Source organism: Marmota monax, unplaced genomic scaffold (genome assembly GCF_021218885.2).
Source record: "Marmota monax isolate L192 unplaced genomic scaffold, Marmota_monax_Labrador192_F-V1.1 WCK01_AAM20220418_F8-fsc00079, whole genome shotgun sequence".
NCBI classification, from domain to species: Eukaryota; Metazoa; Chordata; class Mammalia; order Rodentia; family Sciuridae; genus Marmota; species Marmota monax.
In genome coordinates, this window is record NW_026694099.1 from 1560197 (window position 1) to 1662944 (window position 102748).

The 102748-nt window shown below is 47.3% G+C and overlaps 4 protein-coding genes across 6 annotated transcripts; 1 reads left to right on the forward strand and 3 right to left on the reverse strand.

Annotated features, from left to right (window-relative positions):
* Window positions 1-17701: 17701 nt before the first annotated feature.
* Thtpa (thiamine triphosphatase) lies at window positions 17702-66296 on the forward strand. 3 transcript variants are annotated; one of them, XM_058585807.1, is made up of 5 exons: window positions 17702-17827; window positions 18742-18901; window positions 59266-59360; window positions 60188-60739; window positions 62272-66296. In XM_058585807.1, exons 2-5 carry the CDS (start codon window positions 18822-18824, stop codon window positions 62379-62381), a joined length of 837 nt encoding a protein of 278 aa, XP_058441790.1. In that variant the 5' UTR covers window positions 17702-17827; window positions 18742-18821; the 3' UTR covers window positions 62382-66296. The 3 variants fall into 3 exon arrangements, with proteins under 3 accessions (XP_058441790.1, XP_046321160.1, XP_046321159.1); XM_046465204.2 differs by lacking the exons at window positions 17702-17827; window positions 18742-18901 and adding an exon at window positions 20570-20689; XM_046465203.2 differs by lacking the exons at window positions 17702-17827; window positions 18742-18901; window positions 59266-59360 and adding an exon at window positions 59454-59811.
* Zfhx2 (zinc finger homeobox 2) lies at window positions 25132-57232 on the reverse strand. Its single transcript, XM_046465248.2, has 10 exons — window positions 56933-57232; window positions 37654-39734; window positions 36942-37459; window positions 36176-36416; window positions 34841-34915; window positions 34390-34448; window positions 32692-32892; window positions 32036-32162; window positions 28391-31861; window positions 25132-28132 (listed from the first exon to the last, which is right to left on the reverse strand). Exons 2-10 carry the CDS (start codon window positions 39683-39685, stop codon window positions 27153-27155), a joined length of 7704 nt encoding a protein of 2567 aa, XP_046321204.1. The 5' UTR covers window positions 39686-39734; window positions 56933-57232; the 3' UTR covers window positions 25132-27152.
* Window positions 63099-70913, reverse strand: Ap1g2 (adaptor related protein complex 1 subunit gamma 2). Its single transcript, XM_046465201.2, has 22 exons — window positions 70803-70913; window positions 70197-70401; window positions 69629-69753; window positions 69348-69489; window positions 69111-69207; window positions 68863-68939; window positions 68643-68738; window positions 68156-68236; window positions 67745-67843; window positions 67521-67576; window positions 67256-67369; window positions 66935-67075; window positions 66794-66848; window positions 66592-66714; window positions 65797-65886; window positions 65579-65706; window positions 65240-65344; window positions 64801-64927; window positions 64585-64720; window positions 63783-63946; window positions 63477-63575; window positions 63099-63388 (listed from the first exon to the last, which is right to left on the reverse strand). The coding sequence occupies exons 2-22, from the start codon at window positions 70398-70400 to the stop codon at window positions 63287-63289; spliced, it is 2361 nt and encodes a 786-aa protein (XP_046321157.1). The 5' UTR covers window position 70401; window positions 70803-70913; the 3' UTR covers window positions 63099-63286.
* A 179-nt stretch (window positions 70914-71092) lies between these two features.
* Window positions 71093-81414, reverse strand: Jph4 (junctophilin 4). The gene is made up of 6 exons (XM_046465205.2): window positions 80769-81414; window positions 79698-80247; window positions 78208-78979; window positions 74811-74929; window positions 73959-74491; window positions 71093-72765 (listed from the first exon to the last, which is right to left on the reverse strand). The coding sequence occupies exons 2-6, from the start codon at window positions 80074-80076 to the stop codon at window positions 72682-72684; spliced, it is 1887 nt and encodes a 628-aa protein (XP_046321161.1). The 5' UTR covers window positions 80077-80247; window positions 80769-81414; the 3' UTR covers window positions 71093-72681.
* Between the last annotated feature and the right edge of the window lie 21334 nt (window positions 81415-102748).

Genomic DNA, 102748 nt, shown 5'->3' on the forward strand with positions numbered 1-102748 from the left:
GGGACAATGAAGTACTGAAGCAGGAGTTCACTCTGTATGTATACACATGAATGTGAACTTCCATAGCATTGGTTGCCTATATTTCTTTTGTGTCATCTTATGTTGTTATTTATTCTTTCTCATATTCACAAAGTAGGGTGGCTCCTTGAGATCAGAAACCTAGGACTGGGCTTGCCTGGCATGTGTGAGGCAGTGGGTTTGATTTCAGCACACATAAAATTAATAAATTAATTAGTAGATAGATAGATAAAATAAAGGTATGTTGTCCATCTACAACTAAAAAAATATACTAAGAAAAAAGAAGAAACCTGGGACTTTAGAATGAGGTCCAAGTAGCACTAACTAAAAATCATACATACATTAGTAGCCATTCAGTAAATGTGTTGATTAACATACAACCATGTATCAAGATGGAATCTTTGCTTTCAGGTCTATGGTATACCTACTTGTGGCAATTATTTGTCCTCTGAAGGGATCTCTTCTCCCCCCACCCTCTAACCCAGGACCTTGTGCATGCGAAGCTGGCTCTCTGCCTCTGAGTTTTATCCTCCCCTAAACCTACCAGTTTTTTTGTGGTGCTCTTACTTTTTACAAATTGGCAAAAGGGGCATGCCTGAGGAGCAGCCATGTGAGAGGGTAGATAAAAGGGTAGAAGTGCTGTCTATAGGTGCAGCATTTCCTTTTTTTTTGAGATGAGGTCTTACAGTGTTGGCCAGGCTGGTCTACTGGATTTGCTTCAGCCTTCTAAGTAGCTGAGTCTATAAGTATTCCACACCTTGACCACTTTTCCTTTTCCCTTTTTTTTTTTTTTTTTTTGGTGAGTGAATGAGTGTGTGGTGTGTGTGTGTGTGTGTTACTGGGGATTGAACCCAGGGGTACTCTACCACTGAGCTACACTTCAGTCCCTTTTTATTTTTTATTTTGAGACAGGGCCTTGCTTGTGATCCTTCTGCCTTAGCCTCCTGAGTCACTGAGATTGTAGGCATGTGCCACCACACCAAGTGTTAGGTGAACTTTTGAGATACATTTTCCAGTGCTAAAATTTAATGACCAAAACTCACAGAATTGGTAATTTAAAAAAGAGAAATGACTAATATAAAGACTAAATTAAAAAAAGACTAAATCATAATCCATTATATTGATGATTCTCTTTGAAATGATCTTAGGGATTTAATTTTAACACTGAAATTATTATTTTAACACAAATAGCAGCTATCATTTTTTGAATGCTTATCTATGGTGGACTTTGCGGAAAGTACTTTGTATGTTCTCACTTAAACCTCACAGTACCCCGTGAACCAGGTAGAAAGTTCTTTTTTTTTTTTAAATTTTAATGTTTATTTTTTAGTTTTCGGCGGACATAACATCTTTGTTTGTATGTGGTGCTAAGGCTCGAACCCGGGCCACACTCATGCCAGGCGAGCACGCTACCGCTTGAGCCACATCCCAGCCCCGAAAGTTCTTAAATTAGGGTTTTGGAGAGATTAAATAGTGTGCGTGTTCACTGGACCTGTGCGTGGCAGGTTGATATCTGAAGTCATGTCTCTTACTCCAAGCTGATGCTTATCCATCCATTTCTCCTGCTTCCAACCATGAGATTGATTATACTATGCCTAGTATTGGAATGTCTTGAACATCTTTCATTTCATATAGAAAGGTGGCCCTTATATTTTAGTTCATTTTAAACTTTGTGATTATTCACTGTACGTGAATACATTTTCTAAATGAATTTCAGATAATACAGGTAAGAGAAGACCCCCCCTCCGCCAACCTCACCCTTTGATCTTTATTTCCCTCATTTTTTTAAAACCATTGTTCTCTGATTAGAATATGTCCTGTCTAGACTGTTCAGTGAATTTATGTGTGTAAAGAAAAATATGGTTTTGTAAGGTGTTTGGTATTTGTTTTATTTTTACATAAATGGGAGCACCCTATAAATAGAGTTCTATAACTTGCTTTTTAAAAATAATATACATTGAAAATCTATTTCACTACCTGAAGTTCTTACTCTGTTTTTTAACTGGTATAAAATGTCTATAGTTCATGTTTCTATTCCCTAGTGATGGGAATTATAAACATGTTATTATAATGAATGTTGAGCTGGGCACAGTGGTGCCATACCTGTAATCCCTGCTAGCTGGGAGCTCAGTGGTAAACCACCCCTGGGTTCAATCCCCAGTACTACAATAAATAAATAAATACATTAAAAAATATGTTTTTTAAAAAGGCCTGGGGATGTAAGCTCAGGGATAAAGCACCCTTCGGTTCAATCCCCAGTACCAAAATAAATAAATAAACAAGCAAATTAATTTTGTTTTTTCAAAATGAAATTTTTAAAAGTGCTGGGGATGTATGTAGTTTAATGCTCGAGTATTTGCCTAGCATATGTGAGTACTTAAAAAAAAGAGAATGTTGAATTATTTCTCTACACAATGCCTAGAAATAGAGTTGCTAGATAGAAATTTTAAATGTTAATAGAGATGGAAGTTGTTCTCCAAAAAGTCTAAACCAGTTTATATTTCTACTCGCAGCATATAAGAGTACTATTTCCCTTGCCAGCATGGGACAAACTGCAGCTCTTACCTGAATTTGCTTTATGTTAATTGCTTCTACTGGATGTCTCTTACAGAAAAAGCCAAATATTGACAGATCTCCTTTGATTAAACTCTAGGGTAACTTTCCCCTATTATTTCTAACCTCTACCTGGGCTGTTCTCTGAGTTACATAGTCTTTTTTTTTTTTTTTTTTTTTGAGTCTAAGTGTCCAAATCTGTGCTTTTTCTGGAACATCTTCATGCCTATCTGCATCTCCCTTTGGATAACCTAGAATGGTTTAGACATAGCTCTATAGAGTCAGAGCAACTTCTCTCAATAATCTATTTGGTATGGGGAAAGGCAAGTTGAAAAATTATAAAGTGCTTTAACAATTTGCTTATTTTCTGTTTTAATACTTTGTTTGCTAACTATTATTTTGCCCCTTTAGAATGTTGAATCACGCTACCTTGGAGATGAAGCCATTAAGAGTAGAATCAGAGTACATCATGTGCTCATCAGTTCGGCAAAAAGCCTCTTGATTATAGGGCAGCACTGGCTAGTGCACAGTGAAAAAGGGCCTGCCTAGTGATGAGGGGCACAGATAAATTCAATCCCTGCTGACTTTTGGATTACACATATATAAATAAATAAATAATACTAAAAAGGCTTACATATGAGTTTGAGAAGCCTTCTATTCCCTAAAGTTGTCCTTGATTTATCTCCTGTGAGTAATGACAAGAGTAAATATGAGGAGTTAGAAGCCTCTTCTAGCCCCAGGGATCTAATGGACCCTTGAATGATTTTAAGTGCTTACTTCAGTGACCTAAAAAAGTGCAAATTGAGCCTGACACTGTGGCACATGCCTGTAATCCCAGCTACTTGGGAAGATGGGAACTAAGAGGCCTGCTTTGGCAAGTTAGTGAGAACTTGTCTCAAAAATAAAAAGGATTGGGGGTATAGATCAGTGGTAGAGTGCCTCAGGTTCAATCCCCAGTACTGGAAAAAAAAAAAAAAAGTACAAATTAGGCAATTGTGCTTCTAGATCTTGATGATGCTATAAACAGATCAATGGAGAAAAACTGAAGTTGAGGGATCATTGAAGAAATTCCAGAATATTCTATCTGAAAGGGCGTTTCTATTTATTTTTTTTGTGGGGAGGGGAGGGAGCTACTTGGGATTTCACCCAGTGATACTCTACTACTGAATTACATTTTAGCCCTGTTTATTGTCCACGTTTTTTTTTTTTTTTTTTTTTTTTTTTTGGTGCTGGTGATTGAACCCAGGGCCTTGTACCTGTGAGGCAAGCACTCTACCAACTGAGCTATATCCCCAGCCCCTTTATCTATTTTGAGACAGGAACTTACTGAGGCTTACCTTGAACTCAGAATCCTCCTGCCTTATCCTCCAGTGTTGCAGGGATTATATTCATGCACTGCCCAGCTTTTAAAGGGAGTTTGGAGGTCATTTACAATGGCATATGGCTTTAATGGGTTTGGGATCTAAAAAAAACCAAAAACTGACCTTGAAAGTCAGCTACTTAGTAGCTGTACAGCTTTTGGCAAGCCATTTGTCATCTCTGAACCTTAGTTTCTTCATTTGCAAAATGAAGGTAGTAACTACTTCATATAGCTAGGCTTGGTGGCACATACTTGTAATTCAACTACTCCCGAGGCTGAGGCAGGAAGATCACAAATTCTAGGCCAGCCTCAGCAATATGATGAGCCTCTGTCTCAAAACAAAAAATGTTGGGGTGTGGACAGGGTTGGGATGTAGCTCAATGACTCAGCGGTAGCACTTATCTAGCATGTGTTAGTCGCCCTGGCTTCAGTCCCCAATATCATTAAAACAAAACAACCAACCAAAAACACTTCATAGGATTTTTATGAGTAATAGAAATAAATGTAAAAAGCTTTAAAGTATTTCTCAAAGTGCCTGGCATATGGAATACAGTATGTGTGGTTATCATTACATTTGGGTGGGGAAACTGGCTTGAGGAAATGAAGTGGCCAGCCTGAGATCACAGAGCTTTATGAGTAGCTAAGCCAGGCCTGGGATCTATATTTCTTTTAGTCTGATTTCCTTTCTGCCACCCCAAGAGGCAGTCTCTCTCTTTTTTTTCCCACTCATTTTTTATTTAAAAGGAAAAAAATTAAAAACATGCACACAGCACCACTACCCCTCCCACCCATACCCACCTTGTCTTTCTTTGTGTATAGGTAAATAATTGGGGCAGGAACCCTTCAAAGGTATAGGATAGAAGAAAGTATTCCTAGGGAAGACTTGGCTGACCAACTTATCAAAATCTGTTGTCAAGCTGTCAATAAACCAGAGATCCTGGATCCAACTCTGGCTATAAGCAGTGAAATCCCTCATCTTCTCCCCCTTATTTCTTACTGTCCGTACAGGTTCTGGTTGGCTAAGACTTTCAAATGGATAAGGCTGATTTGAATCAGTATCCTATTGACTTCTTCTTCTTCTTCTTCTTTTTTTTTTTTTTTTTTGTAGTTGTAGATGGACAGTTGTAGTTGTAATTGTATTTTATTTGTTTCATTTTTGTGTGGTGCTAAGGATCGAACCCAGTGCCTCACACATGCTAGGCAAATGCTCTGCCACTGAGCTACAGCATTAGCCCTTCCTATTGACTTCTAACAGGAGCTGCTGAGCGAGAATATAGCAGGTTAACTTTGGTTTTTTTTTTTTTTTTCCCTGTAATCTGGAGGGAAGAAGGAAGAATAAAATAAACTGGAAGGTCCAAGACTGAGCGTCTAACCTCAGTAAAAAAATGCAAGTGCATCTGGGATCCTTGGCTCCCTTATTGATGAATTCTGTGCACAATTTGTTCTGGATGGATTAAGTTGTCAACACTTAACCATTCTCCTTTCAGAGTCAACTTCAGGGACTGTCGGTCCTGTGCTAACCAGCATGGCTGCCAGATTCCTCTTCACTGTGGCACCTGGTGCACTGGACTTTTACCTCCCTTTCTTGATCATATTTTTTTTCCCACTCCCATTCCCAAAGGGCTTTTTTTTTTTTTTTTTTTCTGTTCAGAGATGGTGAATAAATGACATCAGCTAATCATTGCTAATGAGTTTGATTGCTTATGGTATCCTTCCCAGGTGATTTAATGCCTTAACCTAGGTAAGAGGAGCACATCTGTCTGCAGAAGTCCCTAAGGGAATGACTAGGCATGGTAATTTGTATAGCATGGTGTCTGCAACAGGTAGCATTTGCCAGGCATGCAGTTTCTGAGAATACTTTTTGTATTAGGTACTGTGCTAGTTGCTGGGATAAGGCATGGACCCCCCTCACAAAGGAATTACAATTTGGAAGGGAATTGGGCATGTTTAAATAGTTATTATGATATAGGTTGTCCTGGGGTGGCCCATTTGTGGAAGATAATATGTAATATCAACTGAACAGATTTGTTAGACATGTCAGATTTGAGGGTTTCAGTCCAGGCCTAATGGTAGTGGTGGTGATCCTGGTGGTAGGGGCATACTTTAGCTGTCTGTTGACTCTTGGTACAGTGTTGGAGGAAGAACTCTTGAGGGGAGTTTATTGGAGCAGAAGCCTGCATAGCATTATTCAATTGCACCTGAGGGTAAGGATACACTTCACATGCTTTTATCTAGTCTGATGTGCTAAATCAGCAGGAACCCTGCTGGGGAATAATAAAACCTAAGTTCAAGTCCCAGTTCTCTTACCTAGAACTGTACTAGTTAATAACTTTATTGAGTATCTCCCATGTGCAAGAGGGGTGTGAGAATCAAACAGAACTCCTTTTCTGACCTCAAGAACCCATGGTCAAAGTCCAGGACAAAGTTTATGGGAGTTAAAAAAGGATGAAAGATAAGCAATTTAGTAATTATTAGTAGAAAAACAGTGGCAGGAATTGAGATACCTATAATTATGTCTGTGCATCCCCCCCACCCCAGTAAGTACTTTATAGCTCCTTGCTTAGAGCTAGGTACTTAACAAAATCCTTGATAATATTTGTTGATTGACTAAGATTTGTCCCTGAGAGATAAGCCATTCTGAGGGCCTTGGTGAAATGATGTTGTAACATTAATGAGATAAAACTCCCTCAGCTCTTTTTTTTTTTTTTTTTAATATTTATTTTTTAGTTGTAGTTGGACACAATACCAACAGTGAAAATGGGCCTGCCTAGTGATGAGGGGTACAGATAACTTCAATCCCTGCTGACTTTTGGATTACACATATATGAATAAATAAATAATACTAAAAAGGCTTACATATGAGTTTGAGAAGCCTTCTATTCCTGAAGAAGCTAACTCCCATAGAATTAAGGAAAGACCTGACAAGGTGTTTCCATCCCTGTCTGCATCCTCCTTCTAGATGCTTTCCCCTCTAGGTTCCCAGAGCCCTCATGCTGCACCTTTTATTTATTTATTTATTTTTATGTGGTGCTGAGGATCAAACCCAGGGCCTCATACATGTTGGGCGAGCGCTCTACCACTGAGCCACAACCCCAGCTCCTCCCTCAGCTCTTATGTATAGTGTGTTAAAATTCTTGGAAGGAAATATTGAACTAAATATGGAAATGCCATCATTAGTTTGGCCTATGCCAATGGGAAAACCATGTCCTGTTGTAAGATGTGAGCTGCTTAAGGATTTAGTGCAGGCCACGTAGTGTAAAGTGCCCCAGATAGTGAATCAGAAGACCTAGGTTTCCTCCTACTTCTGCTGCTTATTGACAGAGTTAAATATTGGGGAGTCATTTTGTCTTACATTCTTGTTTATGCGTGAATCATTCACCCTTCATTGATGTGCAGAAGAGGAAATTTTCAAGCACAGCTTAAAGTCTAATGTACTCTCATCTAAACACGCCTTCCTCAAAGGCATTTGTTCCCCTGTCTTTGGGTAGGATCTAAAGTATCTCTACTTCATAGGTAAAGTAACTGAGGCTTACAAAGGCTAAAATGACTCAGACTATGTTTTGAGTTGAATTTGCCTTTATGTCAAGAAAGATCTTTACTTAGTGTTATCTTCTGTATGACCAATCTATTTAAAAATGCCCCTTGTCAGGGCTGGGGATGTGGCTCAAGCGGCAGCGCGCTCGCCTGGCATGCGTGCGGCCCGGGTTCGATCCTCAGCGCCACATACAAACAAAGATGTTGTGTCTGCCGAGAACTGAAAAATAAATATTAAAAAATTCTCTCTCTCTCTCTTTAAAAAAAAAATGTCCCTTGTCCCTCCCTGTTTATACGCCCCTACTCCCTTCCCTGCTTTGTTTTTCTCTACAGCATTATATCTAACCTACTGCATATATTTATCTACTGAACACTGCCTTATGGTACATTTTTAGCTGGCAAGTGAGCTCTGGATATTATATGTCTTGTGCCTTGTTTTCTGGGAGAGAAGGAATTCTGCCAAGTTAAAAAATCTTGGAAGGCAACTCAGCTGGCTTTAGCTTCAAGTCAAGGATAAAGCCAGTAGTAACTAATGTTTGGAGAAGAGATCTGGGAAAAAGGATCTTGGATTTCTATGTTGTGATGCTTGGTTACTGGTTCCGTCATGTTGGGGGAGGTTAAGAAGGTTCTGAGGATTCATATTCCCTACAGTGAATCCTCCACAGATTGGTCCAGTTACTAATAAGGCCATTGTATTAAAAATTGAGGTTTATGCAAAATATGGTGATTAATGAAAGAGGGGTTATTTACATATAAAAGGGTTTTGTGACATGTATGTGCTGTAAATGACAAAACCCTGCACTAAGATTTTTCAGCTTTGTGTTCCAATCTTGGTTGGTTTTGTAGCTGATTTTCTATGTGATTGTTGATAAGGCACTTAACTTCTCTGAAGCTGGATTTCCTCCTTTTCTCTCTGGTTGTAAGAATCACATGAGATCATTGGCTTAAAAAGAATGAACATATGTTAGCATTTATTGGGTGACTCCTGAGTGCCAAACATAATAGAAGATATTTCATCAGCAAAATTAGCTCAGTTAGTCTTCACTTGGGCTTTTTTCTTCTTCTTCTTCTTCAAGGTGCCAGGGATCTAACCCAGGGCCTCGTAGGCAAGCCCCCTACTGTTGAGACTCATGACTAAACCCGTCAGGGCCACTCCAAGTGAATTTTGGCTGACCAAAGAAGACACAGACACAGAAAGTACCTTTTTGGGTTCAGTGATTGCTCCTCAGCCACAGCTCCCACAAGGGGGGGCAAGGCAGACAAGAAAGAGAAAGAACACGCTTCAAACCCGGGTTTTATTGGGGAGAAGCCATTCAAATGAGGCAGGTGTAGAGTTATAACAAACAAGTGGGTGTAATCCAATCCCATCAGCTCCTGGAGCTGTACCTTTTTATCCGAGTGGAAGTAAAGTCCAAATTATATTACAGGGTGCAATATCTGTTCAGTACCTCTTTACTCAGGACTTAAAGGTGTGTACGTAGCTCCTGTCCAGAGCGGCTCCTGATACTCTACCACTGAGCTATACCCTCAGCCCCACTTGGATCATTTTGCAACTCCCTTACAGATGTGGGAACTGAAGTTTAAGGGATTTGTCTTCAGAAAGTGAATAATTTTTTCAGGGTTTTGAGTTTGTTGCATGAACTCCTTCCTCAGTTGTGGGTCAGAAGACATTGCTCCAGTTGTCCTCTTGGTGGTATATTTGTGTGTGTGTGTGTGTTTGGCGGAAGTATTATGACATACACACTCTGTTTATCTTTGTATTTCTCTGTTCCTTCTTGGACTCTTTTGCTCAACTACCTTCTCTGTTCCTGGGTGATGTCATTCAAACCATAGTTTTAACAATATCAAGTTCTAATAATTTGCAAGTCTGTCATCATCCCAGAATTCTTCCTCAAGCTTCTAACTCCTATATTTACCTGCTTGATAGGTACTTTAAGTATAACTTAAAGTTAGCACTTTAACTTAACATTTCTAAAGCCAACTTCATCATTTTCCTGTTAAATTGGCTTTTAGTCACTTTCCCAGTAGGTGGATTTCATTATCTTTCTAATCCCCTGAGCATTTCTCTGGATTTTTTTTTTTTTTTTTAATTTTTTATTTAGGGACCAGGGTCTCACTGAGTTGCTTAGGGCCTTGCCATTGCTGAAGCTGGCTTTGAACTCGTGATCCTCCTATCTCAGCCTCCTGAGCTGCTGGGATTATAGGTGTGTGTCACTGTGCCCGGCTAGATTTTTTTTTTTTTCTACTTATCCCTGTATACCATCAGTTAAGGAAGGCTGATAATACTTCATGTTATCTATTACCATTGTTTTTGTTTACTTCAGAACTTCAACTAGCCACAACCTCCTCTTATTTCTGCCTCTGATTTTTGTCCCCATTCAAATTTTTCTTCAAGTATCCACCAAAGTCATCTGTCTGCATAAATCTTATAGTACCATTACCCTCTTGCTCAAAATCTTTCACTTGCTTTCAGTAGCCTCTGAGTAACATGTAAGTATCTTAATGTGGCCTGTGCATAAGGCCCATTCTGACTTGTCTTATATACCTTTGCCTTGGATTTCCTACTGCATAGCAATGTCTGTTTCTAGTTCCTTGTGCTCACCATTACTCTTGCAGACCTAGCACAATCACTGGGATCAAGGTGCTCATTAGTTGTATGTTGAATGAGAATGAAATGTACAAATGTGAGACTCACTGGATTACAAGTATTCCAGGTTCAGAGCTTTAAGCATAGGCTCTTAAGAGTACCACCTTACCTAGGGAGCCTAATATTTCCCTGAGGGGGGATGTGAACCCTAGTGGCTTTATCTATAAAGATCATTTTTGCTCTTGATTTGACATTCGGGGACTCAAGTCTCAGCACTGTCCTGGAATTAGGAAGACTTAGAGCTAGTCTTGGATCTGTTACTTGGAGCAACTAAGATCCTGTCTCTAGACTCAGAATCAGTTAAGTCTGAATGTACTTGAAACAGTGGGCTTGAGCTCAAGTAGCCTGCTTAGAATCCCAGCAGTTTTTCTCACTAGTGAACTTCTTGCCTCAATTTTTCCATTTTTCAAGTGGGTGTAATAATAGCCCCTGTTTCACAGAGCTGTGAAATTAGATGGTTTAATGTAGCACATGATATAAAGGAAATGCTGTGATGAAGTTGCTCGTTCCTATGATTGTTATCATTGAAGGAAATAAAGCTGGTTTTTGGAGACTTCCAGGTGACAGACTGTTAGGAGCTTAAACTAGTAGCATGAAAGAGAACCCAGGACTCCTTTTCAATCTCTAGCCCTGGGGTCTAATCTTGCTGTTTTACATCTGAGTGATTTAATCCCTGTCTGTGGAATGTGCAGGAATAATGCTTGCCTCTAATAAATTCCTGAAGAATGGAGGAGCTAAAGAGGATAGAATTAAGGAAAGACCTGACAAGGTGTTTCCATCCCTGTCTGCATCCTCCTTCTAGATGCTTTCCCCTCTAGGTTCCCAGAGCCCTCATGCTGCATCTTGGACCCTAGGACAGCCATGATTACCCTCTTGCCTCTGGCTTGTTTCCATCCTCTTAAGCCTCTTAGAGAATCCAGGAGCCTCTGCTACTGTCTGATTGATGCTCATTGTATAACCCTTTGAGGACATCTGCTTCCTGGAAAGGAACAGTTGCTTTAAAGAATAGTGCCCTCTGGGCTGGGGATGTGGCTCAAGCGGCATGCGTGGGGCCGGGGTTCAATCCTCAGCACCACATACAAAAACAAAGATGTTGTGTCCGCTGAAAACTAAAAATAAATAAATAAATATTTAAAAATTCTCTCTCTCTCTTTAAAAAAAAAAAAAAAAAAGAATAGTGCCTTCATTGTTGAGAATGTTGGGTCCTTTTCAGTTTGGTCCATTACAGCCTAATTGGGCAAGAGTCACTGTTGTGCCTGATATGTGGAGATACTCCAGCAGAGCACAGACCCAGGCCACTCCCCTGATTTATGCTGGATTTTTTCATATAAAATGGACAGAAGGAGCTAACTCCCATCGACCCAGACATGCTCATTTTATCTGCTTACTTTCCAAGATGATATATTTAAACTTAGTACCTAAGTGCTGAAAGAAGGCTGTGAAAAATATTTTATAGTATAGAGTTAAGATTCTCTAGCAACACATCCTTGATTGGCCTTGATTGGCATTTTTAAAAAAAAAAAATTTTTGTAGTTGTAGATGGAGAGAATGCCTTTATTTATTTTTATGTGGTGCTAAGGATCAAACCCAGTGCCTCACACATGCCATGCAAGCGCTCTGCCACTGAGCTACAGACTCAGCCCGATTGGCGTATTCTTGAGGCTGTTATGGAGACAGAAGTGGCTATGGGGTATTCACCAGCCATCTTGCCAGAAGATAGAGAACCCCAAAATGATGACACTTCACTTTGTGTCCCCACGCCCAAATGGTAAAATTAATCAGATGGGTCTGACCAAAGCATGTACACATGAACATGCTTTGTTCATTTAGTGAATATTTATTGAGTACCTCCTCTGCATCGGGCACTGTGTTAGTGTTGGGATACATTATTGAACAAAACAAAGATCCTTGCCCTTGTGAAGCTATATAAACAATAAACACAATAAATAAATTATATAGTATTTTAGAAGGTGATAAATGAATGCAACGTGAAAAAGCAAGAGTAGCTGGGGGTGGTGGAGCACGCCTGTAATCCCAGTGGCTTAGGAGGCTGAGGCAGCCAGCTTCAGCAATGGCAAGGCGCTAAGCAACTCAGTAAGACCCTGTCTCTAAATAAAGTACAAAATAGGGCTGGGGATGTGGCTAAGTAGTTGAGTGCCCCTGAGTACAATCCCTAGTACCCTCCCTCCCCCCAAAAAGCAAGAGTAGGATAAAAGATATAGGTAGAGGGCAAATTGTAGTATTAAATGGTGTTGTCAGGATAGGCTTCACTAAACAAAGAGCAGAGCAGGTAGCAGCTTTGCAGTTACCTGGGGCAATGCACTCTGAGTTCCAAAATAGCTAGTGCAAAAGCCCAAAGGTAAGGAGCACACCTGGGTCAAAGATCAAATTTGGCTAGTTCATCTGGGGAGGCTGTAGAAATGGTGGGCCCTGAGTCCTTTTTACTTCTCTTCATAGCTTCCCCTCTCCCCTCAGGGCCATCACTAACCAGTCTTTCCCCTTATTTGCTGCTAATGGCAGGAAGCTTAGAGAGTGGCTGTCAGGGAGAGTGATGATTCCAGAAGACAATATACAGTTTATCAATATTGAATTTGTAGCTTGCCTCTGCCACCAATGTTGTAGGGAGCTGGCCAGGCTTGCAATGTTATTTGATAATACAGTAATCATCATTTATATCGCAGCTCTATAGTGCCTCTACTACTGATAATGGCTCAGTGCCTAGGTTAGAGAGAGGAAACAGGCTCTAGAAGGGAAAGTGAACCATGTTGAAATGCATGACTCTGGCAAGTTGGATTTTGGCCTCTCTCTCTCTCATTGAAAGAGGACAGTTTAGAAAAGATGCCAATCAAGAATAAAAGTAGCTCTGAAATGCTTTCTTTAAAAATATCTTGGTTTTGTCTCTTGCTATTTCTGGTTGGGAAATTGACTCTTCTTTGTCCCCTTTATCCTGTGGTCCTTCAGCTAAAACAGTGATTAGCAGATGGACAGTGGGTCACACTCTGAAGTTTCTCTGTCAGTCCAGTGCCAAGGGGAAAGAGGGAAGGAGGAGACAGTGTCAGTGGTGCATTCATAGACTTTTAGAGCTTGAAGGGACCTCATCACCTGGAAATGTGATGAAGATTTCTGGCAAATCAAATTGATTTAAAACCTATTCTCTCTTTAAAATGGTGTGGTGATCCAGGTACTATGGTATAAACCTGTAATCCCAGCAACTTGGGAGATTGTGGCCTCAAGTTTGAGGCCAGCCTGGGCAACTTAGGTAGACCCTGTTTCATAATAAAAAAGGAAAAGGGCGGGGATGTAGCTTAGTGATAAAATGCCCCTGGGTTCAATACCCAGTACCAAAATGATGATGATGATGATGAAGAAGAAGAAGAATACCCAGTACCAAAATAATGATGATGATGATGATGATGATGATGATATAGTATGATGTATGTGATGATATCTTATGAAAAGATATATTCCCACTTGTTAAAGAATGTATGAAATAGAGCAGGCTCATACCATAGGATCCAAAAAGAAAAAGCAATTGGTTGTGGGAGTAGCACCTTGTGTTTGCTAGCTCTTTTTAAAATTTTATTATAAGACAGGGTCTCACTAAGTTGCTAAGTCTTGAACTTGCTGCCTTTCTGCCCCATCCTCCTTAGTAACTTGGATTACAGGTACATGCAACCACACCCAGTGCAAAAACAATTTAATAATGTTATGCAGCCTTTACAATGAGCCTAGTCTGTACCTATCACAAGTTTTCTCCAGCTCCACAAAGTGCCATGCAAGAAAAAATGAGCAGACATTGTGGCAAGAAGGAAGGGTGATGTTCAAAAGTTCAGCAGGGCCGACTGGGGGTCGGGGGGGGCCTCCTCATCCTAGTGAGTCAGGTGTCCCTTTGGGTTTAGGACAACCTATCTTCTTGAGGATTCTGAAGAAGTTAAATGACCTCAAGGACCCCAGATGCCAAAGTAAGAATAAAAAAGGGGAAAATTGGGGCTGGGGATGTGGCTCAAGCGGTAGCACGCTCACCTGGCATGCGTGGGGCACTGGGTTCAATCCTCAGCACCACATAAAAATAAAATAAAGATGTTGTGTCCACCGAAAACTAAAAAATAAATATTAAAAAATTCTCTCTCTCTCTCTCTTAAAAAAAAAAGAAAGAAAGAAAAGGGGAAAATTGCTAGAAATATAGAAGAGAGGACAGAGATGGCTTAGAACTGAAGTTCTGACTTGAGGCTATCAAGAACACTTGGGACAATTTTGTACAACATAGATTTCTAGGCTTCTGCCCTCACATTCCCCCGTCTCACAGGGATACAGAATAGTCTCTAGGGGCAGGTAGATGCTTCAGGGTTCCAAATGTGGGGGTGAAGGTAAAGGGCAGGGGTGAAAAAGACCAGGCCCAAGCCTCAGTAAATGAAAGAGCGGGGCTGGGGTTGTAACTCAGTGGTAGAGCGCTTGCCTAGCACATGTGAGGCACTGGGTTCAATCCGCAGCACCACATAAAAAACAAATATATCAAATAAAGGTATTGTGTCCATCTACAACTAAAAAAATATATATTTAAAAAAATAATAAAAGGAAAGGGGGGTTCTGTGTGAGATTTTTTAAGAACTATATACAACTGATAAATCCCATGCTGGCCTGTTTTTTTTTTTTTTTTCCAATAGGAAATGGGGAAACAGTGCTAGGCTAGAGGTCAAGAGATCTTGCTCTTAATGTCAGTGCTGTTATTCAGTGGCTTTGTGACCTTGGACAAATCACTTTACCTTTCTGAATCTCATTTGCTTCTACTTCAACACTAAGAAGTTAGAATTGATGATTGCTAAGGTCTTTTTCCAGTTCTGAAAATGTGGGTCTGAGATTCAAAAGAGTGATTGGATTAATCCACCATGAGCTGTTTTGGTACCTTCCTGCATTACATTTGGAAGACAGCCTTTCTACTGGCCTTTTATTTAGGGCTAATCCATTTCCAGCTTCCAGGTCAGCACCTCCCCTGCTTACTTGAGTGTGTTTTCCTTAGAGCAGAATACTTCCTCTGTGGGAGTAGAATTAAAAATTAAGGGCTGGTGTGCATTTCAGTGGTAGAGCACTTATCTCTTATGCATTAGGCCCTGAGTTCAATCTCTAGAATGGGGTGGGGGAATTCAATTAAAAAGTAGGGGTCCCATGACCAGATGATCTTGGGAATCAGTGGGTTAAATGCTGTCAAGTCTCTCTCTCTCTCTTTTTTTTCCCTTTTTTACAGACTTCTCAGAGCCTCTAACATAACAGGGTGCAATGGTGAATCCCCTAGGGGAATATACAGTATTTCCCAAACAAAAAAAAAAATTTTTTTTTTTTCTTTTTTGGTGCTGGAGATCAAACTTGGCCTCACACTTGCACAGCAGGTGTTTTCCACTGAGTTATATCCCAGACTCTCAAACTAATTTGATTGGGGGGGGCGGTCTGGTCCCTTGCTTTTTTTGAGAGCATCTCATCAGATTAGTGCTTCATAGAGCAGCCCTGGAAAGAAGTTTCATTGTCTTTCTCTTTCTCTCTCCTTTTTTTTTTTTTTCAGTGTGGGGATTGAACCCAGGTCTTCACAAATGCTATGCAAACACTCTACCACTGAACTACATCCCCAGTCCTCTTTCTTTCTTTAAAAACAACAACTCAAAGTCAGATGGCCTTTTATTTGTTTTTTCCCAAATTCTTTTTTGATGTATTTGGCACTGGGGATTGAACCCGACAGCATTTCACCACAGCCTCAGCACTTTTTAAACTTTTTTGTTTTAAGACAGACTCTCACTAAGTTGCCCAGGCTGGCCTCCAACTTGCTATCTTCCTGCCACAGCCTCCCAAGTTGCTGTGTTCATTGTGCCTGGCTCTTTTCCCCAAATTCTTGACCTTCCAGATGGGTAGGGGTGACCACTTTTCCCCAAAGACAGGCGGTGTTTTGTCAGTCTTCCCAAGGCATTCTTGCAGAGAATCCTAGCCATTCTCTGCTAATTGCTGGGGAATTCCCATTGAATTGATACTATTGACAGGTAGAAAAGAGCAAGTAAATGGGCCCATTTGAACCCAGAATCTTCTCTTGGTGACCTGGACTGGGGATCAGTATTGACAGATATTATCTGTTGTCTCTCTGGTTTGTGTTGGTTTTCTGTAAAGTGAAAGAAAAGCTGTCATCAGAGTCTCTCAGAGCTGGGCTAGGCTGGGACAAAGGTAAGCTTGCAGTCAAGGAGTTGGCTATGTCTTATTTGGATGAGAAAGGCTGGATTGTACTCACTTGAACCTCAAGGCAGTTTTTACACCCCATTTTCCATGTCCAGTCTCCTCCACCCCATGCACTGGCCTGTCCATTGCCACTCTGCCTTCTTTCTCTTTTATCCCTCTTTTGGGTTCCTTCTATCTCCCCGTGTTCTGTCCTTCCTTCTTCCCTCCCTCCCAATCTCCACTTATCTTCTCATCCCCTCTGCCCCCCAGCCTGGCAGCCTGCCCTGTAGGAATGTTAATTAGCATTCACGATTTAATTAATTCAGTAGCTAATTAATGATTAGGGTCTGGGGTGGGGAGCTGGGGTACAGGGGGGTTGGGGGCTGAAGGTGGCAAGGAGAAATAGCGGAGCCTGCAGAAGGCATTGCAGATGGCTGTGCACTGGCTGGCACGGTGCCCACCGCCATGGATGCAAACACACTCGCGTACATACACACGTACACACACAGAGACACACAAAAACTGGAAAGGGTGATCGAGGAATAAAATCAAAAGCATGGAGAGAAGGGCACAGGGGCCCTGGGAACTGGGGCTGTGGGACTGGGGGTGGGGAAGGCTCTAGATCTATTTGAATCTGCTCCGGAAGTAGAAGAGCAAGGGAAAAAAAGAACCACAGGCGCAGAGAAAAGAGAGCTCTCCCGGTACCCCACCCTACCCCCACCCCATCCCAGCCACCCCTCCTCCCTGGCATGGGATTCATGGGCACCAGCTGAGGACAGGGTCCCCTCCTTCTGCCTGTCATAAATACTGGCACTGAAGACCCAGACTCCAAAAGACAGGATGTTCCAAAGAAAATAGTTTTTAAGTTGTTTTTTAAAAAATATATATGTATACTCCCTCTCTCTCTCTCTCTCTCTCTTACACACACACACACACACACACACACACAAACGTATATTTTAAAATTGCACCCATTTTGGTGTGAGGGCGAAGGCGAGTGAAAGAAGGTGACCGAGCCAGGAGGAGAGAACAGATGGCTTGGTGGTGGTTTGGTATGGTGAGTTGTGGGGAGGAAGAGAGGGGGGTCTGCAGAGGTTGGGGGTGGATGGAATGAGGACCCTGTTTTCCTCTTTTCGTTTTGCTGTGGATGAAGGAGAGAGAGAGAAAGAGAGAAAGGGGGTGGGGAGAGAAGCGAGACAGATGGCAGAGTGGAGAGGCGGCAGCCAGTGCCGGCACTGCCCAGCCTGGGCGGACCCAGCCTCCCCCACCCCCCCGACTGCCAGCTCTCCAAATGCCACCCTTCCCCCATCCTCCCCTCTCCCCATCCCCCCAGCTTGGCACTGATCTCAGGGAGGGAGAGGGAGGGAGGCTGGGCAAAGAGCATCTGTTCCCTCCATTCTCCCAGCTCCATCGGCTGCCAACCTAGGGCCATCGTCTGCCTCCATCACCCCTCCGCCCGCCCGCCTACCCACCCAATCCCAAACGGGTGCTGGATCAGGTGCCGAATCCGGCTGCCTCCTCGGGTACCAGTCACTGTGCATTGCTGTGTGTCTGCCACCGCTGCCTGGCACTCATGGGGCCGTGTGTGTATGTGTGTGTGTGCGCGCGCATGTACATGTACTCATAAGTGTGTGCTGTATGTGAGCCTCCTGGGCATGGGTGGGGGTGGCATTGCGGTTGCCAATCTAGTGTCCAACCAGAAGGACAGAGGGTTGGAGTAGAAGAAGGTGGGGAAGGGTGTAGGGCCTGGGAGGGGAGAAGAGGGTGCATGAGTTGTTTCATGCTGTCTGCTTACGGGCATTGGCACTGCAGCTGCCACCCTAGTGCCCACAGAGATGGGAGGAGGCGGATGGAGGGGGACAGCGGCAGGAGTCCCCATGCTCTGAGAGGAAGGCGCGGCACACAGGAGCTATTGGCATCACATCTGTCAGGCCGGTGCCCAGTGCTGGGGCAGTAGGGAATGGGGGACCCAGAAGGCAGGGAGGAGGAATGGGAATGTGTTGCTGATGTTGCTGTCCTTCTAGACGCTCAGCTCTGAAAAATGGGTGGACTCTGAAGTGGTTGGTTATCTTCCAGCCTGGGGAAGTGAAGTGGTGGACAGAGTAGACAGGGAAGTGCCAAGAATGTGTTCAAGAGCCATGGAGAAGGGTTTGTGCCACCACACGCAGGGAAAACAACTTTGGGATGGCAATATAACCTCTGGTCAGAGCATCCTAGGGGACTGGGGCATGAGATGGGGCAATGGGGACACTGGCACTGTCTATGGAGCCTGGCACAGGCTCTGACATTGTGTGTTACAGGGGAGGGTGATAGTTCCTCCTGCCAATCTGGTTTAGAGGGTTGTGCCAGATGTGAGAAGGAAGGAGGTAGGTGTGGAGGTCTTTATTTGGGAAAACAGACTTTTTTTCTGCCAGGAACTCCTTCTATTCCCTCTTAGGCATAGGGAGTGGAACTACAGATGGAGAGCAGTGTGAGACACAAAGGAGGAAGCACGCCATTCCTAAGACCCTAAGGAAGATGGGTGGAGAGAGGCTGGCAGTTCTGCCTGGCCTCCAGCCAGTTCCCGCTGAAGATGGTCATATCCTCTATCCTGGTCTGTATGTGTCACCATTGCAGGCGTAGGAGGGGAGGGAAGGACTTGATTGCTGAGGCGGGCTCTGGGATGGGAAGGGCACGTTTCTGCAGATCCCAGTTTGACTCTCCACTCTAACAAGTGAGGTGTCTCATTTTTCTCTTTGGTGTTTTTCTTTTCTCCCCCTCCCTTTGCCTCAGCCCTCTTTCATCTTTCCATCACCACCTGGGTCCTACTGCTTGGCATCCAACCAACTAGATGTCACCACGCTTGGCAGTGCTGTATTGGCATGTGTACAGTGTCTCAGATCCTGGCACTGCGGCAAACCCAAAGCCGGCAAATGTGCTCACGACGCCACTTGGCGGCAGTGAGAGAGAGGGGGCCATGCACAATGGAGTGCCAGGCATTGGGTGGAGCTCTGTGCTGGGAAGTTGCACAAGAGGATGCCCTTAACAACTTGGCTGAGCCAGCACTTCCTAGACAACTCCAACTCTGCTGTCTCCCAGCTGGCCACTCACCTAGCTCCTGCCCTCACTGCTCTCAAGAAAAGGATTTGGCTGGTACTATACTCTGTTTGAATGGCTATGCAAAGTGAAACTAGAGCACAGAGGAGCAAGGATGCCAGGCCAGTGAACTTTCTGGGCAGCAAGGGCAGAAAAAAATCCTAGGAGAGTGAAAAGAGAGCCTGGAGAATGCCAGCTATATTGTCACCAAGATGGTACCAGAAGAGATTGGAAGGATGAAATGCGACTCAGTGTAGAACACTTGCCCAGCATGCATGAGACCCTCCCTGGGTTTGATCTCCAATACCACAAAAAAAAAAAAAAAAAAAAAGAAAAGAAAAAGAAAATAAATACTCTTCAAGAGAGATTGGAGAGGACAAAGTAGGTAGGCCTTACTGCTGTTGGGTAGTGGAGTGGGTTGCACCAATGTGTTGCCTAGTGCCGTATGATCAGTTGAGCTGTGGTTGAACCAAACCAGTTCTTTTTCCTTGGTTAAAATGTTCATATTTAAACTGGGTGTTGTGGCATATGCCTATAATCCTGGTGACTGGGGGGAGGGGGCGGGCAAGGTAGGAGGATTGAAAGGTTGAAGCTAGCCTCAGCAAGTTCGCAGGCCCTGTACATTTTAGCAAGACCCTGTCTGGGGATGGAGCTCATTGGTTAAGCACCTCTGAGTTCAATCCCCAAGAGCCTGCCCCACAAAAAAGTTCATATTCAATAACTCTCCTAGAAAGATGGAGAGGTTCTTTAGACTTAGAGAGGAAGGCAGGTGTTAGGAAAACAAAGCCACCTGGGACTTGTTCTTCCAGAAGCATTGCAAGATTTTGTATTTAGGAATTTCTCAAAGGTACCCCAAATGGAATTGGATAAATTTTGTATCTTTGAAATGTACTCCTGAAAATCAACAATGAACCCTGGTAGAGGGTAAAGCCCCTGGAGAAGAACACCTAGCATCTCTGGTAACACATACCAGCCCCTACAAACCTTAATCTTGAGCCACCCTCTATAAGAATATCCAGTAGAAATGGCTTTCTTTGCTTCTTGGGTAGCTGGAGGTCGGCTATAGGTCAGTGACTTGGAAGATGTGATAGAAAATTTGCTTCTGGGTGACTTCAAGGAGGAGGGTAGGTGGCTCTGGGAGATAAGATTGCCCAGAGGGAGGTATAGTCATCTGTTACCCATGCATGCAGGACTGGGCTGCTCAGGGCACGGGAGTTCTGATTTCAGCATCTCCAGAAGTGGATGAAAGCTTCATAAGAAGCAAGGTGATTTCCACAGAAGAGCAGAAAACAGGAGGCACTCAGCAAGGGGTGAGTGGACAATGTTTCTATCTTCTCCCCTGTTCAAGTGCAGCTATCATAAACAGAAAATACCATCAAACTTCTAGTCTATTGGAGGGTAAGAGGATGGGCGGGGGTTGATGTCAGGGTAATTTAGAAGACAGGTCTGAGGTGGGGAAAAAAGGAGGGGGTGTATCTCAGTGGTAGAGTACTTGCCTAGCATGTGTGAGGTCATGGGTTTCATCCTTAGCATAGGGTGCTGCTAGCCCCCTGTGTGGGAGATACTGGTGTAACAGGACTGGTGCTAGGTGCTAGGCACTGGGGCAACAGATATATATTGAGCTGGACTCTAGTCCAGAGAACATAGATCACTTCATCAGGAGTTTCTGGTTCAGTCACCCAAGGTGTGGTCCAGGAATGTGCATTTTAAACACACACTCAGGTGATGATGATATAGATGGATGAACTTTTGAAAAACACTGTATTAAGAGATGGCAGTCACTTTATAGGACAGTTGATCTAGTCTGGGTTCCCTTGCCTTTGTGTTTCTCTTCTTCCTCAGCCATATTTGTGTCCTTATGCTGTCATGGTCCATATATATACATATATGTGTTGTGGGATGTATGAATGTATGTGTTGGGTGAGGGCAGTAGGCAGAAAAGTAGGGATTGTGAAGTTTAATCAGGGACATAACTTATTCAAACTTATTCATTGGCATTAGTATAGCAGAAGAATCCCTTTGAAAACACTTTCAAATTCCCTCTTCTCTTTACCCCCAGATGTTGATTATCTGACTCCCCAGGTGTTTCTGAAATCTTATCACTGAGAACCACTAGTTTAAGAGCATTGCCACAAGATAGTTCATGGTTCAGTGATATTTGTATGGATTTTGTATGTGATTTGTATGGTATAGGTCCTAGTCACACATCTGGATCCTGGTTAGTAAAGTAGGGTAGGCAGAGTACAGGGCCAAGCCTACTGCTAACACCCTGCAAATTGCAGATGCTGTTGCTGCTTGAGCATTTGGTGGAGATACCCAGAAGTGAGCATAATCTGGGCATTCTTAAGTCCAATTGAGAAGACAAGGTAATATGGGAGAGGGGAGGATTGTAGATGTGGAGCAATGCTGAGCCCCTGCTGATTATTCATTTGAGAATTTTAGTCGTTGTTTAGTCATTGTATAAGAATGCGATATAGCTGGGTCAGCCTGTATTGCCTTTACCCCTTTCCTTGAATAGGTTCAGTTTCTTTCTGGTTCACCTATAAACACTCATCCTACTTCCACTAGCTTCTAGCCAGGAATTTCTCTGTGGCTGGGGAACTGCAAGAAATACCAGGCTCAAACTGCAAATAGGGAATGACATTTATTCCATGTCTGTGCTTTGTATGGAAGGCTGGCTGGGTCCTCTATGTCAGGGAGAGTCACTGGGTGGTCATGCAATTGAGTCATCTAGTTTTTTTGCCCAGTGTTACATTCTTTCTGTAGTCTCCCAGGCAGGGCTTTTCCTCAGTACTACTTCCTATCTTTCCTCAAACTTCATGGTCTGTGATCTAGGTCTTTTACAAATGTTCTCTCTTGAATTTTATTTCGTCTGATCTTTTCATGTTATATTCAAACTGTAATCCTGTGGACCTGGTGCTGGGTCTTCTGTTTTTCTTGTAGCAAGCACTTCTTATTGGAATATTTCTTCCTAATTCAGTCCTCTAGACATGACACCCACATGCCTATAAATTTCTGACTAATTTTTGAGAGAAATACCTCCCTATTATGGGGCTTTTTCAGTTTTCCCTCTTTCAGGATGATAAAAGTGTTTTCCCAAAATCTTCTTCCTACCTTGGTGTGGTGGTGTACACCTATAATCCCAGTGACTTGAAAGGCTAAGGCAGGATTACAAGTTGGAGGCTAGTTTGGGCAACTTAGTGAGACCCTGTCTCAAAATAAAGAATAAAAAGGTACCAGGGGTTTAGCAGAATGGTAGAGTGTCCCTGGCTTCAATCTCCAGTACCACAAAACAAAAATAAAAACCCCAAAAGTTTACTCTCTTTTTTTTTTTTTTTTTTTCTGGTACCAGGGATTGAATTACTCAGGGGCAGTCAACCACTGAGCTATATCCCCAGCCCTTTTTTGTATTTTACTTACAGACATGGTCTCACTGAGTTGCTTAGCACCTCACTGTTGCTCACAACCTTCCTGCCTCAACTTCCTGAGCTGCTTGTATTACAGGTTGTGAGACACCGCACCTGCCTTAAAGTTTACTCTTGATTTTTCCCTTAGCTCTCCCTTCTCTAGAGTTCAGTTATTTAAGGTCCTTTCCCATGGGTTAAAGTTCAACATTTGGTCTCTCTTCCTGCTAATGGTTACATTTTCCTCTTTCTGTTCATAAGGTTTCCCTACCTACTTTTGTGTGAGGAAAATTAGCATATATTGAAGAGTGTTTACACTTACAGGAGTGTGGTTATGATCTGGAGGCATGTTCCTTGTGCCTATGCATATTCCCAGGGTACGATCTTTCTGGCATTCGTGTGTATCCCCATAGATATCTTGGCTGGGGTTTGCTTCTCTTTTGGAGGCTGGACTTTCTTGTTTTACCAGTGCCATTATATACAGAGAGATCTCTGTTTCAGGTGTGTGAATATCTTGTGTGCATGTGTGTAGTACTGGGGATTGAACCCAGTAGTGTTCTGCCTCTAATCTACATCCCCAGCCTTTTTAAAAATTTTACTTTGAAACAGGGTTTCACTAAGTTGCCATGTTGGCCTAAAACTTGTGACCTCCTGCCTCCATAGTAGCTGGAACTAGAGGCATGTATCATCATGCCTGGCTCAGATGTGGAACTGTATAGGGATGAATGATTGGATGAGTGAACATCTTAAAATAGATGAGGGTGGTGGTGATTTGGGGAATCAATGATCTATAAGCCTTGAAAGTGGATAAGGAATAAATAGAAGGGGGGTGCTATTATTCCAGGAAAAATTGGCTTTCTTGGTTTGTATATATGCTTCTGTAAGTACACTCCAGGGCTGGGGGTGGGGGTGGGTAAGAACAGTTTTCTTTTTGCAGTCCTGTTGTAGACACTGCCCCATTTGGCCACTAGTGCTTCATATGTTTTTTTTTTTTTTTTTTTTTTTTTTAAATATTCTTTCAGAAAACTTTGGTTTTTGTTCCTAGTTGACAAGTGGACACCTTAAGCCATCTTCATATAGATTCTAGTTTAGAGCAAGGACAGCCAAGATCATTTATAGGTCCTTTCACCTCCTGCCTCCTAGTAATGATCCTGGTAGTAAGAAGAGACCTGAATTTGGGTACTTCCTTAGGACCTGTGTATGTTAGAAACTCCAAGCTGTGGAAGACCAGTCTTGATCCATCCATTCAGGCTTAACTTTATGGATTGCTGGGGTGATGCTATAGAATAGGTGTTGCTGTGTCAGATGTTTTGAGTTTGTCACTCCACAGGATCCTGGTGACTTAATGGTCACCTCTAGTATTCTGCATAGGACTTGGCCTTCTGTCTACCAGAATGGCCACCATTCATTTCTCTCTGGAGCAGAAGGGCTTCTACTAAGAATATCAGGTCTGAGACAGGGGCTGGGGAGGAATGCTTCCAGCCACTGGAAATGTCAAATATGTACCCTCAAGAAGCATGTTGATTGACGTGTCAGTAGAGTTAGCCAGACTATTTTGCCCCATAAATTCCAGGGTTCCAGGTAAGTACAGTGCTCAGTCAGTTCCTGTTATCATTGTGAAGGACCTGAATGTCTCCCAGCCTGGGGTTGGTTGGGTTTCAGGGGTGTTTGGTGTTGGAAGGCAAGAAGGGAAATTTATGGTTAAATCAAGTCTTAGTGAAAACATTCACAGTTCAAACTAAAGCCAACCTTTCCCAGCTGTAGGTCCCTAAAATGCATGATACCATACCTTGAATTCCATGTCAGGTGTTTGCTAAGGTTTTCTTTTAAAATGTTTCATTTTCTCATTTTTTTGGTCATTGTTTTCAGATTTTATATACAAGTCACATTCCCAGAAAGCACAGAGTGAAAAAGCTTCTTTTCTCATACACATGCTGCTAAGAAAATAGTTTTATACACAGAATTTCAACAGGAGAAAAAGATAGGGAGAGAGGGATGTGAGAGAGATGTTGAAAAGAAGGAAAGGAAGGGTTGAAGCAAGCGCTAGACTTCAGTGTGTTAGTTGTTCTTCCCTTCTAGTGCCTACATTTATGACTGACATTTTTGGTATCATCTGAATAACTAGTTCAGCCAATTGTAGCTTACCTGTAATTGGCTGAAGTTGGAGTTCTGGATTTTAAAACTGAATGGGACAGGATGTGAAATTCACAGAATACATGGGGACTAAGGACTAAGCTGGATTTTCTCTTCCTCAGTCCCCTCCCATGTTTTCTGCACTGCTACTACTACTACTTCAGTATAAACATGTTCAGAGAGCACAGTGTTTGAGAGACTGAAAAACTAAGTCCCGGAACTGGCTGACTTGTGAATATTAAATGGATAATGGTGGTGGAAGCAGTGTGAGGGAAGAGATCTTGGGGATAAGGGAGCAGGAGACATATCTGGAGGACATGGGAAATTTTGCAGGCTTTTCTTGCTAAAATAAAACATTTCATTTTCTACCCTGTGCCACTTTAGCTGGGTTTTGGGGTTGTCAGAATTACCCCCTGGTGGTTACAGAGGAAATGAGGTTGGGGTGAGGAAGCTTCTTCTAGGTCATTACTCTTCTGTTGTTTCTCCTGGTGATAGTACCCATCAACTAACATCAGCTCTAGATCTTGAGATCTAGATCACAGATCTTGATTTCTTTGGAATTGTCTCCAGCAGCTGCTGCTTAATGGAGGAGGTGTGCCCTTCTAGGTCAGATGGAGCAGGAGCAAGGGCAGAGGACAAAGGGGAGGAAGGAACATGGGGAACAAAGAACCATGCAGAGGCAAAGGAGGTTCAAGAAATGTCTAAAAATGTGATGGCACCACAAAAGGAAGGAAACTATGTTTATGGAAAAAAGGAAATGAGAGGAAATGGAGGTAAGTGAAAGGGATTCATACCTTGATTTCAGAAACCAAACTTTCCCATCTACCCCTATTTTCCTGGGACTGCCAGGATAACTTCTGGCAATATTGACTTTCTGACAGCTAAAAATGAGGATATTACCTGTTCTGATAAATACTCAGTTCAGGGCACAGGGACATGTCTCCTCAGGGTCCAGGCCCTTTCCCCATTACCAGACCTCCCTCTGCACCTGGGCACTCACTGTAAGGGGAAGGCTGCACTGCTTCCAGTCCTGTGAGAATTGCCAGCCCCCAGAAAGGAATTAAAGCCATCTGGTCTTCCAGAGATGAGGTGGTCTAAAGAAACCCTTATGGGAGAGGGGGACACAAACAGGAAAAAACACTTGTTTGATGGGAGAGTTTTCTTTTTTTTTTTTTTCTCTGTATTTTCCAAGTTTGTTTTTCTTTAGTTCATTCCACTGGTCTCTCCATCTCTCTTTTGTGCGCACGTGCACGCACTCTCGCTCTCGTTTTTTGGTTGTGTGTGTTTCAGTTTTTAAAAGAACTTTGGATTTGCCGTTGGTGGGCAGCGCCGGTCCCTGGAGGCTGGACCACCCCATGGCAGGGCTAGGACAAGGGGCAGGTCCACGGCTGCTGAGAGGATCTCTGTGTTTAAAGCCTTTGAGAATAAATTACTGCAGTTCCCAGGGTGTGGGGTGGGGGTTGGCAGAGGGGTTCCTGTCGGCGGCTTCCCCTAGAGTCCAGGCCGCAGTAGACCCCATCAGGTGAGGAGAGGGTTTTGAGGGATGGGTTTGGGGAGAGTGAACTGGAAGCACTTCTCCCCCTGCCAACCTCCAGTTTGGTTTAGAGTTTTGTGGGCTCCCTGCCCATCCCAGGCTCCAACTTTGGGAGCCAATTGGGTTTTTGGAAAGAGTTTGAGAATGGTATGTCGCTCTAGACAAGGAGGGTAGGAAGAAGGGGGAGTGGCAGTTTATTTTCCATCCCCCTTCTTTGTCTTGGGTTTTCTTTTTCCTTCTTTCTTCTTCTTCATCTTCTTCTTCTTTTTTTTTTTTTTTTTCCTTTTTTGGTGTTTTCTCAGTTAGTGGAATATTATGGGATAGTCTGTGTTTATAGAAGTGGGAGGGGGGCTGGGAATTCATTGGGGAAATGGAAGGTGGAACCAAGAGAAGGTTTATGTATGATACACAGACAAGTATGAATAATCAAGATGCCAAGGGGTATGTGTCTGTCTGCCTATGAAAACATATGGGCAAGGGCTACATCTGCCAGGAGCTGAGGAAGAGGATCAAAGTGTGTCTGTGGGTGAGGGAGGAGGCAGGACTCTGCTGGAGGTGGGGTGTGTGAAGCCCACTGAGGGTGGGAATTGAAAGATCCCCATGAGGTGGGCAGAGCCAAAGGTTGGGGTGAGGGATTTGAGTTCCCACCAAACACCCCTTGGGGTAGAAGAGGGAGACCTCTCCCCATCTTGGTTAATCTGTTTATAAAGCTAGAAGTGTAGAGGTAGTAGTAGTTTTTGGGTTGGAGTCCGTGTGAGGTAATCTTGCTTCCTCTTTGGCAAAAGCCACAGCAGCTGGAGCAGCAGTGGTGGCGTTGGTGACTGTGATGGGTGGGCCCCCTGGGGGTGGGGCCGCCTTGCGCCTGTGGGCAGAGGAGCGCAGGTGGGAGGCCAGGGCTTCACGCCCACTCAGCAGCACCTCACACGCCAGGCAGTGGTAGGTGCAGATGGGCACTCGCAGTGGGGGGGGCATGGGACCCCCAGAACTCCGTCCAAAGAAGCAGAAGGATCTCTGGTGGGCAGTAGCTGGGGCCTCCCCTTCAAATGCCATCTTGCATTGGCGGCACAGGTAGCGATGAGTCACATCCACAGTGGAGATGCCAGTACTGCCTGTCAGCAGCTCATCAGCCTCCCCAGCTTCCCCCTCCCCAGGAGCAGGCAATTCAGGAGGCTTTGGAGGTGCTGTGGCTGTGGGCTCAGGGGGCTGGGGTGGTGGCTGGAGGAGGGCATTGGGGAGCAGCCCAATGAGGGTCTGAGGTATCACAGGGTTCATGGGAAATAGCCCCTTCTTCATGCCATAGAGCTGTTGAAAGTAGGCCCCCTGTAACTGGGGGCCAAAGACAGCTGGTGGTGATGTCCCTGCTGTGGGGGGTAATGGGAAGGGCAGGAATTGGCCCCCCAACAGGGCTGGGACAGTGGCCTTCAATGCTTTGAGGTTCTTGAGGGCATCAGTGGAGGGGTTGGTAGGGGCCACAACTGGCTTTCGCTCACCAGAGACCTTGTCCCCGGAGGGCTCGGTAAGTGGGCCCGGGACAGAGTCCGTGGTGCTTGCTGTGCAGGTGTCAGTTTGTTCGGGCACAGATCTCTGAGGTAAGGGGCGTCCGGGGCCAGCAGTCTGGACCACTGTGGTAGCAGGCAGGACTGAAGTGGCAAGGCCAAGGAGGCCTGAGGAGGCTGCAGGGCCTAGGAAGACGAAAAGAGGGATGAAGGGTTCATCACCTCTGCTCCCATTGACCTCTCTTCTCTCAACCATGGCCTTCTATAGTCACATTCCCACCACCCAGCTTCCAGCCCCCCTTCCCTCCTTTCTCCTAATAGCTGGAAGCAAAGGAGGACCATAGGGAAAGACTGGACCTGGGAAAGTAAAAAAGGCAACGGAAGGGCATGGCATTAAAGGGAGATGTTCTCAGAAGTCCAACTCCTCCCAGCCTTCCCACTCACCTGAGCTGAAAGGAGCTAAGCTGCTGAGTGGTGGCTGGGCCAGAGCTGGGCTGGACAAGAGCACTGGGGCCAGGCGAGGCAGGGCCGGGGCAGCTCCAATGGGCACTGAAGCAGGTGTGGTGACAGGTGGGGCCTTGGGAGTTGGGGGGACCTCAGGTGCTGGGGCCAAGTCATAGCACTTGCTTTCATTCTTCAGCTGGGCTCGGACTGCCTCTTTGAGTTTGGCCAGGTGCTGGCGGGAAAATAGATGGCCTCGGCAGGAAACATAGAAATCATACTTGACATCACAGTAAGGGCAGTCGGTACGCTGGGCTGCCAAGGGGCCCTCGCTGTTGCCCCCACTACTCCCCACAACCACCCCCTGCAATTTGGCCTTCTTTTCCTTGGCTCGAGCATTCTGGAACCAGACCTGAATGACTCTCTTGGGCAGCCCAATCTCTTCCCCTAGCACCTCACACTCCTGCATGGTTGGGGTGCGGTAGGCTTCATAGCAAGCTTTCATGATCTTCAGCTGCAAGCTGCTCATCTGGGTCCTGTAGCGCCGCTGCCCCATTCCATCTGGAATCCCACTCCCACCTCCCAGCCCCCCACTGGTCCCTCCACTGGGGGACTCTGGTTCAGCTAGGCTGGAAGCAGATGAATCACTTAGGTCTCCTGCAGATGGACTGCAAGCCTCACTTTCTGGAGAAGCTTTAGATGGTTCCTCTGGTATCTCATCTTCACTTGGTGGAGGGGGTAGTGGGAGAGGTAACGGTGGTTCTGTTGATGTGATGGCCTCTTTCCCAGGTGGCAGGAAAGGCAGAGGTCCTGCAGTAGGGGTGACTGTAGGATAGGGAAAAGCAGGTGCTTCCCTCTTTGAGGCTTCTCTCCCAGTCCCATCATCCATCTTGCCCAATAGGAGGTTAAATTTAGGGAAAGGTGCAGGGGTGGGTGTGACAGTGGGTTTGCCTGATGGACTAGGCACCCCTCCAGGAGTGCTTCGAAACTGGCCTTTCCTTTCCCGGGCCCTGGTATTCTGGAACCAGACCTGTACCACTCTCTTTTTGAGCCCCACCTCTTCAGAGATGCAGTCAAGCATCTTGCGTGTTGGATTGGAGTCCTGCATGTACCACCGATACAGGATCTCCAGCTGCTCAGGCAGGATGGTAGTACGCAGGCGCTTGTCCCTGGGGGGCTCACCCTCCCCTCCACCCCCTACTTCACTGCCTGTGGGGGACAGGCTGCCCTCTTCATGCTTCCGTTTGAGGGGTGGGCCTGGCACTGGTGGGGTCCCTGCCACCAGAGGGTTTCGCTCCCCAAACACTAGCAAGGGTAGATCTAAGAGCTGAGGGGGAGCACTGGGTTGCACAGATGGCAGGATATGTAGTCGGCGGTGACTTGTCAGGAGGTCCTGGCTCGGAAAAGTGATGCCACATTGGTCACAGCTGTGAGCTGGGGAAGGTGAGGGAGGAGCCTTCCCTTCTGGCTCTTTGCCTCCTGGCTTTGTTGCCTCTGCCTGGCTCAGCTCCTCCATTTCTGGAGGTTCCGGTGATGGACCCACAGGCCCTGCTGGGGGCTCCAGACTCTGTTCCTCTTCTACTTCTTCCTCTTCTAACTCTTCCTCCTCTTCCCCTCTCTCTGCCTCTTCTTCCTCCTCTTCAGGGGTCTGGTCATCATAGCATTTCTTGAGGTGCCGCACCAACTCAAAAACACAGGAAAAAGTGGTGTGGCAGCGCCTGCAGCCAGAAGCTCCCCCTGTGCCTCCTCCCGTGGGCACAGGCCCACCCTCGCAGGCATTTTTGCGTGCTTTTTGACGGGCATTCTGGAACCACACTACCACCACACGGCTAGCTAGACCCAAGAGACTTGCGAGCCGCTCCACTTCTCCGTCCTTGGGGTAGGCACTGGTCTCAAAGAAAGACTGCAGGGCCTGGGTCTGGAACTCCGTGAACTTGGTTCTGGAAAAGCGGCGGCCTGGAGGAACTAGGGGAGGAAGATTCCCTCTGGAGCTTTCTTCCTCCTCTAGGGGCCAGCGTCCTCCTGGCCGGCTTCTTTCTTCAGGAGCACGGGCCCCTCCTGCTTCAGGCTCTGGGACCAGGAAAGGTGGGCCCATTTGGGAAGCAGGTGGCTCTAGAGACCCATCAGGAGGCTTGGGAGGCTCCACAGGGGGTGGGTAAAGGCTATCATAGCTCTTTCGAAACTGAGCTGCATACCGGCTCAGAGCCTCAAAAGGCAGAAAGCGGCGATGGACATGCTCCTCATGTGTCTTGAGGATGAGCATATTGGAGAAGAGCTTTCCACAAGCTCCACAGGCCAGCTTGTCTCCACCCGCTAAGGCCTCTGGGGGAGGAGGCGTTGGGGGAGGGGGCACAGCCTGCTTTCCTTCATTGTACTGAATCACCAGCTCAAAGCCAAAGTTTTCTAGAAGGGCTTTGGCTGCAGTACGGGCAGCCTCGTTGGGTGATGGGTGGGGTGGTGAGGAGGGCCCTGCCTCACTCCCCTCCTCTGCCAGGGGGGGCCGCTCCCATTCCTGCTCAGCTAGCTCAGCCTTGGGGGGTGGGGGTGGGGGAGGTGGAGTGGTAGCTGGCAGGGAAAGCATAGGTGCAGGCCCAGCCAGTGCCAGCTTGGGCCCCACCTTGAGGTCATGGAGGTAGAAGGGCAGGAGCAGCTGCTGCTGTTGGAGTTTAAGCAGTGATTCGGGCACTAGAGGGAAGTGGGGTAGGACTGGTGGAGTAAAGAGAGGGGCTGGAAATCGGTGCAGGTCCAAGGGAGGGGGAGGTGGGGTTAGGAAGGGCAGTCCAGATATGAAACCACTGGGGTCAGGCCCCTTCTTTTCGGTGCCCACCTCCCCCTCTGTCTCTCCTTCCCTGGGCTCTTCTTGACTACGCTCTGGCCCCTCAGTCTTGGCATCAGTCTTGGCCCCCCGTGAGCGAGTCTGATGCAGAACTGATCGCATGTGGATCTCCAGGGTGGAGCTCTGGTTGTAGGAAACTCGGCAGACTGTGCATTTAAAGGGCTTGTCTGTGGTGGCAGCAGTGGTGGGTGGGGCACCAGCTTCTCCCCGACTAGGGCCAGAGGGGTCAATGGCTGCCTTCTTCATCTTATGAAGATGGGAGACAGAATTATAGTGAACCAAGAGGATATTCTTCTGGGTAAAGGACTCTTTACACACAGTACACTTATAGGGCCGGGCAGGATCAAGAAACTTGTCAAGGGCAAAGTTGGTGGTCTTCCGATAGGTCAGAGGGTGGCGAGAGTCAGCTGGGGCTAGCTCTGCAGAGCGGGGCTCCCCCACAGTCCCCTCTTCCTCCTCAGCCATTGTGGATGGAGGAGCCACTTCTTCAGCTTGGGTATCAGGCCGAAGGACAGGAGATGGGGCTGAAGAAGAGGGATGATCGGGGCTTCCCGAGGGCTTGTCTGGGACCTCAACCTGGGTCTGGGGAGGCTCAGGAAGAGGATCTGGGCTGGCTTCTGGGGTCAAGTTAGGGCCTTCTACAAGAAAGAAAACAGGATACGGTGAAAAAAGGCTACTTTGGTCATCCCTCCATCCCACCTCCCTGATCCAGGGTGACAGACCTGGCCTCAGTCATCTAGGACCTTCCTGGTGCATGAAGACCAGGTCCCCTTTCCTGTCAATTGGAGATGTGCTGCTGTCCCCTTCCTTACCTGCTGCCTGGTCTCTGCTGGGTGTGGGCTCTGGCCCAGGAGTGGGGGGTGCTGGGTCGTCCTCCAGAGGGCTTAGTATGGGCCCAGGTAGCACTTTGGTCATAAAGGTCATCTCTACAGTTGTGGCCTATAATGTGAGAAATCTGAGTAGCTTCATCACCATAACCTACCACCCCCTATACTACTCCAGAACCCTCTACACTGTATCTTTACCTGAACTGTGCCAAGCTCTTTCCCCAGAGATTCCAACCTCATCTCTGGATAAAATGTCCACCTAATTGCTGCCTGGGGTCAGGCCCCTTCTTTTCGGTGTGGACTCCTGCCTCTCTTCTCTGGTTATCTCCTTCCCCAGGCTGAAAATCATCTTTTCTTGAAGCCACTTGGCCCTTGCAAGTCAGTGCCTGCTGTCACATAACTGTTCTCAGGACTTAATGGAAGTGAGGGAAAAGCTGTTTTCTCATGCAGAATCAGAGGCAGCTAGATAAGCTCAATGCTGAGCATCCCCCAACTCCAGAATCCCACTTAAAACCTATGAAATGCTACTTTCTTCAATACCAACACATAGGTTTGCCTGAATACACCTGCCTCTTCCTCTCCTCCTGAACAGCCCTGATAGGCTCTACTACACCACCTTCACTCAGCCCATCCATACTCACCACAAGAAGCAGCTTTTCCACACACTCAGGCACCACATTGTGAAGGTGGCTGAGGTGGAAGTGCAAGGCAGGCCGGCCTACCAGCTGCTCCTGGCACAGTGGGCACCTGTATTTAGGCTGCACTGCATGCTGAGAGAGAGTATGAGCCTTGACCTGGTCAGACTCTGGGCTCAGGAAGCTGCAGTATGGACAGCAGTATACCTGGAGAGCACAGATGGGCAGAAGAGGAGGTGTCAGGCAAGGGGGAATTCACCATGACACAGTGCTTCAGGTTTTTCAATGTAGCACTGCCCCCAACTCCTTACGTAGCCAGGTAGGAAGGCATAGCAGCCACCCAGCCTCTGCTGAAAGTCCTGAAAGCTGTCTCCTCCCTTGTCTCCCTGGGTCTAACCAAGGCTCCTATCTTGCTTTCCTTTTTTCTCTGGCCCTTTCCCACCATTCTGGCTTCTATCGTTATTTTAATTTTTTTTTTTTAATTTGTGTGTTTGTGTGTGTTTGTGTCTTTCCCTTACTCTGAAGCCCTATTACAATTCTCCAGCTTATAGATAGCCCTGTACCTGCCTCTACCTTGGACTTAAGTTTTCTTTCACACATCCGTCTTGTTTCTTCTCTGTGAGATGCCTCCATTTCTTCTGGGTACTTTCAGGACCCAGGGGTCCCTTGTTCCTTCCTGCTTTGCCTCTCCATATTCCCTGACTTTCTCCTGTAGAGGGGCCCTACCTGTCTGCTAGAAAGCAGCTTTCTCCCTCTTGCTCAGCAGGCCACCCACACAGGCACCTTTCTTAAGATAAACAAACACCACAGCTCCCCTAGTGGCCCAGGAAAATTCTGGCCTGGCCTTGTCAGCACAGTCTCACTCCACACCTTAGAGGGTGGAGCCCTGAGAGGCTGATGTCGCCTGACTGCCTGAACATCCTGCATTTTGCATGCCACCTCAGATCAGGCTTGTCTCTGGCTCACTTACTTTCCTGTCATCTGTCATTGGTCTAGGCCTGCGTGTCAGGAAGGGGTGGTTACAAAGGAAGGGGATCCATGTTCTCATCTAAGTGTACCTGCTAGCTCTGCAAGTGGGAACAGGAGTTGGGAAGAGGAGGAGCTGAGGACCCAGGCATCTGCAGGCTTCCCTCCAATTTGGAAATGGCAGGGTGCAGGTTGGCTTCCCGAGACCAGAGGCTGGGAATCCCCTCAGACTCAACATTTACAGGCCAAGAGCTCAACTACTCCTGGTCTTGCCTAAGCCCAAATCCTGGGAATTTATAGGTCTGTGGGACTTGTTATGAGGGTGAATCACTTGGCTGGTGCCTGTACCATCAAGGGAGTGCCAGGACAGTTCTGTCTGGGCTCAGGGATTCTTTTCTATGCAGCATGAATATCGATGTCTAGTTCCTTCTGCAGCAGGTCTTTTATTTTTGTCTCTCTCTTCCAACTACTTTCAATTTTTTCTACCCTCAATTCCATTCCTCTCTTCACTTTTCCCTCAAATTCCTGTTGTCCCTTCCTATCATCTCCTACCCTGTTTCATCCCTTGGGACCAGCTCTGCCTGGCATGTGCTGAACATATGAATTCCTGGCTGGAATTTCTCACATGTTGTATTCTGAATGAAATTAGTGATAAGCATGATAAAAGCCTTTAGAATATGAGCAGATCTCAGTAGAACCCCCCCCCTCTCCACTTGTCCTAGTTACCCCAGTTCTGACCGTGGTCTGGTTGGCACTGTCTCTGGAAGGCCCAGTCCTATTCTCTGCCTCTTCAGAAGCTGAGGATGAAAAGAAAAGAGATTAAGCCCTTCCTCTTCCTTTCACAGATCCCCCCAGCCCTTAAGATGATTTATAGCAAAGAGCTTTCAGGGTAGGGGGTGGACTCTAGAAAAAGGGAGAAAGGGCAAGAGTAGCCAGAAGCCAGGTGAGGCCTTCTGGGACCAATTCCAGGTTAGCACAATGGTCAGGTTTGTGTCTTCAGAAAGGGTGGAAGCACCTACACCTCTATGGCTCAGTCTCCCTTCCCTCTGATGAGCACTTTCTTTGATCAGTTTTGCTCCTTAATGCAGGAGACCTTGCTGGATGCTTGAATTTCTATAAGGCCCATGAGCATCTCAGGATGTATGAGGATGGGGAAAGGGAAGGAAAGTGGATCAGAGGAGTAACTCACCCAACTGCTCTGTCTTGTTCTGGGCATCTTTCTCAGGGGTGGGTGGCTCAGCTAAGGAGGTGACAGGAGCCTTCCCTGTGTAAGATAGGGAGAGTCAGCTTAAAGAAGTGAAGCATCAGGGAAGGGAGGGCAGAGGAAGCAGGATAAGCAGCCACTCAAGGAAGAAGAAAAGGATGATGAATCTACCAAAAAGAAACATTCATACAGAGGGCCAAGGGAAAAATTACAGAGTCAGAACTAGTAGGGCCTAAGAAATCATCTTGTGTGAGTCCAGCCCACTGTGCTTTTATAGAAACAAGCCCAACAGTAGGCATCAGAAACTGGACTAAACTTGGCTCCACACCTTGACTGACCCTGGAAGCAGGGAGCCCCAAGACTGTAATGGGAGAGGAACTCAAAAAGGAAGCTGAGGTTGAATGGCAGCAGCGGCTATGGTGAGCTGGAGGCCGCAGGTCTAGCTGGGAGAGGAGATTACCACTCAAGTAAGAATTGACAGATGTGTAGGAATTTATTTTCGGTGGCAGCCTAATTAAAGTGTTAAAAGTTCCTTAACTCCATTCAGCCCTGCGCCAGGATCGTTAGCTATTGATCTGGGCCCCTCCAGCACTTAACTCCAGCCAGCATATTGGCAATTCAATTAGCACCAGTCAATGCTTCCTGTTCCTGGTTCCTTCTGCCCGTGCCCTCACCTTCGCCCACCACTGGCCTCTCCAAATCTCAGAAACCCATGCCCACCTCTGACAGCTCCTCCAGGCTCGTCTCCTGTACCCTCTGGATCAATGGCACCTGGCTGGTTGTTACCAGCCTCTGCCCGTACCACCTCAACTGCCTAAGGGGGACTCTAAGCCCAGCCTTAGAGCTGAAGACTTCCTAGAAACAGGAAGAGTCTAGAAAGCTTGTCAGGACCTCTTCCTATCCCTGCTGCCTTTGGACCATGCCTACAGCTCCCATCTCTTTCCAAATCTTGGCCCAGCACAAGTCAGATTCTATCCTTTTCTTTTTTCTATCTTTTGTTTCCCTCTTGACCAGCTCCAGCCTGCCGCCTCTTATACTCAGTGGTGCTAGGATGCTAGTCACTGCTCAGAATCACGGGGTGATTCCTCCTCACCTCCCTTCCTATTCTTTTCTCTACCCAGCAAAGTCCCTGTCCTTCTCTGCTCTCCTGCAACAGCCTGTTGTTCCTTCTCATTGCTGGGCAGCCCCATGTTTCTGAAGCCCACATCACCTATTTTCATCCTCTCACAGCTCCTTTCTACTTCTACTGGTGGCCCACAGACCCATTATGTGTCTGTCAGGTCCCTATACCCTGATGCCCTCCAGTCCCCACTTTCTCACCAGGAGTTTGGAGCGGCCCATGGCTGAAGCTCAGGATGCTTTGAAGACCTGAGAGTCCTTCCTCTGCTGTCGGGCCATTTTGTAGCAGCTGTAGACGCCTCTGGGCCTGGGCATCACGGTGGGCAGGGGCACGCAGGTGTTGCAGCACAGCCAAGCGGGAGGGTGTCTCCCAGGCACAGAGCAGGCAGCGGTAAAGCCCTGGCTCTGTGCCCACCTCTGCTCCCTCCATTTCCAGCAGAAACTAGAAACATGGGAAGATGCTGGCATAGGCCCAGAAGGGACACCTCCAGACCTCAGGGGACTTGTTTGCCTCCCCTAATGGAGCCTGACTAGCAGGACCTCCCCACCCCATTCAACCTTCCATCCTCTGGACCCTTTTTCCTTTTTATGGCCACCTGAATACTACTGTTTTTTTCACCAAATTTCTTTCTCTTACTCCTACCAATCCTGGACTCCTTCCTAGTATGTGAATGGAATCTTATTCCATCCTCTTGAATTTCTGGTGATGTGAAGGACTGAGCTAACATGGATTCCTCTCTCCAGTCCCAGATATCAGAAGAGCTGAATAAAGTCTATTTCACTTCATCATGATCCACTACTCTTTGGTGTCTTTCTTCAGGTCTGCCCAAACGGTTTATAACTCTGGTGCATACTTCTTCATTTCTGTCACCCTGAGTTTTTCCATCACTTCCCTACTCTGCGTCTCTCCCCTCCACCCCCACCCTTTTCCCCTTATCTTTCCTGCCTCCTCCTGCCCCAGCCTCACCTTGTAGATCTGGCTGTTCTCTTCATGGGCTGACCCCCGGGCATGCAGCTGCATCTTCTCCTTGCTGTTGGACTCAAAGTCACAGATGTTGCAGCGCAAGTGCAGTGGGGAGACAGACCCGTAAGGAGTCCCATCCCCCAGGGGGACTGGGGAAGGGGTGCCCATGGCCCCACCCCCCTCCCGAAGGTGGGCTGCCAGCTGATACTTCTGAGCATGTTTGTCAGTCTTGAGGTGGAGCTGGAAGTTGGCCTTGAGCTGGGTGCCATAGCAGCAGAGCTTGCAGCGGTGGGTGTCACCAGCCACCTCCTTCCATTCAGCTTCTGGGAGGCTCCGGCCTACACTGCAGTGGTAGAGCAGCAGCTCCAGGCTGTCTGTGCTAAAGGCCTGGCACACTAGGCAGCGGAACACCTTTGGGGACGGGCTATCATCTGGGGGTGGTGAGGCGGGTAGGCCGTCTGACGAGGAGCCCAGGAGCTGACTTGGAGGCAGATGAGTCTCTGGGGAAAGGTTGCCAGGGGCTAGAAGACAGAGATAAGATTAGTGCCCAAGGAAGAGATGGTGCAGGTTCAGTTTGCTAGGCAGGGAGGCCAATTAATGAGTAGGAGAGTGCTCAGAGGGAGTTGTGGTTACCTAAGTGGGGAGCTGGCCTTGGAAGAAAGCAGAGAATAATTTGGCTTGGGTAGGGGAGAACAGTAGAGTTCAGGGAGCTTACCAGGTGTTGGGAACTTGCGGGCAGGTGCTCCAAGGTGGTGGAAACCATTGAGAAGTAGCTGGGCTTCCAAGGGCTTGTCTGGCCTCAGCCCAGGGCCAGGCATGGAAGTCTGAGGCTGCCCTAGGACCTGGGGCCCAAAGTACTGGAAGAGTTCAGGGGGGTTGTTGGGGGCAGCTCCTGGTGGGGGAGGAGGTCCTGGCCCTACCAGCCCAGGTGGCAGGCCCAGCGGCAGTCCCTGGTGCAGCATTAATACATTCTGCATGTGCTTCTCAGAGGTCATATGGATGCGTAGGTTGCGGGAGATGTTTGTCTCATAGCTGCACACCTTGCACTGCCAGGACGATTTGGTCTTGGGCTCTTTGTCACCCGTGGAGGGTGGGAGTGATGCCTCTGGGGGACTTCCCTGTCCTCCCGGCCCTGCCTGGAAGCCCTGCAGGTTGGCGAGGTGCTTGTCAGACTGCATGTGGATGCTGAGGTTGCCTTTGGTGGTGGTAGAGTAGTTGCAGACATCACAGCGATAGGGCTTATAGCCGCAGTTGTAGCTCTCTCCACGAGCAAGGCGGGGGTGGGCTCCCCCGGCGCTGCAATAGCTACAGTGACTGTTGCTCTCAGGGTGCTTTTCCCTCATGTGCACATCCAGAGTCTGCTGGTACTTGTAGTGCCAGTTGCACTTGGGACACTTGAGTGTCTTGCAGGAGTTGCGTGAATGTAGCAGGGACATGTGGCTGGATAGGCTGAGGCCCTGGAAGGCTGCAGGGGCTGGGGTGTAGTCATCAGCCAGGCGGTAGGGCTGGGGTGGGTCGTTGGGGTCTTCAGGGGAGCCCACTGGAACAGGAAGAGTTGCCCCCTCCTTGGAGGTGGGTGAGCTTTGGTTGAGTGGGGGACAGAGCCCTACATCCTCTTCTTGCCCCTCAGGGAACCAATCTGGCCCTTCCTCGCCTGCTGCTACTGGCGATTCTTTGGCTTGGGTTGGGCTGGGGTCCCAGGTGGTTAGGGTTGCAGGTGGGGAGGGTGGGCTGAGAGCCATGACTTCTTCAGCAGGGAGGACAAGGCCCTGGACTTCTGCCTCAGGAGGGCCATCCTTGGTCTGGGCTACATTCTCCTCCATGTTTGCTGTGCTACTGTCGTCAAGGGGCTTTTCAAGAGAGGGGCAAGTGAGGGATTTTGGTTCCAGAAAGCTTATGAGGGCCATGCAGCCTTCTTCCCCCTCCTGGAGCACAGCTGGGCTACACAGCAGGCCCTGGTGTTGGGCAAGAGTTAGCTTCACCCCATGAGACTGTGTATGCCCCATAAAGGCCTGGGGCCTGCTGAAACCCAGGCGGCACAGAAGGCAGAGCCAGAAAAATGCCCTGTGGTCTTCCCCTTTGCTCCCTATGGGGCCATCTTTGGGATCTCCGGGTGGGTTTGGAGCCAACTGGTAGCTCCAGAAGGCTCCATCCCTTCCCTCACAGGCAGCCGGAGATGGCGCTGAGGTATCATGGGACAGAATTTGGTCAGAAGAGCTAAAGCCTTGGATTGGGTCAAAGCCATGTTGAATGTGAAGGGCAGTAAGATGTGCAGGGGGTGGATTGGCAAGGAGGGGCAGGCTGGGCTCTTTTTTGATGCCTGCCTCACCCCAGGGGAAGCCCTTTGGTAACAGGAATTCACTGCTGCCTGCCAGGGATAGCGTGGCTACTAGGTAGGCCTCGCCACCAGCTGTGAAGAATAAGTGGTTTTTCAGGTCCATGGGAGGGAGCCCTTCCTCCTCCTGTTCCTTGTCTTTTCCCACCCCCACATCCTTTGGTGGGAAGTGACCATAGCCAGGCTCTTCTTGGGGCTCCTTTGGTGGAACAAGGCCACAGCCTGACTCCAGAGGCTGTCCCCCTGGCTCTGAGGGCCTCATGCTCTCAGAGGTGGAGGGGGCAGCAGGGGGATCTTTGGTGACAGGATCAGAGGGGGTGCTGGAGGAGGAGGTGTCCGGAGGTGGGGACAGGGCATTGTGCCCAGGGGAGGGGGTGGTGCCAGTAGTAGAGGCTGAATTAAGGGTAGCCATGGTAGACGGAGACGTGCTGGGGGTTCATTTCAGCGTGCCAGCCAGTACCCTGCAGGAAACATGGAGAGACAGAGCTGTGAGGCCACAGGGACCCCAGCCAGGCTAAATCTCTGGATACTTTAGCCTCATCCTCTTCCGTAAACACCAGACTCAGACACCTGCCTGCCAACTTTGAAGCTTTACTCAGTGTCTAACAGACTTTGAAATTAACATGTCCAAAGTCAGAATTCATTATTTCTCCCTCAACCTGCTCCTCTTGCCTATCTCAAAATGGTACCTTTATCTAGTTGCTTAGATTAACAGCATAAAGTTTTTTTTTTCTTTTTTTCTCTCTTGCCTTTCCCTGTGTCCATTTCTATAGCAACCTCTAGAATGTGTCAAACCCTGCATTGATCATCTTTGCTACTAGCATTAGCCTGGTCCAGATCATTATCATTTCTGAACTAAAGCAACAGACACATCCACATTAACCTCCCATTTCTACTACTGCCCCTTCCCATCTAGTCTTCCTCCACCCAGCAGCCAGAATGATCTTTTATTTAATTCTCAATTATGAAAAGTGCCAAACATTTATAGTACACCAAATTATATGAAACAGCCTTTTTTTTTTTTAAACCCATCATTCAGCTTCATCAACCATCCACTCATGACCTGCCTATTTTCTCTGTGTCCCCACCCACTTGCCCACCTTTTCATGTATCATTTTATTTTTATTTTTTGGTACCAGGGATTAAACCCAGAGGTACTTAACCACTGAGCCATGTCCTCAGCCCTTTTTATTTTTTGAGACAGGGTCTTGCTGAATTGCTGAGGCTGGCTTTAAACTTGTGATCCTCCTGCTTCAGCTTCCCAAACTGCTAAGATTACAGGTGTGCGCCAATCATGCCCAGCTCATAATTCGTAATTGTCTTTTCTAACATGTAAATTATACTATATTCTTAAATGCTTAGAACCCATCAAGGTTTTCTCATTGCATTGTGATTAAAATCCAGACTCCTGTACCTGACCTATAGAAGGGCCTGCCTGCAAAGGTACATTTTTTTTTTTTTCCCTAGTACTGGGGATTGAACGTGGGATGCTTATCCATTGAGCCACATCACCAGCCCTTTTTATTTATTTATTTAAATTTTGAGTGAGGGTTTCACTAAGTTGTTTAGGGGCTTGCTAAATTGCCTAGGCTACCCTCAAACTTGTGATCCTCTAGCCTTAGCACCAGGTCACTCCAAGGTGAATTTTAACATACTCCATGCTGCCTTGCTCTAGCCCACTGGCCTTTTCGTTTTGGCCTTTCTGTTACTCAAACATGCCAAGTTCATTCCCACCTTGGGGCTCTTGCCCAAGTGTTTAGTCCCCCTGGAAAACTCTCCCCGCACAGCTTGCACAGTTTAACACCTTGACATTCAGTTCTCTGCTTAATATCCTCCAGCAGGCCTGCCCTCTCTACAGAGCTAAAACAGCCCCCAGGGTTACTTTCTTCAGAGTTTTTCTGCCACCTGACATTTCCTGGCTTACTTATCTCCTCCCAGTAGAAGGTAAGTTGCATGTCAGCAGGGTCTCCCTTGTTCTAGCTGTTCTATTACTAGTACAGAGAATGGTGCCTGTCTGTGTTTTTTTTTTTTTTTTCCTCCAGTACTGGAGATTGAATCCAGGGGGCATTTTATCACTGAGCTATACCCCCAATCCCTCCCTTTTAAATTTTTTTTTATTTTGAGACAGGTTCTCACTAAATTACTTAGGGCCTCACTAAGTTGCCAAGGCTGGCTTTGAACTTGTGATCCTCCTGCCTCAGCCTCCAGGTAGCTGTGTGCCACCACACCCAACTAGCCAGTGTCTTTTGAATGAATGAACTTTGGAGAAGACCCTTAGATTTTCCAAGCCCTGAAGAGATAAATTTCCTAAATCAAGGTTTTCTTGCCAGAAACAGGCTGCAATTGCACACAGGCATTGTGCTGCTCTCTGATGATTTCAGATCCATCTCTGGTCAGGAATAGGTGGGAGTTTCCCTGTCCAACTGAAGGACAACTCCTATGTTACTCCCTCTCTGAAGAGATGAAAAATAATACGTCATAGAAATGTTTCTAAAAGCTATTAAAGTACATGTACCATGGTCCTGGCACTATGCTAAATGCTTTTCAGGTAGCCCATTTAATCTCATAGCAGCTTGATGGTCACCAGGCTCCAAGGTGATAAAACTAGAAAAGGATATAAGACAGGCAAAATGTGCCTCCAAAGAACTAGAAATCAGGAATCCTCAGCTGCCTTTAGCTTACTAGGCCCATCAACACTCCCAACATTTAAACCATGATCTTCCCCTCAAATTGACTAACCTTTCATACCTCTTCCATCCCTTACTTCACCGTGTCCCAAGCACCCATCTACATCTGGTCCCACTATCCCTATCAGCAGATCTCTAATTATTACATTTCTAACACTCAGGCCATATGTTTCAGGGAGGGCTTAAGAAGGATGACCCTTTTCCTTGGGCCACCTCTAACCCTCACCTCCAAATTCCTAGATTTGAATATCTTTGGTCTGGCCCCATCCAGCTAGCAGACCCCAATTCTCACTTCATTCCTCTTCCAAAGGGGATCCAGCCAGGCGTGAAGTCAGAGCCATTAAGGAGCTGGAGAGGGGCTGGATTAGCATGCTAATGAAAATGCAAATCAGTACCTGGGAAAGGGGTGAAGGGGAAGGGAGGGGGCCAGTGTTAGAAAGCCAAAACACAAGTGAAGGGATTGGACTGAAGGGAGTAGATTCCTATATAAGCCAAAAGTTGTTGGAGGTTCTTTCTACATATCCTTGATCGGGGTGGAGAGGGGGATAGTGTGCTGGCTTGTAAGGATCTGACATGCGCATCAACCCCAACTGCTGGGCTCTACCACCCTTTATTACTCCACCAGGTAGGAAGAGCCAAGCCCCCTGCTGCTGAGGGCAGAGTGTGGTGGGTGCTATCTTCCAGCTGGTCCAACCAAAGGAACCTTCTTGCCCACTCTGATGGCTCCTTCCTGGCCCAGTCTTACAATTCTGCATCACAGCTCAGAGGAGACCTAAGTAGACCAAAACCCCAGATCCCATGGGTATTCCAAGCCTCATTCTCCTAAGAGTCTAGTTCTCAGGCCTGGAAAAAGTGCTGATTCTTGGCTGGAAACCAAGGGAGCTAAGCTTCCAGCTAGCTTGTGGGTGATACCCAGATCTACCCAGGGTAGGTTGACAGCTGTTTAAAATTGCAAATCCTTTCCCCCACCTCCCAATCTACCCCTCCTCCTCATCAGGAAAGAATTTCAATTGCAAATTTGTCTCTGCCTCAGTGCATCGCCCGAGCCCCGCCACTGCCACCAACTCCCCCTATCCCTTTCTTCTCAGTGCTTCTCTCATCACCCACTATTTATTACAAACCTCTAGCTGCAGGGTTTTTTTTGTTTGTTTGTTTTTCAGTTTTCTTCCTCCTTCTATTTACCTCCTCCTCCATCTTTTCTTCCTTCCCTCTCTGAATCTCCATGTCCCTTCCTTTGCCTTTCCTACCTGGACTTGGAGATGACACAGAAAGACAGGCCTAAAAGTCATCTCTACCAGCCTACCATCTCCAGGCTGAGATTCTTGTTCACCCTCGGACCTTCCTTTAGGTCCTGCCTTGCATAAGTGCACCTTTTCTCCCCTGGGACATGTCTCAGATGTTAGTAAAAGACAACCGGCACAGGTCCTGGCATTCCTGCCTTGGAAGGAGGAAGCAGGCAGGTTTGGAAGAGTGGAAGTAGGGGACAGCCCAAAGGAAAGACCTGAGTAGAGGAGAGGGCTGGGGGCCTCTGTGGAAGAAAGGGGTTAGGGGAGCTGAGCAGGCAGTGGCAGCAGTGTGATTAGAGTGGAGATTGATGTGAAGGGGCGCCACAGCCGGCAGAGAGAGTCAATAAAACGAGAGGATCACATTAGAGGCGACAGAGAGAGCTTTAAATTACAAGGCTGCTGCCACTGAGGGGGATGGGAGGAGTGAGGCCTGGAGCCTAGGGAGGGTGGAGAGTTCTGAGGGTGTAGTTGTCCCCAGAGATGAATCTGCTAGCTCCAAAATGGCCCTGGTCTCCAATGCTCCCTTGCATTCCATCCTCCCTCTCTAACACTTCATTTTCTCAGAGGGTGAGGTGGGGAGGGAGGGGGAGATGAGAGAAACACAAAAGAATTTTTTTCTTTTTCGGTGTTGCCTTCTTTCTCCTTCCACACCTGAATTATTGGTTATTCCTCAGAGTAGGGAAGGATGGAAGTTACTTTCATAGCTCAGCAGGAGTTAATGCTCTACAAACAAATGGAGGTAATTATTAAACTGCAAGAGGTGGGTGGAGATTCAGTACTTAGAAAAGGAAGACACCAGGGAGTCAGGACGCAGCAAGACATAACATAGGTCAGAGAGCGACAGACGTCTTGACACCGAGACTGAAAAGAGCAGGCAGGCTTGGACGTGAAATTGCAGAAACAAGTTGAAAGCTTATAAGGCAGGCTCTGAGCCCCAGCAAGACGAGAAAACAAGTGCTATTTAACCAGAATCATGGGGGCAAAGGAAAGACCAACAAATAGTCTGAAAAAGGAGAGAATTTGCCCCTCCCTGACAAGGAGCCCCAGGGCAGGTGCTGTGGCTGGCTGGTTAAAGTGAAGGGAAATGGACCAGGGGCACTTCTATGAATGTGCAGCAAGACCAGGACTCCCTGCCCTACCTAACACCCACCAGGAGAAGGAAAAAAACACTACTGCTCCCTGGTGGTTATAGAGAGAACATAACTGGGAAGAGGGTAAGCCAGTTGGAGGCCATACTGGCTTTCTCCTGTCCAATTCCTCTCCAAAAAACACAAAGCAAAATCCATCTCTCCTTTCCTCCAAAACCAGCTAACTACAGGGCAAAAGGTTTTGCATCCAAGTCTATTAGAAGGCAGCAACACATTTGCTTAAAATTTGCATATGATAATTTCTACTTCATAACCTTCCAAAGGTTTTTTGCCTTCCATTTTTCTTTTAAAAAAATACCTTTATTTTATTTATTTATTTTTATGTGGTGCTGAGGAGCAAACCCACTGCCTCACTCGTGCTAGTTGAGCACTCTACCGCTGAGCCACAACCCCAGCCCCTGCCTTCCACTTTTCTAATGGTTTGACCAACTTGTCCCTACTCCGAGCCAGTTTGTAAGACTTTTTCTTTCTTTCTTCTTTCCTTCTGCAAGCTTGCCTAGCATTGCTGTCTTCACTTTCATTTTGCCCTTGCCTTTCTGCCCTTTTTGTCTCAACCTGTTGCTTTCAAGAGGAAGCCACCATGGAGAGAAAAGAGAGAGACAGACGGAATAAATGTGCCTATCTAATGGGGATTAATGGAATAAACAGCAAATAAACTAGTTGAGCTTTCTTTTTCTTTCTTTTTTTGATGGTAGTGGGGAATACAACTCAGGGCCACATGCATGCTAGGCAAGCACTCTCCCACTGAGCTACATCTCTAGCTCCCAGTTTCATTTATTTATTTATTTGCAGTACTGGGGATTTAACCCAGGGTTAACTCATCCTTTTTAAATTTTTAAACAGAGTCTAAGTTGCCCAGGCTGGTCTTGAATTTGGGATCCTCCTATCTTTGTCTCCTGCATAATCTCCAGAGTGGCTGGGATTACAGGCATGTGCCACCATACCTGCTCCCGAGAATCAAGCCCAGTGCCTCACACATGCTAGGCAAGCACTCTACCACTGAGCTACAGCCCCAGCCCCAGCCCCATGAGCTTTCTTTCTTTTTTTTTTTTTTTAATATTTATTTTTTAGTTGTAGTTGGACACAATACCTTTGTTTCAATTATTTATTTTTATGTGGTGTTGAGGATCAAACCCAGGGTCCCGCACGTGCGAGGCGAGCGCTCTACCGCTAAGCTTTATTTCTTAAGAAGTAGAAGAGGGGCTGGGGTTGTGGTAGAGCGCTTGCCCAGCATGTGTGAGGCACTGGGTTCGATTCTCAGCACCACATACAAATAAATAAAAATAAAGGTCCACTGATAACCAAAAAATATATATTAAAAAATTTTTTTTAAAAAAAGATAGTAGAAGAATATGGACCTTGGATCCATGCAGACCCAGGTTCCATCCCAGCTCTACCATTCACTAGCTGTCAACTTTGGAAGTTACCTCAGTTACCTATCTAGAAAAATGGGAATAATAATACCTTTCTTCCTCAGTTGTCCATACCAGAATAAATAACATGTGAAAAGTGCATATATTGGGCATCAGTGAAGTGGGTTATTTTCCTCTTCTCCTAGCTGGCTGGCTTCTTCTCTGGAGTGGGGCAAGGTATTTGCACAGAGGCTGTTGCCCACCCCCCACCTTTTCTGGGTACTAGGAAATGAACTTAGAGGTGCTATACCATTGAGCTACATCCCCAGCCCTTTTTATTTTTTATTTTCACACAGGGTCATGCTAAGTTGCTTGGAGTCTCACTAAGTAGCCAAGGCTGGTCTCGAACTTGAGAGCCTCCAAGTCATTGGGATTACAGGCATGTGCCACTTTGTCCATTTCTTGATGAACCAAACCATCCTCTGATCTCTGCCCTTTTCAACTGAGGGCAGAATAATAGGTACACAGGATTTAAATCTAGTCTTTCCAGCAGCAGAATTCATGTAATTATTGGTTCCTGGGCTGAAAGACACCCAAAAGAGTGGAAGCTTTGTTCAGGCTCACACTTGAACTGGGTGTAGCAGCAGCTAATGCCTGGATCAAAACTATCATGAGCTGGGTATGGTGGCCCATGCCTGTAATCCCAGCACCCTGGTAGGCTGAGGCAGGAGGATTGTGAGTTTAAAGCCAGCCTCAGCAACTTAGTGAGGCCCTAAGCAATGTAGTGAGACCCTGTCTCAAAATAAAAAAAATAAAAAGGGCTGGGGATGTAGCTCAGGGGTAGAAAGCCCCAGGTTTTGATCCCCAGTACAAAAACAAATAAAAAAACTATTGTGGCTTCTCCTTGCATTTAAAACTATCATTTTTTTCTCTAAATCTTACCTTCTCTATTTAAAACAAAACAGTAATCCTACTTCTTATACTTAAGATAATAGGAGAACATGAAAAAGGCTGAGTCAATTCTCTGACTCTTCTTTTTCCCCTATCCCCCATAAATATTTAAAGAATGCTTACTTTGTATAAGATTGGTTTTGTCCAAAAGAGAGAGAGTTTGAGTATGGCAGGAAATGAAATAGACAAGCAGGAGAGGTATCACAGAAGGTAAAGAGACAGTTAAAGCAGATACCAGAAGGGAAGGAGAGATGGAAAGGTAGGGAAGTAAGGGGGGTAAAGCTGGATCTTGGTCTGAATATGTAAACATTGGATCTCTTCCAGGCCTCCCAGCTCAGGCACCAGATTGGAAGGTAGACTCTCCCCAGTTGAGAGAGACAGCAAGGAGGCTGTGTTATACTTTGCAAATGCTTAAGGTGCACATGAGGGAATCCAGTAAGATGCAAGAAAGAGGCTCAGAAGAAGACAGTGGTGGTTAGGGAGTAGACAGGTAGAAGGGAAGCAGTGGGCTGAAACCACACACAACCACTTGTGCATAGATTTGTTGAGGTGTGCTGTACCATGTGCTGCTGGTAGGGGTGGGTGTGTCCAGAAAAGGAATCTCTTGCCTAGGCATCTACCTCTGGGACTTGATGTGTTAGATGTTTTAGGACAGCAGTGTGGAGCTGCTATGTTGCACAGACCTGTGTGATCTCACAGTAAATACATTGGAGGGACTGATGTTCTACATGCCTCAGGCTTAGACAACCACATGAAGCCAGCTTGGAGCCCTTCTTCTGCACGAGCACCACAGGACAGAAGGGGTAGGGGGTTGTGTGTACCCTTGAATTCAGACTCAGGATCCTGTCTGATCCTGGCATAGGGGACCTCCATAGAAGACTTTGATATCCCTGAGCTTAGAAGAAATTGCAGGCAACTTTTCTATAATTATTTGGAATACTATTATACATGCCTCTTTCTCTGGTTCTTTGATTCCATGTGAACCTGTCTGATGCAATGAATCAATTTAAATACTATTACAACAACTACTACAGGTTGAATGTCCCTAATCTGAAAACTCAAAACCTGAACACTTGGGTTTAGGGTATAGCTCAATGGTAGAGCCCTGGCCTAGCATGTATAAGGCCCTTGTTTTGATCCTCAGCACTGCAAGGAAAAAAAGTCTCAGATTTTGGACTTTTGGATCAGCCCCAGGGTTTCATGCATGCTAGGCAGGTGATAGAGTTTACACACTCTACCACTGAATTATATCTCTAGCAATTCTTAAAATTTACTTTGAGACAGGCTCTCACTAAATTGCCCAGCCTGGTTTAAATTTGTGATCCTCCTGCCTCAGCCTCGCAAGTAGCTAGGATTATGGATGTGTGCCACTGTGCTTAGTCAAAATCTGCAACTTTTTTAGTATGAACATGGTGCCAGTGTCATAAGTAGAAAATTCCACATCTGTCTACAGTTGTAGACAAAACACAGTTGCTTCTGAAAATACATATAAAATTACTTTCAGGCCATATGTATAAGGTGTATATGAAATATAAATGAATTTCACAATGAGAATAGGGTCTCCTCCCAAAGATATCTCATTATATAATGTATACATATTACTAAATCCCAAAACCCCCAAATCCAAAACACATCTGATCTCAAGTATTTAGGATAAGGGCTACTACTGAACCTCCAGTTAGTTGTCATAATAAAATAATAGACAATTCCTTTAAATGTTTACCATGTATCATTGTGCTAAGCCCTTGACAAGCATCACATCAATAATTCTCTATTACAATCTGATGCAATACATACAGTTATTCATTTCCAGTTTACAAATGTGAAAAAAGACTAAGTGGGGCTGGGGATGTGGCTCAAGCGGTAGTGTGCTCGTCTGGCATGAGTGCGGCCCGGGTTCAATCCTCAGCACCACATACAAACAAAGATGTTGTGTCTGCTGAAAACTAAAAAATAAATATTAAAAAAAAAAAAAAGACTAAGTGGATTACATGATTTTTAAGGTCTCCCAATTAGAAAGCAGAAGTGACTTCAGAGGCTGAGGCAGGAGGATCACAAGTTGAAGGCCAGTCTTAGCAACTAAATGAAGCCCTAAGCAACTTAGTGAGACCATGTCTCAAAATAAAAATTAAAATGAAAAGGGCTGGGGCTATGATTCAATGATTAAGTGTCCCTGGTTTCAATCCCTAGTACAAAAGAAAAGGAAAGTAGAAATGAAACTGGAACTCGGGGGAGCTGGGGTTGTGGCTCAGGGGTAGAGCGCTCACCCAGCATGCGTGAGGCACTGGGTTCCATCCTCAGCACCACATAGAAATAAAATAAAGATACCGTGTCCACCAATATCTAAAAAATAAAATATTTATTTTTAAAAAATTAAAAAAAAAAAAAGAAACTGGAACTCAGGTAGGCTGAATGTACGGCCTCCGTTCTTGGGTTAATTTGTAAACTTCTGAACTCTGGCTGGTGTGCATTTTGAGTGAGATTTTTGAGTGTGTTACCCTGTCCTGTGTTTGTCACCTTGAGCATATATGCTGTCATCCTCTCTCAGCTTGAAGGTGCTGGATGCGCCATCTTCAAATTCCTTTGTTTCTTGGTATAAGGGCAGAACAAAACTAGTGCTCTGTGCAACTCCAGGGGCACCCATTCCTTTTGCAGTCTATAGAGGGCTACTGGCCCCTAGGTGGGCATGTATTTGTGGGGAGAGAGAAGAGAGACAGAGAAAGAGGGAGGAAGACCAGGTAGGGTTATTTGGATGATCAGAGTGCATCATTTGTGATAATGTCTTAAAAGCTAAAAGTCTATATGTGTACCTCATATTAGCATATGAACTTCATCAGATAAGCAGTCTGGTATTATTTAAAGACAGACTTGGGCTACATGTGGTGGTGCAGGCCTAAAATCCCAGCTACTCAGGAGGCTGAGCAGGAGGATCACAAGTTAGAAGACAGCAATGTAGCAAGACCCTACAAGACAAAAAGGTGTGGGGATGTTGCTCATTGGTAAGGACCACTGTTTTCAAGTTCCAGTACTGCAAAACACAACAAAACAAAACACAGCCTTAGCTGGGAAGGTAGCCCTGTGGTAAAATCTGTGCATAGCACTGCATTTAGGAGGCCACTTGGGTTCAATTCCTAGCACCAAAACAAACCAAAAAAATCCATAACATTTAGAGACAGACCTAGAATCAGATTTTAGTTCTATTCCTTAATATGTAAATGACCTCAGCTCATTAACCACATCCCCAGCCTCAGCCTTTTTCATTTTAATTTTTATTTTGGGACAGGGCCTCACTAAGTTGCTGAGGCTGGCCTCCAACTTGTGATCCTCCTGCCTCAGCCTTCCAAGTCACTCCCGAGTCATTAAAGCCTCAATTCAGTTTTCCATAAAGAATGGGAAATAGGGGCTGGGGATGTGGCTTAAGCTGTAGCGCGCTTGCCTGGCATGCGTGCGGCCCGGGTTCGATCCTCAGCACCACATACCAACAAAGATGTTGTGTCCGCTGAGAATTGAAAAATAAATATTAAAAAAATTCTTTAAAAAAAAAAAAAGAATGGGAAATAGTACCTGCTAGGGTTGTGTCCACTGAAACAATCATTTTGGGGAATGGCACTTTGGATGTGATCAATACATGAAAATAATTATCCATCCACATGCCTTATCTCCTGAGTTGGCGGGAATGTGTATATTTATTGCTCTTTGTGTGTTGGGGGGTGCTGATAGCCAGGGTGTACCTCTCTGTCCAAACATCTCTTTGGGGTTAGTGAAGGTGCTTGCTCTAGCTAGCCATGGAGGGCTGGTTTCCCCCAGGCTTTCTGGTCACACCTGTATGGGCTCTGTGCTTTCCATTCAGCATCAGGGTGTCCTGTGCTGTGTGTTGCTATATGCCTATATGTGCTTGGTGGCCGGCTGGCACAGGCGTGTTTGGGGTGGTGGTAATTACTGGGATGGCCCGGCCCTAATGAGTGTGATCTCGTTACACTCTCGCCGCCTCTAATGGAGCTAACCTCATTTCACAGCCATTAGAGATGGAGATGAGGCCCCGCCCACAGGCCCCACCAGCTGCAGCTTTCACAGCCTTGGCTATGTTCTCTTCCTCTGGCTCCCCACTGCTCCATTCCAGCTCTCCATCTCCCTCCAGGTTTCCCTGTTCCCCATTGTTCTTTCCCTTATCTTGTCTTTCTGCTTCTCTTTTTACCTTCTCTTTTCATGTCTCCCTTTGTCTCCTCTCTCTTCCATTCTTGGGTTCCTTTTCCCTCATTTAGCACCTTCCCCTTTCTCCCTCCACTGATTTATCCTCCACATTTCCATTTCTCCATCCTCTTTTCCACTCCCCCTCCCTGCCCTTCACTGCTGCTATCCCTCCCCTCCCCCACATTGCCCTGTCTGGCCAAAGGACAAATCTCAAGGGGAAACCAGCAAAGACAAACAAGGAGCAGTGACTTCATTATCATCATTAATTTGCCACTTCAGTTCCTCCCACAAGGGTCAAAGCCAGCACGGCTTGAACTCAGGACTGTCAGGGAGGCTGAGGCAGCAGCTTGGCTGTTCAGCTCTGTCTCACCAACCACTCCCTGCCCCCACTCCTCCTTAGCAGTCTTTATATCCCTGTGGAGGGGTCAGGCTCCCTGCTTTCTTGCCAAGTTTTTTCCTAGTCTTTTCAGCCTCCTGCCCTCCTTCATTTAATTGTGGCCATCTCTTGGGCTTCCTCCCATCTCCAAGTCACATTCCCCTCTTCTCCCTACTCCTCCCTGCCCAGTCTATTCTGAACCTTCCTTCCCTGCTCTTCTCTCTTCCTAACCTCTAGTGCATTTCTTTCTCTAAAGCACCAGGATGTATCTCTAGGTTTTGGAAACTATGCAGCCTGAAGAAGGTGAAGCTGTGGAGGCAGAAGAAAGGCATTTGTGGTCCAAGCAGGCCAGTGATACTAAACACAGGATGGAGACAACCATCAAAGAGGCAGGAGAGGTTGGAGGCGGCAGTGGCAGAAAAACCTAGACTCACACCCAAGGCCCAAGAAAATGGAATGGAAGACAGAGGCAGAGGGCTTGGGCTTCTTCCTCCCTCAAAACAAGTACTGAAAAAATTAAGGAGGGAAATGGCTCTACTCCATCAGTTCCTCTAGGGAAACAATCCAACAATCCTGTCCCACCCTCTGCCCTCCTTCAATGAAAAGCCAAATAACTGGTAATTGACTCTTGACCTTTAGCCCAAGCCCAGCCCCAAAGGGAGAGGTGGAGGTATTTGGCTGTGACTGCAAGAGGCACTGGGGAAAGGCCTACACATGAAGTAAAAATTTCCTGCCCCACCAACTTTGCACTTTAACATGCTACACAGGACGAGACGGTACATGCTGTGCCTTCTTCTCACTACAAAAGGCTATTGCATACCCTGAGCCAGTCATGTCCTGAATGCACAGGTCACCATGCACACACCATTACAGTTGATGGCCCTGCTGTGAATTCCAAGGCCTGAACTTTAGCTTTGATATAATCCCATATTGCTGCCCAAACACAGGAAGGCTCTCATTTTCGCATTTAACTTTTGGGGGGAAAATGTTGAGGGGTGCAGAACTGTCTTGGTAGGAATTAGAAAAAATTGTCTTCCTCCAGGTATACGTAGCCCCCACACCACTGGTATAGTTTGGCTACCACAGCATGGGCAGATTTCAGCCCCTTGAAATTTATCTCCAAATCTTTCACCCCTGCCTCACTGGCCTGGGGCAAAGGAGGCATGCATAAGCAGTTAGTTCCTTGGGGCTTTCCCCAGAGAGGCAAGGGGCTCTGGGAAAATGGGTGGTGGGAAGACTGAGCTGTATGAGAAGCCTGAAAAGAAAGATGGAAAAATCAATGAAATGAGTTTCTAACGGTGAGGTAAAGGACCGCTGTGTCGACAGCCTGTCGCCTGCTGCAAAATATGAGCTGCCCAAGTCTGTGGCGCTGCTGACAGTGCATATAGCCACCACTGTCCTCCTTTCAGGCACCTGCCCCTAGCCTCTTCTGCTGCCCTGGCCTTTCTTATTATAGCCAGACTCTCCCCTCTGTCTTCTTTCCCCTATTTCTTCAGGGTCTTTCTTGGCTCTTTACTGAAACAACAGGACAAGTGGGCTATAATCCCTGATGGGGTACACCTTTCTCTTCTAAGGCTTTTGTGTTTGGCTCTGATTTTGTTTTGCGAGCTGTGGTAAGTTCTGTATCTTGCCTCCCCCTCTTCTAGATGCTTCTAGATTCTATCAACAATGGCAGTCAGATGTCAAGGTGATCCTTCACAGGGTTCTTCTCAGCTTTAGTAACCCCTCCCTCCTCCTGCCTTTTGGTCCACGTGGCCAATGCTGACTTCCTTGTAAACACCTGGGTTTACAAGTTGAACAGGTGTTCAGAAAGGGTCTGGTATTGATTTGTGAATTCTTTGTGACCACTGTGCATTTGTGTGTGTATATGACTGATGCAATTATTTCATGATAGAGAATGGGGTGGGGATACTACTTTCAATTCAAATTTGTCTAAGGAAAAAACTCTGAACCTTTTCTGGATACCATCTTTTCTCTATCTTCTTCCATATTTTTGTCTTGGACTCATTTTTTCTGCCCATTATCTCTATATAGAATTCCCAGGTCAAACCTCCAAGAGTGTTTCTAACCCAGTCTCTCCTTTCTGCCTCATATTTCACTATTGCAATTTTATATTCTTCCAGTTTCTGATTTCCCAATTTTCCCATTTATGCAGACTCAGATTTAGGAGTTTGAGTGAGAACTGGGAGGGCAACTTTTAAGTCCCTATGAACATTTGCTGGATAAATATTTATTAAGCCTGTTCTGAGTAACAGACACAGCCCCTTCTCAGAATGACATTGTATCTCCCACCTGATGCTTAGTTTTTTGGCTTAAAGGGACCTTCTTTCCTTCCTCTATAGCTAAATTCCACTCTGCTCTCTAGCATTTCAGAACCCTCCCTTTTCTCTATTCAGGCATCAGTTTGTACTCTACCACAGCTCTGATCCCCTCTCTTGTGCATTTCCAGCTTTAGCTTCCATTCCTAAACCCAAAGTCAGATTCATCTGACATTTTCAACTATCCACCCTCCTCCATTTCCTTTCCTGTTCTGGAATTGCCATTTCCAGTTCTCCTCCTTCTTAGCCTGCATTTCAGTATCACCACCCTAACCCCAATGCCCCCTGTCTCCAGAGGTCCCTTGTCTTGCTTCAGTAGGCTCTAGGAAACCTCGGACACTCAAACAATAGTGGTTTGTGACAACTGTTGTTCTGAGCTACAAACGGCTCCAAGGATGCAAGATCAAACTACCAGTGCCAGGAATCCTACAGATTTGCCTCTACCCAGGGCCCCGGCCCACATATCATACAGCTCCCCAGCAAAGCAGCAAGTTGTTCCTGCATGGGTCTCAAGGTAACACAGCTCCCTCTGACATCATGGAGGGAGGAATCCTGTAAGGTTGCCAAGGCAACACCAACAATTTATGACATCAGAGGTTTGAGGTCTTTGGTTCTCAGGGGACTAGGAAGATTCAAGTTCCTTTCAGTTGAAGTAAATGGGAATTCTACTTTTTCATCTCATTGCTTGTGTTCTCCTGCCTTGAGAATGAAATGTAAAGGCCTTTGGTAGGGTAGTGAGTGATGAGGCCAATGGAATGAATGCTCACGAGGTTTTCTCTTCCTCTCTCTCCACTAGATCTCTCTGTTCTTTCAATCCCTGCCTGGGCAGCTCTCTGTTTTAGGGCCTGTGGTATTTCTGCTATCCTTTTTTTCCAAATCACCCCCTCCCCGAAGCGAACTGTTTGCATCCTTCATGCTGTGTCCTCCTTACACCAGAGGTATTTGTTTCCTTTGAGACCTCATCATCTCTTCCTTTCCCCCACCAAGCTCTGTGAAGCTCTGATCTGCTTCAGCACTCCTGCATTTGCCATCCATTTACTTTCTTTGTACCATATATTCTTTTCCCACCTCCTCCTATTCATCAATTCCTCCCTTACACCACTTTGCCATTGTATCCATTTCATATAGCTTTTTTGTTGTTCTCCTTTTTTAGGAATATTCTAAAAAGGAGATATTTTCTTCCCTCTGTGTAACTATTAACTATTTATTTCATTCTCTCAATTTGTCATTAATCACCCTTCGGTTCCTCCTCTTCCCCCCATTCCGCATAGATTTTCCTCACTTCCTTTGCACATCCCCATGTCATACATTTTTCTACCCCATGTGTTTACTGCACCAGGCCTCCCCTTCCCTTCTATAATTCTGTTCACCTCTGAAATCTTCCATATCTGCCCATATCTGCTTCCTCTTTTTACCCTCCCAAGCTCCTGAGTTCTGGAAAAACAATGATGGGCTTAAAACCAAGATAAACTACAGATCTTTTATCCACCTTTACCATTCTTTAGGTTGGATAAATCTGGTCCTTTGCATCAGATAGCTTCTCCCACAATAATAAAAACTGCCTCATAAAAAATGGTGCTGAATCCAAATAAAATAATAGTAGCGGTCCAGGAGGAAAATGAATTAAAAAGTGAAGAAAAAGCCACTAATTTCTAGAATGAACTGAGGATGGAGGCTAACCAGGCAGGGTGGAGCTTAGAGTCCTAGAGAACGTCCCCTTATGAAATCAAAGTTGACAGTTAACTGACATAATGGCACTGATTGATGAAGGGGTTATATGCCCCTGGAAGCCCATTAAATTGATTTCTTGGCCTATTTATGTGCCTTCACAAACCATATCCCCCACCTCTCCCAGCCCCTTGCTTGTGGTTTCTTCTGCTGCTGAGGTTAAATGTTGGGTAAGGGGAAAAGAGATAAAAGAAACAGTGACTAAGAGAAAAGGTAGAAAGAAGGCAGATTACTGGAACAAAGATGGTGAATAAATAAGGGAGATCATGGCATTCAAGGATAGAAAAAAAGGTATGAAATAAAATGGGGAAATGAAAAAATATATACAATGGTAAAGTGGGGGAAGGGAGAAAAATGAAGTCAGCAGGGAAGAGGTTTGTGGTGGAAAGCTCCTGGAAAGACAGATGATACACAGTGAAGACCAGATCGTGAGATCCTGATGGGGGAGACAGGCACATGGCAAAGGAGACAGTCAACAATGCTAGGAAGTTCCAAAGCTTCCCTGGTGAAGGTGGAACAGAAGGCTCTCCTGGCAATGCTGAAAGGGCACATGAGTCTGGGGGAAGACATATCTGCTCCATCCCCCTACTTTTCAGACCCCTGACCAATGACTATCATAATTCTGGTCAATAAGCTAACTCCAAAGTAGTATGAAAAGGCCACAGTCATTGAGATGGACCCTGAAGGAGAGGGTATGGAGTCCTAGACGGCAGAACAGTCAGGCAGCCAAGGCGTGACACATAGTGAAAGGGACACATAGGGAGATCACTCAGATGGGAAGGGTCACAGCAGAGACAGTGACACACAGAACTGGAGACGAATGAAGTGGGGAGACATGGTGAAGAATGGCAAAACCAAGAGGAAGGGACATATGGACAGAGATCAGGGGAACTACAGGCACAGCTGAAGCATGGCCCAGTGCTCCAAAATCATAGGGCTACTCAGACAGGGGTAGACAAGAGCTGATGTGGGGCAGGGGTAACAGGACAGACATGCTTCATCTTCAATGGGGCAGTGAGGCTTCCCCTCACCTACTCACACCTTTTCAAAAAGAAGAGCGGGGGCGGGGGGGGGGGTGCTCAACTTCAGGCAAAATGAAGACGTCCCTCCCATCTTGCACCCTAGCGCGCTAACCCATCCATCAGCCCTCCCGCCGCGGTTCCTCCCCCATCCCTCAGCCGGCGGGGGGCCGCCGAGACCCAGGCCCCTCCAGGCTGACAGCTCTGAGCCCTCGAACTCACCCGGCCTCCCCTTCCCTCCGGGAACCCCGCTCCCCGTACAGCTCGGCGCGGTCCGTCTAGGCTTTCGTTACCCTCCGTCTGTCCCGCTGGCCCCTGCTTCTCCCTCCCCAATCTCTCCCTCCACCCCCTACATATTTCTCTCCCTACATACGCCCTCTCTCCCACACCCCGGCTCCCCTTCTCCCCGGGCTCTGGCTGTCAGTCCGTCCGTGTCCCCTCCCCCAGCCCCTTCCCATCCCTCTCCGTCCCTCCAGCGGCAGTCTCCGAACGCCTCCTCTCCCCTCGTCTCGAGCTTCCAAAGAGCAAGGAAGGGAAGAAGAGCGAGAGGGAGAGGAGAAAAAAAAAAACCAACCCAGCAGCATCGGAAATCGATGCACTTACACCTCAGCTGGAAGCAGGGACGGGAGTCGAACCACGGCCGCCGAGCAGCGCGAGGCGGGGAGGGGAGGGGGCGGCTCTTGGAAGGGACTTCTCCGATGTGTTGATTCCTTTTTTTTTCCCCTCCTCCTCCCTCCCTCCAGCGCTCGCTCCGGGGCGTCGGGGACGGAGATGGAAAAAATAAATAAATAAATTCACGGCGGTGAGGGAAGTGAAGGAAAATAATCAATGCTATTTGGCTGCGGCTGAAGTGTTTTCCCGGCTTCGTGAGGGGGTTTCCATTGATTCACCCTGGGCACTCGCTCGCTCCCTGCCTCCTCCTCCTCCTCGCCCTCCTCCTCCTCCTCCTCCTCGCCCTCCTCCTCCTCCTCGCCCTCACTCCTCCGCCTCATTCACTGGCTGGAGCCGAAGCGTCCCACACAATGGAATAATCAATACCCAGGCGCCCGGGGCGGCCCCACTGAGCAGGTGCAGCGGCCCGCCCGCCGCGGCGCATGCCGGGACTTGTAGTCCGTCGCCTCCGCCCTCCAACCCGCAAGCGCAGTGTCCGCACTCCTCCCTAGACGCTGGAACCCTACCCTGCCCAGGGGCGGGCTCGATGGGGCCAGCCAGTCCATCCTGTCGCCTCCTTGACTCAGGCGCCAGGTCCTCCCGGTGCCTGCAAGAGGGCATGTCCCTAAACTCTTTCCCGTCCCCTCCTTTTCCTTTTGCTTACAGAAAACATGCATGTGTTTTGTTGTTTTGTTTCAGATCAGCTCTAGAACAAGCTCTGGCGTTTACCAGCTTGCCAGAGCTGTCTTTCTTTTTTCACTCCCTTCTTGCTTCCTTATCTCCCCTTCTTTCCGATTGAAAACCTTCTCTCACAGCAATTACTCTGAAGTCTCTGAGTTTCTGCTTCCTCCCTGCGGTCACACAGTCCTTTGAATTGGGGAGGGGTGGTTCGGTTTTATCTGCTCATAAGCCCACTATATTGTAGTAACAATAATTTATAACATTTATTGAATATATAGGGACAGTCCCAATCACTTTTACATATATTAGTTTATTTAATACAACTGTATAAGTCAGATACCTTAATTCCTTTTACAGGTGACAAAATTAAGGCACGAACCAGCCCACGGTTGCATGGTCAAAAAGCAACAGCAGCAGGGTTAAACCTCAGTAGTTTTGTTCCAGAGATCACACTGGATGCTAAAACCTAGTTTTAAATAACAACAACAACAAAGTAAAACCTCCTGAAGTTCGGGGGGGGGGGGGGGACTAGTATTTTGGGTTTCTACCAAATGACAGTTTGTTACTGAATCCTCATATAATTGTGAGGCAGTTCACAATTTATCAATAAAAAAGCAGAGTCTTAGGTACAGTAGCCTGTCCAAGGCCAACCATCTAGAAAGTGAAACTCAGTCAATTCCAGGTCTGTAGCTGAAATCTAGGCTTTCCATTCCATTAAGCTGCTGCCTCTACCCCATTGGGGTGGACATTAAACATAAAAATACTAGGACTTCTTCCTGGGTCAATAAAACTTTGGGGGATGGGGGCGGGGACTGCAAAGGATGAAGGAAATGCAGGCCCTCCCAGTCCAGTGGTGCTTGACATGGGGTAGGGGTAAGGATACATCCAAGACATCCCAAGTTTTACCACCGTTTTACTTCACTTGTGTTTCCAGACACATACAAGGGATAGACTGGTGTGGAGAACCTGGCACTTTTTTCACTAATTTCAGAAGCAAGCCTAGGCGTTGACAATATCCTCACCCAGAGAGTAAGATACAAAGTTTATAGATAATATAAACTCTCAGAGGGAGTATGGAGGCATTTTCTCTATAGAGTCTTCTAAAGCAGCCAGAGGGTCATCTCTCCTCCATATGTCTTGTATTTTAAATGAACACTGAATATTTTTCCTACTCCTAACAAACCTTGCTCAGGGTCTGCTGGAATTGACAGACTCCTCAGTCTGGCACTCACTCAAGGCCTTTTCCAACTTGCCCCTCAATTGTATTTCCAGCCCCATCTTTATTCTCATACAGGCCAGGTACTTTTCAGTATCTGGGTCTTTGCTCATGTTAGGTCTCCACCTAGGTTTTACCCGTTGAAATCCCACATCTGTAGTTCATTAAAAATTTCACTTTCTCCTCTAACAGAAAGTCTTTTGCTCACTCGTACTCTTAACATTCTTACCAGAATGTGTTTGATCCCCTCCAAAACTCCAGAAGAGCTATATTGGACTTAATTGCCTTTCCTTCTTCCCAGCCCATTGCCACTGGCCTGCAGTAAATAGGCCACCATAATAGTTAAATATGTGCCAGACAGCGTCTGAATGAGTGACTTGTGTTTCAGGCCCACTGCCAAGTTCGGGAGGGGTTGGAGAGTGCAGTCTCAAGTTCGTTGCCCACGACTCTCCCCACAGAGCTGCAACCCCAGTTCAGCTTTAGGTAAGTCCCCAGAGCACTAATTGCAGCTTTCAGGTCACCATAGCAATGGGTGGGGCGAAATGGCTAAGATTCCCCTTTCCTCCGAACTACATCTCCCATCATCCACCCGGCTCAGGAAGCCACGCTCAACCAGAGGCCTGGGACCACTATCGACCCCCCAGATGCCAGGAGGCATAGGGGTTAAGCTGCAGGGCACCTGGGGACGGTCTCGCTCCTCTGCCCTAACGGGAGTCGCGATCGCCCATAACCTAACAGGTCTCTCGGGCCGGTCTGCCCTCGGCACTGCTACCATGGGCCTAATATGGCCGCTGGTGCTCGTACTCTCCTGTCACGCAGTTGAGCTGGGCTGAGGTCCGAGACCTGGGACTCCTCCCGGCATTCCTCGCGGGTGTGGTGTGGACTCCCTCCCCCCATCTCCTGGTCCTGCGAGAGGGAGACCCTTGGGTTTGAGGTGAGACCCGAGGCAAAGCTGGCGGGTGCTGTGGCTGCGAATGGCAGGTCATCCCAGGTAGCAGCTCCTGGCCTCCTGGGGTAGCAAGTTGTAGTGTGGGGTGTTGAGACGAAATTTGCTGCATGACCTGCTTTCTAGGGACATCTTTGGGTTGAGAACGTCATCAATAGTGGAATGGATTTAACTGGAGACCAATCACTGTAGCAGAACATTTAAAATCTCGCAGACAGAGCCCTGTATCGCTGAGCCAAAGATCTGCGAGTCTGTATGCATCTCAGTAAATTCATCCAGAGCTAGAGTCTCTGCTTAGCCGTTGCCCAGCAGGCTGAACACCTTTGGGCGCTAAGAAAATGTTTGTTGCAAATGATCCTTGCAGATAGCATGGCCCAGGGCTTGATTGAGGTGGAGCGAAAGTTCATTCCAGGGCCTGGCATAGAGGAACGACTGCAGGAGTTGGGGGGCATCCTAGAGCACCGGATCACCTTCCGAGACACCTACTATGACACCCCTGAGCTGAGCCTGATGCGGTCTAACCACTGGCTGCGACAACGAGAGGGTAGTGGATGGGAGCTCAAATACCCTGGAGCATCAGGTATCTCAGGACCCCACACCGAGTACAAGGAACTTACATCTGAATCTGCAGTTGTGGCCCAGCTCTATGAGGTGCTGGGAGCTAAGGGTCTGGGGGATGGAACTATGGCTGCTGTGCTGGGTCCACTAGGGCTGCAGGAAGTAGCTAGTTTTGTGACTAAACGGAGTTCCTGGAAGCTGGTATTCCCTGGAGTCAATGAGGAGGAGCCGGTGCTTAAGGTGGACCTGGATACAGCGGACTTTGGCTATGCTGTGGGTGAAGTAGAGGCCCTGGTACAGGAGGAGGCTGAAGTACCAACTGCTCTAAAGAAGATCAATAGCCTCAGCAGCATGCTCGGTGAGGGGGACAGGACCTTCTGTGTTTTCCTGATCCCCACTTTCCTTTCCTGGCTTTTTAATCTTTTTGTAGTGCTGGGATTGAGCCTAGGGCCTCCTAATCATGTTAGGCAAGCACTCACCACTAAGCCACACTTTCCTTTTCTGGAGCACTGGCTGTGTTGGTGGGAGTTGGACTATATAATGGGGGAGGGTCTCTGGATTATTTCTTTAACAGTAATTATTTTAGCAATTTTCTAGAGGACCCAGTTTTGCCCACAGTTCTATCAAGTTTTCTCTTTTACAGTTGCTGTCTGACTTGGATTTAAGCCTTTCATAAGTCTCTATTCTTCATCCCAGCCATTCTGTCTCATTTAATTCTCATTCCTCTGGCCAAATTTCTTTCAGTTCTATTTGTCAGTTCTCTGCTTTAACCCTTCCTTCCCCTAATCTTTTTTTTTTTTTTTTTTTGCCCATGCTGGGGATCAGATATCCTTTTGTTTTTATGGTTTCTTAGAGTTCATTTAATTCAAAGTCTTGGCTTTCAGTGAAAGGCAAGAACATTGCATTTATGAGAGACGGTTGGGGGAGCATTGGCAAATTTGGTTTTTTTTTTTTTAATATTTTATTTAGAGACAGGGTCTCACTGAGTTGCTTAGGGCCTTGCTAAGTTGCTGAGGCTGGCTTTGAACTTGTGATCCTTCTGCCTCAGCCTCTGGAGCTGCTGGGATTATAGGCATGCACCACTGTGTCTGGCTCAGATTTGGTTTTCTGTTCCCATGCTCAGTTTTCTAGTAGACAGCCCATCCACTAGTTTGGGGTTGTGCTCTCCGTGGGGCCTGACAGCCCTGGGATGCTGTTTCAGCCTCCTTAGCAACTATACATCCTGTTTCCTGCTGTATGCTCAGTATGCTGCTGGGCACTAACAATGGAAACTGGCAGTGGCAGTTCTAGAGAAAATTCTTGCTTTTTTGTAGGAGGCAGGGAGGGAGTTGGTTTGCTGGGGATTGAACCTAGGGCCTTGAGCATGCTAAGCAAGCACTCCAGTATTGAGCTATATCCCCAGCTCCAGAGGGGAGAATTCTATGTGAATCCCACCCCATAGCTAAAACTTCTTTTCCTTTTCTTTCCACAGCCTTTGGTTTCTCTCCTATGTGTAAATCTCTGTATGTGCTTCATTACCAAGCTAATGAGCTTTTGCCTGCCTAGATGGGTTTTCATCTTGATTGGGGGACAGGGGTAATAACTAGAGTGAGTACATATTGAAGGATCCTCTGTCTTCATGGCACCTGGGTGCTTCTTCACCATTTCCCCTGGTTGGAGAAGAGGCTCATGTGTGGCTCCCCAGCATTCCTGAGTCTGAAGTGGCTCTTGGGTCCCACTTCTAGAGTCCAGTGAGGTAGAGGGCAGATTACAGAAGCTAGTTGGATGACAATCAGAATCTCAGTGCTACCTTCAACAACTTGGGGGTCCTGGCTGGGTGGTCAGGGAGGAAAGTTAAAAGCATGTATGGCAGTTCTGTCTGCTTCTTTCCTCACTGTCCTTTGTCTATAGGTGTGCCAGCACAGGAGAGGGCACCTGGCAAGCTCATCGTGTACCTACAGCATTTCCGTCCTCAGGACTATCGGCGCCTGCTAGAAGTAAACAGCTCCACAGAGGACTAAACATCCCGACAGCAGCCTGGGCTAGGGGTGTCACTTCCTAGAAGAGAAAGGGAACTCTTGGTCCAGCAGGGGCCACACCTGGCCTCACTGTGCCTCTTCCCTCCCACCTCCTCTCCCTATACCTCTGCCTGTTCTTTCGCCCTGTTCTCAACAACCCATTCCTTGAGCCCTCCCTGGTTGCCTCCTCTCTCTCATCAGTCAGATGCAATCTGTGGGCCGCCCCTCTCCCCTGGCCGCTAAGCAGCCTCCATTGATTTCCGCTCGTGTTTATAGGATTTCCACTTAGCCGTGATCAGTAGTTAAGCACAGGAAAATCCCTTGCCACCCCCCCTCCCTTGGTCGATGCCATTGATTCTGCCAGCGGCTCCGAAACCGCCTTACAGCTGAGTTAGAGATGAGGGGAGGCTGCAGGGATTTCCCTGCTTTGGGGTGTGGGGAATAGCAGGGTGGGGAAGTGGTTGGGAATTCCTGTTAGAAATCCAGAAATTCTGCTTTGATTTTGCCACTGTGTCCAGCTCTGGCCCAGAGAGTAGAGTGCTTCCTGTGACAGCTTAGCGGCAAATTTGCTCCCTAACCTTGAGGGGCAGAAGAAAACCCTGGTGTGCTTGAGACTGATTCTCAAGGTTCCCAGAAAGATTCCTGGGACCCTTCCTGTGTGAGAAGCCTCTTCCCTTGCTGTTATTTATACATTTTTTTTTTACCTCAAACATACCCAGATTATGGCTTTATGCCCCCCTCGGGCTTTATTTGGCTGCCATTATTTGTGGGGGAGGGGAGCAGACCCACAGTTTTGCAGTGATTAATGCAGAACCAGGGTGCCATCTGCTGGTAGCCCTCAGAGTTGGTTCCCCACTGCTAGGACCACAGGCTTTGGGATGCAGGAGGATTTCAGGCAGAGTGAAGAGTTATTGCCACGTTTCCACAGGCAAGTTGTTCACCTCAAAGATCTCTTGCACCGATTGGCCCAAGTGGTTGTAGGTCAGGCGCAGCTTTAGCCGCAAGGGGGCCTAGAAATGGGAGAGTGGAGACCAGAGTTAGTGCCTATGACTTCTCCCTTCCCTAGGTCTTTCTTACCTATAGGGCCCTGGAACTGACCTTGTTAGGATTGAGGATTCTGAAGAGCTGGGTGATGGGGAGGCCGCCCCAAGCTGGAACTGTGTTCCCACTGGGGGCCTGCAGCTGCAGCTGGAAACTCTGAACATGGGATTTGGGCAGAACACAGTAAGGCAGCTGGCCGGGCTCAGCAACCCCTCCACACTCAGTGGTGCCAAACTCTCTTCCCATCAACTCCCCAGGTACCTGTCTCTGCTGTTACTCCCTTCCCGTCTCATCCTGTCTCCCACCCACCTCTATTCCTTCCTGGAGTGCCTAGGCCACCTCTGAATCCTGGTATTTACAAACCTTGGGCACAGCTGCCTGGCAGATGAAGTGGGTGACATCACCCTTTGAGGAGTTGGTGGTGGTGACGGTGACTAAAAGCAAAGCAGGGGATCCAGGTGGTCGAGTGAAAGACAGATTGAGCTGTACTCCCTCACGCTCAAACACTTTGAGATTTGGAATGGGAGCTATATAGCAGGGAAAGAGAGGCAGCTCAGTGTGTAGGCGCGAGATAACACGTTCATTCAACAAAAAAACAGTGAGCACCTCTTGTCCCTGTACTGCCCAAGATGCTTGAGAAGTAGACAACTGACAGTATAGTGCAGGGAGAGAAGCAATAACAGAGAAAATAAGCAAGATAATCAGGCTGGAATGGGTACTATGAGGGAAATAAATTAGCCAGAGTAACTGGGAAGAACTAATTTAAATGGGAGTGGCAGGGAAAGGCATTTGACATTTCAGGCTGGAGTGCCTTCCCCAACCAAGCCAGTCACTTGATATGCCAAGGAAATAACATTTTGTGTAAAAAGAGCATGAAATGCCAGGGCTTAAGACGGGAGGGTTTGAGAGGCCAGTGGGGAAGTGGGATGAGATGGGGTGGGGAGGAAGCAGGGCCCTGCTGGCCAGGGCTAGAAGTCTAGAACAAAGAAGGCACTGCAGCCAGGAGAGGACTGGCATGACTGAGTGAACCCCTTTACCTACCAAAAAGGGGATGGGATATGGGCACACAGGAGGGAAAGGGTTTATGAGCTTCACTCAGCACAGAAGCAGAGATGGCACATTCTCACCTACCTTCTCTAAGACTAGACTCTTTCCTGAGGCTTACCTGGAGGTGGCAATGCACAGGGAAGGTCAAGGAGGTGTACTAAGGTGCCTCCTGGGGATGGATCCAGAGGGGGAGGATGCTGGGCATCCTCAGAAGTGTCATCCAGGAGATCTAACAGGTCCAAGAGCTTTGAGGCCTAGGGGAAAGGGCAGAAGGGTCAGAACTTGGCATGGAAGCCCAAGCCAGTCCTTATCCCAAGGCTTCCAGTCTTCTCACCTGGGGCTCTGTGGGGATAGGGGCTGCTGCCTTTGAAACCTGGACTGCTTCTTTGCTTTCCTTTGCCTCCTCATCAACCTGAGGGCCACCTCGCTCCACAAGAGGCATCTTCTCAAGGATGGCAGCCCTGAGGATGGAATGTAGGTGTCTTTCTAGGTAGACCCTTTGCCTCTCACAAGAGACATCTACAAAGAGTGCTCAGAACATGGAGATGCTGGGCACATAGTGGATCAGAAGTGTCCTTCTGATAAGATGGCATACTGTTGCTGGTTTTCAGATGAGCAGGGAGGGTTAGGAGGCAGCTTGCTTCAATGAACTGGGTGGAAAGCTCTTGCAGTGGACAACAACACAGGAGAGGATGAGACCGTTGAGGCTAGAAGGGGGCATTTGGGAGAGGGCAGGGATCTGGGTCCCACACTGGAGCCGATGTTTGACATACCTCATGTGGTCATACTTCCGGAAGAGTGTGTTATATTCTACAGCCCGCTGCTGCAGCTCCACATCTAAGCAACTCCCGTAGATAGACACCACCTGGCGTATGCGGCTGGGCCACAGAGTTGTGTGAGTTGCAATGGCAATTTGTCCTGCCCTTCTGCTTCAGTATATGGCAGAGAAGGGAGCAGTCCCACAGAGTGAGGAGACACCCAAGATATGTAGCTCTAAAGCAAGTCCCAAGATTGGGGGTAAGAGAGGCGAGGGATAGTGCAGCTATCTGGAGAGCTTAGAAATGGTATGCAAGTGAGGAGACATTTTTCTCTGGGCTGAGACCGCTTCTTACTTGTTGTCCCCTCGAAGCCGGGTGCTGAGCTTCATGAGGGCTGTGAGTGCATATCCTCTGGTGGCTGGCAGGGACATTTGGGACTGCAGCACCTTTTCCAGGAGTGCTAACACCTCCTCTTCTTCCACCTTCAGGTGTGGGTACAAGTAGTGACCTGGGATCTAACCCTATCTCCCTTGACAAGTCCATCCTTAGTGTGTCCACCATGTAGGCCTTACCTGAAGGGGTTCTACTTCTTCACAGCTCCCCTCCATCAGGAGGTCCCCATACTCTCCAATGCACCAGGCTGCCACTTGCACCAGTGGCTGCTGTATGGGAGAATCACATCTATGTCAGTGTTTGGGGTTCCCTCCTCTTTTCCACACTCTGAAACATCCCCTTATGCAGCACAAATATGGTGGGGCAGGGAAGGAAATTTGTGAGCAGTTTCTGTCTTGATGCCTGGGCTCCCACTGCCCTCTGGTGGCCCAGATTCAGAAGTACATGGCCTGGCCACGTGATGGAAGTGTGAGAGGGTCCCACCCTCGAGGAAGAGCAGGGTGATGGTTTCTGCTCATCCTACTAAAGAGGAAAATGGAGAGTATGCCATGAATATATAAAAATACATTCTACTGTCATGTATAACTAAAAAAAAATTCAAAAGGGGCAGTTTAATATTGGGTGGCACCTTTGGCACTCAGCATTTGAAATAATAATAAAGTATAATATATGCATAAAACTTGTATCTATCTCATTTGATTATAAAAACAGCCCTGGGAGATAGGCAGGATAGAAAGCTGAGTACATGGAGCCTAACGGAAGTTAAATTAGTCATCTGGGATTTCATAGCCAGTAGGTACCAGGGCCAGAACAGCAGCCCTGGTGTTCTAAAAGGCAAGCTCTGTTCTTAAGGATCTCCTGCACTAAGTAGACAGCTGTGAGCCTAAGGGGAAAACAGTTCAGAGTCCAGTGAAGAAGGGAAGCCCAGAAAGAGATAGGAGGCAGCCCTGGGCTTGGGGAGGTGGGAATGGCACCTGGGAGATGTCTTCTGCCAGGGCACTATAGAGTCGGCACACAGAGTAGGCATGTAGCTCCTGGGCACCCCCAATCAACTGCGTCAGGTTGGCTACTGCATCATCCCGCACATGGGCTCCTGCCTGGAAAGGGTGGACATTGTCAAGTCAGTGTGATTAACTCTGTCCACTACTGCCCAACTCTCCAACTAGCCCATCTCACCGTTATCAGCACATGAAGGATGGTGTCTATGTGCCATCGCTTGGTTGGAGCAAACCTAGGGACATGGCTTATCAGTCCTGGCACTGTCCCTGTCCCTCCCCAGACTGTACCCTCTCCATTTCTGGGAACCTGTTCCCTCACCTCTCTGCAGCCAGCAGAATGCCTGAGGCACAATCAGCCCGTAAATCAAGGGGGCAGGACTCCAGAAAGGCCTGCAACTCCTGTGTCATGGCTCGCACATTGGAGCTATTCACCAGAGCCAGGCTCAGTTCCAGGGCTCTCCTGGAAGGAGAAAAGGGTCCATGCAGGTGGCCCAGATCACCCAACTCCATACCTCTGGCCTGCCCCATCCCCAGGATCTGCTCCTACAGTCCTCTTACTCGAGCTGCTCTGAGCTGGTTTGGGTCTTGGCCACTAGTCATTGTATCCTCTACCCTGTCCTCTTGTTCCCTTTATGCTCACCGGCTGAGGGAGGCATCAGTTTCTCGCAGACATTCCACCACAGTGGGCCGATGCCGCTGCACAGCACTGTGATCAGACTGCACCAGGCGTAGTAAGGACGTCAGGGCTACATACCTGGTCAGAGTGGGAAAGGCCCTATCATGCTGTGGCCATTAGCCTTGCCCTGGGTACAGGGGTAAGAGGTAAGTGGATCAGGAGGTTCTGGAGGGAAGAGTACAGAGGGTCAGGGCTCAGTGGCAGAGTATAGCCACACACAAGTCATTACCTAATGTTCTTATCACTGTTGAGCAGGAAGCGGCCAAGAATGTTGACAGCTAGAACCTGTGGGAGAAAGAGGGTGGGCACTCAGGCAGTAGCAGCCTAGTCACTCAAGAGTGGGGACCATATGACACAGGATGACAGGTGTTGGGGAAAGGCCAGTGAAGAGAGCCCTGCTGGCTGGCTGGGAGTGGAGGGTAGGCCACAGTGGGAGAGCATATGGGAAGATACCCGTAGGCCGGCTGCAGAGCGGATGTCCATGATGGTAAGCACTGCCTCAAATAGGACCGCGTTGCCTGCATTTCGACTGGTGTCTGTGTTGGTGGCTACCTGAGTGGATGGGAGAGGAGATACATCCACAATGGCTTCTCTCCTCACTAGGATCTCTGGAAGCTCTCCACTATCCATCCATTCCTCAACCAGCCAACAAAGTTTCCCAAACCCCACTATGTGCCTGGGCCAGCTTGGACACTGGGACATTAATACTGCAACATACTGTGTCCCTCGTTCATGTAGTTCATTGGCTAGAGGGGACATAGGAGTGATTACATAGCTGCTACATGGTGAGTAATCCTGTAACAGCTGCCCAGGACTGGTAGATCCCAGAGCAACATACCTAAGCAATGTCCCCCCAACCCACACCTGTGCTAGCAAGTCATTCATGGTCTCACTGCTTTCCTCATGGTTCCGGCCCAGGATCCGAAGCAGACGAAGGATCTGGACCTGTGGTTGGGTTAAAGATTGAAAGATGGAGAGATTCACAGGATAAGGACTTGTAGGGCTGAGGAGAAAAATCCAACACTGAGGACAGCATTCATTGTAAGGGACCTGGTTAGACCCTAGAGCCTCCCATCCTTCATCACCTCCATAGGTCCTGGTGGCCCTGGGAGGGGATCAGAAGTGTATGAAGCCAAGGGAGTTTAGGACAGTTTTTTTGTTGTTGTCATTATTACCAAACTGGATTTCCGACCTTCAGTCATATCCTCTCCCCGTCTTTGTCCTGGAATGACCAGGGCAATCAGTCTGCTACCCTCTTGCCCAAGGCACTGACTAAGCCAGAGTATACTACAGGAATCTCACTGCTAAGCCTTCTTTCCTCCAGGGATACTTGAGGGAAAGGTCAGCCCACCTGCAGGAAGGGGTCGCTGACTCCAGATATGCTGTGCTCTGTGGAGTATCCTGTTGTCACCAGCATCCGGAGGATCTGTACCAGCTGGGGTACGACCTGGAGGGAGGGCACAATGTTGCCTGTGCATTCCGTCCTTATCCTTGTACTCTCAGCTTTAGCCCCATTCTGCCCCCACTGCCCCTCTTTGCCAGGGCCAGGGCCTACCCCTTCACCAGCCCACCTTACGAAAATGCCTGAGGGCTGCAGGGCTTCGTTCGCAGAGCTCCATGATCAGTGTGATGGTGCCCAGCAGGATGCCTGGGGTCAGGGTAGGGAAGTGAATGGTGGGCCAGGGCATGAGAGAATCTACTGTGAGCATGTCTGTGTGTATGTACTACTATTGTTCTATGAACTGGTGTTTCTCTCCTGTTTTTCATTTCCATTCATAGCCAGACCAGACACAGAGGATGGGGAGCCTTTTGGTCTTACCATGGTGGCGCTCATGAAGCAGTTTGGCACAAGGTGGGAGGAAGATGTCAGAGAGCTCAGGGACCTTCCGGATCATGTGTACCGCAGTCAGAATAGCCTGTGGAGGTCAGGGGCCTCAGATAGGCAAGTATCTACAAGGATGGAATCTACACACACACACACACACACACACACTTCTACTTCATGGCAGATGAGGGACAGTTTCTGAAGGGGCAAGTGCTAAGTTCTTCATCTCACCTTCTTGCGCACATAGGGGCTGGGCTGCAGGAGCAGCTTCTCCACCTCGGTGGCCAGGTCCCGGCACATCTCAGCAGAACCCATGGTGCTCAGAGTGCACAGAGCCAGGCCTTGTACCGGCTGAATCCCCTGACTCAAGTCACTGCAGGGTTGGGAGGATGATTAGTCAAGACTCTGAGGAAACCAGTCCTTCCCAGTAACTATATCAGGCAGCCCCCTGGAATTTACCAGTTCCCCACTCTCCCATCTCCCTGATTTGCAGTTCCCCCAGAACTTCTCACTTCTTGATGCTGTTGGTAATGAGCAGGTGGGCATCGTGCCTCTCATCCAATAGAAGCATGGCCCCCAGGTAGCCCACCCTCTTGTCTGTGAATCTGGGGGATGCAATCAGTTTCAGGCACTCCATCTACAGGGAAGAGGGCAGATCCGAAGGGCAGGGGTGAAACAAGAGGGTTCCATGCTACTCCTTCACCTCTCTGCCAGTGGCACACATATCTATATGTTCAGCTGGGCTTTTCTTATCATTAGATTAACTTCTGGGGCATCATATCCCATCATCCTCTCTTCAACCAAAGAGGCTTAGGAGGGTCAGGTATTAGTGTGCAGATTAAAGAACACAGGAGTGGAGGAGGCTGGAAGAAAAGAAGAGGAGGTGCCCTGAATGGGTTGGCCAGAGAATGAAGGGTTCACCCCAGCTGAGGACTAGTGGGGTAATGGGAAAAGTTTTTCCAGTGCATGGTGAGATGATTCAGAAACCAGAGAATGAAAACAGTCGGGGCACAAATAAATGAGGAGATCCACGACCCTGTCCCAACAGCTTTCCTCTTCAAACTCTGGAGGCAGATATACCTGTCCAAAGTGGGCAGGGTAGCCCAACATGTGGACATAGAGCAGTTTGGCCAGCTGGCGGTGCCTCTGCAGGGGGTCCCCATCTCGGAAGGAGGCCCGGATGTGGGCGCATTCCTTTTGGATCACCTCCCGCTCCTGGGCCTGAGTCTTGGCCCTGCGAATCTCCTCGATTAGGTCCTGAAGCTTCAGCAAGGGCACCACCATCCTGGGGGGCAGAGCCCGGGAGTGGGGAAGTCTTTAATTAATTTTCTAGCCGGCAGCCAGGTTTGCCCTGCTCCAAGATCCTAATGGCCTGGGTCTTACATCTATCCTAAACCTTACTCCAGTTACCTTTCCCCACCTGGCTCTCCAAAGCCCACCCCCATCGCGCCGTCTAAGGAGATTCCCCACTACGCATGCGTCCCTGCCCCACCCCGCACCTGTTCCTACGGAGCATGCGCCAGAGCCCCGCCCATCTCCCCTTTTTCTAGTCCACCTGGTATGCCATTCCTAGCTTGGCCATTCCTTTCCATTCAGGGTCCTGCACTGTTGTTTTTTCGCGAGATTCCTCCCCGCATTCCCATCTCTGGCGGCTTCAGCTTCCCTGCCCCAAGACGCCAGCCTCACCTGCCTTCAGTCAATTGTCCTCCTCTCCCCCCCAGACGCTTCCTGGTATAGGGCCGAACCGGGGTTGGTGCCTGGTCGGGTCCTTCCCTCTCCCCGCCTCCACCACGGGACCCCGCCCTCCTGGGCCTCCCGAGAGCCTTCTGGAGTTTTCTGACCTCGGCGTGTAGGGGAAGGAGCTCTTACCAGCTAGGACAGCTAGGCAGTAAGCTGGGCCGAGGTTCCCCAAGAGGCTTCCTTCTACCTGTCACCACCCGGAGAGCCTCAGAGAGTTTGGGTTTGCAGCCATCGCACCCCAAAGGAGATGACAATCCCCCCCCTTTTTTGAACTTTTTTATTAATATATTTTTTTTTTGTTAAATTTCTTTGTATTTTTTTCCTGCAAGACTTGGTGTTGGCGGCACTGTTGTATAACTTCAATCCCAAATTCCATGAAATAGAAATCAGAAGTAAAGGTTGAGAAGGGAGGAAGGAGGGAGGCAGGCCAAGGAGTAAACAGAGTTTGACTAGAAAAAAGAAGAGGGTATATGTGGTGGGCATTCCCGGGCAAGGCCATTTCTCAAGGGAGGGGGTTGGCAGGCAGCTTGTCTCTGCCTCATGCAGGGGAGGGAGGAAAAATCCCCTGGGGACCCCACATTCCCCTCTTCCTAGGGCTTCCTACCCCCAGGGGGAAAGCTAGTACCAGGGATCAGCCACAACCTCAAACAGGTCTCTCCACCCACCTCTCACCCTGGATTTGACTCCCACCTCTGCCCTGCCTGGGAAGTGTGGGAGAGATCAGCTTCCTTGGATCCCCTCCTTCTGTTGTTTTCTCATTTCAGGAGATTCTGATGTGATGGGGGAAGGGACAAAACCCACGGGGCCTACTAGACTGAAACAGCTTCTACTGCCCTGTGAGCTCTTGTTTCCATCCCCCAGAAGTGCCCCCCCCCACCACAATTGTCAGAGTTGGGGAGTGGTATCCTTGCTCAAATGCCTCTAGCACTCTGCAGTAGAAGTGTCTTCTTTTAGGCCCCTTAGGAATTTAATCAAAGGCCACAAGTGAGTCCAGACCAACCAAATAAACTTTTAGGGGAACACAGAAGGGTAGAGAGGGTAGTAGTAAGGTCTGAGAGGGGTGGGCTTGGCTGCATTGGATAGTTTTTGTTCCTTTACACATTGTTCTTGGCATGGCATGGCATGGCATGCCATTACAGGGGGTTGGAAGATAGGCTGGCTGTTGAGGAAAGAAAGAGGGAGATCTAGGGAGTTATTCTATTGTTCACTTTCCTTTTTCTCCCTCTGGGAAGGATCAGTGAGCCAAGAACCTAACTGGGTGCTGGGAGGGGAGACACTATTCTCCAAGGTGACAGGTGGAGGTGGCACCTCCTTCAGCCTTTTCAGCTTGGGCCAGGAAGCCACAGTGGCTCAGCCAGCACCCTGACCAGCATTTAATCACTCCCTTCTCCATTGTTTTCCTCCTCTGCACTCAGCTTTTAGGAGACTCCTCAGGACACCAAACCCCCACCCTTGGTGAAATTTAGGTTTAAAGAAAAGGTGGAAAGGGTGTGGGGGCAATGGTCTGACTTAGATTTATGTGTCTCAGAGAAGACAGCAACTCTGAGAGAGAAAAGCCCTTCATATGTAAACAATCTAGAGAAAGAGGAGGTTGAGGTGGGGAAGGGAGTGAGGAAGACAGACATAGATCTAGAGTAAATGAGATAAGCTGAAAGAAGAGAGGGAAGGAAAAAGCAAGAAACAAAAATAAAGTAGGACAGAAGAGAAAGGAAAAGGAGAAGGAAATATAGGAACAAAAACAACGAGGGGGAGGAAAAGAGAAAAAGGCAGGTCAAAGGGGTGAAGAGGCAGGCAACCAAAGCCAGTGCTTGGCCAGGAAGTAGCCTCAAGTGAGGAGCTGGGAGAACAGGAACGCCAGGCTGAGGTCCAGGAGGGCTACGGCTCCCACCACCAGGGGGTTGGCAGCTCCCTAGAGAGAGAGCGGGAAGCAAGCTCAGTCCCTGAATACCAAGTCCAGTGTTGATCCCACCTCCCTGCCCTCCCTTTAGGTGGCAAAGCCAAGGGTCCCATCCACCTCCCTACACAGGGCGGAGCATGGGGATGTCTAGCCTTTCTGTCTTGTGTTGCAAAACACCCTTCTTCTCCCAGCCCCACCTTTGCTCTGGCACTCTTGAGACAGGAACAGCCCCGCCCCCCTCCTCGCTCTCCTTCCCTCCCCTCCCACCAGTATATCATATGGCCCAGGCAGAAGGTGCCTGGCCTTAGTAGCAGAAATTGGCAGTAGCAGCCAGTACTGCAGTAGGGCAAAGAGATGAAGGGGTGAGGATGTGGTTGCTAGGAAACAGGAGAAGGCCTGGAATCCAATCAGAGCAGAGGGTTCTGGGGAAACTCCACCTCTCCCAGTTTTTTGCCTTTTTTTTTTTTTTTCTATTTCCCTTCTTCCCAGGAGAGGGAGGGAGAATGAGGGTAGGGAGGGAACAATTTTTTCTTTTTTTATTTCTGGGCACCAAAGAGAGAAAGTGCGGAGGTGGGGCTGGGGGTGGAGTAGGAAACTGGGAGCTGGAAATGATATGGAAGGAGAACAGGAAAAAATGTTCTGGTTCCACCATTAATTATTAGTTTGTAACACTGGGAAGTTACTTTAAGTGTTCTGGGCCTCAGTTCCGCCAATTGTCAAATGAGGGAGTTCGACTTAAAGGTCTCTGAGGCTCTTATCTGTTTGAAAGTTACCTTTTTTTTTTTTTTGGTACCCGGGATTGAACTCAGGACACTTGACTACAGATCCACATCCCCAGCCCTATTTTGTATTTTATTTAGAGACAGGGTCTCACTGAATTGCTAAGCACCTTGCCATTGCTGAGGCTGGCTTTGAACTCGAGATCCTCAGTTGGCTTTGAACTCGAGATCCTTGAGATCCTGGCTCAGCCTCCTGAGCCACTGGGGTTACAAGTGTGTGTCGCCCGCCTGACTGAAAGTTACCTATTTTTTTTTTTGTTTGTTTGTTTGAGGTGAGATATGGTCCAAGACTGGCTAGGCAGAAAGAAAGCTGAGTTGAAATCAAAACCCCTCAGGGAATCAGACAGAGGTCTGGAAAGGGGTGGGACAAAACAAAGCTTTAAAAAGAAGAGGGCATTAAGTGGGTGGGAACAGAGGATGTCTCACCCGCTGGACAGGCCTGTCAGTCGCAGCAGGCTCTTCAAACTCTTCCATCAGGCACCCGGCATCAGGACCCCTCGAAGATGGGCCCCTCAGGACCGGCATGGTAACAGGGTCAGGCTCCGAGCCTCCTGGGGCCCTCAGCTGGGGCATGGGCTCTTCATCTTCCCCTTCTTCCTCTCGAAGACTTCCTGAACTGTCACTGCAGCCTCCGAGGAGTGGTGAACCGTCTCTGGGCCCTGGGCCCTGCATCCCAGCCTCATCCTCAGCCTCATAACCAGCCAGTTCCTCTGCCTGCTCACCTGGCCCCCCCCATTCCTCAGGCCAAGCTTTGGGGCTGGAGAAGGGACCCCAGTCCCCTCTAGGAGGCAGTGGGCTCTGGCAGGCAGGGTGTCGCCAGGGTTGGCGGGAGGAGGCAGGACTGCTGGGCAGCTCAGGAGAGCCTTCTGAAGGGGTCAGTCCATTCTCACACACCCCAGGGCTGTCCTCATCCAAGGGCTCTGTGTCGGAACCTTCCGAATCCTGCCTGGGTCTGCGACCTGGGCAGGGATAGCTGAGAATCAGTGGAGTCTAACTGGCTATTGGCTGGAGCCCCTGACTGGCACTTCCTGGGACATTGATATCCCCAGGCTCTTAGCTTCTCACCACTAGATCTCAAACCTCTCGTTACTGTACCTCATAAATTCCCAATCCCACTCCCCAGACAAATGGGCCTGGTCCCTATCATCTATGCCCTTGGCTTGTACTTTGGCTTTCCCATTTCCAGATCCTGTGGGCTTCCCACCCCCTTTTCCCATATCTGAGCTCTCTAGCTCCCCAAAGGGCTCCTTCCCCTCCCTGAGGATGCCCCCATCTCACCTGGGGCCTCCAGCATGGGTTGAAGGTCCTGGGCTATCAGTTTCGCCATCTGCGCTGCCTCCACAGCCTTCTCTGCGACACTGCTGGCTGCCACTGCCTTTAGGAGGGCATCTGCTGCCCTGTTGGGTCCCAGGGATGGGGACTTAGCAGGCCTTCCTCCACTTCAAATTAGCCCCTGCTCAGATTCTCCACCCACCTCATCATGTCCCCACCATATCACATCCTCATCTGAGCTCCCCTCGGGAGTTTCACCCTTCCTCTTACTGCCAGCTGCTCCCCTTCTTGGGCAGGTCAGGGCAGCTTCCTGCTTTGGTTTCCTCTCCTGGCCCTGGGGTGTTTGCTGTTATCACACTCTCCCGCTCCTCTCACACCCTTCTATCCTTGTGTCCTGTAGTAACACTTCCTCCTTCCAGCTGCAGGGGCCTGGCCCTCCCCAAACTCTGTTATTCCATCTCTCTCTTGCTCCCTACCCCAGTGACAACTGAGCCTTTCCTTTCTTACACATCCTCTGCTGTCCTGTTTGGTGCTTACCAACTAGCCTAATGCCCTCTTGGCAGTTTGTACCTCCTGTTGTTATCAACCCCTCTCATACCTCCTGGTGTGTGACAATTTGTTCCCAGCCACCCCTTCCCTTTGCCTTGAATCCCCTTCCCACTGTCAGACCTCCTTATTATTTCATCCTCTTCCAGTGCAGAGTTCCTGGCATGAGAATTTTCCATCTTGCTTTTCTTTAGCCTCTTTTTTTTTTTTTTAAATCACAATGTCTTCCCTTTCTGTCAATGCCACTCTCCCCCTGCCCTGCCTCTCAGCTTTGGAACCAGAATAAGGGTGTGTCTCCCCTTTCTGCTATGATCACATCCCTTCCCCTGCCAATATGCACATTTTTTCACAACGGCAATTATACTTTCTGGGTAAGCTTAGTCTCCCTTCCATACTCCATCCCATCCTGTCTGCTCCCTAGGTACCGGCCACCTTGAAGCATTATTAATCCTTGCCCCACTGTTGTTTCTCAGTTTTCCCTCTAATGTAGATGTTTCTTCAAGTTCCCCTTCCTTTTCACTGTCTGCTATTAATTGTAGATGCCTTGTAATCACAAAATTAGTTTGGTAATCTTAAGGCGAGGCACAAGGGGGCAGAGATGGAGGTAATCACCTGTACTTGCCATGGGCTCAAACAGATCAAGACCATGACTCCTGTTTATGATAGGCCTATTTTCTCTGGCTTAGAAAGGCAACCTGGGTATGGGGGATGGTGACATCCACTGTAGTCTTAGTCTTTACCTCTTATTTATCTACTTTGGGATATATGGCCAGTCTCCTTCCTTTAAACCTGGCGAATCAAGGATCTTTGCAGCCTACTTGGAGGGATTTCAGACAACCCTGTCTTTTGTGTTAGGGCTTTTAGACTGTATATGATTAAATTTGTCCTGAAGCTGAGCTTGTCTCGGGGTTTGGAACAAGGTATGAGGAGCACAGTCTTGGGTTGCACTGAGTTCTATTGATGGCCACGAAACTGACAAGGACCTGTGTTTTTGTATATGGAGGGCATGGATAATCAAGTCTAAGTGTCTACTGAGGCATCAGGTTGGGCTCAGGCTACCTGTCAGAGGCACCTGCTGCTGAGGCTCTGCTGTTTCCATGGCAGCCAGCAGCCAATCAGGGTTGCTAGGCCTGTTGCTGGGGAGACCAACCAGCCTCCTCCCACTGCCTAATCCTCTAGTTACTGAGATCAGTTTTTTTCCTGCACATGCCTCCACCCTATCTAGCCCAAAATGTTCCCTGGTGCTCTGCCCTCCCCCTTTTCTGGCTTCAGGCCCTGAATTCTAACATCTAGACACTCAGATACATCTACAGATGCACATTCTCTGGCTCAGGCATCTGTTCGGTATTTGACATGTTTCTACTCATGCATGCGCACGCACGCATGCACACACACACACACACACACAAAACCTGTCACCAATTATTCAAATTCACTGAAGCATATTTGGAGATATCCTGATTGTTGACCTTCTGAAATAGTTTCAAATTTCAACAAAATCCCTCAACTATATCTCCACCCATTTAAAAGAAAATTCAATATATAAAAATTCAAATATGTAAGTTCTATAAATCAGAAGCCTGTATATCTTGCTACAAAATGATCTTTGGCTTTATTTTTAAAATACATTTATTTTTTGTGGTACCAGAGATTGAACTCAGGGGTACTCTACCACTGAGCTACATCCCAAGTCCTTTCTATTTTTTGAGACAAGGTCTTATTAAGTTGTCTGGGAGGTCTTAAACTTGTGGTTCTTCTGCCTTAGCCTCTCCAGTTGCTGGGATTATCATCGTGGACCACTCAGCCCAGCTGCTTTTTGGCTTTTTTCATATCTGTGCTAAGTCACTAGTCATAAATGACTATTGGGTACTTGAAATGTGGCTAATCTGAATCAAAATGACGTGCTACAAGTATAAAATACACTCTAGATTTCAGAGACTAAGTCCAATATCTCAATAAGTTTATATTGATTATGATTTGAAATTATATTTTGGCTGCATTGATTTAGATTCAAGTATATTATTAAAATTCTTTTCACCTGTTTCTTTTTGTTTTTAATGTATCTGTTAAAAGATTTTAAGTGGCTTGCATTATATTCTTATTGGACTGTGCTGTTTTACATAGCAAGGTTCCTGATGTATGGAAATGTAATCTGATTTACAGAAAGAAAATTTCCCCCAAAACCTTTACCAGTTGGGTAAGAGGAGGTGGAGCAGGCTAAGCTGGGAGAGACTAGCTTTTCAGCTGACAGACCAGCTGTACAAACGAGACCTATCCAAGGCCCAAAGGTAAAATGGTGTCTAGCCAGGACCAGTCAGGAAGGGACTACTCCCTGTTCTGCCTATGGCTCATGCTACCAGCCTGAGGACTGAAGGCTGAAAGGGCTGCTAGAGGAAGATTAGGGAGTATCTGAGTTCCAAGAGGCTTGTGGGCCTGCACAAAGCTACGCTTATCCTACTCCCACACACAGCAATGGATTCCATAGATACACATCTCCACACAAAAGACACCAAGACACACTTACAGTCTTACACCACCTCCCTCAAATACCCAGCCACCTACAGTTACACCCACATCCACCTGTAGCCTCAAATATAAACACCCCAAATCCCAGACCTACAGCTGCCTAACCTTTAGCTTGCTTTTTCCAATAGGTTATAGGCCTTGGGTCTTGGCCCTCCTATAGGCTTCTCCTCCCTTCTCCCTGAGCTCACAGCACCCTCTTCTCTTTGTGGTGCTGAGGATTGAACCCAGGGCCTTGTCCATGTGAGGCAAGCACTCTGACAACTGAGCTCTATCCCCAGCCCTAGAAACCTCTTCTTTTAGCCCAGCATTGGTTTCTGCACTGGACACCCACCTGGCAGCGGCGATCTCCTGACGCTGGCGGGCAGCACTCACGGCTCGACGGGCGCCCTCAACAGCCCTGTCCACCTTCTCCTTGACTTTGCCCCGCCGCAGGGCCAGAGGCAGGAGGCTGCGAACACGGCCCCCGTGCACCAGCCGATTGCGCTTGTACTTGCCCTCCTCACGGGAGCCGTCGGGGCGAGTGGTACGCCCGTAGCCGTGCCGCCGGTTACCCAGCCACTCGCCCTCGTAGCGCAGCCCGTTGGAGCGTTGGCTCACGCCATAGCCGCTGCGCCGGTCAGCACGCCATTCGCCTGCATACACTTCAGTGGCCGAGCCCTCGATGAGGGCAGGAGGTGCTGGGACTGGGGGCCCACTGGCCTCGGAGCCTTGGGGTCCTGTGCTGCCCACCTCGCTGCTCACTTCGCTTCGAAGGGAACCCCGCTTGCTGCCCAGGGAGCTGCGCCGCCCGCCCGCCCGGAGCCCACTGAGCAGCAGTGATCGGCGGAAGAATCCACCAGTCGCAGGTGTGCGCTTTCGGGAGGACGCGCCGTCGGTGTCCCCCGGCCCGGCCAGCACGAAGCCACCCCGGGAGCCCGAGGCTGGGCTGCCTCCCTCGTCGCCAGGTAGGGGCAGGGGTGGGGGCGGCGTCGGGGGGTCGCTGTGGCCCGAGTCCAGGGAGGTGCGGCGGGGCGAGCGCAGCAGCGCCGCCTGATGGTAGGGCACACTCTGTCGTACCCCGTAGCCGTGGCGCTTCCCAGCCTGCCACTGGCCCTGGTAGGTGCCTGCGGGCGGAGTAAGGTTGGGAGAAAGTCAGAACCCGCCGCTACGCTCCTTCCACCCCACGCCCCGAAAAGTCCTTGAATGTCCAAGTGTCAGGTGGGAGAGGTGGAGGCAGATAGCATGGAGGCCTGGGAAGAGCATTAAGGGCTAGGGGTGTGGAAGGCAGAAGGAAAACTGGCAGAAGCAGGAGATAATGTGAATTTTGGTATTGTGGGTAGACAGGGCGAAAGGAGAGTTACAGGCAAGCTGGGAGTGTGTGAAAGACTGGCGGGCGACCCAAGCTCAGAGGGTGAGGGACTGGTTGATGGGGGTGGGGTGGGGTATAAAATAGGCATTTGGCAGGCAAACAGGACTGCGAGGGATGAAAACATGAGCAAACAGGCAGCGATTTTAGAGACCGTCAGGTAGAGGGGAGGTGGGAGGGACAGACCAATTGGTGAAGGTGAAGCAGGCAGGAGAAAAATAAGAAAGGTATGATTTTGGTTGGTGGTGAACGAGGCAATAAGATGGGGTTGGGGTCATAGGACCGGGCATGGTATGAGGGACAGACGGGAACATGAGGAACAGAAGGATGGGCACAGGGGGCGCATATGGCTAGGGAAGGCGTATGGGGAATAGCAGGGCGTGGAGGGCATATGGCTGGGGAAGGCACACGCAGGGCAGACCGGCTGGAGGCGCAAGCGGATGAGCAGACAGACAGTAGTGGGCCGGGCCCCGCACCTCCGTCGGAGTAGGTCTCGGTGCCGTAGCCGTCCTGGAAGCCGTCCTTCCAGAGCCCGGCGTAGCGCAGGCCGGACACGCTCTCCCACACGCCGCTGCGCCCCTTCAGCCCGCCCAGCCACTCGCCGCGGTACGTCCAGCGGCTCTTGCGCTCCACGCCCAGCCCTTCGCGCTTGCCCTGTTGCCAGTGGCCCTGGTAGCTGTGTCCGCCGGGCCCGGTGAAGACGCCCAATGATTCGAAGCCGTGCGCCCAGCAGCCGCTGTACTCTCCCTGGGCGCCAGGCCCGGTGCACACGCCGTAGCCATGTGCCCGCCCCGCCTCCCAGCCCCCCACGTAGCAGCCCCCGTCGTCAAAGTCGAACTTGCCCCCGGGGGACATGCATGTAGTTGGCGCGGCCTCAGCCCCCCAGAGGCTCAGCGCATCCTGGGGCTGGAGAACCGGCTGGGGGCTTGGGGGCCGGGCGAGGCCTGGGGGCGGGGGCAGTTAGACCGGGGCTGGGCGGAGGGGCCCCAGCGCGGGCAGGCAGGGCCGGACCCTCATCCTGAGTGGCTGCGGAGAAAGAGGGGGCAAATGGAGAACGAGGCCCCTCCTCCTTTGCCCGCCGCTCCCTGGCCCGGGGGCTCCCGGGCATCAGCACCGCCTCCCGCCCCCCTCCCTTCAGCAGCATCTTCCAGCAACTCCCAAGCTTTGGGGGCACGGGGGCTTCTCTATTCCTTCCAACTTGTAGAGGAAACCTCCCAGTACTTGGGGCCCCCACCCTAAGCGGGAGTCCCACTTCTCCAACCTATAACCCTAAAGCGCCTAATATGGGTGGCAATTTGGGGGTCCTGGGAGGGGCCTGGGCAGAGTGGTAGGCCACTAGCTTTCCTGGCTGCTATCAGGACCCTTCTGCCCTCGTTCTTTAGCTTCCCAGCAAACCCGGGGGAGGGAGGTAAAAATAAAACGGGGGACGGGATCCAGGTGGGCAAATGGTTTGTCGGGGGAAAGGATGGGGATGGGGGAAGCTCTGTAGGGGAAAGATGAGGGTGGGGATGGGCAGATGGACGAAAGGGAGGGGGCAGGTTACTCACCATGTGAGCTGGGGCTCAGGCTGCCTCCCAGGCACAGCATCCATGGCAGGATACCTCCACTCCCACCTCACCCGGACAAGCCAAGCCCCCTCCTCTTCCGGAGAGACTGCTCCAACCCAGAGAAGGAAAGTGGAGGAGCTGTGGGAGAGTCCCCTCTCTCCCCAGCTGGAAGAGCAGGCTAGTGGGGTGGGGACTGAGGTAGTGGCAGGGGTGGGGGGAGATTAGAATAGTGTAAGGGGGAAAAAATCCTGTCTTGGATGGAGATGGAGAAGAGGAGCTGGGAGCTGGATGAGAAGGGGGAGGGGGCTATCAAGAGGAGATGTTTTTATTATTTTTTTCTTCTTATGGTTGGGAGAGGAAAAAAAAAAATCAAAATTCCGATTCCATCCCAGCACAAATCAATGTTTGCTCCATCCCAGCATCACGGGGGAGGCTGGGCCAGGCAGATTTAAAGGGGCAGAGAGAAGAGAGAGGAGAGGGTGGGGAGAGGAGGGGACAGATAAGAAGAATAAGTGGTGAAGATGGGGGTGGCGGTGGGGATGCCAGAGCGGAAAAGGTTGGGTACCCGCTAACTCTGCGGTGAGGGAGGAGGCAGGTGGAGAGAAATGAGAGGTACAGAGAAGACCCCCAGGGTGGAAAGAAACCCCAGCCTGCAGGCGGGGAGTGGGGTGAGGCGAAGGGGAGGGGAGAGGAGCTAGGGGGAGGAGACTGAGCTGAAGATGGGGAGGCAGGGGGAGGCCGGAGCCAGGCGGGGGAGGAGAGATGCTCGCGAGGCCGAGAGAGGGCGTGAGGAATACAAAGAAAGAGGCGCAGGGGTGAGAACTAAGGAGGTGGGGAGATGCAGCCGGTGAGGGAGGAAGCGGGGGACACCCATTCTGGGGCTGGTGAGGGATAGCAAGGAGGGGAGAAACAGGGGAGGAGAAAAAAAAGAGGAAATTCAGAAACAGATATGGAGATCTTGAGTGAAATAAGGGTTGTGATGGGAGGGAGAAAGCTCTGCAGAGAGAAGGGCTGGCGTGGGTATAGAAATCCAGGCAGGAAGAACCCAAACTGAGGCAGGAGAGCCGGAAGTGGTGTTTGTGGAGGCCATGGGGAGAGAGATGAACCTGCCAGCTGCTTGAACTGTAGCCAGGAAGCATTTGGGCATGGATGCTTGTGTGTCATTGAATCCTCTGTCCTCCCTGGGAAAGTGCAGAGGGGACCAGGAGGCTCACCCACTGGCACTTTCTGAGGAAGCTCAAAATTGGTCCCTGCCAGGAAGCCTGGCTCCACTAATGCTTTTCCAGGACTCGCTCTCCACCTCACTTTTTCTGCCTGGATCAACCCTCTGAAGGGGCTGGGAGGATGTCAGGCCTGGTGAGGCCATGAAGATGTGGGACTTTGGAGTCTTGTCTTGCAAACCTACAAGCAAAGACACATAGGTAGGGCTGGGGATGTAGCTCAATGGTAGAGCACTTGTCTAGCAAGCATGAGGCCCTGGGTTCCATCACCAGTACTGCAAAGCAACAAAGACACAAACCAAAAATACATAGACAGGCCCCTATTGTGGCAAGGCTCTCCCCAACTTGCCACCCCTCTGTCCTTGTCCACTAGCCAGAGGTACAGCACCTGTGGGCCTTAACTTCTTACAGACATAAGTAGGCACGATACTTCTTCCCTCCCTCCTCAGTTTTATAACATCTAGTTGTACCTTGCCTCTAAGCATCTGGGAAGGAGGACACTGTCCACTTACATACAAAAAGAGTCAATAGTTACATGCATTTGATTGCTTTTATTTTCATACGAGGTACCTGTCCTGAGCCCCTGCCCTAATTAAGGTCAGAAGGGGAAGTCACAGGGGCTGGGGCTGTAGCTCAGTGGTAAAGCACTTGCCTTGCATGTGTGAGGCACTGGGTTCAATCCTTAGCACCCCATAAAATAAGATACTGTGTGTTCATCTACAACTAAATAAATATTAAAAAAAAAAGAAGGGGAAGTCACTGGTGAAAGGTCACACAGTAGAGGTGCAAGAGCTAGGATCAGAACACAAGATTCTCTTTTTGGTGCTGGGGATCAAACCCAGAACCTTGAGAATGCTAAACACATGTTCTACCACTAACCTATACCCACCCACAGAGGACTTCAGACCTTTTGACCCCTGTAATTCCTCCCATGGTTTCATGTGCTTGGAAAACTTCCTTTGGACTCAAAGATTCCATTTTGAGTACTTTTGTGGGAAAACAAACAAACATGAAGTTTGAAATAAACAGAAATTTCCCTTTTATTGTGTTTTTTTCTAAAAGTTTACATGAGGAGAAATCTGTAAATTTTAAGCCTCCAGGAAAGGGACCATATATTTTAAGTGCTGGTACAGAACAAGACAGCTATGGGTCCACTTGGGACATGTCTGTTGTTGGAGAGTTCATTTATTTCTCTGTTCATCAAATGTGTACATAGTTATTGTGTACCAGGTATGTTGCCAGGAGCTAGAGACCTAGTGATGAACACCCAGTGCCTCCCTCATGGAGTTTCCTATCTAGTAGAGAAGACAGACAACTATCTTCAAGAAATTCTACTGTGGTCAGTGCCATGACAACTTTATAGGGTAAGAATAGTAAATACCAATGGAACTTAAACTGGCTCCCTAGGGAAAGAGGCATAAAATAAATCCACAAGAGACTTCTGGGGCAGGTCCAGCTGCATCATCCGCACCTAGTCCTCTTTCTTGCACAGTGTCTTGTCCCTAAGATTTCCATTTTCTTCAAGAAATTGGGAAAACAATAAAAGAAAAAAAAAACAATCTATGGATATGGGAGAATTACTGTGCCCTGTTCTTAAGGGAGAAAGGATGACTGGGGTAAGAGGAAGTGGGAATGGATGACTCTTAACTGTATATTGAGTTGCAAATTAAGGTGCAGGGTCTGATGGAGTCCCGAGGAAATCTTGGATAGGAGTACCCTGAAATATATGGAACAAGTGTATCTCCCTGAATGACCAGCTTTCCAGCCCCCTTTTTGGTCTATCCCTAACAGGTCCTGCAGACCCTTCTTTTAGAGCATGAAGATTTTTTTTTTTTTCAATTTTTTTTTTTTTTAGTGCTCTGTTACATTTTGCCACAATTCCTCTGCCTTTGGTATCACAGAGAAAGAGCTAGCATCAAGTGGAAGAGCACCTCTGCTTGGAGACAGGTACTGTGCTTGGCACTCCATCTGTATTGCCTCATTCAAGCCTTGCACCAAAACTGTAATTGTGAGCAGTCCAGGCTGGAGGCCAAGAGCTGGACTTCCAAAGATGGACAAACCTGAGCACATTACCTAATTTTTCTGAGCTGCAGTTGGTGAACCTCTAAAATGGGAATATTATAACTTACTCTATAGCTTATTGTGAGATTAAAATGGTCATATATGAATTATATGTTTGATAATGTATGGAAGGAAAACCACTTTGGGCACAGTGCCAACTACATAGTAGATATCAAGTAAATGGTGGCTTGAAAAATAGCTTGGCATTATTCCAATTTTATAGGTGCTGAATCTGGGACTCAGAAGTTAATTAATCTGCTCAATGTTGCACAGCTAATATATAGCAGCCCTTGGAGCCCAATATACATCACTTCTGTTTGTATGCTCTAATAAATGTATTTTGGGGGGACATTTATAAAAGTAAAACATACTCATTGTAGAATTAGGAAAATACAACACAATATCAAGAAGAAAAACAAATCACCATAGTCTCACTGTATAACAGACACTTTAGTGTATTTTCATGTCTCTTTTCTGCATTTTTTATGTAACACAATTAGTTAAATGTTGCACATATAATTTTGTATCCTACTTATTCACTTAGCTTTACATTGTAAGCATTTTTCTTTTTCATTAAAACATCCTTGAATCTTTGATGGCTGCATAATATTCAGCTGTTTGGATGCACCATAATTTGTTGAACTATTCTAGCATAGCATTTTTATACTGTTTGCACGTTTTTGCCATTAAAATTAATGTTTGTAATAAATCTTTGCTTCTCTGAGGTTTTCTTTAAAAATATTTTAACATGGAAAATTTCAAACATATATCAAAGTAGAAATATATCAAAATAGAATAGAATAAAAGAAGCTCCATGTACCCTTACCCAGCTTCAGAAAATTTTGCTCTTGTCTAATCTTATTTTCTGCTCCCCATTTATTTCAAATTCTAGATATTCCCCTTCCTTCCTTCCTTCCTTCCTTCCTTCCTTCCTTCCTTCCTTCCTTCCTTCCCATACTGGTGATTGAGCCAAGGGGCATTCTACCACTGAGCTTCATGCCCAGCCCTTTTTACTTTTTTAGAATTTTGGGACAGGATCTTCCTAAGTTGCCCAAGCTGGCCTCAGACTTTTGGTCCTCCACCCTCAGCCTCTGGAATCTCTGAGATTTACAGGCTTATAACACTATGGCCAGCTAGCCTATTGATTTTTCAAAGTTGAATTCATAACTGTAATTAGAATTACTGGGTCCCAGGATAAAAACACTTTTTTAAAGATTTTCACTTTATTTTGCCTTTGTCACTTCTAGAAAGATCATACAAATTTATACTCTCAACAATTGTGTATAAGCGCAGGTCTTATTGCACCCTGACCTGACCCGTACTGATCTTTAGTTGTAATACACACACACACACACACACTGCCAACATTACAGGTGAAAAGGACTTTCTTTATATTTTGTTGGAGTGATTGTCAGGCTTATACAGAGAGGGTATCTGGTAACTCCAGTGGAGCAAACCCTCCTGAAGAAGACTTAGGAAACACGCTATCACTGGGAGTCCTGACTAAGGTTCTTGGGGTAGAATAGTGGTCTGTCTTTCCTGCAGAACTGAGCCCAGCTGGCTACGCCCTGTCCCTAGAGCATGGAGGTGCTTGGAAAGCTCTTTTGCTTCATCTAATGGGCAGCCACCAGGGGTCAGGATGAGCCCAGTGATCCTGCTTTAGTGGGAGAGGGTAGGAATGGCCAGCAGCCAGACACTGCATTTCCTCTGTCTGGCCACTGCTGGCTGGACGCACAGCTTCCCTCTGCTCAGCAGATCACAGATCTAGAATGTTCTATAAGGCTGTCCTTCCCTGCCTGACTTTCCCCGCCTCTCACTGATTGCTGCTAAGGGAAACGGGCTGGCAGAAACCACACTAGATGTACCAGTACTGGATTTTCTTCTTTTCTCCACATGTCTCTGTGGGACTGGGTTAACTATGGAACACACACACACACACACACACACACACTCTGAGGATTGAACTTGACCACTGAGCTCCCATCCCCAATCCCAGGTTCCTCCTTTTAAATTTTGAGTCAGAGTCTCTCTAAGTTGCTCAGTTTGGCTTCAAACTTGCCATCCTCCAGCCTCAGCATCCTGAGTAGCTGGGATTACAGGTGTGCATCACCATATCCAGCCTTGGAATAGAAATATTTAACCCAAGGACAGTCCTTAGGACTATGAACCCTCTGTAATTGGGCAATGGGGCATACATATTCTTTTTTTTTTTTTTTAACCTCTGGGAGGTTTTTGTGAGATTTGTTTTGCCCCAAAGTCCGACATCTTCTGGTACCCCATCCTCCTTCCTAAATCCACTTGCTTCCTTGGATAGATGATAAGAGAACAGGTATAATAAATAGGGGTATTCTTGGGGGTCAGGCTAAGGGGTTGGATCTTCATCATCTAATGGAACTGAGAGCAGAGGCTGGATATTCTCTGGGGTGGGATGGAGAGAAGGGGAGGTGGGCAATATTCTAATAACCACTAGGACACTCTATGGGAACTATGCTGAATTTGAGTACCCTGTCTCACATTGAGGTGCACATCTTTGTGTACTTTAAATGACTGTGGGGGCAGCAGAGGATCAGGGAAGGAGGGTTGATCCCAGGCTAGTGGTCTTAGAGCCCTTGCCTTTGAGCCCTGGGTGGTGGCATGGATAAGATGCCCAAGAAGTAGCAACTGGCTGGATTGCTTATTCCTAGGGCACAGCTTTAGGTCTTATTTCATTATTATTTGTTCTAAGCACTACTACTTGTGTAAGCATTGGTGGAAAGTAAGATTAGGACCCATGAGATTCTCAGAGTAATTCAGGCTTGTGGTGCAGCAGAAAGAGGATCTGGGGACCCAGAGAAGCTGAGGGCCAAGGCCAGAGTTCAGCACAACTGATATGAAGAAAAAAGCCTCCAGCATTTCTAAGTTCCTTACCCATGCTTCTTTTTATCTAATAATAGTGGTTTGTATTTGTACAGAATGATAAACTAAAGATACATCAAATTATGATCATTACTCAAATTCCTGTTTGGCAGCTGTATGAAGAGGAGGAGGCAGCCAGAAGAGGCTTGGTGGTTAAACTACAATTGTACATGTGTGGAACAGGAAATCCAGCTTCAGACTTTCGCATTCTGAGTTTTTGATGCTTCTTGTAGGCTCATAGTTCCTCTGTGTTACTTCGCAGGGTGGAATTTCACCTTCTACAGCTGTAACTGCTGCTTCTCACAGAACTTCCTTATTAAATAGGAAATAAGCAGGTGTTAAGACTGATTAACATCTTGTTGACGCTCTCTGATGAAAATAGAAAAATTGAAAAAAAAATATTTTAAAGGTGACATCTTCGAAGAAAAATGGGAACAACCATTTGAAATGATATGCCATGAATAATTACAGGAGATTTCAGTATTTGTGAAATCCATTTCCAGGTAAAGAAGCTTCCCCTTCTGTTCCTGGGGTCCAGTGGGTGCCCCACTCCTTTCTTCCCCTTGCCCTTGTGTGATGCTTTCTTTTGGACTTGGTGACCACAGACTCAGTTCCTGCTGCTTATACTCTAGGTCCTCTTGGGAAAGGCTGCCCTTGACCAGAATTGCACTTGCACAAGTGTAAGGGCATTTGCACTGTGAGGTTAGCCTCTGTCCCCACATTTCCTTAATGAATTCTCTGCATAAGCACATGGACCCTTCCTGTTTTTTGATCACATAGCTTTCTAACAACCCTGGAATGAGTAGTGGTGCATGCTGACCATTATGAGGTACATGGAGAAGTTGAGGTCAATTTCATCCTTTGGTGAAAGCATCCCTTCTGTTCTATGGTGTAGGAGATACAGGAGGCTTTATACCTAATAGTTATTGATTCATACAGCTATCAGCTCCAGGGCCTCCACCAGGGGCACCTTACAGCAGCTCAGCAATCCCTCCTCCACAGTGAATGCCTGCTATGTGAGGGGAAGGTATACCTGGCATCTTTCTGTCAGTGCCATGGATTCTTAACAGATGACATTGACCAGGTGTTCCAGGAATAGGGCACCATGAGGCCTTGGATTCTTTCTGTTTTTCAGATTAGGTAGGAGATAAAAATAATTGACACTCACTGAAGTTTTCCATGAACCAACCCATGTGCCAAGTTCCAAACTTGTATCTCATTTAACCACATGAGATAGGCATTATTATTAATTCCCATGTTACAGGGGAGAACATTAGATTCACCTGCAGAGCTGGTTATAACAGTGCCAGGATGTGAATCAGTGGTCAATGATGGAACCCAAGAATCTGCAGTCCTAATAGGTTCCCAGGGGAGGCAATTGCTCCTGGACCAAGGACCACATTTCCCCACTCACAGCCACGGTGCTGGGGATCGAACCCATGGGCTGGTGCATGCTAGGCAAACACTCTTCCACTGAGCTACTTCCCTAGGCCCCAAGGACCACACTTGGAGAACCTCCAAGTTATTTTTGTGATGCTAGGAATTGGATCCAAAGCCTCACACATGCTAGGAAAACACTTTGCCACTGATCAACATCCCTGGCCCTAGTTCCTTTTGTCTCTAAAGTCTGTGCTTTTAAAACTACTGCATACACTGCCTTGTTGGGGACTTTTCCATGAGATACTCCCAAACCTGATCTTTGGGTGATGAACTGGGTGGAGCAGGCAGCAAGCCTCATCCACTTACTCTGCTCACACCCATAGCTCCCTCCCCATCTAGAAAAACCTGTCCCAGCCTCTCAGAGCTTTCTCCTTGTAGCTCTGTGCTATGGTCTCAATGTTTGTGTCCCCCCAAATTCATGTTGAAACCTAATCCCCAATGTGAAGGCATTAGTAGGTGAGCTGGTGGGAAGTAATTAGGTCAAAAAGGTAGAGCCATCATGAATGGGATTAGTGTCCTCTTAAAAGGGAGAGAGCTACCCTGCCTCTTGGAGCCTCTTGAAGCCACCATGTGAGGATACAAGTAACTAGGTGCTATCTGTGAGCCAGAAAGTGGGTCCTCACCAGATCTCAAGTTTGCCAGCATCCTGATCTTAAACTTCCAGTCTTCAGAACTGTGAGAAATAAATTTCTGTGGTTCACAAGCCACCCGGCCCACAGTACTTTGTTACAACAGTTTGAACAGTCAAAATGCACTGTTACCCTGTCAGGGATGTCTTCTTAATGGCACATTTCACCCTCTCCTCCATCCTTGATTCTGGGAACCATTCTGGTTCTGACCAGCATATGGGAGTAGCCCATGGCAGTAGCTTGGCTTCAGACCATGTGGCTGCTAGCATTCATACCTCTAGATCTGACCTTGTGGCTTCATGCTATAGACCATATAGTGACTGAGGCTCTTTTCCCTGGTCCCTGACATTGATAGCTTGACCTCTATTGCATTGACCTCTTCTCACTGGCATTTGATAGATCTCGTCCTGCTGGTTGACACCCAGATTATGCTGGGGCAGAAGTTATCCGGAATATGTTCAGAATGACCATGGGCATTCACCCCTTGGGGTACATGTCTAGTGTCACTGTCCTATCTTTGGAGTTGGGCTTCTCTTCACCTCCAAACACCACCAGGTTCTCTTGCCAAAAAGCTGTAGAAAAAAAGAGAGTGATATCACTTAGATTGAACTAATAATTAATGGTGATTCCACTGTTTTTCCCTTGCCAGAGGAAAATCTCAGGGCTTCATGGAGGGGTACCATGACCCTGTTTTCTAGCAGAAAACACTGTGCAGGCGTAACTTGAAGGTTGGGACCCTGACAGCACATCCAGCAGCTCCAGTGTCTAGTGAGGCTCCCACCACAAAGGCCACTGTTTCATCTTTAATAAATTAAGCATTAGATTAAGCATATTAGAAGGCCAAGTGACTCATTTCTATTTCAGGCCTTCAGACATCAGTGACAGCAGTGACCTCAGACTCTGGACGGGAAGGATGATTTGAGAGTTGACAGCAGTGGGATGGGCCCCAACCCCGCTCAGGAGACCCCTGAACAACTTCAGAAGGACTTCTGGCAGTTTCCCCCTTGACTGATGACACATCAGGCCCTCTTGCCCTTGGTTCACTTTGGCTTCTAGGCTTTGTCTCCATGAACTTACCCTTGAACAACACTACCTTTTCTCATCACAGGCTCACTAATTTTTTTTTCTTTTTTTTTTTTTTAAACTGGGGATTGAACCCAGGGCCTTGCACATGCCAGGCAAGCATTCTGCCATTGAGCTACATCCCCAGCCACCTCTCACAGATTTCTGAATTACATTCCAAGCAGAACAAGTGGCTCTCCCCTCTGATATCCTGTAAAATGGAGTTCCTACTGCAGTTCAGAAGTTTTGAACACTGTATAATCTGGGGTCAGGCTGCCCCACTCCCACCCATAGTCCCTAGAGGGCAGGGTACCAATTTCCAGAGCTAATCCAATGCTGACAACAATGAATCAAAGGCTGAAGGCTCTCACACAACCCTGAGGGACTTAAGCTCCTCCCCAACCCCACTGGGTTGCCAGAGACCAGGTATAGTAGCCTTGGTGTTCTTGATTTTTTTCTGAAATTCAAAGCCTGAGCAACTCTAACTAAATCATCACACTGGGAGGCAAGCAGGCAGAGGGGAAATGGGTGTGTGAGGGCTCTGTAGAACTGTGATGGGAGCTTGGTTCTGGCACAGGGAACCTGGGTAGAAAGGAAGGAAAATGTTGAAGGGAGGTGGCCGGTGGAGGGAGGGGGTGGGAGGGGGCATAAAGAGGCCTGGATGCACCTAGGGCTTGGACAAGCCTTCGGAGGAGACAGGCTCTGTAAGTTAGAAGCTGTATGGGCTGGAGCCATCCTCCTTTGGGAATGCATTTGTGCTAAGTAGATACCAATGTCAGGTGAGCTGGGCAACAAGAGTTAGAGTAGGAAGACCAGGGGGCCTGGGCACCTGAAGGAGGGGGAAGCAATAATGCAGTTGGTGGTTTGGTAGGCCAGCAATTCATCTTCTGATGGCAGCTTCTTCTCTCTGTAGATACAACTTTGGTATTAGGTTATCCCACAGGCTCTTCACAGGCCACTGAACCCCTAATGAGGGGCAGGAGTTTCTTCCCAGCACAGCTGAGCAGCTTCAAGGGTTGTTAGGTTGTAAGTGGTGTGTCCTTGGGAAAGCTGTGTAACTTCTTTGAGACAAGACTCAGTTTTCTTACCTTTGAAAATGGGTATAATCATACTTCTGGGTTGTTAAGAGAATTAACAACCCGAGAGTATGTGCCACCAGGACTGGTTCAGTAAGTAGATCTTGGGCCTGGCCTCGCCTTCCTCTAGCTCCATGTATTTAGAGTCTATGGAGCTACCATGCTGTTCTCTGTCAAAGTTTCCAGGCCAGAGTGTAGTGCCCAGGCTTTGGCTGGTTACTTTTAGTCTCTAGGACTCTGCCTGAGGTCCCAGACCAGAAAGTTGGATATAAGGCCAAAGACCAAACTGGGGAGCGGGGAGGGAAAGAGCTCCTGTTCCCCGTCTCTGCAGGGTAGCAATTGGCTGAAGTCCTCCACCCTGACTCAGCCATCTGTTGTCTCCTGCTTCATGGTTTCATTTTTTTTGGATGCAAGGTCCTACAGAGATTCCATTCTCCATGACCTGTCAGGAAAAAGGACAGGATTAGTTGTGGGTGCTTCAAGCTCTGGCCTTGAACTTATTCCTACAGGGCCTTAACTTGCCAGGAAAGAGGGCCCTGCTTAGAAGTGAGGGTGCCACCTTGTGCACCTATCTACTTGTGCGCTTCTGCCAACCCTCGTCCTGACTGTTTTCACTTGAGTATGGAGGAAGGCTAGGCTGTCAGTCCTGCCCCAAACTGAGTCTAGTGATTCTTGATGATAGAGAAGTCCTGTCTGGCAGGGCATCCATTCCACAGAGCTTCATGAACAGGGAAATCTACCAAGGGTGCAGTTGTGAGAGGGATAAAGCTTACAGTTAGAGGATAAACCAGAAGGGGCTAACAAGAGAGATTTGTGCCAACAGCAGACAGCTCTCTAGACACAATTAACAAAGGATTTGAGCTTCAAGTACTTTCCAGAGACTCTCCCATGGCACTCTTCATTAAGTTTTATACATGGTAGTTGCTGAATGAATGACAGCATAAGAAGCACAGCCAGAAGAGAGGGGAAAGCTCTTTGAGAAAGGTCTTGTGGAGGGAAATAGGCCTGTGTGCAGCCAGGGCTGCAGAATGAGTGGCAAACGTTGCAAACACAGGCATGGCACAGATGCCAAACATGGCACAAAGCCAGCGTCCCAGACTATTCAAATATCTATATCAACATATTCCAGGACTGTCTGGCTTTTGGGGTTTCCCCTGAGCCTGGCACTAATCCATGCTTAGGTTGTGTCCACTCTTCTCTCCTGCACAGATAAGGGGCCCAGGGAGCACATCAGACGCTGACTTCAAGCTGATTCCCCCTGCAGACTCTCACAAGAAGAGGCCACCTGCCTCTAGCTCACTCCTCAGCTCTCCACCAGTCCCCCAAGGCTGGAAGTGTCCATACAGTCTCTGGGTCCTGAAATCTCATCCTCTTCTCAGGCATCTTTCCCACCTCTTGGCAGCCATGGCTACTGCTCACCATGCCCATCATCCGGAGTCGTTTTTCCCTTCAGTGCCAGGACACTTCTGGTTTGTCCCCTACTTCTTTGACTCCTCCTTTTTGGCTCCCTTTTCCTCTTTCCACCTCAAAAATGAAAAGATTTCTGTGTCAGTCTGGGTCCAGACAGGAACACAAATTCCATGCCAGGCATTTCAAACAGAGAGGACGTATATAGGGAATGGGCTACTGCAGTGTTGGAGGGTTGGAGGAGTAAACAGACGTTGTGGTAATCAGCTATGGTAACTCTAGGAAGTGGCTGCTGCCCACTACAGGGCTGGAGGAACAGAAGAGAAGAGGTGGCTTTCCAGGCTCAGAGGAGCAGCCTGCACAGGGCTCATGTTAGACCATGAATGGGGAGGCATTGTGACCGCGCATGGACCTCTGGGGGCACTGGTGTCTTCAGGAGGTCCACTTTAGCTGGGGCCAGGTGTGCCTAAGAGTTAGGATGCCCACACAGGGTGAACTATAGCCCACAGGTCACATTCATAGGCCCTCTGTTTCTCTATGGCCTGTTTTTCACATATTTTAAATGGTTGGGAAAAAAAAAAGAAGAAGAAGAAGAAATACCTCCGGATGCATGAAGACTATAAAAAATTCAAACTCCAGGGTCCATAAATAAAGTTTTATTGCAACACAGTCATGCTTGTTCATTTGCATTCTGTCTGTAGCTGCTGTTTTGCACTACCATGACAGAGTTGAGTAATTGTGACAGATCATGTGGCTTGCAAACCTAAACTATTTAATATCCAGCTCTTTATAGAAAAAGTTTGCTGACCTGGAAAGGCATTCTTCCAGAGGCTGGACAGAGAATGAAGTCTCTTCTCTCACCCGACATCCTTCCATCATGTTCCAGTGCCTCTTATTAGCAGAACCTAATAGGAAGCCAGCTGGCAAGAGAGGGTCTGGGGAAAGCTGTTCCCAGACCTTCAACCCAGCACCACAGAGTAGGGTGGCTATGGTGCCAAGAAAGCCAGTAAATGACAGCACGATTTCCAAGCATCTTGCCTTGGCTTTTCCCTTTTTGGTCTGTGCTCTGTTAGCAATCCTGCTCACATCCACAGCATCAATAATCACATTTCTGAAGACAGAGCCCAAACCCACAGCTCCATGCCTGACTTCTTACAATTTTAACTGCCTGCTTGGCCACTCAATTAAGGCTTTCCTTCCCCTCAAAAATCACTATGTCCAATAAGTGGAATTCATGTTTCCTTTCAAGCACGTTCCTTCTCCTCTGTATTGGTACAGCTTGTTGTGACTACAGCCACCTTGATGTAACTGCCATTTTCCTGCCAGGTGACTCTGGCATGAATTCCAAACCCTATAGGACAAGTTGTCAAGCTAGTCAGCTGAGTGTGGTGTGCAGCCACTGAGGTCCTGGCAATTCCTTAACTGATGTTCATGTTAATTGTTTTTGAGAAAGAACAGGGACACTTGGGTTGGTTGTGGCCCATCTTTGTCTAGTTTGACATATAACCCCTGCTTCTACCTTCCAGGTGTGAGGACCCATGTTTCTTGCTCCCCCCCACCCCCCGAAATGCTTCTGTATGGAAGTAATAAATAAATAAATCACACTTTGTGCAATCCTGGATCTGTCCACTTCTTTTCTGGTCTCACCACACCTTCCACTGTTGGTGGCTGCTTCTCCAGGGTTTTCCAAGATGTTCTCTGTTGCCCATTTCTGCTGGTGATGCCACTATTCTCCTAGTCGCACAGAACAGAAACCAGCCCTGGCTTTATGTTTAAATCTTCTTTGTCTCTTGCCTCCCACATAAAATCAATCAGAAAGAACTCGTCTTTCTCTGCAAGACTTTGCCACTCCTCTCTACCTTCCCTTCCCAGCACCACCACCTGCGGTCATACCACTGTGACCTGTTGTCTAGATCACAGAGACAACCTTTTAACAGGTGTTACCCTACACAAGCCTTATTCTAGTTCATCCCACACATAGTTGCCTGAGTCATCTTCTGAACCACTGTGTCCCAAAGTCCTGGCTCCCTTTTGTCTATGGATTAGCTAAGTATTTAATAGAGTTCCAATGACTGCAATTTGGTCTTCCAACTTAGTTTCTCAGTTCATTCTTTCTTATACTCTTCCTTTCCAAAACTTTCACCTACCTTCTTGTTCCCCAAGGTTCTGTGCACTTTATTTATACTCTCTCCACTGCCAGGAATGTCTCTGGTACTTGTTAGATTTAGGTTCAGTTAAGCTCCTCATGTTCCCTTACTGGTTTCTTCTAGGAAGGAACATTTGTTTAATTTATAACTTGCACTTGAAGCTTTGTTTCAGGATTGGCTTCTGGTAACCCCATCTAAGACAGTTATATGTAACAGTGGCTTAAATAAGATCATGGCAGGCTCATATGGCATTCTTCATAATCATCAGGGATCCAGAGATTTTCAGCATTGTAGTCTACCCTCTTTGATATGTGGCTTCCTCTTAAGGTCATAGCTGCTGCAGTGCCAGTCATTAGATTTACATTCCAGTCAGCAAAAAGAAGAGAAAGAAAAGAAGGGGGCATGCTCCTTCCATTTAAGAAGTTGCATACTCTAGTTCTCCATATCCTTTTATCCAGAACTTGATCATGTGGCCATGCCTGGCTGCAAAGGAGGCTGGGAAATGTAGCTTTTATTCTGGGTGCTTAATTGCACAGCTAAAATTTCAGGTATGATTACTAAGGAAGAAGAGGAGAACAGATACTAGGAAAGAATTGATAACCTGAGCTATACCCTCCTTATTGCTGCCTGTCCAAATTCTTCAAAACATAGTGCAAATGCCATTTCTTCCTCAGATCCTTGACTTCCTAGGTAAAAGTTTTCAATCCCTGATCAGAAATCCCATGGTACTTTGCGTGTTGGGGCACTGAGATTTTTCTGCCTTTTAGTTATTTACATATGTATTCCCCCAAGAACTATAAGCATCTTTAGAGTAGAGGACAAATTTCTAGGAATTTATGATTTGAAACTTGAAGCCCTCCAATCCCCATACTCTAGAAGGGATGTGATGGACTTTGATCAGGTAGGTCCACAGGCAAGCTTTATCTTTAAACTAGTTAAGCAACATTAGTTTAGTGTATAAATACTTATTGGTACTTCCCATCTGCTAGGCACTGTTAAAAATGCTAGAAACACAACAGAGAACAATACAAATAAAAGCCCACTTCCATGAGGACCACAAAGCATGAGGGTTAAGAGCACAGACTTCAGATTGGGGGTGTAGCTCAGTGGTAGAGGGCTTCCCCAGTGCAAAATTAGAGCATTAGTTGTTAGTTTATGAAGCTTACATTCTATTAGGGGAATATTTTAGCTTTTTGCTACTGTTATCAAAATACCTGCCCAGCCGGATGCAGTGGTGCATACCTGTAATCTCAGTGGCTAGGGAGTCTGAAGCAGGAGGATCGCCAATTCAAAGCCCAGCCTCAGCAATGGTGAGGCGCTTAGCAACTCAGTGAGACCCTGTCTCTAAGTGAAATACAAAATAGGGCTGGGGATGTGGCTCAGTGGTTGTGTGCCCCTGAGTTCAATCCCTGGTACCCATCCCCCCAAAAAACAAAAATCTGACCAGAGTAACTTAGAGGAGGAAAAGTTTATTTTGGCTCATGGTTTCATTGGTCTCAGTTTGTAGTTTGCTGATTCCATTTCTCTAGGTCTAAGTGAGGTGGAGCATCAAGGCAGAAAAGTATGGCAAAGGAAAACTGCTCAGTTCCTGGCAGCCAGGAAGAAGGGGGCAGGGTGGAGGAGGAGCCAGGGGCACAAGGTGTAATTCCCAAGGGTGCACCCCCAGTGACCTACCTCCTCCATTTGGATCTCCAGTACCAGAGGGAAAAAAAATTGGCCCTGTAATTTAACCCATAAATAAGCTGGGGAGTCTCCTGTCTTCCTCTAAATATCTTATAGTTTTAAGTTTGCACTTCATTTTTAATTAGTTTTTGTGTAATATGTGAGGTTCAGGGAGAGGTGGTTTGATAACACACCTGGTGTTGGGAACGCAGGAGGGAGCAGTGGGGAGTGGGAGAGTGGGAGGGGCACAGAGGACAGAGCAGGGTCCTGGGGATGTTCTGTGTATTAGGAAATGAACTCCTTACTGATTGTTAGTAAAATAGCACAACTGGGCAACAGTTTGTTGAATCAATAGCTTGCACTGGCAGGGGAATATATTCTCAGGAAAGAGAGATATGGGGCAAAGGCTCTTGAAGGTCCTTGGTATGCAGCCCCAGAGGATGTGCTATTAGTCTTCCCATTAACTGGCCTGTCATTTCCAGGAGCCTGAGCTGTACTCACCTAGTGAGGCTTGTGTGTGCAGTGGGGTGTGGGAGGGGGTAGATAGGAGTTGGAAGACTTTAGTTAGGATTGAGTTATCTAGAGGAGGAAGTTTGAGCTTTTTACTGATGGGAGATGGCAGGGAGTAGATGATTGTATGGGAAACTGTTCTCTGATTTTTTTTCCCCCCTGGGGCAGGAAGTGGGCATTGGAAATATGAGGGAAGGACTGTCCGTGGATCTGCTATCAGTCCTTCTGTGCATGAGGTGGTCCAGCCAGCCTGGCTGCTCCAGGGTGATCATGAGCCTGCTGCTCTGTCCTCAGGTTGCAGAGGGACTCTCAAGTCTGGGGGCTGAGGAGGGGAGAGTGGGTTCAGAAAGTCTCAGGCAAGTACAGGCTAGGGAGTAGGTTAAAAGGTCAGATTCCCTTCTCTAATCTTTTGTGGGGCAATAGACAGCATCATCCCATCATCCCTTGCAGCCTGGGGTATGAGGGTTGGGTGGGTGGGGCATTAGTGAGCCTGGGACTGGGCCTTCTCTGAGCTTTGTCATCAGGTGGCCACAGGTGATGGCCAGCCATGTAATAGGGGAAGAGACGGGGAAGGGAGTTACCATCTGACCTGTGCTTGGTGTGCTCCTGGCATGTCGTGAGGTGCTCCACAGGTCCTTCCCAAGTGGGATCATCACCACCATCTGACAGAGGAGCAAGCCCATGTGCGGAGAGTGCCAGTGTTCTCATTCTGTGACGGCATCACTGGTCTGATTTGGCAGGCCTTGTCATTGTGGGTCCAAATTGCCCTTTCCAATGATGCTTTGATAACAACTAACCCTGCATTGTCTGTGCCCAGGCTCAGGCACTTTTACCCCACCCTTTCTCCCTTATCCACCTGGTTATTTCCCTGTTTTGGAATATTTTTCCTTAATAAAAAAGATTTTCTTAGAGGCTAGAGATGTGTTGCTCAGTGGTAGAACACTTGCCTACCATGCCTGAGGCCTTGGGTTCAATTGCCAGCTACACACACACACACACACACACACACACACACTTTATTTTTTCTTACATTGCACACAGAGAGATATATATGACTATTCATTTATTTTGTGGTGCTAGGGATGGAATCCAGGGCCTCATGCATGCTAGATAAGTGCTCTAACACTGAGCTACACTCCCAGCTCTTTTTATTTTGAGACAGGTGCCCAGGCTGCCCTTGAACTTGTGATCCTACTGCCTCAACCTCCTGAGCAGCTGGAATTACAGGTGTGCACCATCACACCTGGTCCTTCTTCTGCATTTAATCTGTTATAATATGCTGTTTTGATGGGAAAACAGTTTATTGATAGTATCTGGCTCACACAGACAAGCAGTTTGAAAAGAGTGTTAACTTTCTCAGACAATCACAAATGCTCTTTGATACTACACCCCAACTTGACAAATGGTAGTTTTTTAAAGATTAGTTGAATTTTTTTTTTTTTGTATTCTGTTATCTTAAAATTCAATTGGTTGGGGCTGGGGTTGTAACTCAGTGGTAGAGCGCTTGCCTAGCATTTGTGAGGCACTGGGTTCGATCCTTAGCACCACATAAAAATAAATAAAATAAAGGTATTGAGTCTATCTACAAACTTAAAAAAATTAAAAATTCAATTGGTCTATCTTGCATTGTGAGTGGATCATGCATGTACATATGATTTTATAACCTCATGCATTGGCCATCTGGGAAATTTTGGTTCAAGGCTATGCAGATCTTATAACATGTTGCCATATTCCACTGTGCAATGTTGAAAAAATCACACTTATTAACATCAACATTGATCTTTTCTTTTTTTAAATCTTTTTTTAGTTGTAGATGGACACAATACTTTTATTTTATTTATTTATTTTTATGTGATGCTGAGGATCGAACCCAGTACCTCACACACGCCAGGCAAGAGCTTTGACACTGAGCCGCAACACCAGCCCCTCAACATTCATCTTACTGGTAAATCTCTTAGTGTCAGGAAGTTGTCAAGCTCAGGATGGCAATTACAAATTTTTCACGATTTAAAGTTTTGTTAAAAGCTTCATATTTTATCATGGGCTGCTAATATCACAACTATTTTTCTTACGGTGACATTCTTTTTGTTTCTGAGAAAATATTTTCCAAATATCCATATCTGAATAATCATAGTTTGTCTGGCAGTCATTTTTCCAGTAAAACTGTTTATTCTACGAACAAACAGAATAGTTCAGCTCACATCTCAATTGCACAAGAGCCTTTTCTTGAGAGAACCATTGTTCTTCAGTAAGCAACAGAAGTGTTTTATGTATACTTCCGATTTCTTTGCAGAGAATGTTTAGAAGATATGTTCTCATGGATCAAGGCCTAAGGAAATGATCTGAAGGGCTATTTCTACCCGACTACAAGGGCATGGTAGTGAAGAATATGGTGACCATGGGGATGGTTTGCTGCCACTGTCCCATTTATTCTACTTCAGTAAGTTTACCCACTGTTGCTTTGTGTCATGGGTAGAAATATCAAAAACATTCTTGAGGGGCTGGGGATGTGGCTCAAGCGGTAGCACGCTCGCCTGGCATGCGTGCGGCCCAGGTTCGATCCTCAGCACCACATACAAACAAAGATGTTGTGTCCGCCGAAAACTAAAAAAAATAAATAAATATTTAAAAAAAAAAAAAAAAAAAAAAATTCTTGATATGTAAACATTTGTCTATGAGACCTGAAAAAGTTAGTCAATGCTGAAAACTTCACCACCGCTTGTGTTTGTTGCCAAGTATTCACATCAAAAGATTTTTAGGGGCTGGGGTTGTGGCTCAGTGGTAGAGTACTTGCCTAGCATGCATAAGGCACTGGGTTTGATCCTCAGCACGACATAAAAATAAAATAAAGATAAAGTGTCCACCTAAAACTAAAAAATACATATTAAAAAAAGGTTTTAATGATTGATTGGTTCCAATTGGATGAATACAAGAAAACATCAAGCCCCCAGTTCTTCAGACAAGCCAGTAATGCGGTCTTCACGTTTGCATGAAGTGCAAACATGATCAGTTTAATTTGATGAATGATTATATTGCTGTAAAGTGTCAGCACCCAGGATTTCTTTCACAGACTATTTTTCTTTTCTTTTTTCAGTGCTGGGGATAAAACCCAGGGCCTTGCACATGCTAGGCAAGCGCTCCATCCCCAGCCCTTTTTATTTTATTTTGAGACAGGGCTTTGGTAATTTGCCCAGACTGCCTCGGCCTCCTAAATAGCTGGATAACAGGCAAGGACCAGCACGCCTGGCTTCCTTTCACTCTGATTTCATCCAGCAGACATCGAGAGGTGCCAGTGTACAGGGCTTCATTATCCCAGCCATTGTGGGCTTCTCTACCTAATGCACTGTGAAAGCCTACCCAGTAAGATGTGGCAATAACTTCCTCATTTCTACTTTGAGTGCATCATATCTACATTTCAAGTAGTCAATTTATTTTTCTCTAAACTAGCCCTAGCAATTACCTGGTATTATAGTACTGGTTAATGTGATCTGATACATAAAGTATGGTGATCTATACTTAACATCCATATAGAGGAGGGAAACAGATTTCACATCCTTCTCTTCTGCTAGTCAGAGAAATATCTGATATGTCATTTTCATCTTTTTTTTCCCTAGTATGTTTAGACATAGATGATGTGACTGTGTGTTGACAAAGCAAATCTTCTAATCTGTCTTTATTAAGCCGGTGATAAATCCTTGAACATAAGGATAAATATATTGTGACTTTGTGGTGGTGCATGTGTAATCCCAGTTATTTGGGAGGCTGAGGCAGAAGATCAAAACTTTGTGGCCAGTCTGGGCAATTTAGGGAGAACCGATCTCAAAATAAGAGATAGGAAGGGCTGGGGATATAGTTTAGTGATAGAGTGCCCCTGGGATCAATTCCCCGTACTCCTTAAATTAAAAAAAGAAAACAAGAGTGACTGTATTGTAATGATCATATTGTTATGTGTTAGAATAAAGTATTAAATTAAAAAATAATTTTAGATAAAATTACAAAATTTATAAGGGTTAATAAAAACATTTAAAGATGTCACAAAATAAAATGAAGTGTACTTACTTCCTGTAATAATGAGGGTAGATAAAATAAATAAGGAGAGGTAGAGAGAAGACTACAGGAAAGGGAAAAGAAGCTGTAACTTTAAATCTAAGAAGCTCCACGAATACCCTGTCCTTTACTTCCCAAATCCATTTTCCACCAAGCCTGAAATCTTACCAAAAAAAAAAAAAAAAAGAAGAGGAAAAGGCCCTCGAACCTTTTAGAGTAATATGAGCCTAGATGATTAATGCCTTCATATATTGCTAGCCTATACAACATTATTTTCTTTAGACTACATAAATCAAAGGGAAGATATTGTTAGAGACTTATGATATGGGTATATTCCAAATGTTATTGACTGGATGATGTCACTCTAGAGACCTGAAATGACCAGACTGCTGTGACCCTCCCTGTGCTCCATGATTGACGGAATTGAGCTCACCAGGCTGATGTCACCCCTGTACACTTCTCATGTTCACTATTTACAAAATTTCCTTTAAAAAGAAGGGCCCACGATCCCAAAGTGTGTCTCACCCTCAGATAACTGCACTCCTTTCCCTTTGAGTGTGCATCTGTAGTATTACTTGTTTTCCTAAATAAATCTTTGTTTGTGTCTCTTTTGATATATCCTAAAATTCTTTTCTATGGTGCAAGTCACCTCTGCTAGGGCTGAGTTGAGGTCCCTTTCTCTCTTCGAGACCTCCTTGGATTCCTATTTAGTGAAATTTCCAGATAGGTGTAAGGAAAATTTCAGAATTTCAAAGTAATAATTTATTGGATTATATAACTCAAGGGAGAATACACCTGTGTATTACTGGTGTCATATATATATGTATATATATATATATATATATATCCTTTTAAAAAATATTTATTTTTTAGTTTTAGGTGGACACAATATCTTTATTTTTACATTTTTGTGGTTCTGAGGATCCAACCCAATGCCTCACCAATGCTAGGTGAGCACTCTACCATGGAGCCATAACCCCAGCCCCTAAATATATTTTATAAAGACTATTTTGTCTTTACTTTTCTTTGGGATGATGTGTAAACCATATACCACTTTGGTATTTTTTTTCAGATCAATTAATAAGCTTGTCACTGTTCCTCTGGAGAATTCTTATCACTAGGGCAAAGAAGTATTATTGCTAGATAAAATATAGGATACCCAGTTAAGTTTTGTAATTTCAAATAAACCCCAAATAAGGTGTTTTTTTTTGTATAAATATGTCCCTTGCAATACTTGGGATAGACTTATATCTTTTGATATACAACCTATATCTTTTGCTATAGGTGTATTTGAACTTCCAATTTAACTGGGCATCTTGTGTTTTTATTTGCAAGTCTGGCAACCTTGTATCCCCTCATAGGGGATGCAAGGGAGGACCCCTTGATGTCAAGCTCTGGAGTAGACCTCAGATCTATTGGTGATTTGCTGATCATTGGAACATATGGTGTGCCACATTGTGAGTCAGAGCTCATCAGAGGATAAGTAGGGGCAAAATCATGTTGGCAAACTAACTTCTCTCCTGATAAATGCCTTTACAGCTTGTCAAGTTTGTGAGGTGTTATCCTAATGCGTATAGGTGGAGCTGTGGATCAGGTATAAAATGTCCCCCAAAGGCTCATGTGTTGAAGGCTTGTTCAGAGGTGGGGCTTTTGAGAAGTGATTGGATCTTGAGAACTCTAACCTCCTCAGTGAATTAATTCATTGATTAATTCAGAAGACTCTGAATGGACTACTGGGAGGTGGTGGAAACAGTGGGAGGTGGAACCTGATGGAGGAGTGGTCCTTCAGTGTATGCCCCTGGGGACTTGATCTTGACCTTGGTC

Bases quoted from the DNA above. Each gene is read 5' to 3' on its own strand.
- Thtpa (XM_058585807.1), top strand. From the start codon at position 18,822: ATGGGTGGAGAGAGGCTGGCAGTTCTGCCTGGCCTCCAGCCAGTTCCC. The intron at 18,902-59,265 runs GTATGTGTCACC...CTTGTGTTTCAG, and splicing joins CATATCCTCTATCCTGGTCT to GCCCACTGCCAAGTTCGGGA. The intron at 60,740-62,271 runs GTGAGGGGGACA...CTTTGTCTATAG, and splicing joins TAGCCTCAGCAGCATGCTCG to GTGTGCCAGCACAGGAGAGG.
- Zfhx2 (XM_046465248.2), bottom strand. From the start codon at position 39,685: ATGGCTACCCTTAATTCAGCCTCTACTACTGGCACCACCCCCTCCCCT. The intron at 34,916-36,175 runs GTGAGAAAGTGG...TATCTTACACAG, and splicing joins TGGGCCGCTCCAAACTCCTG to GGAAGGCTCCTGTCACCTCC. The intron at 31,862-32,035 runs GTAAGGAAGGGG...TCTTTCTTGTAG, and splicing joins CAGCAGAGACCAGGCAGCAG to AAGGCCCTAACTTGACCCCA.
- Ap1g2 (XM_046465201.2), bottom strand. From the start codon at position 70,400: ATGGTGGTGCCCTTGCTGAAGCTTCAGGACCTAATCGAGGAGATTCGC. The intron at 67,577-67,744 runs GTATCTTCCCAT...TTTCTCCCACAG, and splicing joins GCTCTGCAGCCGGCCTACGG to GTTCTAGCTGTCAACATTCT. The intron at 63,389-63,476 runs GTCAGTTCCAGG...TCCCATTTCTAG, and splicing joins GAATCCTCAATCCTAACAAG to GCCCCCTTGCGGCTAAAGCT.
- Jph4 (XM_046465205.2), bottom strand. From the start codon at position 80,076: ATGTCCCCCGGGGGCAAGTTCGACTTTGACGACGGGGGCTGCTACGTG. The intron at 78,980-79,697 runs GTGCGGGGCCCG...CTCCGCCCGCAG, and splicing joins CGAGACCTACTCCGACGGAG to GCACCTACCAGGGCCAGTGG. The intron at 74,492-74,810 runs GTGAGATGGGGG...ATCCCTGCCCAG, and splicing joins ACCCATGCTGGAGGCCCCAG to GTCGCAGACCCAGGCAGGAT.